The sequence below is a fragment of the Salmo salar genome, chromosome 13, assembly GCF_965601325.2.
Source record: "Salmo salar chromosome 13, fSalSal1, whole genome shotgun sequence".
NCBI lineage: Eukaryota > Metazoa > Chordata > Actinopteri > Salmoniformes > Salmonidae > Salmo > Salmo salar.
The window spans coordinates 95,165,162-95,309,340 of NC_138303.1; the positions used below are offsets into that span (position 1 = coordinate 95,165,162).

Here is a 144,179-nt window from a genome sequence, read left to right on the forward strand (position 1 = left end):
ATAAAGGAGTGGTTCTGCAGATGGGGACCACAGACCACTTCTCAGTTCCTATGCTTCCTGGCTGATGTTTTGGTCACTTTTGAATGCTGGCGGTGCTTTCACTCTAGTGGTAGCATGAGACGGAGTCTACAACCCACACAAGTGGCTCAGGTAGTGCAGCTCATCCAGGATGGCACATCAATGCGAGCTGTGGCAAGAAGGTCTGCTGTGTCTGTCAGCGTAGTGTCAGGAGCATGGAGGCGCTACCAGAAGACAGGCCAGTACATCAGGAGACGTGGAGGAAGCCGTAGGAGGGCAACAACCCAGCAGCAGGACCGCTACCTCCGCCTTTGTGCAAGGAGGAGCAGGAGAAGAGCCCTGCAAAATGACCTCCAGCAGGCCACAAATGTGCATGTGTCTGCTCAAACGGTCAGAAACAGACTCCATGAGGGTGGTATGAGGGCCCGAAGTCCACAGGTGGGGGTTGTGCTTACAGCTCAACACCGTGCAGGACGTTTGGCATTTGCCAGAGAACACCAAGATTGGCAAATTCGCCACTGGCGCCCTGTGCTCTTCACAGATGAAAGCAGGTTCACACTGAGCACGTGACAGACGTGACTGAGTCTGGAGGCGCCGTGGAGAACGTTCTGCTGCCTGAAACATCCTCCAGCATGACCGGTTTGGCAGTGGGTCAGTCATGGTGTGGGGTGGCATTTCTTTGGGGGGCCGCGCAGCCCTCCATGTGCTCGCCAGAGGTAGCCTGACTGCCATTAGGTACCGAGATGAGATCCTCAGACCCCTTGTGAGACCATATGCTGGTGCGGTTGGCCCTGGGTTCCTCCTAATGCAAGACAATGCTAGACCTCATGTGGCTGGAGTGTGTCAGCAGTTCCTGCAAGAGGAAGGCATTGATGCTATGGACTGGCCCGCCCGTTCCCCAGACCTGAATCCAATTGAGCACATCTGGGACATCTTGTCTCGCTCCATCCACCAACGCCACGTTGCACCACAGACTGTCCAGGAGTTGGCGGATGCTTTAGTCCAGGTCTGGGAGGAGATCCCTCAGGAGACCATCCGCCACCTCATCAGCAGCATGCCCAGGCATTGTAGGGAGGTCATACAGGCACATGGAGGCCACACACACTACTGAGCCTCATTTTGACTTGTTTTAAGGACATTACATCAAAGTTGGATCAGCCTGTAGTGTGGTTTTCCACTTTAATTTTGAGTGTGACTCCAAATCCAGACCTCCATGGGTTGATAAATTGGATTTCCATTGATTATTTTTGTGTGATTTTGTTGTCAGCACATTCAACTATGTAAAGAAAAAAGTATTTAATAAGATTATTTCTTTCATTCAGATCTAGGATGTGTTGTTTAAGTGTTCCCTTTATTTTTTTGAGCAGTATATATATATATATTGTCACGGGCTGGCTCGAAAAAACAACAAGAGAGGTAGAGTTAGGCGCAGGAGACAGAGAGTTCTTGACCACACTTCTTTATTCAAAGCAACTGGATGTGGTCGCGAAAAGTATAGGGGCGCAGCCCTTAAATTATTCTGCGGTGGTGTGTACAATGAAAACAAACCACAGGCAGAGGAAAAAACCCGTACATGTTCCTATAACACAAAACCCCGGACAAGAAACACAATCACGCACAAACACATACATCCTACGCTAAACTAAATAACCCCCCCCCCTACTAATGACTAACCCAAAACAGGTGCGTGCCTACCTAGACCTAACCAACAGAAAGTGAAACAAAAAGGGATCGATGGTAGCTAGTAGGCCGGCGACGACGACCGCCGAGCTCCGCCCGGCCGAGGAGGGGCGCCACCATCCCGCAGCGCGCCGACGCCGGCCTCGAGGACGCCCCGGAGGGCGAGGCGCAGGGCGATCCGGATGGAGGCTGTGGAACTCCCGGATGAGCGCTGGGTCCAGTATGTCCTCCACCGGTACCCAGCACCTCTCCTCCGGGCCGTACCCCTCCCAGTCCACGAGGTACTCCAGGCCCCTCGCCCGGCGTCTGGAGTCCAAGATGGACCGGACTGTGTACGCCGGGGGCCCCCCGATGTCCAGGGGGGGTGGAGGGACCTCCCGTACCTCATTTTCCTGCAGCGGACCAGCTACCACCGGCCTGAGGTGAGACACATGAAACGAGGGGTTAATACGATAATAAGAAGGAAGTTGTAATCTGTAACACACCTCGTTTATTCTCTTCAGGACTTTAAATGGCCCCACAAACCGCGGACCCAGCTTCCGGCAGGGCAGGCGGAAGGGCAGGTTCCGGGTCGAGAGCCAGACTCTCTCCCCTGGGGTGAACACGGGGGCCTCGCTGCGGTGCCGGTCAGCGCTCGCTTTTTGTCGCTCCCTGGCTCGTTCCAGGGATTCCTGCACAGCGTCCCAGGTCTCCCTTGAGTGCTGAACCCATTCCTCCACCGCAGGGGCCTCCGTCTGGCTCTGATGCCATGGCCCCAGGACCGGCTGATAACCCAACACACATTGGAATGGTGACATGTTGGTGGAGGAGTGGCGCAAAGAGTTCTGAGCCATTTCGGCCCATGGCACGAACCTTGCCCACTCCCCTGGCCGGTCCTGGCAGTAGGACCGCAGAAACCTGCCCACCTCCTGGTTTACCCTTTCTACCTGCCCATTACTTTCGGGGTGAAACCCCGAGGTCAAACTGACCGAAACCCCCAGTCGCTCCATAAACGCCCGCCACACTCGGGACGTGAACTGGGGGCCTCGATCTGAGACGATATCCTCGGGCACCCCGTAGTGCCGGAAGACGTGGGTGAATAAGGCTTCCGCGGTCTGCAGGGCCGTAGGAAGACCGGGTAATGGAAGCAGACGGCAGGACTTAGAAAACCGGTCCACAACGACCAGGATCGTAGTGTTGCCCTGAGACGGCGGGAGATTGGTCAGGAAATCCACCGCCAGGTGGGACCATGGTCGTTGTGGAACCGGGAGGGGTTGTAATTTCCCTCTAGGCAGGTGCCTGGGAGCCTTACTCTGAGCGCACACCGAACAGGAGGAGACATAGTGCCTCACGTCCCTCACCAAGGTGGGCCACCAGTATCTCCCACTAAGACCACACACTGTCCGCTCAACCCCTGGGTGACCCGAGGAGGGAAGCGTGTGAGCCCACCGAATCAGACGATCGCGAACACCGAGCGGAACGTACTTACGACCCACTGGACACTGCGGAGGAGTAGGCTCCGTCCGTAACGCCCGCTCGATGTCCGCGTCCACCTCCCAGACCACCGGTGCCACCAGGCAGGAGGCTGGAAGTATGGGCGTGGGATCGGTGGACCGTTCCTCGGCGTCATGGAGACGAGACAGTGCGTCGGCCTTAGTGTTCCGGGAACCTGGGATATACGAGATGTTAAACCGAAATCTCGTAAAGAACATCGCCCACCTGGCTTGACGCGGGTTCAGTCTCCTCGCCGCCCGGATGTACTCCAGATTGCGGTGGTCAGTCCAGATGAGAAAAGGGTGACGCGCCCCCTCAAGCCAATGTCTCCACACCTTCAGGGCTCTGACCACAGCCAACAGCTCCCTGTCCCCCACATCATAGTTACGCTCCGCCGGACTCAACTTCCTAGAGAAGAAGGCGCAGGGGCGGAGCTTGGGGGGGGGGGGGCGCCCGAGCGCTGGGACAGCACGGCTCCTACCCCAGCCTCGGACGCGTCCACCTCCACTATGAAGGGCAAAGAGGGGTCCGGGTGCCAGCACCGGAGCGTCGGTGAACAAAACCTTCAGACGACTAAAGGCCCTGTCCGCCTCCGCGGACCACTGCAACCGCACCGGGCCCCCCTTCATCAGTGAGGTAATGGGAGCCGCCACCTGCCCAAAGCCCCGGATAAATCTCCGGTAGTAATTGGCAAATCCCAAAAACCGCTGCACCTCCTTCACCGTGGTGGGAGTCGGCCAATTACGCACGGCTGAAATGCGGTCACATTCCATCACTACCCCTGATGAGGAAATGCAATACCCCAAGAAAGAGACGGCTGGTTTGGAAAACTCACATTTCTCAGCCTTGACGTATAGGTCATGCTCCACCAGTCGCCCAAGCACTTTACGCACCAGAGACACATGCTCGGCGCGTGTAGCGGAGTAGACCAGAATGTCATCGATGTACACCACTACACCCTGACCGAGCAGGTCCCGGAGAATCTCGTCCACAAAGGATTGGAAGACTGCGGGAGCATTCTTTAACCCATACGGCATGACGAGGTACTCATAATGGCCAGATGTGGTACTAAATGCAGTTTTCCACTAGTCCCCTCCTCGGATACGCACCAGATTATATGCACTCCTGAGATCCAATTTCGTGAAGAAGCGCGCCCCGTGAAATGACTCCATCGCCGAGGCGATGAGAGGTAGTGGGTAACTGAAACCCACTGTGATGGCATTTAGACCTCTATAGTCAATGCACGGGCGCAGACCTCCCTCCTTCTTCTTCACGAAAAAGAAGCTCGAGGAGACGGGTGAGTTAGATGGCCGAATGTATCCCTGCCTCAAAGACTCAGTGACGTATGTTTCCATAGCCGCTGTTTCCTCCTGAGACAGGGGATAAACGTGACTACGAGGAAGTGCAGCGCCCACCTGGAGGTTTATCGCACAGTCTCCTCGTCGATGAGGTGGTAATTGGGTCGCCTTCGTTTTACTGAAGGCGATAGCCAAATCGGCATACTCTGAGGGAATGTGCACGGTGGAGACTTGGTCTGGACTCTCCACCGTAGTCGCACCGATGGAAACTCCTATGCACCTGCCCGAGCACTCATTTGACCACCCCTTAAGAGCCCTCTGTCCCCACGAAATCTTAGGGTTGTGAGTGGCTAGCCAGGGAATCCCTAGAACCACTGGAAACGCTGGGGAATCAATGAGGAAAAGACTAATCCGCTCCTCATGACCCCCCCGCATTACCATGACCAGTGGCACAGTGACCTCCCTGACCAGCCCTGACCCTAGTGGTCGACTGTCTAGGGCGTGCACGGGGAAGGGTTGGTCCAACTGGACCAGGGGAGAAACAAGGAAAAGACACTGACACATACATGTGCGGGCAGGGGGGTCTGGGTGAGGCTGGTGCTGACTCACCTGAGGTGTCAAAGGAGCGCTCTGTCTGCCTTCTGGCCTCCTAGGGGAGTCTCCCCAGCACCGGTCCACAGTGTGCCCTCTGCGACCACATGAGGTGCAGGAGCGAACTCCCCTCCAGTCTTCCTGGCTGCTGCCCCCCCTATCTCCATAGGCGTGGGAGCAGGAGGGCTGGAGGGTGGAATGAGCAGGGCCCGAGTCGGACGTCCGCGGGCGGCCAGCAGATTGTCCAGTCGGATGGACAGATCCACCAGTTGGTCCAGTGTGTTGGTCGTGTCCCGACAGGCTAATTCCCGGCGGACGTCCTCCCTCAAACTACAATGGTAGTGATCTATAAGGGCCCTCTCATTCCACCCTGCTCCCGCGGCCAGGGTCCGGAACTCGAGAGCAAAATCCTGCGCGCTCCTCGTCTCCTGCCTCAGGTGAAACAGCCGCTCACCCGCCGCTCTCCCCTCCGGGGGATGATCGAATACTGCCCGAAAGCGGCGGGTGAACTCTGGGTAGTTGTCCCTGGCTGAGTCCGGACTGCCCCACACGGCGTTTGCCCATTCCAGGGCCTTACCCGTGAGACAGGAGACGAGGACGCTGACGCTCTCCTCCCCCGAGGGAGAGGGACGAACGGTCGCCAGGTATAACTCCAACTGGAGTAAGAAGCCCTTACACCCAGTGGCCGTCCCATCGTACTCCCTGGGGGGAGCGAGTTTCACCCCACTGGTACTGGGTGCTGTGGGTGCTGGTGGGGGCGCAGGCTGTTGACCTGCCGCGTTCAGGGGGCCGAGAGCGCGTCGGTCCCAGCTCTCCATGCGCGCCAACACCTGATCCATGGCGTTCCCCAGACGGTGGAGCAGGGTGGAGTGTTGGTCAAAGGTTTCCTCCATGGACAGGGCTGGCGCTGAAGCTCCTGCTGACTCCATCAAGTTCAGGTGCGTGATTTCTATCACGGGCTGGCACGAAAAAACAACAGGAGAGGTAGAGTCAGGCGCAGGAGACAGAGAGTTCTTGACCACACTTCTTTATTCAAAGCAACTGGATGTGGTCGCCAAAAGTATAGGGGCGCAGCCCTTAAATTATTCTGCGGTGGTGTGCACAATGAAAACAAACCACAGGCAGAGGAAAAAACCCGTACACGTTCCTATAACACAAAACCCCGGACAAGAAACACAATCACGCACAAACACATACATCCTACGCTAAACTAAATAACCCCCCCCTACTAATGACTAACCCAAAACAGGTGCGTGCCTACCTAGACCTAACCAACAGAAAGTGAAACAAAAAGGGATCGATGGTAGCTAGTAGGCCGGCGACGACGACCGCCGAGCTCCGCCCGGCCGAGGAGGGGCGCCACCATCCGTCACTGTCGTGACATATATGTATTTTTTTCCCAGACAAATAAAATTAATAAATCAATCCAAACTGTGCAGCAGCCATTTGGTGAATGGAAAGAGTCATCTGTTACACAACACCAAAAAGTTAAATGACATTCAGAGATTGTCAAGCCAAGCCTTCGATACTGGGTAAGCCTACAAGGTAGGGAGAGAGGTTTGTCGAGATTTACATCTATTTATTGTGGTGTTGAAAACGCAAACCATGATATTGAAGTGCCCGAAGTCGGTATGCTTTGTTTATTGGTTGTGTGGTGCATTGGCACAGAAACCTGTTGTTGGAAAATTCATTGTTTATCAGGTATAGGCAACTCCAGTCCTGGTGGGCCAGAAGGGAGACACAATTCCCCCCCATCCCTAGTAAACACAGCTGAATAAACTACACTGAACAAAAATATAAAAACAACATGCAACAATTTTTTTGATTTTACTTAATTACAGTTCATATAAGGAAATCAGTAAATTTAAATGAATGCCCTAGGCCCTAATGTCACGCTTGTCGTTGGTTAAGGAGGACCAAAATGCAGCAGGTATGTGTAAGCTCATCTTGACGTTTATTAACTCAGAATGAACGTACAAAAACAACAAACAAGAGAACGAACGATCAACAGACAGTCTGGCAAGGCACAAGGCTAAACACAGAACAATCTCCCACAAATACACAGACAAACAGCCTTCCCTATAGCTCAGTTGGTAGAGCATGGTGTTTGCAACGCCAGGGTTGTGGGTTCGTTTCCCACGGGGGGCCAGCACAGAAAAAAAATGTATGAAATTGTATGAAATGTATGCATTCACTACTGTAAGTCGCTCTGGATAAGAGCGTCTGCTAAATGACTAAAATGTAAATGTAAATGTAAACACACCCAACTAATATAGGACTTCCAATCAAAGGCAACACCACACAGCTGCCTTCAATTGGAAGTCCACCCCAATTAACTCAACATAGAAATAGATCAACCAGACTACACATAGAAATACATCAACATAGACCAAAACTCAAAACCCGGAAATAATAAATCAAACGCCCTCCTAACTAACACACCACCCTGAACCACATAAAACAAATACCCTCTGCCACGTCCTGACCAAACTAAAATGACAATTAACCCTTATACTGGCCAGGACGTGACACCTAATCTATGGATTTCACATGACTGGGAATACAGATATGCATCTGTTGGTCACAGATACTTTTTTTAAGTAGGGGCATGGATCAGAAAACCAGTCAGTTGTGACCACCATTTGCCTCATCCATCGCGACACATAGAGTTGATCAGGCTGTTGATTATGGCCTGTGGAATGTTGTCCCACTCCTGGATATTCCTGCAGTCAGCATGCCAATTGTACGCTTGCTCAAAACTTGAGGCATCAGTGGCATTGCGTTGTGTGACAAAACTGCCCACTTTAGAGTGGCCTTTTATTGCCCCCAGCACAAGGTGCACCTGTGTAATGATCATGCTGTTTAATCAGCTTTTTGACATGCTGATTATCTTGGCAGAGGAGAAATGCTCACTAACAGGGATGTAAACAAATTTGTGCACAACATTTTATAGAAATGCTCAGCATATGTGGGAACTCCTTCAAGACTGTTGGAAAAGTATTCCAGGTGAAGCCGGTGGAGAGAATGCCAAGAGTGTGCAAAGCTGTCATCAAGGCAAAGGGTGGCTACTTTGAAGAATCTAAAATATATTTTGATTTGTTTAACACTTTTTTGGTTACTACATGATTCCATGTGTGTTATTTCATAGTTTTGATGTCTTCACTATTATTCTACAATGTAGAAAATAGTCAAAATAAAGAAAAACCCTTGAATGAGTGAGTGTGTCCAAAATTTGGACTGGTACTGTACGTCACAGACTTTGCTCCAAGAGTGCGCACAAGCGCAGTTTTTACCCATCTCCACTGTTGTTGCAGTCGGCCACATAAATTAATGATATCAAATAACTGCAATCATTTTAGGTGGAAAGGTACACATTTCCTGACTCAAAACCGAGGGTGCTTTTGATAAAAATAGTTAAATTGGCCATATGCTTTCAATAAAACAAAGATTTGTCTACAATTCTCTGATTTCTAGATCGTTCTTTGACTGACAATGGAGCAGAGCTAGCAATGCCAGGAAAGAGAGGTGGAGAAGGCAAACTCCACCTAACGAGTTCCAATGTATGGAATCAATTGGGAAATGTTTGATTTTAGGTCAAATTCCCCTTTAATAAGGCCCCCAATATTAACCAGATAATGATCAGTTTGCGCCCAAAAAAATAACAAGTTAGACAAGCCTACTGGGCTAAAAATGGACCAGCCCATCTGGCATTTGCCAGAAATACCAGATGGCAGGTCCACCACTGCACCTGCATCCCACACAGCTCTACTGGACAGATGGGACATGGAGGAAGAGAGATAGGCTATTCTATGTCTTTATCAAGCCTTATAAGACAATACCTGTATAGAAAGATACCATAGTCATCATTCTACTGCTGAAGTTAGAAAGTGATGTGAAGCACGATCAGGGTGAGATACTGAGATAAAGGTAGCTAATTACCGTCTTAAAAGGATAGCACAGCTTCCGGTTAATCAGGTGGGGTGGATGTCATCAGCAGTACATACAAACTGTGTTATGGGAATGTTCTTTCCATCATACAGTAAGAAGTCTCCACAGTATGGACAGATTTGATTTCCCATCTGACACTTTACAAACTCCAAGTCAATTGCAAATAGGTTTTAATTCATTCTATGGTCATACAAACATGCTGTCATACTGTCATGACATTCAAGAAATGTGAACATCCAATCTCACCAAGTCAAATACTAGTTATTAAGGTATGACCTTGGACGCAGATTGTCATTAAAAGTTTGCTTCATCACATGCAATGTGTCTGAAAAAAAACGTTGAACAGGCCTAGCTAGTGTCATTGTCAGGTGGCCTCGTGGGAGTTCCTCCACTCCAGTGAGGGGTAGCTAGTATGACTATATAGTGCAATTAGAGGGGTGATGTGATGGGTGTCCTCCAGGTAGTGTCCCAGTAGAAGTAGGAGGAGGGGGGCTATTAATGACCATCTGCTCAGAGAGCGGCCAGTATCACCTTTTTTAATGAAGATGAATGTGTAGATAGGAGGGCCTGACCAGGAGGTGCCATGCAGGGGGCTAATGACACGTGGAGGGTCCACTGCCCAGGCTCCCTAATGAGAGAGATTGGAACTTGAAGACTTAATACAATCAGTATCAGATATGAGCAGAGCAGTACACTAATGTTACAGAGAGATTGAGTAGCCCCTGCATGACTTTACACTATTCAGTGAGCATCAGCTACACACTTATCAAACACAACTTTTGATGGCCTGTCACATTTAATGTGATGCCATGTCTATTATTCAAGAGGTTGAATACGTTTGAAAGTGTCAGATAAGGATGTAGAAAGTGTCGTGTTTTATGTAACGGTAACATCTCTTTTTGAAGTGGTTACGCCTCTAGTTTGAAGTGATGCTGCATTTGTATTGTCATTTCAGAGTTCATGCTCAACAGCTCAACATTCCAAGTAGAACTACTTGGAATGTTGAGACTCATCTCCTATGAGTGCTCATATTTACTCACTGCATCAAGAGGAGTCAGTAAGTGACTACTGCAAACGAGAACTATGTTCAATCCAAGTTCAATTCAATCCAATCCAATCTAAAATCCTGTAGGCCTACCTCATTCACAAGCAAGCCTATTGATCATTTTTTTCCCCTGGGATGTTCACAAACTCATCTGGCACAGGCCTTGCTTATTTTCTCAACTACCTCTCAAAACTCACAATAGCTCTGGGAAATTGCAGCTCTTTTATGTTTACACATCCACAGATCACCACTGCAGTGGAAGATGATGATGAACAACACTGTGCTTCATGTTTCAAGTTACTGGATTTCCATTCATATGTATACAAAAAAAGTATGCCAATTTGAATGACAATTTCATAGCTTTTAAAACAGAACAAATGTCCTGTATCTTTTTATTACGTTTTACAAAAATACTCCTCGTTTCCATTGTCTGCCTTAACTTAGGTGTAGTGCTGGCCCGGGAATCCTGTCAGATTGGCAGAGGGAGTCGAGGAGCTGAAGGATGTCTAGTACACTCTTAGAAAAAAGGGTTCCCAAAGGGTTCTTCAGATGTCCCCATGGGAGAACCCTTTTTAGTTCCAGATATAACCCTTTTTGGTTCCAAGTAGAACCCTCTGTGGAAAGTGTTCTATATTGAACCCAAAGTGGTTCTACCTGTCACCAAAAATGTTCTTCAAAGGGTTCTCCTATGGGAACAGCTGAAGAACACTTTTAGGTTCTAGATACAGTAGAACCTTTTTTTCTAAGAGTGTATTAGGCAACATATCAGAGGTCCCATATAACTGTGCTGTTAATAACATCCAAAGAGAAGTGAGTTTACAACACATACCCCCAGGCCTGACCCTGCAAGTCTACTGAAATGAAAAACAAGCCTTTGCCCCGACGGCTGTTTTCAACACGAGCTGTTCTGTCAGCAGTATTTTATTAGAATCATCCTGTTCTCAAAGACAACAGTGAGAACAGAAAAAGAACACATGGCCAGAATGAAAGAGTAGGGGCTTCTGTCTATGTCTCTGCATCCATCATCTGACTGCAATCCATACATTTTCCTCAGTTAGTGGTTATTCTGTTGCACAGGTTATAAGTGAAATAGAGTAAGATTGATGGATGGAAGTGAGAGACATTTAGAGGCCCATCTCTTCCTCGCTCATCTCTGTCTGGAGGATTATACCTGGAGGGACTGCCTTCAGAGGGCAGAAGGATGGATGCCTTACACTCCTCCTTTACATTGGCATTCACTCAGTGGATGGCATCATCCATACTTCAGAGGAGCGGAGAGAGAGAGTTTATGGCCTTTAGAGTGATGATGAGGCATTGTTTCCAGGGAGGCTCAGAGTGCCAGCACTTTTTAACACCCACTTCACACCGTTGTTTACAGTGGAAAGCCACTCATGATGGGCTCCCGAGTGGCACAGCGGTCTAAGGCACTGCATCTCAGTGCTAGAGGCATCACTACAGACCCTGGTTTGATTCCAGGCTGTATCACAACCGGCCGTGATAAAGAGTCCCATAGGGTGGCGCACAATTGGCCTAGCGTCGCCCGGGTTAAGGTTTGGCCCAGGTAGGCCGTCATTGTAAATAAGAATTTGTTCTTAACTGACTTGCCTAGTTAAATAAAGGTTAAATAAAGATTACTGTATGTTACAGGTTGTCCGATATAAAAAAAATCCATCCTTTACGTAATGGACTTTTGTTGGCGTATCTATTGAATATCTCTTACGTATTCTTGATTTTGCATTCCAGAAAAAATGAATAATGACTCTGTAATTTTAAAATGAAATAAAAGGTATGATTCAAATAAATTGATAACTTTAAATCACTACACACATTCCCTCTGTCTCGCTCTGCCTACACTAAAAGGGTTGAGTCAGCCTGTAGTAACCTTGTGTTTGACTTGTATTGTCATTAGCAAATCAAACATGGATTAATTAGCCAGCAGTCACATGGGATGTGCATTACAGTAAGTGACTATTTTAATATAACTTCAAGAAAAATCACCAATAGTCTTTCACATTGACACCAGTGCTTTGCTGCTTTTGGAAGTGCTGCTACTGTCATTAAGTATGGAATGATTGGTTAAGTGTCAGAAAGCCCATAAGTGCATTAAGTACAAATGGATCTCTTTCCAGAAATGGTTGTCACCCCTTTCCCCTCTCTACACCCCCCCTCTCTCTTTACCAAAGTATTCACTTGTTTACACATAAACTGTTACAGTATATACTGTTTACATTCACAATAGCAGTTTAATGTGTGACATACAGAAAACAGCAATATTGTACCTAGACCATCGCTAAGCTACTATATCTACAGTATACAGTACACAAATACATGGTTGGAAAGAATGCTGAGTTTACCCTAAGGGTTACATAAACAGTAAATACCATCTACAATGGACATAAACCCTATTGTGGTGTTCCTGCTGTATCAGTGTTTGTAGTGAAGATGGAGTCTGTGTTGTTGCTCTGTCCCCAGCCCTACTGCTGTATCAGTGTTTGTAGTGAAGATGGAGAGTCTGTGTTGTTGCTCTGTCCCCAGCCCTACTGCTGTATCAGTGTTTGTAGTGAAGATGAAGTCTGTGTTGTTGCTCTGTCCCCAGCCCTACTGCTGTATCAGTGTTTGTAGTGAAGATGGAGAGTCTGTGTTGTTGCTCTGTCCCCAGTCCTACTGCTGTATCAGTGTTTGTAGTGAAGGTGAAGTCTGTGTTGTTGCTCTGTCCCCAGCCCTACTGCTGTATCAGTGTTTGTAGTGAAGATGGAGTCTGTGTTGTTGCTCTGTCCCCAGCCCTACTGCTGTATCAGTGTTTGTAGTGAAGATGAAGTCTGTGTTGTTGCTCTGTCCCCAGCCCTACTGCTGTATCAGTGTTTGTAGTGAAGATGAAGTCTGTGTTGTTGCTCTGTCCCCAGCCCTACTGCTGTATCAGTGTTTGTAGTGAAGATGAAGTCTGTGTTGTTGCTCTGCCCCCAGCCCTACTGCTGTATCAGTGTTTGTAGTGAAGATGGAGTCTGTGTTGTTGCTCTGTCCCCAGCCCTACTGCTGTATCAGTGTTTGTAGTGAAGATGGAGTCTGTGTTGTTGCTCTGTCCCCAGCCCTACTGCTGTATCAGTGTTTGTAGTGAAAATGGAGAGTCTGTGTTGTTGCTTTGCCCCCAGCCCTACTGCTGTTATATTCTGCCACGCTCTGACATTTACAAACCCACCGTAGCTAGCTTAGCCAAGGAAAGGAGAGGGAAAGGAGAGGCCAAATCACAGTGGGATCAGCAGAAGGTTGCTGCTTGAAGGAAACATACCCTGAAAGTACATAGAATTGTCATGATAATCTTGTAAACAACATCCAATCACATAATTGACCTCCACAGGCTGCAAATGTTGCCATTTCATGTATTTTAAGAGCTATGTCTGTCCAAAAGGGACGCTTAAATACTGTACTACTAGACTCCGAAACCATCTCATTGGTGTACTAACAGTAGCCCCTGCTGGTAAGAGGGAGAACTTTTTACATACAAGGAGGTTACAGAACAGAAAATCATACATAGCATGCGTCAGTCCTGTGAGCTGATTAATATTACACACAGTACTATTCATATGCAATTAATTATTAAATGATAAATGGGGAATTAATTAATATTGACAGCAAGAGAGAATAGGGAAAGGGATGTGTGAAATACACAGGAGGCTGGTGGGAGGAGCTATAAGAGAATGGGCTCATTGTAATGGCTGAAATGGAATGAATGGAACGGAGTCAAACATGTGGTTTCCATATATTTGATGTGTTTGATACAGTTTCATTTATTCTATATTGTTGCCATTACAATGAGCACATCCTCCTATAGCTCCTCCCACCAGCCTACTCTGGTGGAATCCTGTTCGTTGAGGATTAATCATACTTCTACTCTCCACTAGATATCTTCATCACACTGACTTTCTGCTGAAAGGTGACATCGAACTGATGAGGCCAAATTACCAATCTGCCTCACTTCCACTCTAATACACAGCCTAAAATTCACAATGCAGAGTTACAGTGCAAATGCAATATAAGTTATCATTCGACATGCATTTCCCCAGTAATACTCTCATTACTTTACCTGCATTTTCTTCTTGACACTTAAACAGATTTAATCAGAGAGGGGATGGGGGCTGAAAGATGACCCACTGATCATAAAAGGCATAATACATCCCTGTACACCTGAGAATCTCAGAACCTCCCTGATATCACACTGATTTGGCTAAAATTATTCTATATCTATGGTACCCACATACGTCAAGGTCCCCAATATAGTGTTTTTGACCAGCTCCCTGTCTGAGACAGGGAAAATGCATTTATTTGGCAGTGAGTGGCACAATGTGTCGTATATTCCCCTCATATTCCCCTTACATTTCTCTTGACACTATTATTGACTGTGTTGCCCCTGTCCAGAGGGTTCCTCCTCTATACGGGTTACCAAGCAGACTACTTTCAAGTCACCCTAGAGTAAACACAATGGTTGCTATGCCAACTCGGAGCAGGATCCACAGGGCAAACACTCGAGACGCCAGGAGAAAAGTAGTTAACAATGGAGCCTGAACTGGGGTTGGTGGGGTTGGTGTGGAGGGGGGTTTTGACTAGATGGGATACAGCTTTTGGCAGATTTCACTTTTCGTAGCAGGTTAGCAGAACTTACGCAGCAGGTTAGGAGAATTAGGTTAAGGTTAGGAAAAGGGTTAATGTTAGAGAAATGCTAAAAAAAAAATTATGTTTATTTGACAAAAGCTGTATCCATTTATAGCCATGACCATGGCACTCTTATAAAAAAAGGTGCTATCTAGAACCTAAAAGTGTTCTTTGGCTGTCCCTATAGGAAAACCCTTTGAATAACCCTTTTTGGTTCCAGGCGAACCCTTTTGGTTCCAGGTAGAACCCTTTCCCCAGAGGGTTCGACATAGAAGCCAAAATAGTTCTACCTGGAACTGAAAATGGTTCTACCTGGAACCAAAAAGGGCACAGCCAAAGAACCCTTTTGGAGCCCTTTTTTCTATGAGTGTAGACTGGGAACATTTCTAGATGGGGAAATTAAGGTCCTTATAATTATAGCTAAATAAACAGGCTTAAAAAATATGATTTTTTAAATTTTATTTTTTACCTTTATTTAACTAGGCAAGTCAGTTAAGAACAAATTCTTATTTTCAATGACGGCCTACCCCTGACGACACTGGGCCAATTGTGCGCCACGCTATGACCGGATGTGATTCAGCCTGGATTCGAACCAGGGACTATCTGGGTACACAGGCAGATCATTCTTTCTTTCTTTCATTCATTCTTTCTTTCTCTCCATCACACAAACACACACACACACAGAAAGATACAGCGAGAGAGAGACAGACAGACAGAGAGAGATGACACTTGTCTTTTTCATAAAACATATTCATCTGACCAGCTCTGACCTGTGAATGAACTCCCAAGAATATGAAAAGTAGGCTAGGCCACATCAATCATATGATGTAGCCTAATATTCAGCAAATTGTCCACAATGTTAATAATTTGCCCAGTTGTAAAATACTACCAACGGCTTTTGGATTTGCATAGAGCAGAGTTACAGAACGTCCTCTTGAATATGGAATCATATCTCTCACACACACAAGGGTAAAACGGTAACCGATACACGTCCCAAAACGAATAGCCTACGTAGACTACAAACAAGAGAGCGCGTGCCACTAACTTCCTCACAATTTCTCAAACTCTCAGAGAACATAGAGGGGTATAATATATCGAAACAACAGTGTGGTGATATCGAGAAATGATTGTATAATCTAGATACATTATTTTATCGAAGTCATCGTCACCTTGCCGTTTCCAGTTTTCGCCTTGTCAATCTACTGCGCGCGAAAACACAGAAGATAGTTAAAGTGAATACTTTTCAGGTGAGTAAAAATGTCAGTGGCTGTATTTCCAATTCAATGGTTTGTTATTGTCATTGACTTTAGTTGACTTTACTGTAAACGTTAAGTCTGCGTAACGTATTAATACTACAAACGTATAAAATTTTCTTTAGAATTACTCTGCTAATAAATGCTAATCTACCAAATTACACATTTTGCAAATTACACATCTTCTGTAACAAAGTAACGTTATCCAACAGTAATTTGAAACTGCAATTGGTTTTGTATAAAGTTGTTTTTAATTAAATAACATGTACGATTTTATTGACCATAGCCTATCATGTGTGTTGGACAGAAAGTGCATTAGTGAAAGTGCATTCATTAGGCCTATATCACCTCTTGAATACACTTATCTTGCAACATCCTGTATTATTATCCTTGTTCATTAACAGTTTGGTCCTAATCACCATATGTGAACTTAGAATTTATTTAATTGTATTACATGCTACATGTATTACATTTAGACATGCTTGAAAATGGATGCAATATTTTGCTTTTGTAGGTGAGAGAATAGAGTAGAGTAGTTGTGACATACTGGCTCGATTCAGTCTTAGTATGTAGCAAAATTTGAAATTGTGTTTTTTACATTGGATAAAAGTAGAGACTCAGAGTTAGAAAATGGTATATCAAACACTACAGTTAAGGAACAATGGGGAAAGTAATTCTGCTTTGAAAGTTGATAAACTTGTAACCTCACTTTTGAGAAAATGGATCTGGAATGTTTTGGTACTTACTGGAGAGCTCTTTCTTGTCTACACCCATTCAGCATTATTCACACCCTCTTCAGCCTTAGCCCCACCCATCTCTTTAAGGATTCACATGAGGTCATGTACTAAACAACCAAAGATTTAAAGACTAAAGGCTATTTAATACTACATCTATCGACAGTTGTTGCTGTGACATCATGAACATTCTATTGTCGTCCGACATCAAACGTGTTGTTATCATTATGAAAAAGTATAAACACAAAAACTACAGACTGGTGGTCCAAAATAGCATAGCCAGTGTATTTCAGCACCAATAAACCCACCCATTTAAAAATGTATTTAGTTTATGTCAATCTAGCAAACCAGGCAACTAAAAGCAACTTTCTAAACAATGTTTTTAGCTTGTTAGCTAGCTAGCTAGTTCAAATAATGGCCATATCATATAGCTGACAACGTCTTCACTTTAGCTCATTTGTTTTCATTATTACAGGAAAATAAACTCACAACAAGATCATTATTTACAAGTTAACCTGTTATGGCTAGGGGGCAGTATTTTCACGGCTGGATAAAAAACGTACCCGATTTAATCTGGTTACCACTCCTACCCAGTAACTAGAATATGCATATACTTATTACATATGGATAGAAAACACCCTAAAGTTTCTAAAACTGTTTGAATGGTGTCTGTGAGTATAACAGAACTCATTTGGCAGGCAAAAACCTGACAAGGTTTCAGGCAGGAAGTGGCCTGTCTGACAAGGTGTCGTTCTTCTTGTCTCTGTTTATTGAAGAGTGAGGATCTTAGCTGTCCCGTGACACTTCCTACGGCTGCCATAGGGTCTCAGAAGGCGGTAAAAAGCTGAATCGTGGCTTTGCAGGCTCTGGCTGAAAAAAAGTAGCGCGTTTGGGTAGTGGCTGGTTACAGTACTGTGAGACTCAGGCTCGTGCCCGCGTCGACCGAAAGCTTTGTTTACTTTCCTCTGTTTAGCTAAAAGGAGATTCCCGGTCGGAATATTATCGCTTTTTTACGAGAAAAATGGCATAAAAATGGATTTTAAACAGCGGTTGACATGCTTCGAAGTACGTTTTTTTTTGTCACGAATTGCGCAATGCGCACGACCCTGATTTACCATTTCAGATAGTGTCTGGGACGCACGAACAAAACGCCGCTATTCGGATATAACGATGGATTATTTTGGACCAAACCAACATTTGTTATTGAAGTAGCAGTCCTGGGAGTGCATTCTGACGAAGACAACAAACGGTAATCAAACTTTTATAATAGTAAACCTGATATTGGTGAGTGCTAAACTTGCCGGGTGTCTAAATAGCTAGCCCGTGATGCCTGGGCTATGTACTTAGAATATTGCAAAATGTGCTTTCACCAAAAAGCTATTTTAAAATCGGACATATCGAGTGCATAGAGGAGTTCTGCATCTATAATTCTTAAAATAATTGTTATGCTTTTTGTGAACGTTTATCGTGAGTAATTTAGTAAATTCTTAGTGAATTCGCCGGAAGTTTGCGGGGGGTATGCTAGTTCTGAACGTCACATGCTAATGTGAAAAGCTGTTTTTTGATATAAATATGAACTTGATTGAAGAAAACATGCATGTATTGTATAACATAATGTCCTAGGGTTGTCATCTGATGAAGATCATCAAAGGTTAGTGCTGCATTTAGCTGTCTTCTGGGTTTTTGTGACATTATATGCTAGCTTGAAAAATGGGTGTCTGATTATTTCTGGCTTGGTACTCTGCTGACATAATCTAATGTTTTGCTTTCGTTGTAAAGCCTTTTTGAAATCGGACAGTGTGGTTAGATAAAGGAGAGTCTTATCTTTAAAATGCTGTGAAATAGTCATATGTTTGAAAAATTGAAGTTTTTGTATTTTTGAGGAATTTGTCATTCTCGCCACGCCTATCATTGGATATTGGAGCAGGTGTTCCGCTAGCGGAACGTCTAGATGTAAGAGGTTAATGGCGAGCCAATTACAGAAAATAGCTTACCGTTGTGAGTGTGACAAAATAAAAGCAGGGCATTCTACCAGAGAATTTTAGAACTTGGACACTGTCTCATTGACGTTATATCCTAATTTGATTTTTGTGCAGGTCATGTTCTTCACATTACCGTCTCTGGTAAACACATACTATATCAAATAAAATCAAAGTTATTTGTCACATGCATAGGATACAAAAGGTGTAATGAAATGGTTACTTGCATAGTGGAGTCTTTTGTTTAGACATGTAGCTAGCTAGCTAGCTAAACAATTAGCCATAATCCCAACTCATAACATTACTACCCTGCATGAATCGGCGGGTAGCTAACCAAACAGGTTCAATGTTAGCTAGCTAGCTAACATTATGCAATAACTAGCAATGCAAATGGCTCTGAGATATGAATAATATTACTACACAGATCATACATGTAACATTAGCTAGCAAGCCAGCCAGCTAACGTTAGCTAGCTAGCTAACAGTAAGTTTTAACTTGAAATGAAAACGACTTTCTGACTAAATTACAAACGTATAATATCTGAAAATGTAGCTAGCTAGACTATCTTACCCGTATACATGGATGGACACTTCTCCCTTTGTCACGGATGCCATGGTTGCCCTTAGTTTTAAGATGTAATCCGGAGACACAACAGCCTTCTGTTTGTTCTCTTTTCGACTCCCTCCCCATATTTGCAATCAAACGCCAGAATTTTCTCCATCTCCTTAGATATCATACTCTGCTTCCACCAGGCATTCCACTGATTTCAAAACTCAGTCCTCCAGAAAGTGGAGATCAACACGTTCGCAGTTATTACCTACACATACTGAGCAGCCCTTTGTTATAGACAGAAGCGTACCAATCGAAACTCATCTCTCGGCAAGTCCAGCCCATTCATTATCTCAGCCGATCATGGCTAGCGGGAAGGTTCCTCCCTTTTTCCGTGGCTGAACAACTAGGCTTGTAATTTAACAATATTATTTGTATTTCCAGATGGCATACAAGTTAGTTATTAAGGCACATGAAAGTTCACATGTTCCAGAAAGCATTTCTGACAAAAAAACACACTTAGATTTTTTTTTTTTAGTTTACATTCAAATGCCTCTCCTGTGAAGTATTGACGCGCGATATATGCCTAGTTTCCTGAAACGAGTCACATATGGCAACACTAGGCTACCTGGGGCGGCAGTTAGCCTAGTGGTTAGAGTGTTGGACTAGTAACTGAAAAGTTGCAAGATCAAATTCCTGAGCTGACAAGGTAAAAATCTGCCGTTCTGCCCCTGAACATGGCAGTTAACCCACTGTTCCTAGGCCGTCATTGAAAATAAGAATTTGTTCTTAACTGACTTGCTTAGTTAAATAACGGTAAAATAAAAATATTGTTTTGAAGATAACAGTGAATTCTTCCCTATGCCAGTTATAGTTTGTGACTCCCTTATTACTCATGACTATAAAATATGCCTGTCTCACTGGTACATTTCAGATGTTTTTGTCCATATGGACAGACCACTGAGGGCCGAAGATGAGGGAAAGGGAAAGGGGATACATCGTCAGTTGCACAACTGAATGCATTCAACCGAGAGATGCTGATTTAGCTGCTGCTCTTCCTCTTCTGCCAGACTCAATCATTACTTTTGGGAAGAGGAGCATTGTGGGACAAGCCATTATTTTCTCCTAAACTCTCCAAAGGCTGTTTGTGAAGAAGACACTGGGTCAGACATGAACGGTAAGGGCTGTCACCTCCTGGTCTCCCCCTCTGGTGTGCCCCCTTCCCTGTGCATGATCACAGGACAGCAGGCACCATCCATCAGGATACCTATACGCACCACCCTCTCCCCGGGATGCTGTGCCACCCTGAGCCCGTCTCCGGTGGGTAGTACCCCTCAGCTCCAGGACAAACTTTGGGAGTTCTGTCCTGCTTCCTGCCCTGAGCCTCCGCAAGCAGGTGTTGACCAATGGGAAACAGCCAAATGTTTTAGGTGTCTTACAGATATCAGGGTAAAACGTTCCCACCCTTCAACTCCCACCCACCAGCCTTGCAGCCATTAATCAGTGCTTGGCGTCCGACTGCTCTGACAGTGGTGTCAAAGGTCATTTCTTGTAAGCCTTGTAATAAGCAACGTTAAATACAGAGTAATACATTGACACATGGGTAAACAGCCAATGATGATGTCCTGATCTTCTATGTAAGATAACTGTTATGGACTTGAGCAGCCTCAGATTCTGTCCCATCAGTAGGATATAGTGTGACCTTAATGACCTTAGAGCAGTGGTCATCACTCAGCATGTTAAATGCTGATACACTTTTAAATTAGGATGTCACTCCAAATAAGTTTGAAGTGTCCTATTGAAGTAACCACTTGTGGTTTCCTACCAAAAACTATTATTTAAAACTTAGATATTTTGGATATGCTCTGACAGGACCTATGTTGAGGAACTCTTCTTCCCTCTCAACTGAAAGATCCCAGTGCGCACATGTCCTAGAACACAAGACAGGTTCACAGTGATATGTTGTAAGCAGAGTTGTTCAATCAGCCCCTTCAAAGTAGCACTGATTTACTGTACATTGACGTCTTCATACTTCAATTTACCTCAATATCGTGCGCCCACCCTAAGCTCCACTCCACCCCAGACCTCCTTTTTCCCTTGCCTGTTTATTGATAATTAACCAAGCAAAAAGCTTGTCCCCAAATGACCCAAGGAGGAAAAAGAGGAAGAAAATAAATCTCATCTGTAATGAACAGAGCAGAAAGCAGAAAGTGTCTCTGTTCAGGTTTGTTAGGGGGAATTTCAGGATTCATAAGCTTCCCCTTACAGAAAAACCACATAATTCACATGTGATCACATTTTATTGTGTAGTTTCATGTTATCACGTTGCTTTACATGTTCACATCTTATCACATTAACTTCACATAAGAGCACATGTGATCACAGGATGTCACAGTTGTTGTCGGTGAATGAGGACCAAAACGCAGCAGGTACGTGAATGCTCATCTTGATTTTTAATTATCTTCAAAATGAACGTACAAAATAACAAAACACGAACGATCAACAAAAACAGTCTGGTAAGGCACAAGGCGAAACACAGAACAATCACCCACAAATAACACATACAAACACACCCTAATATATGGGACTCTCAATCAAAGGCAGATAGACAACACCTGCCTTCAACTGAGAGTCCCAACCCCAATCAACCAAACATAGAAACACACACACTAGACTAACCCTAGAATTAACTAAACATAAACCAAAACCCGGAAATACTAAATCAAACACCCTTTACACAAACACAACACCCCGAACCACATAAAACAAATACCCCCTGCCACGCCCTGACCAAACTACAAAACAATTAACCTTATATACTGGCCAGGACGTGACAGTACCCCCCCCTTAAAGGTGCTACCCCAGAAGCACCTTAACAAAAAATAACCCCAAGCAACACCAACAAAAAGTCCCCTTTTCTAAAGGGAGGGAAGGGAGGGTGGCTGCCGTCAACGACGGCACTGTGCGACACCCCCCCCTCCCCAACCCACCTATTTCTGGAGGTGGCTCTGGTTCCGGCCGTTCCAGGCTGTCGGGCCACTCTGGCATCGCCGAGGGGCAGTCTGGCAATTCGGGACAGTCTGGGCAGTCTGGCAATTCGGGACAGTCTGGGCAGTCTGGCAATTCGGGACAGTCTGGGCAGTCTGGCAATTCGGGACAGTCTGGGCAGTCTGGCAATTCGGGACAGTCTGGGCAGTCTGGCAATTCGGGACAGTCTGGGCAGTCTGGCAATTCGGGACAGTCTGGGCAGTCTGGCAATTCGGGACAGTCTGGGCAGTCTGGCAATTCGGGACAGTCTGGGCAGTCTGGCAATTCGGGACAGTCTGGGCAGTCTGGCAATTCGGGACAGTCTGGGCAGTCTGGCAATTCGGGACAGTCTGGGCAGTCTGGCAATTCGGGACAGTCTGGGCAGTCTGGCAATTCGGGACAGTCTGGGCAGTCTGGCAATTCGGGGCAGTTCAGGGCAGTCTGGCCACTCCGGCAGTTCAGGGCAGTCTGGCCACTCCGGCAGTTCAGGGCAGTCTGGCCACTCCGGCAGTTCAGGGCAGTCTGGCCACTCCGGCAGTTCAGGGCAGTCTGGCCACTCCGGCAGTTCAGGGCAGTCTGGCCACTCCGGCAGTTCAGGGCAGTCTGGCCACTCCGGCAGTTCAGGGCAGTCTGGCCACTCCGGCAGTTCAGGGCAGTCTGGCCACTCCGGCAGTTCAGGGCAGTCTGGCCACTCCGGCAGTTCAGCGCAGTCTGGCCACTCCGGCAGTTCAGCGCAGTCTGGCCACTCCGGCAGTTCAGCGCAGTCTGGCCACTCCGGCAGTTCAGCGCAGTCTGGCCACTCCGGCAGTTCAGGGCAGTCTGGCCACTCCGGCAGTTCAGGGCAGTCTGGCCACTCCGGCAGTTCAGCGCAGTCTGACCACTCCGGCAGTTCAGCGCAGTCTGACCACTCCGGCAGTTCAGCGCAGTCTGACCACTCCGGCAGTTCAGCGCAGTCTGACCTCTCTGGCGACTGTTGACTGGCGGGCAGCTCTGACGACTGTTGACTGGCGGGCAGCTCTGACGATGACTGTTGACTGGCGGGCAGCTCTGACGATGACTGTTGACTGGCGGGCAGCTCTGACGATGACTGTTGACTGGCGGGCAGCTCTGACGATGACTGTTGACTGGCGGGCACCTCTGACGATGACTGTTGACTGGCGGGCACCTCTGACGATGACTGTTGACTGGCGGGCAGCTCTGACGATGACTGTTGACTGGCGGGCAGATCTGATGATGACTGTTGACTGGCGGGCAGCTCTGATGACTGTTGACTGGCGGGCAGCTCTGATGATGACTGTTGACTGGCGGGCAGCTCTGATGAAGACTGTTGACTGGCGAGGCTGGGTTGACGCACTTGTAGCCTGGTGCGTGGTGCTGGTACTGGGCTTACCAGATTATGTACACGCACCTCCAGGCTAGTGCGGGGAGCGGGAACAGGACGAGTCGGACTGGGTTGACGCACTTCCGGGTCCGCACGAGAGACAGGAGCTGGAAACCCAGGGCTATGGAGGCGCACAGCCGGTCTAGATCTTACCTCCTGCACAACCCGCCTTGGCTGGATGGAACTAGTAGCCCTGTACGAGCGGGGTGCTCGTACAGGGCAGACTGGGCTGTGCAGGGGCCTGATGGTAGCCGTGCGTAGAGCGGGAGTTGGGTAGCCTGGTCCTCGGAGGCGTACCGGCGACCAGATGCGCTGCGCAGGCATCCTCCTACCAGGCTGGATGCCCGCTCTAGCACGGCACCTGCGAGGGGCTGGAATAACGCGCACCGGACTGTGCGTGCGTATGGGTGAGATAGTGCGCTCCTCAGCGAAACATAGCGCTCTCCACCCCATACGCTCCTCCATATAACCACGAGTAGCTGGCTTCCGGCTCTTCTTACGCCTAGCCAAACTACCCGTGTGCCCCCCCCCCAAAATTTTCTTGGGGGTGCCTCTCGTGCTTCTCCTTCAGCGCGTACTTGGCCTCGTACCACCGCCTCTCTGCCTTGGCTGCCTCAATTTCCCACTGCGGGCGTCGATAATCCCCAGCCTGGTGCCAAGGTCCGGCCCCGTCCAGAACTTCCTCCCAAGTCCACTTCTCCCGCCAGTCCAACTCGAACTCCGTCTGCTCCTTCCTCTGCTGCTTGGTCCTTTGGTGGTGGGTGATTCTGTCACAGTTGTTGTCGGTGAATGAGGACCAAAACGCAGCAGGTACGTGAATGCTCATCTTGATTTTTAATTATCTTCAAAATGAACGTACAAAATAACAAAACACGAACGATCAACAAAAACAGTCTGGTAAGGCACAAGGCGAAACACAGAACAATCACCCACAAATAACACATACAAACACACCCTAATATATGGGACTCTCAATCAAAGGCAGATAGACAACACCTGCCTTCAACTGAGAGTCCCAACCCCAATCAACCAAACATAGAAACACACACACTAGACTAACCCTAGAATTAACTAAACATAAACCAAAACCCGGAAATACTAAATCAAACACCCTTTACACAAACACAACACCCCGAACCACATAAAACAAATACCCCCTGCCACGCCCTGACCAAACTACAAAACAATTAACCTTATATACTGGCCAGGACGTGACACAGGAAAACATGTTTTTGGAACAATTTACATGTGATCACGTGAAATTCATGTGGTTTTTCCATAAGGGTCTACTGAACACGACAAAAACCATTAGGTTTGTGTTTGATTTCTGTTGAAGATGTCTGTCTCACGGGTCCCTGGTGTGCAAACACAGGTTGCTGTGTTAATATGGTGAAGTGAACTGTGATGGAGAGGAACAGACCCTGAACCATGGATTCATTGCATCTCTATCAAAGTCAGATACTGGCAGTAAAAACTAGAAATGTGTGTCAGATACTTTTTATTTCTTTTATTTAACCTTTATTTAACTAGGCAAGTCAGTTAAGAACAAATTCTTATTTACAATGACGGCCTACGAAAAGGCAAAAGGCCTCCTCGGGGACAGGGGCTGGAATTAAACATATATTTTTGAATTATAATTATAGGACAAAACACACATCACGACAAGAGAGACAATACAACACCACATAAAGAGATACCTAAGATACAGTATGATGACAATGGTTGGATGCAAATGACAATGCCACAACCACATTGTAGAAGACTGCAGTAGTTGAAGCGCTCACTACAAATACACACAGTGAGAGTTCTCCACAATCTTCTTTCTATTATATAGACAAGTTGTCTTGTCTATAATTTACTTAGAAAAGCTTCATTCTATCATTAATTAACTTACGAAAGTGGTTATTTTTAATCTTGTTTCAAGCTGTGTTTAACAATGTTGATTGAAAGACTAGCACAAGCAACAACACTGCAATGTTGAGGCTGGAGTGCTCAGATATAGGCTTCTGATTCAATATGATTTTTGTAATACAGGGTTTTTTCTGGATAAAAAGGGGGCTTAGGTGGTGAGCGTGGTAGGAGGCATGGCGATGGGCGTGGCCGGCACGGCTGAATTTTAGAGGAAACCTCATCTTGGTGTGGAGAAATTCTAGCATTTGCCAATTTCCTGCAATTCTATACATTTCAACATGGAGCTGAGATAAATAAAAAAAAATACGTTTTGAAGCTAATTTCCTGCAATTCTACAAATTTTGCCATGGAGCTTCGAGAAAATGGTGCAGTTTTAAAGCTAATTTCCTGCAATTCTATGCATTTTGCCATGGATAAAAATTCTGTGTTCGTTTCCTCAAGCATAATAACAAAATCAATACTGCTAAATTCATAGTTTTTTTTATTTTCAATTCCCGCTGACTGTCTAGCTTTTATTTTGGTGATTGTTAATTCTCAAAGATTATATTATAAAAAATACTTTACATCTGGTTTTAGTCGTTAAAGTTTACACTGAAAGCGTTTTTCCAACCCATAAAATGTAATATTTTTTTTCACTGTTTTGATTTGTAAAGTATATAGTCTAATTTCCTATGTCCCTGTATAATATGACCGTGGTGGTGAACCCTCAACCCTCTAATGGTGAACTTGTCTCTACCAGGTTACTTTGTCTCAGGACCAAGTATGCAGGTGTTGGGCCAGCAGGCTGGTGCTAACCTCTGGGTCACCAGTAGTCCCATGGTGGTCCAGAGCCTGGGTCCAGTGTCTCCTGTCACGAGTCAGGCCTACACCTCTGGGCCTCTGGTACCACACCCCCAACCCCCACAAGGCCTGGTGGTACCGTACACAGATGCCAGGTGAGTCAACCTCTGCACCACTCTAGGTGAGGGAGTATACCGCCAAACTCTTGTCATTACACTGATTTCTGTACTCTAAACAAAGTCAACATGCAGTACTATATTAAACAGTTGTGTTACTAATTTGTGAGATTTCCCTTGTACTTCTATCCTTTCTTCAGGTCCTTGCTCTCCAGAGAGTCCCTGGCATCCACCACCCTGGGCCTAGCAGAGACCCACTCAGTTCTGAGTGGCAGACAGGAGTGGCCCTATGGCTATCGGGTCCTTCCTCCACTCTGCCCACAACAGGGTTCCACCCAGGCCAGCAAGAGGGGTGAGCTGCTCAGCCTGCCCCCTGGCACTGCCATGTCTGGGGGAACCAGCATCTCCAACTCTGCCTCCCTGCCCTCCTACCTGTTTGGGGGAGATGCCAACAGCCCCCGGCAGTACTCAGCCCACTCCAAAAAGAGGGCCCTCTCCATCTCACCTCTGTCAGACGGCTATGGCCTTGACTTCAACTCCATCATCCGTACCTCGCCCACCTCGCTGGTGGCTTATATCAATGGCTCCCGGAGCTCTCCGACCTCCCACCACACCTTTTCACCCCTCCAGCCTGAGGTCTATGGCCACTTCCTGGGGGTGAGAGGGAGCTGTATCCCCTATCCTCAGACTCCAGGCCTCCTCAGCCTCCCAGGCTCCACGCTCACTCTGACCCCACTGAGTGACCCCCAACCTGGATTGGAGTGTGGCCGCATGCAGAGGCTGGAGCAGGGCGGGGCGCTGGAGAGCCAGATGGCTAACATGGTGGTGGAGCAGCAGTGTCTCCCAGAGGAGGGAGGGACACCACAGAGGGCTGCCAGTAACACTAATGACCTGGTGCCATCTCTACACTTTCAGCTAGAGTTGGCCACCATCATCAGATCAGATAGTCCACCGCAGGGCCCCCCACCTCCTTACCACTCTCACTACCAGCACCGCCACCTCCAAAGACCTCCTAGCCACATCCAGGGTAAGGCCCAGTCCCAGGGCCCTGTCTCTCAGCCCCCCCCAGCTTCCCCTGGGCATGGGACCAGCCTCGTGCCCCATCCCCTGTCCCTCTTCCCCATGCTGGAGGAAGAGGAGGGGGAGCTGGAGGACTACAGTGGGGGGCACTGCTGCCGCTGGGTGGACTGCAGTGCTGTGTATGACCAAAAGGAGGAACTGGTTAGGCACATAGAGAAGCGCCATGTGGACCAGCGGAAGGGCGAAGACTTCACCTGCTTCTGGGCGGTGTGTCAACGCAGGTTCAAACCGTTCAATGCCCGCTACAAACTCCTCATCCACATGAGAGTCCACTCTGGAGAGAAGCCCAACAAGTGCACGGTACATAGCAAATCAATCTCTGCTGAAGGCCTCAAAAGTGTCTTTAACATGCAAGTGTGTATCTGTTTAGTCATCCACTTCAGAATCCATTGGCTTTACCTGTACCCAATTTTACCTCAGCTTTACATACCATCCCCCTTATGCACAATGGTTAACATCCTTTTTTCCATAAGTGTGTTACAGGGGGTTAGTGAGTGCAGCAGTTCCCTTCCCGACTGTCTCTCCTGTCTACTGTGAGTCAACCAGCCAGGGAAATAGACATCTTGAAGTACGCATGTTGTACCTCTTTAATGCCTTTGTGTTCTATGATGTACGTTTGAAGGCTAAAGGTTGGGGTCAGAAATATGTTTTTTCTCCTTTTAACTGTTGCCATGGGCTAATTAGCCAGTTCTGTGAAAATTGACATGAGAGTTAACTCAATTATGTAGTTATTAAATCAGCACAAAGACAGCGCAGTGCTTAAGATCTGGCAGGGCACCAGTCAGTAAGCCTCCTGCTCTCTCTCTCTCCCCGTCTGCCCCCCCTATCTCTCTCTCCCTCTCTTGCTCTACCAGGCCTGTCAGTAGCCAATAAGACTTATTAGTGCCAAGTCAGGTACAGACTTGGCTGGGGTTCTGTGAAGGTGATGCCCCCTGGCCCGGTTCTGATCGGTCTGGTTATATGGCCAAGCAGAGAGACAGTTGAATGGAGTTAATCTGAAAGCCATGTATCCTTGGACCTGGTTCTGATGAGGGGATTGGCTGGATTCCCCCGAGACAGATGCTCCCAGGCCTAGTGCGGCTGCTGGTGGTTCTCTTAAATGTGCCGCTAAAGAAGGCCACGTTTTGGTTCTCTTCACTAGTCTCTTTTGATGTTTGTTTTCTGTCGGTTGACAGATGAGTTGTACTGCACTGTATATTAGAGCTGGGCGATATGGACTAAAATCCATATTTTGCCCTAAATTACCTGAATTGATGCGATAATGATATAACAATACATTTATAACATTAATATCTATTATCCTTTAAACTACTACGACTAGTTTTATGGTTGTTGCCATCAATTCTCCTAGTAACAATCACCCATATTAGCAAACTTATTTCAAACGTATTTACATTTCTCTAGTATAGGCTACTTATCGCATTGAACGATATCAGCAAAATGCCTGCGATAAGTGATTGGTTTCGTCAGTGTCGTTAATTTTCAGTTAATCGTCCTAGCTCTACTGTGTTGTAAATGCAGTTAAAGGTATACTTCAGGAGCCATAGCAGCAAAACATCTATGCACATTAGTTGCAGTAATGAGCTTGGGCAATACGGGCAATAAGGATCTTCGAGCTGGACGAGTAGAGTTAACTAGGTTTCCAAGGAGAGAACATCACACTCATACTCAAGGTTTCCAAGGAGAGAACATCACACTCATACTCATACTCAAGCCTGGTCAATTGTAGAGATACCCCACACTCTCAACCCCACTGGGAACATACTTGAGGTTCAGATGAGGAATAGACCAACCAGTCTCATTCCTTGTCTTGTTTCGCTGCTTCTTGGTTAGTCAATTATTAACTGGATGCATACCTGTGGTCGACCTTTCGCTCCAAAACACTCACATATTAGTGCTAATCAGTCCCGTTGCTATGGAGGCTGCAGCTGTAGTCGGATGGGTCTCTGTACCATGCAATCTGACCCCCTACCCAAAAACAGAATAGACATTGGGTGTGTCAGAAATGGCGCCTTATTCCCTATTTATTGAATAGAGTGCCATTTTGTACGTACAGATGTAGGATCTTCATTTGACCCGTATTGTCGCAACAAAATAATCCTGCAGCAACAGGATTTGAACATTTAGTCCATAATGTTGCTTGATCAGTGGTTAGGCTAGCCAAAATTAGATTACATGAAAAGTGGAATACTGTTACTATAACTGTGTGTTATTACGGGTAGAATCTTACATTTATCACCCTGTTGCTGGAGAACTTTCAATATATTTGAGGTTTAAAAAAGCTTACGGAAAATGTATCAACCCCTACAAAAATGTGTGTTAATTATAATCCACACAATAATTCACATTTCCTGTTGCTTCAGGATTATTTTCCTACTGTAGCAAACTGGCTCAAATTAAAATCATACATCTGTATCCATTGTACACCATCCCATCATTCCAGGTTTGACTCAGCAGCATAAGATAAAAAAGTCCTACTGAAAAGAAGTAGAACATGGTCAGTCCATTATTGACAGAAACAGTCAGAAAACCCAGACTTACTGAACAAAAACAGTCTAAGCAATCAAAGTCAGGATCCTGACAGGATCCAGACTTAGACAACAGAGCCTCTCACAGAGAGAGAGAACCAGGTCTTAGATGCCATGCCAGCCAATTGTTCAAGATTTACGCTCTGGCTTATTGTGAAGGATGATTGACAGGAATAGTGTTGCAAAATTCCGTGAACTTTCAATAAATTCCCTGAAATCCAAGTTGGAGGAGTCTCTGAATTAGGAATGAGTAAGCAGGTCTTTCTTACCCACTTCTCTGTAGTTGGTATTCAGACTTACCTTATGTAGGTGCATAACAGGCTTTGCAGGTATGGTAATTCAACCGCTGAAAACCCTCCCACTTGCTGGCCAATAGATTTTCTTGTGGAATTTTCATTCAATAGGGTTTTCAGTACATTTATCTAAAGCTACCCCTTTAAATTTGGTGTACCTTTAATTTGAATTTTCTCAACAGACTCACTGAAAGATAGCCATCTAAAAATACAGATATTCATCTTCTTTTGAGTACCATTTGGTAGATTTAAACCAACTTTGATCTTGTATATTATTTAGGTTTAGAAATGTATTCATAAATAATTAAACAACAGGTTTAGAGAGAGCCTTTACGCACCAAATATAATATTGGTGAATCAAAAATACAGTGGTTTGATTTATCCTGAAAGTTACCATATTCAATTGTTCAGTCCCTGAAATATTGGAAAGTGCGAAAAGTGTACAATAGCGGTTGAACAGTAGTCCTATAAATCTTCACCAATTCTTGTATTATTTTTAACTTAACAACATGAATTGGGGTATTTAGAATTTTATATAGGTAGAGAACATTGTAAAGAACAAGTCTGTGTCAATAACTCATTTTTGGCAAAAATGCAGATAAACCCTTCCCACTGGGCACAGATATCAATTCAACATCTATTCCACGTTGGTTTAATGTAATTTCATCGAAATTACGTGGAAACAATATTGATTCAACTAGTGTGTTCCCAGTGGGTTATCATTCCAAGCTCTCGATATGTTGACTGCTGTATATCTTGACTTACCCTGGAGTTACCCGTTTTGATTGATTGGGCCGCAAAGTATGTCACTTACGGTTAACCAAAAAAAGGCCTTCATTCATATGCCATTTCCCTTTCATACTGTAAAAAATCTGATTATACATTTTCTTGGTGTTGGGTGTTCTATTCTGCACCAGGTTCAAATGAGTAATAGGTTCACTTGTGTAATCACAGTGTGCATTTGAGTATATCAGTTGTTAAGTTGAAAGAAGACATTCAGACTGAAACCCCAGTAGTTCTGTGTTAATCCACTTAGTTCCTTACAATGGACAGCTTGAAATTCTAGTCCAGCCCACACCACCACAGAATGCAGGCCTGGTGAGATTTCTGGTTTGCCAAGATTTTTAGCGGCATCTCTACAACCGCAAGGAGGGAAATAACTTGGCACCAAAAAAAAACGATTCAGACTTCAAAGTATTTTAACAATCCAGCTTCTTCTCAAGTTTCTGTAACAGTTTTTAGCTCTTGTTTTAAAGTAACTGTCCAGTGTTTCCGGAGTTCTATGAAATATGACATAAAATTAATTACAATATGAGTGAAATAGTTTTTCTTCCCCAAAATTGCAATTGAGTATGTAAAAAAAGAAGATTTTCTGTGTTTGAATGGTGTGGGTGTATACCAACAACAGAATGGTGTGGGTGTAGACCAGTCAGTAAAAATATTTACATGAGTAGACCACTGATTGGCCATCTCAGCCAATGAGCCATCATGACATTGTGTTCTATGTGGAAATAGAAAGGGTTTTTTAAACGGTCTGTTTGAGATACAAATTTGAGGTTGGGTTTTTTAAGTGTTTTTTCTTCAATTCATGCTTTGGCCACAAATACGAGTGTAGGATGAGTCAACATTATTTGGGTATGAGTTAACAGAATATTAACTTTTTTCACTGGACAGTTACTTTTAAGACCTAAACATCTCATGCACTAACCTTTTACATTTAAAGAAGATGATAGCAGACAAGAGGATAATTTGACTGAGAATGAGGAGAGGATATGTGAGAGTGAGGTGAGACATGAGAGTCTGAAGAGGATAAGAATGGGAGTTCAGCTGTAGATAAGAGGAAGAAAATGCCATGTGAAGATGTGATATGTGAGAGAGAACAGCGAGAAGAAGTAAGTGAGGAGAAGAGAGAGAGTGGAGATGTGAGAGAGAAGGGAGATGTGAGAGAGTAGAGAAGAGAGAGTGGAGATGTGAGAGAGTAGAGAAGAGAGAGTGGAGATGTGAGAGAGTGGAGATGTGAGAGAGTGGAGAAGAGAGAGTAGAGATGTGAGAGAGTGGAGATGTCAGAGAGTAGAGAAGAGAGAGTAGAGATGTGAGAGAGTGGAGATGTGAGAGGGGATATGTCAAGAGAGTGGAGAAGAGCGATTGGAGATGTCAGAGAGTGGAGATTTGAGAGAGTGGAGAGAGGCTAAGGCACTACTGTGGGCACTAGACTGACTCTGCTGGCACGATGTGGGCGGGTCATTGCTCCCCAGGGCATGGGAGGCTGCCAGAACCTGTCAGGAGGCTGGCTGTGGCATTTAGCTCCGCTGAGGAGCCATGTTGCTATCTATTCAGACCCTCTGTCTCTCAAAGCAGCTAAAAGGGGACTATTAGCTTTATTAGAGTGTGTGTGGGGGGGGGGGGGGGGGGGGGGCACCGCTGGGCTCCTGGCAGTATATTTGTGTGATGCTAGTTCTTAGTTCTTTTCCCATCCCCAGGTTGAATGACTATTTATCCTGCTCATTCTCCCTGGCCTGTGTTTTTCTTATGCTAGCCGGTCTGAATGGTCCGATGCTGATCCCTTTCTCTACACTGTTGTTTTGAGTGTCTGGTCATGGGGTACTTTCCTAGGATGCCACTGTATTAGACAACATTTGGACAGAATATCCTGCTGTGTGTGAAGAAGACTTGTGTAAGACTAAGACTGGTGGCTTTCTCCACTTTCAGTAATACACAACGGCTGTTAGGTCATGTCCCCAGACATGCAGGGCATGGTAAACACCCACAAGGAGAGAGATCGTCATCGTTGCATGGGAGACTCCATCTGTAAGCATTAAAATGCTGGTGAAAATACCCCCAAATTCACACATTTACTATGATACAGTCATGAAGAATCCATTTTCTATCCCTAATAGACAGTTGAGCACTAATAGAATTCTCAGGCATATCCGCATCCCTCGATTCCTCTTGAGTTACTTAAGGCTTATAAAATAAATCCTTTACTCCATTCCTTTGACATTAAGAACATATGGTTCCCATCAGAAGGAGTCATAATGGCTTTACTGGAATTGAGTTTTGGCATAATGACAGTACTCTGCTGGTGGTTGTGGTTTTGCTCTGCAGGGTGTATGTTCGTGCCTGCTGTTTTCCAACTTCAAGAGAGAACATTTGCGAGTGTAGTGTCTCTGGAGTAGGTAGTGCTTTGCCTGTACTGTACGTTAGATATGTGAATTTCATCAAGATACTGTCCTGCAAGAAGATACCAGCAATGTTGATTCAGATAGAGTTCAGAAGAGAAATACAGTTTGAAGTTAGCGGTATGTTATTACATTAATTAAAGGAATGGGAAATATGTCCCAAACGAATGTGATGAGTCAAATATTAAAGGAACTGTATTTAGTCAATTCAGACTGAGGGAGAGGTATAGCTATGCAAGGAATCCAGTCCTGGAGGAACAATAATAAAATGGGTCACGGTTCCATGACTTTACTCTGTGATGCTGAAGTAAGAACATTCCAAGCACCATGACCGCAGAGAGTGGAAAGTGCTAGGCTTGGCGTACAGTAAGAAACTGTGATGATTCACATGTTTTGAGGGTGAAGTCAATGCAGCGAGGTGGGTAGTACTGCACAAAGGAGAGCTGTTCAGTTCTGCTGACTTGAATTAACTTCCATCCACTACTCCTGAATCTCATAGCTTGTGACAGCGAGTGCAGTAGACCTGGGCAGGGAGCAAGTTATTTTGGCAAGGAACAAACCTCTCTACCTTAGCCCTTCTACCAGTTGGTGGTAGCATTTTTCTACAATGAGTTACTCTGTCATGTAGCTCCTTCAAGACCCTAGAGACAAGATCGTTTTTACAGACATTGAGGTCTGTTTACACACAGATACTGAACCCTGCTGGTTACATTGACAACCTCACCTCTTATATAGTGTTTGTCAGTGTTATATTTTCCCGGATATTGTTTTGTGGTTAGTGCTATCTGGAATCCTTGGGTCGTCCGTACCCTACACCCTAACCTTCATCCCTACCCTTACCCTAACCATAACCCTTACCTAACCATTTTCAATTTCAATGGGGTATTGTCAGAGTTGGGACATCCCAAGTATACCAGATAGCCTGGACCATAGATTTCTGGCCCTAGATGTACAGTATAGGTTCATGATAGGTATACTAATTGTACACTATCACTCCTGTCCCTGTGCCCTATGTGTGTGGTTTCAGTTTGAGGGCTGTCAGAAGGCTTTCTCTCGGCTGGAGAACATGAAGATCCACCTGCGCAGCCACACTGGAGAGAAGCCTTATATATGCCAGCACCCCGGCTGCCACAAAGCCTTCAGCAACTCCAGCGACAGAGCCAAGCATCAGCGCACACACCTGGACACGGTGAGTTGAGTGGCATAACTCAGACAGACACACATATGGTGTGACAATGGCGCCGGAGGAGATGGCTGCCGTTTTACGGTCTCCTAACCAATTGTGTTATTGTGTGTGTTTTTTCACAACTTATTTTGTACATAGTGTTTCTGCCACCATCTCTTATGACCGAAAAGAGCTTCTAGATATCAGGACAGCGATTACTCACCTCATACTGGAAGAAGAGTTTTTCTTTATCCAGTCGGACTTGAAGGACTTACTTCAGACACCCGAAAATGCCCTCATCCCCATCATTCGCAGGAGAAAGAGACAAAGATCTTGGGGACGTAGGTCGGGTTGCCTTGTAAGGATCCGACAGTGAGTGGGTAATCTGCCTTTACCATCAGTCCTATCAGCCAACGTACAATCATTGGATAACAAAATAGATGAACTACGACCACGTATATCTAACCAACGGGACATTAAACACTGTAATATCTTATGTTTCACAGAGTCATGGCTGAACGACGGCATGAATAACATACAGCTGGCGGGTTTTACGCTGCATCAGCAAGATAGAACAGCCGCCTCCGGTAAGACAAGGGGTGGCGGTCTGTGTATATTTGTAAACAACAGCTGGTGCATGAAGTCTAATAGTAAGGAAGTCTCAAGATTTTGCTCACCTGAGGTAGATCTCATGATCAGCTATAGACCACACTATTTACCAAGAGAGTTTTCATCTATATTCTTCGTAGCTGTCTATTTACTACCACAAACCGACGCTGGCACTAAGACCGCACTCAATTAGCTATATACGGCCATAAGCAAACAGGAAAACGCTCATCCAGACTTAAATCCGTTTTACCTCATTTCTACCAGCATGTTAAATGTGCAACCAGAGGGGGAAAAAACACACAGAGACACGTACAAAGCTCTCCCTCGCCCTCCATTTGGCAAATCCGACCATAATTCTATCCTCCTGATTCCTGCTTACAAAACAACTGAAGCAGGAAGCACCAGTGACTCGGTCAATAAAGAAGTGGTCAGAAGACGCAGATGCTAAGCTACAGGACTGTTTTGCTAGCACAGACTGGAATATGTTCCGGGATTCTTCCGATGGCATTGAGGAGTACACCACATCAGTCACAAGCTTCGTTAATAAGTGCATCGATGATGTCGTCCTCACAGTGACCGTACGTACCAGAAGCCACGGATTACAGGTAACTTCCGCACTGAGCTAAAGGGTAGAGCTGCCGCTTTCAAGGATCGGGACTCTAACCCAGAAGCTTATAAGGAATCCTGCTATGCCCTCAGACAAACCATCAAACATTGTGTGATCTCGCTCTCCGTAGCCGATGTGAGTAAGACCTTTAAACAGGTCAACATTCACAAGGTCGCAGGGCCAGACGGATTACAAGGACGTGTACTCCGAGCATGCGCTGACCAACTGCCATGTGTCTTCACTGACATTTTCGACCTGTCCCTGACTGAATCTGTAATACCAACATGTTTCAAGCAGACCACCATAGTCCTTGTGCCCAAGAACACTAAGGTAACCTGCCAAAATGACTACCAACCTGTAGCACTCACGTCTGTAGCCATGAAGTGCTTTGAAAGGCTGGTCATGGCTCACATCAACACCATTATCCCAGAAACCCTAGACCCACTCCAATTTGCATACCGCCCCAACAGATCCACAGATGATGCAATCTCTATTGCACTCCACACTGCCCTTTCCCACCTGGACAAAAGAGACAGCTATGTGAGAATTCTATTAATTGACTACAGCTCAGGGTTTAACCTGTTATGGCTAGGGGGCAGTATTTTCACAGCCGGATAAAAAACGTACCCGATTTAATCTGATTATTACTCCTGCCCAGAAACTAGAATATGCATATAATTATTAGCTTTGGATAGAAAACACTCCAAAGTTTCTAAAACTGTTTGAATGGTGTCTGTGAGTATAACAGAACTCATTTTGCAGGCCAAAACCTGAGAAGATTCCATGCAGGAAGTGCCCTGTCTGACAATTTCTTGCCCTTCTTGATTATCTCTCTCCATTACAGAGGATCTCTGCTGTTACGTGACACTTCCTACGGCTCCCATGGGATCTCAGAAGGCGGCAAAAAGCTGAATCGTGGCTTTGCAGGCTCTGGTTGAAAAAAAGTAGCGCGTTTGGTTAGTGGCTGTTTACAGTACTGTGAGACTCAGGCGCGTGCCCGCGTCGACCCCATGCTTTGTTTTCTTTCGTCTGTTTACCTAAACGCAGATTCCCGGTCGGAATATTATCGCTTTTTTACGAGAAAAATGGCATAAAAATTGATTTTAAACAGCGGTTGACATGCTTCGAAGTACGGTAATGAAATATTTAGAAATCTTTTGTCACGAATTGCGCCATGCTCGTGACCCTTATTTACACTTCGGATAGTGTCTTGAACGCACGAACAAAACGCCGCTATTTGGATATAACGATGGATTATTTTGGACCAAACCAACATTTGTAATTGAAGTAGCAGTCCTGGGAGTGCATTCTGACGAAGACAACAAAGGTAATCAAACTTTTGTAATAGTAAATCGGAGTTTGGTCAGGGCTAAACTTGGTCGGTGTCTAAATAGCTAGCCGTGATGGCTGGGCTATCTACTGAGAATATTGTAAAATGTGCTTTCACCGAAAAGCTATTTTAAAATCGGACATATCGAGTGCATAGAGGAGTTCTGTATCTATAATTCTTTAAATAATTGTTATGTTTTTTGTGAACGTTTATCTTGAGTAATTTAGTAAATTCACCGGATGTTTGCGGGGGGTATGCTAGTTCTGAACGTCACATGCTAATGTAAAAAAGCTGGTTTTTGATATAAATATGAACTTGATTGAACAAAACATGCATGTATTGTATAACATAATGTCCTAGGGTTGTCATCTGATGAAGATCATTAAAGGTTAGTGCTGCATTTAGCTGTGGTTTTGTTTTTTGTGACATTATATGCTAGCTTGAAAAATGGGTGTCTGATTATTTCTGGCTGGGTACTCTGCTGACATAATCTAATGTTTTTCTTTCGCTGTAAAGCCTTTTTGAAATCGGACAGTGTGGTTAGATTAACGAGAGTCTTGTCTTTAAAATGGTGTAAAATAGTCATATGTTTGAAAAATTGACGTTTTCGGATTTTAGAGGACTTTGTATTTCGCGCCACGCCCATCATTGGATATTGGAGCAGGTGTTCCGCTAGCGGAACGTCTAGATGTAAGAGGTTAATTAACACCACAGTGCCCTCAAAGCTCATCACTAAGGTATGGACCCTGGGACTAAACGCCTCCCTCTGCAACTGGATCCTGGAATTTCTGACAGGGTGCCCCCAGGTGGTAAGGGTAGGTAACAACACATCCGCCACGCTAATTCTCAACACGGGGGCCCCCAGGGGTGCGTGCTCAGTCCCCTGCTGTACTCCCTGTTCACTCATGACTGCATGGCCAGGCACAACTCCAACACCATCATTAAGTTTGCCGATGACACAACAGTGGTAGGCCTGATCACCGACAACGATGAGACAGCCTATAGGGAGGAGGTCAGAGACCTGGCTGTGTGGTGCCAGGATAACAACCACTCCCTCAACGTGATCAAAACAAAGGAGATGATTGTGGACTACTGGAAAAGGAAGAACAAGCACACCCCCATTCTCATCGACGTGGCTGTAGTGGAGCAGGTTGTCCACATCACCAACAAACTATCATGGTCCAAACACACCAAGACAGTCGTGAAGAGGGCACGACAAAGCCTATTTCCCCTCAGAGGACTGAAAAGACTTGTCATGGGTCCTCAGAACTTTAAAAAGTTATACAGCTACACAATCAAGAGCATCCTGACTGGTTGCATCAATGCCTGGTATGGCAACTGTTCGGCCTCCAACCACAAGGCTACCGAGTGGCGCAGCGGTCTAATGCACTGCATCTCAGTGCAAGAGGAGTCACTACAGTCCCTGGTTTGAATCCAGGCTGAATCACATCTGGCTGTGATTGGGAGTCCCATAGGGCTGCGCACAATTGACCCAGTGTTGGCTGGGGTAGGCCGTCATTGTAAATAAGAATTTGTTCTTAACTGACTTGCCTTGTTAAATTAAGAAATATACAGTTGAAGTTTACATACACTTAGGTTGGAGTCATTAAAACTCATTTTTCAACCACTCCACAAATTTATTTTTAACAAACTATTGTTTTGCCAAGTCGGTTAGGATATCTACTTTGTGCATGACACAAGTAATTTTTCCAACAATGGTTTACAGACAGATTATTTCACTTATAATTCACTGTATCACAATTCCAGTGGTTCAGAAGTGTACATACACTAAGTTGACTGTGCCTTTAAACAGCTTGGAAATTTCCAGAAAACGATGTCATGGCTTTAGAAGCTTCTGATAGGCTAATTGACATAATTTGAGTCAATTGGAAGTGTACCTGTGGATGTATTGCAAGGCCTACCTTCAAACTCAGTGCCTCTTTGCTTGACATCATGGGAAAATCAAAAGAAATCAGCCAGACCTCTGAAAAACAATTGTAGACCTCCACAGGTCTGGTTCATCCTTGGGAGCAATTTCCAAATGCCTGAATGTACCACATTCATCTGTACAAACAATAGTATGCAAGTATAAACACCATGGGACCACGCAGCCGTCATACCGCTCAGGAAGGAGACGCGTTCTGTCTCCTAGAGATGAACGTACTTTTGGTGCGAAAAGTGCAAATCAATCCCAGAACAACAGCAAAGGACCTTGTGAAGATGCTGGAGGAAACAGGTACAAAAGTATCTATATCCACAGTAAAACGAGTCCTATATCGACATAACATGAAAGGCCGCTCAGCAAGGAAGAAGCCACTGCTCCAAAACCGCCATAAAAAAGCCAGACTACGGTTTGCAACTGCACATGGGGACAAAGATCATACTTTTTGGAGAAATGTCCTCTGGTCTGATGAAACAAAAATAGAACTATTTAGTCATAATCACCATCGTTATGTTTGGAGGAAAAAGGGGGAGGCTTGCAAGGCGAAGAACACCATCCCAACCGTGAAGCACAGGGGTGTCAGCATCATGTTGTGGCGGTGCTTTGCTACAGGAGGGACTGGTGCACTTCACAAAATAGATTGTATGTAAACTTCTGACCCACTGGAATTGTGATACAGTGAGTTATAAGTTAAATACTCTGTCTGTAAACAATTGTTGTAAAAATGACTTGTGTCATGCACAAAGTAGATGTCCTAACCGACTTGCCAAAACTATAGTTTGTTAACAAGACATTTGTGGAGTGGTTGAATAACGAGTTTTAATGACTCAAACCTAAGTGTGTGTAAACTTCCGACTTCAACTGTAGCCTTGCTACTGTTATTTTACTGCAGCTATTTAATTATTTGTTCTTTTACATTTTTTACTTATCTATTTTTTACTTAACACTTATTTTTCTTTAAACTGCATTGGGGGTTAAGGGCTTATAAGTAAGCATTTCACTCTAACGTCTACACCTGTTGTATTCGGCGCATGTGACAAATAACATTTGATTTGATTTGAAAGCCGAAAGTTGTTGGTTTTGTGATATAATTTACATTTTGTGTCTGTGTGTTTGTGCAGAAGCCGTACGCGTGTCAGATCCCTGGTTGTGTAAAGCGCTACACTGACCCCAGCTCCCTGCGCAAGCACATCAAATCCCATTCATCCAAAGAGAGACAGTTGAGGAAGAAGGTCAGTATGGGGCTGCCTGGACTCTGCTCTTAACAGTTATACCTGATAATCAGCTCAATCACACTTTGCAGTCAAAGTGTGACTGCAGTCTCAATGTCTCTTTAGACTCTTTAGACACACTCTCACTCTCTGTCTTTCACTGCCTCTTAGTTTCCCCACTTACTGTATGTGATGGGGACACTTCTGTTGTATCACAAACACATCCACTCATACAGTACACTATGCCTACACATAATATTGTATACATCTTCACTAGTTAGTTGATTTGCTTTGCTGTGTTGTAATACTCAGGCTATTAAAAGTTCCTGTTGATAAAAATCATGCTCATTAACTCTATCTTCGAGTTAAGGTTATGTAACCATAGATACTGTACAACCAGACACAGGAGGTGAGTTGTTTCTATTTTAAGAAAGTATAGTTTACAAATGCGTTCTCCCACATTCACAGTTTCTTTCATTAGCAAGTTACTTTATTCTCTACTTGCATTTATGCTGATCTCTGTACGTCTGTTTCTATGTGATTGGTCTAAAGCTGAGGTCATCTATTGACATGAGCCAAGAGGCATTAACGGACTGTCTAACCATCCAACCCCTGCTACCCAGCCTCTCTCCTCTGGACATGATTAACAGCAAGCTGGGCCAATCACCAATACCTTCCCTAGATCTCTACACAGGTACGCATTTTTCACATGCATTGACAGTGCCTTTAGTACAGTAGTTCTGGCAAATATAGCCTTACTAGAATGTGAAAGGCCATGGTTTCATACACTGTATATACAGAAGTATGTGGACACCCCTTCAAATTTGTGGATTCGGCTATTTCAGCCACGCCCATTGCTGACAGCTGTATAAAATAGAGCACACAGCCATGCAATCTCAATAGACAAACATTGGCAGTAGAATGGCCTTACTGAAGAGCTCAGTGACTTTCAACGTGGCACCATCATAGGATGCCACCTTTTCAACAATTCAGTTGGTCAAATTTCTGCCCTGCTAGATCTGCCCCGGGTCAACTGGAAATGCTGTTTGTGAAGTGGAAAGTCTAGGTCAACAATGACTCAGCTGCAAAGTGGTAGGCTACACAATCTCACAGAACAGAACCGCAGAGTGCTAAAGCGAGTAGCGTGTATAAATCGTCTGTCCTCGGTTGCAACACTCACTACGAGTTCCAAAGAAGAACTGTTCGTCGGGAGCGTCATGAAATGGGTTTCCATGGCCAAGCAGCTGCACACAAGACTAAGATCACCATGCACAATGCCAAGCGTCAAACGGAGTGGTATAAAGCTCACCGCCATTGGACTCTGGAGCAGTAGAAACACTTCTCTGGAGTGATGAATCACGCTTCACCATCTGGCAGTCCGGCGGACGAACCTGGATTTGGCCCATACAGAAATGTTTTGTTGAGATCAGTGTGGAAGAACTTGACTGGCCTGCATAGAGCCCTGACCTCAACCCCATCGAACACCTTTGGGATGAATTGGAACGCCAACTGCGAGCCAGGCCTAATCACCCAACGTCAGTGCCCGACCTCACTAATGCTCTTGTGGCTGAATGAAAGCAAGTCCCCGCAGCAATGTTTCAACATCTAGGGGAAAGCCTTCCCAGAAGAGTAGAGGCTGTTATAGCAGCAAAGGGGGAACCAACTCCATATTAATGCCCATGATTTTGCAATGAGATGTTCGACGAGCAGGTGTCCACATACTTTTGGTCATGAAGTGTATGTTCTTATACTCCTTAGTTTGAGTCTGAGTTAGACTTGTGTTGTGTGTAGCATTGTTCGGTGTATCCATATCTCCTTTGTTGTCTGTGTTTGATAGATCTACTGACCAGTGGGCAGTCTAGCCACTGTGTGTCTCTATCCATCCCTTTCCCTCCAGCTGTTCCACAGGGCCAACCCTCCTCAAAGAGCTCACACCTGGCTCTGCTGCGCCCCCAGCAGGACAGTTATAGGTATACAGCCACAGAGCAGAAAGACTATTATTAGTCTTCTAGTCTATTTGTTTTTTTATTTTTTATTTTACCTTTATTTAACTAATCTATTTGAGTTCACCACATACGTTTTTTCAGCTTTGACTGTGAGGCAATTCTAGAGTTTGTTTAGTGTCGTTGCCAGTTTTACATTTATATGGGGAGGGAACTTTTGCATTTAGGATAAACAATTATTATTCGTACAATGGTGTTTTTTCTATGGTCAGATTATGACAATTCATAGGCAGCTGTCACAACCTGGACCATGCTAAACGTCCCTGACTTTTGTCACTTAGTATGTGCTGCCGTTGTGGTATTGTGGAAATCATTTTCTAAGACATTGATGGTGAGACCATTTCCATATTACATTTTACATTACATTTTTATAATATATTAAAACATATTAAAACTGTATGTGTCTGTAATATACTGTAATTCTGTTTTAAATGTAAAAAAGTGTAAGAGACAGTCTTGAACTAGAAAAGGGGATACTGTTTAAACCATTCATCATAGTCATATTTAGTCACATATTTATATCGCTGTAATGAAGTATTCTCACCATAAATGCAATAATCAATTTATAATAAACCAGTGGAGGCTGCTGAGGGGAGGATGGCTCATAATAATAACTGGAATGGCGTGTAATGGATGGAACGGAGTGAATGGAATGGTATCAAACACATGAAAACCATGTTTTTGATACCATTCCATTTACTCCATTCCAGCTGTTATTATGAGCCTTTCTCCCCCAACAGCCTCCACTGTAATAAACATATAGGAGTAGGAGTCATGCAAGGATGTTTATAATTGCATTCAATGTTCCTTCCTTGAGACTGAGAATTCAGTCATTTTTCCAGGTCTTGTGTAGAGTTTGAAGAACTTTACATTTCATGTGTTTCACAGTTATGACAAGTGCTGGCTAATGAAAGTTCTGAAGTCATTGCCTTAAGAACTGTCTTTCAGTCTCGCTCCCAATGATTTATCAAATCAAATGTTATTGGTCACGTACACATGTTTAGTTGATGTTATTGCACGTGTAGCGAAATACTTATGCTTCTGGCTCCAACAGTGCAGTAATATCAAACAAGTAGTATCTAATATATACACTAGATGACTGACAGGGGGCGCTGTTTTGAAGCCCACACCCCTCTATCTTGGCACCACTGCCAGTGTAAAAAAGTTTTTGGAAGCTATAGAAATGCATTTATTAAAGTCAACATTTGTTTTTGCCACGTTTATTCTATTACAGACACCTTAATGCATACTTTTAAATTATATTATGTAAGATAAACATAAAGATTAAAAAAACATATTAAAAAAATTACCTTAAGTATAATTTTTGGGAAAATTATGTTACTGTCCTCACTACAACAACAAAATACTTCAATAAATGTACTATATATACAAAAGTATGTGGACACCCTTTTAAATTAGTGGATCTGGCTATTTCAGCCACACCCGTTGCTGACAGGTATGTAAAATTGAGCACAAAGCCATGCAATCTCCATAGACAAACATTGGCAGTAGAATGGCCTTACTGAAGAGCTAAGTGACTTTCAACATGGCACTGTCATAGGATGCCACCGTTCCAACATGTCAGTTCGCAAAATTTCTGTCCTGCTAGAGCTGCCCCGGACAACTGTAAGTGCTGTTATTGTGAAGTGAAAACCTCTATGAGCAACAACGGCTCAGCCGCGAAGTGGTAGGCCACACAAGCTCACAGAACAGGACCTCCTAGTGCTGAAGCGTGTAGCGCGTAAAAATCGTCTGTCCTCGATTGCAACACTCACTACCGAGTTCCAAACTGCCTCTGAAAGCAACGTCAGCAAAGAACTGTTCGTCAAGAGCTTCATGAAATGGGTTTCCATGGCCGAGCAGCCGCACACAAGCCTAAGATTACCATGCGCAATGCCAAGCGTCGGCTGGAGTGGTGTTTAGCTTGCCGCCATTGGACTCTGGAGCAGTGGAAACATGTTCTCTGGAGTGATGAATCACGCTTCACCATCTGGCAGTCTGATGGATGAATCTGGGTTTGGCGGATGCCAGGAGAACGCTACCTACCCCAATGCATAGTGCAAACTGTAAAGTTTGGTGGAGGAGGAATAATGGTCTGGGGGTGTTTTTCATGGTTTGGGCTAGGCCCCTTAGTTCCAGTGAAGGGAAATCTTAACGCTACAGCATACAATGACATTCTAGATGATTCTGTGCTTCCAACTTTGTAGCAACAGTTTGGGGAAGGCCCTTTCCTGTTTCAGCATGACAATGCCCCCGTGCACAAAGCGAGATCCATACAGAAATGGTTTGTCGGTGTTCGAAGAACTTGACTGGCCTGCACAGAGCCCTGACCTCAACCCCATCAAACACCTTTGGGATAAATTGGAACGCCGACTGCAATTCAGACCTAATCGTCCAACATCAGTGCCCGACCTCACTAATTCTCTTGTGGCTGAATGGAAGCAAGTCCCCGCAGCAATGTTCCAACATCTAGTGGAAAGTCTTCCCAGAAGAGTGGAAGCTGTTATAGCAGCAAAGGGGGGGCTAACTCCATATTAATGCCCATGGTTTTGGAATGAGATGTTTGATGAGCAGGTGTTCACATACGTTTGATCACGTAGTGTATAATTTGGTCTTTGAAACATTTAATTGAAATACTGTAGAATTCTATTCATTCTACTGCTCCTTAAGGGGAGTGCCAGTATGGCCGACCGGTGGCTTCAAAGCCTCTCACTGGCCAATACATAGCTTCAGCAATCCAGGGTTTATATACATCATTGCTCTTTCCCCTACTGGGTTACCGATTACCAGCGTTCTTGGTATTCTGCAGGGGACAATTATACCTTTATATAGTGACAGACCTTACCTAGTCCTATTGAAATCTACAGTCCCTTCAACATACTCTATTGATGGCTCCTGGCAGATACTTTTTTTCTGTCTCAGTGTGTCTAAGACATTGATGGGCAGATATGTGTTTTAATGGCATCACTGGTTGCATAATGTCCAACTCTCTCACAATGTGTCAGACAATGGTGAATAGATGGTTATATTTCTCATCCATCCCGTTAAAGTGGTTTGGTTTTTTAAACGTGTTCACATCTACTTTCTGTGAAGAGATCCTGCAGGCTCAGTTGCATCTGTTGGGCAAGCGACTTGCTATTTTCTATTCATTTTGAGTTCCCATTGGCACAGTCCCTGTAGCCATGACTGATTCCAATGCCTCTCCCCTTTTCTCTATTTTTTTCTCATCTGCAACAAATAAGTACTTAAACATCGGTTGTCATGGCTTTATGGCAGTAGGCTCATAGTTAGAATAATCTGATTAAAATAAAGCACAATTTTCTCCCCTTGTGAAAGACTCCAATAGGCTTTTTGTGGCACGCTGCATCTCAGCTGTGAAGAGAGCTGTTGAGAAGAGGTTTTACAGGTTGGGAATGGCCAGCAACACTGTTGCCTGGTCAGCTCACAAAAAAAACATAACTTCTTCCATGCACTTCAAAGGCGGTGAGAATGAGTGTTTTCTGCCGTTTTGGGCAGCCAGATGCTCATGGCTTCTCACTGACATGGATTGTCCTGGTAGCAGCGGTAGGCCGCAGCATTCACCACAGGATTCTGGGTACACAATCAGCCATTGAAAGCGTTGGTCATTGGTCTCAAGGGCCTGCATTAGTGGAAGCTATAGGCACCAACTTGAGTGGTTCAGGAATTCAATAAGTGAATCTGAAAATCTGAAAAATACCATTCAGAGGCTGGGGGAAGAGAATTGCTGTTATTACCTTTCTAGATGTTAAATCGATTGTGAAATCCCTGTTGACATTTCCTTCACTGCCTTTATGTGATTTCGTTATTCACTCATTCAGCCTGTTCATCATTATTCCCATAATCAATTGCATTGTAAACACCTCAATTATTTTAATTACACTGGTGCCCGTAAGAAAAATGAAAAAGGTTTACAGCTACACAATAAAAGCATTCAAGCAACTCATTGTTTTGCCTTGTGAAGCATTTTCTTATCTCTTACTTTCTGATGCTTAGTTTGGGAAAATATTTTTTTTTCAGTCTGGGCAACAACAACAAAAAAACTGGTCATTAAGATTTCTCTCACACACCGTCTGCTAAATAAGAAACTTTTATCTGGTTATTTAAAGTCGGGGAAGTGTGCTATGTTACCATGCCTCAGTTACGAATTGCTGCCTCTTTTAAACAGACATCTACTTGTAAGTGTCTTTTGACTGAAGAGCTGTCAGTAGTTTGAGGCAGAGTGGAGTTCACGGCATCATGATATTGTGTGTCTTTTGACTATAAGAGCTTCCAGTGGTTTGAGGCAGAGAGGAGGGTTAACAGCATCATGATGTTGTGCAGAAGGTATGCAGATGAAATTACAGTGAGCTCCAAAATATTGGGACAGTAACACATTTTTTGTTGTTTTGGCTCTGTACTCCAGCACTTTGGATTTGAAATGATACAATGACTATGAGGTTAAAGTGCAGACTGTTAGCTATAATTTGTGTATATTGTTTTGAGTCACAATTATTTTAAATAAGAATAGAATATGTTTCTAAACACTTCTACATTAATGTGGATGTTGCCATGATTACCGGGAGTATGACATTTGTATGTCTGTAACTTTATCACTCATCATTATTCACGATTCATTCAAGATTATCCATAGGCTAATCATGGAAACATCCACATTAATATAGAAGTGTTTAGAAACATATGATATTCTTATTTAGAACAAAAGTGACTCTAAAATGACACCATTGTAACGGCTGTCTTCGTCGTCAGATGAAACAGAGAAGTCATCGTCGGAAAAGGTGGACCAATACGCAGCAGAGGATGTGTTCATCATTAGAATTTTTAATGAAAAAGAGAACACTACAAAAATAAACAAAAGACGACAGCAAAACAGTCCTGTCAGGTACAAAACACTAACAGAAACAATTACCCACAAAACCCAAAGGAAAAACATGCTCCTTATGTGTGACTCCCAATCAACAACAACGAACTTCAGCTGTGCCTAATTGGGAGCCACACACGGCCCAAAACAAAGAAATACAAAAAACCTAGAAAAAGAACATAGAACGCCCACCCAATGTAACACCCTGGCCTAACCAAAATAAAGAACAAAAAAACCCTCTCTATGGCCAGGGCGTTACAACCATACATTATTTACCATTAATTTATATTGGGCACAAAATAATCTGAAACACAACCAAAACAAATAGCAAATGCATTCAACCAAGCTTGATGTTGTCATTGCGTTCTATGAATATGGGACCAAATGCTTAACGTGTTACTACTTTAATACACATAAGTGAATTTGTCCCAATACATTTGGTCCAATAAAAGGGGGGACCATGTACAAAAAGGGCTTTCATTTCTAAACGGTTCTCCCAATATGGATGAAAATACCTTCAAATTAAAGCTGGCAGTATGCACTTTAACCTCATAACCATTGTATCGTTTCCAATCCAAAGTGCTGGAGTACAGAGCCAAAACAACAACAAATGTGTGACTGTCCCAATACTTTTGTAGCTGACTGTATGTCTCATTTTAACAGCCTGATATTCACTCATATATTTGAAACATTTCAGGTTTGTTGATAGGTCCACCCACCAACTCAACCCCGGGTCCCACCAACACCAACTGCCTGGCCCCTCCAGTCCTCACACTCACCATCCTACTGTCTTATCCCTAAAGACCAGCACACCCCTGAATCATCCCAGTCACACTCCTGTAGTAAACACAGACCAACACCCAGGTAAATGACACCTACTAACTACAGGTACCTCATATGTTTGCTGCATCTATTAGGTGTTAATGTGCTAAGTTGGTGATATCCTTCCTTGGAATGTCAAAAGTGACATTCGATAATGCATCACAGAGATCTACATAGAATTACACCTGCACCTACAGAGGGGATTCGCTTATTGACTGTGGAAATGTGCCTGGGGAAAGAAAACAATGGTACAATTCCTCCGGGAAATTTCTACTCTGCAATGAGAGTTATTGTTTGTTTTATTATGAAAAAGTCTATTAAAGAATTGTGTGGGTGGTTTGACATTCTGTAGGTTGATCTTGGCTTATTTCTATCAGTTGTGCGCTGGTGGCTGATGTTCTTCTACGTAGGAAAGAAGAAGCAGCTTCACTCTCAATCATAGCTTAAAATAGATATCACTTTTTTTCCTACTGGACAGCAGCACTTAATGTTGACAAGGTGTTCACACAAGCACGCTGTGCAACGTTTCTATTGTTTTTATATATCAGGTGAATAAGAGTTCTTCAATAAGATGCCATGGTGATTGTAGTGGTTCATAGAACTTCAACTAAGTATTATTACTATTATTACTTTTATCTATACCGTATTTAGAGAAAGATATGACCTCTGGTTTTAATATGTCTATGAATGTATGTTCCCACTGGGCACACACTCGTTGAATCAACATTGTTTCCACGTCATTTAAATAAAGTGTTGTTGAACCAACGTGGAATAGACGTTGAATTGACATCTGTGCCCAGTGGGTTGCCTGTTTGTATATAATGTTTTCATGTTTATTGTTCACCTGCCTGGGGACGTAGATTATGTAAATGAGCTGTTAGCTCTGGTGCAACACATCACTTCTTACTTCTGAGACTTTTATGTTTTGTTGTAAATTGTCCCTGTTCAAATCAAATGTATAAATTAAATTAAAATAAAGCCAAGGCGCTTTTGAAGAAATAAAAATTAATGAAGATGAAAATAGGGTAACATCAGAGAATGAAAACAGATACTACAGTCTCCCCCTTCATCTATTCGGAAATTAAAATAACAAGAAGTACCTGTTCTTTTCCTCCTCAGGTTTTAGTGGTCAGATCCAGATGGTGTACTCTCCATTATACAATAATGGTACACATAAATCCACCAAGCAGACGAACTCCTGTCACCTGATGGAGATCCCAGAGTTTGATGATAGCCTTTCTCCAACATTCACCACTCAGAACAGACTAGACATCTCCCAAAGAGCTCTGTTTGGGCTCACAGGTAATAAAGAGACACAAAGGACAATACAGTACATTACGGATCAACATGCATTCATTTGCATCTATCTTATAATAATGACTCTGTGTGTTATTGTTGCATCCACAGTATATGACCTGCAGGGTGCATCACAGGATCTGCTTGTTAACCCAGTGCCAGTGATGTCAGAGGATGCTTATTTACATGTCAGTGCAGTGGACCGTTGCCCTAGCCAGCTCTCCTGTATCTACACTGAGGGGTGACGTCAGCAAATCTACCTCTTTTCTAAAACAGATACTCTGTAATACAACTCGTACAACAACTATATTGTTCTTCAGCTACATGTTCCTTGACATTGACCTGAGTGTGATGCCCATCTTGGGTGAGAACTGTAGACAAGAGCGGACATTTAGTAGCTTTAATTAAATAGGCAAAATGAACATGTCCACATCACTTATTAACTGATATTGTTCAATGAACATTGTTTTCATCATGGCAAGTCATGATAATTCTGACATCTTTAGATGCTGTCTTCATTCAAGTCAGTATCATCAGATCTCAGAGTCTAAGCCCACAATGAAAGTGCCTCCTAAAGATTGTATACTGAAAACAAATCACAGTTCTGTGGATGCCAATGATATTGAGATTTGGAGGATGTTTTCATGTTTACATTAATTGAATGAATTTGTACAGTTATATCAAAATATTGTCCCTCCTTTTATGGAATTATTCAATGTAAATACCATAAGAAGAACATTGAAGGCGTATGTGTGTTGCTCTTTTTCATGTGTGTTGTTCTTCGTAGCATATGTATTCATTTCATAAAACAGAATGTCCTTCGATAAATCAAATATATTTTTGTGTGAATATGTTGAGGAATCAGCTTTCAATTGTTGTTTTTTAAATAAAAAAAATGTATGATTGAGCCTAGAGAATATTTTAGGTTTTTGTAAGAAGGCATGTCTATCTACTGTTATACATAAATGTGTAATGGAATAAAGCAATTATGTATTGAAAGGCATTGAGGGACCATTATTTAGACAGAAACTATAAAATGTCCCTCAATAACATAGACATTTGTCTAATAGTCTAATCATTTAATGAGATGATGTATATCACTAAAACAATTTTTTTTATATACATGATCTGTCTGTAGCTTTCACGCTTAGATCGTCTTAAAAATCACAGATGTGTGTGTGTGTGTGTGTGCGTGCGACAATGAGAGAGTGGGAGCGGGTTGCCTCCTTTCTTTGTTATCTCAACCACTCTTTATCACCCAGTGGTGCACGGTAGTCCCGCTTTGGGAAAACAACTTGATTCAATGAACTAATGCGATTATTAATACTGTTTTCCATGTTGTAATGTGAGCATAATGAACTATTCTATGACATTATTTTTATCCACAATTTTCATACATTAGATTAGATGAAACATAAACAGTACACTCCTATCCACCTCAATGTTTCCAGACGTCCCACGCACTGCAGCAGAGCCGCTGAGTAAATTGATGATTCTCTATATTTACGATAACATCCTCCTTAATTAATTGCAATACCGCTTATAATACTAAAGCTGGTTTTCTTGTATCATCTTTTTATTTCTCAGCACCACATCCATCCTTGTAGCTCCTCCTACAGAATACTCACGTTAGGTTGCGCCCGGTGAGTTTTACAGCAACTGTTGCCCTGTGAGGCAGCGCCATAGTCACCGTAGTCCTGGCGACTGTAACCCACCAACAACAACAACCTCTCGTTCCATCATTACCACCACACCATCCTCATCCTCATCAACCAGTCCTCAGCCCAGGTTTGAATATACTTACTATTTATACCAGCATGTGTTTTCTCTAATTCACGCCAAATGATTATACTTTATAAAATGTCTACCGTGCTATTTTTGTCATAAGCAAATTCATATCTGCTCTCCTTTATTATATGGTTAGCTAGCTGAGATAACGTTAATGTTATTTCCTTCCAGGTAACGTTAGAAAGCAATGTGCTTATTTGCGAAAGTAGCTAAACTAGCAAGCTAATAAACAACGTTTATACGCAAAAAAAAATGTTTTATGTTGCTAGCTTGCTAACGTTAGCTATCCTATCCGAGTTTGCTGTGGCTCATCGGCCGTGCAATGACAGCTAACGCACGCTAGCTTGTTTTGGCTAACGCTAGTTAGCAACTAGCTAGATACAGTCAGAGCAGGTGTCTGATTTGTGTCTTTCAATGACCATCGCCAACTTCCTGGTATGATGGCTGTCAAGATACCGCACATTTTCAGTAATATTATACGAAATATAGGTAGATACTTGCTTTGGCATTTTAAATCAATTCGAGCTACCATGTTCATTCAGTAATTATTGCTAATTGAGGTTAGCGGTAGCTTCTCCCTTTTGTCTTTGCTTGCTAGCATACACTTGGTTAACCAGCTAGCTTCCTTTGTAGCTAGCGTTGCGGAGCAGGTGCCACAAAGGCTTCGGTAGTTAACCCTGTGTTAAGCGAGAGCGGCTAGCCAAGTTAGCTAGTTAACTACTTTAGCGAAATCTTTCAATGGTTATTGATATCATTTTTGTTGTTGAATGTGTCATCACAATCCATTACCCGTTAACCAGCTAGCTAGTTTCATAAGTCATAACCTATCTAGCTATGGCTAACTAGCCAGTTTGAAATGCCTATGCTATGGCACAGAGCACTAGCTAGCTAACGTTAGAATTGTTTAAACTGATGCAAAAAGTAAAAGAAACAATTGCTATCACATTGACATTTAGCTACAGTTGTAGTGTGTGTGTCAGAGAGAGATGGAATTGTGCTGTGAGCAGGTAGAAGAGTGAAGTTGATACTGTCATCTTGAAGACAAAGCAGAAATAATAAATGCAGTCATCTATCAAATGTCTTCAATTGACAAGTTACATTAGGCTAATAACTGCTGTTTGGCAGATCAAAAACAAACTGAACCTGATGACAGGTGTTTGTTTTTTGTTTAGTTTTTTTTTGTTGTTACTTGTGGGGTTGGGAAGGTAGCTAACTGATGGGTTAATGGCAGTGTAACCACCCTTTTTCAGCTCTGTTCTAGACTCACTGGTCGTGTTCCCCTGCTCAGACGTTGCATGCATCAGCCAATGGTTGTATGTTATGTCATCAACTGTGTCATTGACTGACAGATTGCTATAACATATGACATGGTTGGCTGATAGGTAAAATACCTATCCAGGCGTTGTAAGATCTGGCAGATGTCAGCAACAGCTGGACAGAGGAACGCGCCCACTGATTCAACCAAGCAGGGGAAATTTGCCCTAAAACTTACTGCAATGACAGTCATGTCTCTTTATCTCACAGACATTCATGGCACGGAATACGAGGTTCATAACTTTTGAATATTCAATACTAACTGGGATTGTACCTGGGGTTTTCAGATGTCATTGCGTTAAGGCCTACATTCTCTGACCCTCCTTGAAAACGGAGAGCAGTGTAGAGTCGCCGGGACAATGAAAGGGGCAGCAGACAGTCAGGTTCTTAAAGTGGGAATTATTATTGTATCTGGAATAGACTGGGTGGCTTTGTAGTAATTATCAGGGCTGTATCCCAGTTCTCTCCACCAAAGCATCATTAAAAAGGCTTTGAACACCCTTTTTACTCTCTCAAACCTCTGCAATTTGCATTAAGGTGCACCACAAGTTTTATTAATCTGCAACATGGAAATATCCTAGCCATCTTTGCACTGAATGCTAGTTTGGTGTTTGCTCAGTCAAGAGCGGTGTATAGGCCTGCTGCCCAGATCAAAAAATAAAATATCCTCTCATACTACTCCTTACCGACAGACAATTTTTTACTTGATAAATTATAGGCTACATTATTGTATAGTTGTTCACAGCAAATTGTCAATGAAAGTGTAGAGACACATGGATCTATATAGATTATCAGTTTCCTCCTAGTGATTTTGAGCCTCTTATGTCCTCTTGGATGATCATTATAGATGGATTTGGACCCCTCTGCGAGGAAGGGAAAGCACCAGGTTTCTTTATGTTGCATTATCCTTCTTTAAAGTCAGGTCCACTGGGAGTTCTCTGCAGCCAGCCGCAGCCCTCTGGTCCTGCTAGGGGAGAGGAACAGGTGTGTGTGGAGATGGGTGACAGGTGCACAGTGGGTCTTGGTGGGTCTCCTGACCCTAATTGTTTGTGAGCTCCCTCACATTACCTTCCCCTGACAAACAAGCCAAGAAATGACTCTTATAGTGCCTTCAGAGAGTATTCACACCCCTTGACTTTTTCCACATTTTGTTATTACAAAATGGGATTAAAATGTAGTTGATTGTCTTTTTTTCTTGTCAATGATCTACACAAAATGCTCTAATGTGAAAGTGTAAGAAAAATTCTAAAATTTGTAAAATAGAATAATAATAGGGGGGGTGTGTGTGTGTGTGTGTGTGTGTGTGATATATATCACACACACACACACACAGTTGAAGTCGGAATTTTACATACACTTAGGTTGGAGTCATTAAAACTCGTTTTTCAATCACTCCACACATTTGTTGTTAAACTATAGTTTTGGCAAGTCTGTTAGGAATTGTACTTCGTGCATGACACAAGTATTTTTTCCAACAATTGTTTACAGACAGATTATTTATCACAATTCCAGTGGTTCAGAAGTTTACATACACTAAGTTGACTGTGCCTTTAAACAGCTTGGAAAATTCCAGAAAATGATGTCATGGATTTAGAAGCTTCTGATAGGCTAATTGACTTCATTTGAGTCAATTGGAGGTGTACCTGTGGATGTATTTCAAGGACTACCTTCAAACTCAGCGCCTCTTTGCTTGACATCATGGGAAAATCAAAAGAAATCAGCCAAGATCTCAGAAAAAAAATTGTAGACCTCCACAAGTCTAGTTCATCCTTGGGAGCAATTTCCAAACGCCTGAAGGTACCACGTTCATCTGTACAAACAATAGTACGCAAGTATAAACATCATGGGACCATGCAGCCGTCATACCGCTCAGGAAGGAGACGCGTTCTGTCTCCTAGAGATGGACGTACTTTGGTGCGAAAAGTGCAAATCAATCCCAGAACAACAGCAAAGGACCTTGTGAAGATGCTGGAGAAAAAAGGTACAAAACTATCTATATCCACAGTAAAACAAGTCCTATATCGGCATAACCTGAAAGGCGGCCAAGCAAGGAAGAAGCCACTGCTCCAAAACCGCCATTAAAAAAGCCAGATTACGGTTTACAACTGCACATGGGGACAAAGATCATACTTTTTGAAGAAATGTTCTCTGGTCTGATGAAACAAAAATAGAACTGTTTGCTCATAATGACCATCGTTTGGAGGAAAAAGGGGGAGGCATCCCAACCGTGAAGCACGGGGGTGGCAGCATCATGTTGTGGGGGTGCTTTGCTGCAGGAGGGACTGGTGCACTTCACAAAATAGATGGCATGATGAGGGAGGAAAATGATGTGGATATATTGAAGCAACATCTCAAGACATCAGTCAGGAAGTTAAAGCTTGGTCGCAAATGGGTCTTCCAAATGGACAGTGACCCCAAGCATACTTCCAGAGTTGTGGCAAAATGGCTTAAGGACAACAAAGTCAAGGTATTGGAGTGGCCATCACAAAGGGTGGGCCAAAATTCACCCAACTTATTGTGGGAAGCTTATGGAAGGCTACTGAAGCGTTTGACACAAGTTAAACAGTTTAAAGGAAATACACTCAATTCGTATTTGGTAGCATGTAAACTTCTGACTCAATGGGAATGTGATGAAAGAAATAAAAGCTGAAATAAGTCATTCTCTCTACTATTATTCTGACATTTCACATTCTTAAAATAAAGTGGTGATCCTAACTGACCTAAGACAGGGAATTTTTACTAGGATTAAATGTCAGGAATTGTGAAAAACTGAGTTTAAATGTATTTGGCTAAGGGGTATGTAAACTTCCGACTTCAACTGTGTGTATGTGTGTGTGTGTGTGTGTGTGTGTGTGTGTGTGTGTGTGTGTGTGTGTGTGTGTGTGTGTGTGTGTGTGTGTGTGTGTGTGTGTGTGTGTGTGTACAGTGACTTGCAAAACTTTTCACACCCCCTTGGCATTTTTCCTATTTTGTTGTACAACCTGGAATTAAAATGGACTTTTTTGTGGGTTTGTATCATTTGATGTGCACAACTTGCCTACCACTTTGAAGATGCAAAATATATTTTTGTGTGAAACAAACAAGAAATAAGACAAAAAAACAGAACTTGAGCGTGCTTAACTATTCACCCCCCTAAAGTCAATACTTTGTAGAGCCACCTTTTGCAGCAATTACAGCTGCAAGTCTCTTGGGGTATGTCTCAAAAGCTTGGCACATCTAGCCACTGGGATTTTTGCCCATTCTTCAAGGAAAAACTGCTCCAGCTCCTTCAAGTTGGATGGGTTCCGCTGGTGTACAGCAATCTTTAAGTCATACCACAGATTCTCAATTGGATTGAGGTCTGGGCTTTGACTAGGCCATTCCAAGACATTTAAATGTTTCCCCTTTAACCAGTCGAGTGTTGCTTTAGCAGTATGCTTAGGGTCATTGTCATGTTGGAAGGTGAACCTCAGTCCCAGTCTCATATCTCTGGAAGACTGAAACAGGTTTCCCTCAAGAATTTCCCTGTATTTAGCGCCATCCATCATTCCTTCAATTCTGACCTGTTTCCCAGTCCCTGCCGAGGAAAAACAACCCCACAGCATGATGCTGCCACCACCATGCTTCACTGTGGGGATGTTGTTCTCGGGGTGATGAGAGGTGTTGGGTTTGCGCCAGACATAGCATTTTCCTTGATGGCCAAAAAGCTCAATTTTAGTCTCATCTGACCAGAGTACTTTCTTCCATATGTTTGGGGAGTCTCCCACATGCCTGTTGGCGTACACCAAACGTGTTTGCTTATTTTTTTCTGTAAGCAATGGCTTTTTTCTGGACACTCTTCCATAAAGCCCAGCTCTGGAGTGTACGGTTTAAAGTGGTCCTATGGACAGATACTCCCATCTCCGCTGTGGAGCTTTGCAGCTCCTTCAGGGTTATTTTTGGTCTCTTTGTTGCCTCTCTGATTAATATTACACCCACCACTGCGACCTGTATGCTCTAATCGGCTGGCCCTCGCTACATATTCGTCGCCAGACCCACTGGCTCCAGGTCGTCTAAAAGTCTTTGCTAGCTAAAGCTCCGCCTTATCTCAGCTCACTGGTCACGATAACAACACCCACCTGTAGCACGCGCTCCAGCAGGTATATCTCACTGGTCATCCCCAAAGCCAACACCTCCTTTGGCCGCCTTTCCTTCCAGTTCTCTGCTGCCAATGACTGGATCGAATTGCAAAAATCGCCGAAGCTGGAGACCTATATTTCCCTCACTAACTTTAAACATCAGCTATCCAAGCAGCAAACCGATCGCTGCAGATGTACGTAGTAGAGGTTGACCGATTAATCGGAATGGCCGATTTAATTAGGGCCGATTTCAAGTTTTCATAACAATCGGTAATCGGTATTTTTGGCCACCGATTTGCCAATATTTTTATTTATTTAATTGTATTTATTTTTGGGGAAATATTTTCCCCCAATTTTATTTATTTATTTTTATATTTTTTTTCTTTTTTTTACACCTTTATTTAACTAGACAAGTCAGATTAAGAACACATTCTTATTTTCAATGACGGCCAAGGAACGGGGGTTAACTGCCTTGTTCAGGGGGGATTCGTTTTTGCAACCTTACGGTTACTAGTCCAACGCTCTAACCACCTGCCTTACATTGCACTCCACGAGGAGCCTGCATGGCAGGCTGACTACCTGTTACGCGAGGGCAGCAAGAAGCCAAGGTAAGTTGCTAGCTAGCATTAAACTTATTTTATAAAAAACTATCAATCTTAACATAATCACTAGTTAACTACACATGGTTGATGATATTACTAGTTTATCTAACGTGTCCTGCGTTGCATATAATCGATGCGGTGCCTGGTAATTTATCATCGAATCACAGCCTACTTCGCCAAACGGGTGTTGATTTAACCTCTATGGGCTAGGTGGGACGCTTGCACCTACGTAACAGCCACTGGCAGCCTGTGGCGCGATTTTCAAAACCTTAAAAATCCTATTACTTCAATTTCTCAAACATATGACTATTTTACAGCTATTTAAAGACAAGACTCTCGTTAATCTAACCACACTGTCCGATTTCAAAAAGGCTTTACAACGAAAGCAAAACATTAGATTATGTCAGCAGAGTACCAAGCCAGAAATAATCAGACACCCATTTTTCAAGCCAGCATATAATGTCACCAAATCCCAGAAGACAGCTAAATGCAGCACTCACCTTTGATGATCTTCATCAGATGACAACCCTAGGACATTATGTTATACAATACATGCATGTTTTCTTCAATCAAGTTCATATTTTATTTATATCAAGCTTTTTTACATTAGCATGTGACGTTCAGAACTAGCATACCCCCCGCAAACATCCGGTGAATTTACTAAATTACTCAAGATAAACGTTCACAAAAAACATAACAATTATTTAAAGAATTATAAATACAGAACTCCTCTATGCACTCGATATGTCCGATTTTAAAATAGCTTTTCGGTGAAAGCACATTTTACAATATTCTCAGTAGATAGCCCAGCCATCACGGCTAACAAATGTTGGTTTGGTCCAAAATAATCCATCGTTATATCCGAATAGCAGCGTTTTGTTCGTGCGTTCCAGACACTATCCGAAATAGTAAAGAAGTGTCGCGCGCATGGCGCAATTCGTGACAATAAAATTCTAAATATTCCATTACCGTACTTCGAAGCATGTCAACCGCTGTTTAAAATCAATTTTTACGACATTTTTCTCGTAGAAAAGCGATAATATACCGACAGGGAATCTCCTTTTCGGCAAACAGAGGAAAAAATCCCAAAGGCGGGGGCGGTCGGGTCACGCGCATAAGCCCAGTGTCCCTTGATCGGCCACTTGAGAAAGGCGTTAATGTGTTTCAGCCTGGGGCTGGAATGACGACATTCTGTTTTTTCCCGGGCTCTGAGCGCCTATGGACGACGTGGGAAGTGTCACGTTAGAGCAGAGATCCTTAGTAAATGATAGAGATGGAAAAGAAGTTCAAGAAATGGTCAGACAGGCCACTTCCTGTAAAGGAATCTCTCAGGTTTTGACCTGCCATTTGAGTTCTGTTATACTCACAGACACCATTCAAACAGTTTTAGAAAATTTAGGGTGTTTTCTATCCATATGTAATAAGTATATGCATATTCTAGTTACTGGGTAGGAGTGGTAACCAGATTAAATCGGGTATGTTTTTTATCCAGCCGTGTCAATACTGCCCCCTAGCCCTAACAGGTTAACAAGTACATTTGCGAAACAAGCACTGTCGTTGCACCAATGTACCTAACCATAAACATCTATGCCTTTCTTTAAAATCAATACACAAGTATATATTTTTAAACCTGCATATTTAGTTAATATTGCCTGCTAGCATGAAATTGTGTCACATCTCTAGCGTTCATTGCACGCAGAGTCAGGGTATATGCAACAGTTTGGGCCGCCTGGCTCGTTGCGAACTAATTTGCCAGAATTGTACGTAATTATGACATAACATTGAAGGTTGGGCAATGTAACAGGAATATTTAGACTTAGGGATGTCACCCGTTAGATAAAATACGGAACGGTTCCGTATTTCACTGACAGGAAAAACGTTTTGTTTTCGAGATGATAGTTTCCGGATTCGACCATATTAATGACCTAAGGCTCGTATTTCTGTGTGTTATTATGTTATAATTAAGTCTATGATTTGATAGAGCAGTCTGACTGAGCGATGGTAGGCATCAGCAGGCTCGTGAGCATTCATTCAAAACAGCACTTTCGTGCGTTTTGCCAGCAGCCCTTCGCAATGCATTGCGCTGTTTATGACTTCAAGCCTATCAACTCCCAAGATGAGGCTGGTGTAACCGATGTGAAATGGCTAGCTAGTTAGCCGGGTGCGCACTAATAGCGTTTCAAACGTCACTCGCTCTGAGACTTGGAGTGGTTGTTCCCCTTGCTCTGCATGGGTAATGCTGCTTCGAGGGTGGCTGTTGTCGATGTGTTCCTGGTTCAAGTCCAGGTAGGAGCGAGGAGAGGGACGGAAGCTATACTGTTACACTGGCAATACTAAAGTGCCTATAAGAACATCCAATAGTCAAAGGTATATGAAATACAAATCGTATAGAGAGAAATAGTCCTATAATTCCTATAATAACTACAACCTAAAACTTCTTACCTGGCAATATTGAAGACTCATGTTAAAAGGAACCACCAGCTTTCATATGTTCTCATGTTCTGAGCAAGGAAATTAAACGTTAGCTTTTTTACATGGCACATATTGCACTTTTACTTTCTTCTCCAACACTTTGTTTTTGCATTATTTAAACCAAATTGAACATGTTTCATTATTTATTTGAGGCTAAATTGATTTTATTGATGTATTATATTAAGTTAAAATAAGTGTTCATTCAGTATTGTTGTAATTGTCATTATTACAAAGAAATATTTTTCTTTAAATCGTCCGATTAATCGGTATCGGCTTTTTGGGTCCTCCAATAATCGGTATTGGCGTTGAAAAATCGTAATCGGTCGACCTCTAGTACATAGCACATTAGAATTAGCTTAATGATTATTTGCACAGCTTGATTGTAAAGTTATTGCTGTGATCTGAGGACTCTAGTTCTAAATCATGAGCATCTGAAAGTCTAAATAGCAGCACCCACATGTAGCACACGCTCCAGCAGGTATATCTCTCTGGTCACCCCCAAAGCCAATTCCTCCTTCGGCCGCCTCTCCTTCCAGTTCTCTGCTGCCAATGACTGGAACGAACTACAAACATATCTGAAACTGTAAACACTTATCTCCCTCACTAGCTTTAAGCACCAGCTGTCAGAGCAGCTCACAGATTACTGCACCTGTACATAGCCCATCTATAATTTTGCCCAAACAACTACCTCTTCCCCTACTGTATTTATTTATTTATTTTGCTCCTTTGCACCCCATTATTTCTACTCTGCACTTTCTTCCACTGCAAATCTACCATTCCAGTGTTTTACTTGCTATATTGTATTTACTTTGCCACCATGGCCTTTTTTGTCTTTACCTCCCTTATCTCACCTCATTTGCTCACATTGTATATAGACTTATTTTTCTACTGTATTATTGACTGTATGTTTGTTTTACTCCATGTGTAACTCTGTGTTGTTGTATGTGTCGAACTGCTTTGCTTTATCTTGGCCAGGTCGCAATTGTAAATGAGAACTTGTTCTCAACTTGCCTACCTGGTTAAATAAAGGTGAAATAAATCAAATTAAAATAAATCATGAGCATCTGAAATTCTAAATCATGAGCATCTGAAAGTCTAAATCATGAGCATCTGAAAGTCTAAATCATGAGCATCTGAAAGTCTAAATCATGAGCATCTGAAAGTCTAAATCATGAGCATCTGAAAGTCTAAATCATGAGCATCTGAAAGTCTAAACCATGAGCATCTGAAAGTCTAAACCATGAGCATCTGAAAGTCTAAATCATGAGCATCTGAAAGTCTAAATCATGAGCATCTGAAAGTCTAAATCATGAGCATCTGAAAGTCTAAATCATGAGCATCTGAAAGTCTAAATCATGAGCATCTGAAAGTCTAAATCATGAGCATCTGAAAGACTGTCTTTTGATGCTATTGTTGTTCTACATTGTTAAATAGGACCCATTAGTTATAGGCTAGGCCTATTTCATAGGAACATGCAACCACTGTCGTGTGTGTGTGACTCCCTCTCTTGATTTATATTCAGCCGATTCCTCCCCTCTCCTCTCCATAGATGTTTAAGGCAACACACACACGCACCTCTGTGGACAGAGGACAGGCTGTCAGAAACGGCTAGTTATCAGATCACATTACCACTTACCTGAAGTCAGGTGTAGGGCAAAAATAGGACCATGCCACCTGTTCCCTGGATCCTGTTCCGTTTCCAATCACTTAAAGAGCAGCTGATTAATTCAATTATTCATCCATCCATTTTCATAGCTTAGCAGCATAAACTGGGTGTTTTGTTCTCTTATCTACAGCACAGCAGCCTGTGTACACTACATGTGGATCAGACATTGTTGACTGAACAGGAGACCTTCACATGTTTAAATAAGCCCACCTCTGTCATCTCATTGTGTTTTTACATGACAAGGTGTACTGTATCACTTGTGTAGTCCTGTTCCATAATTGTAAGGGAAAGGGGGAGGCTCGCTCGGGTGGTGCTAACACATGAGCAGATAATGCATTGCTGTAGCTCCGATTTTTAAGGTGTTTACGTGTCCTCCTAATTTGAACGATTGCTCAGAAAACCAGGTGTTTTAATCGGCGCATGCTTTCCTTTGATTATGATCGTACACCGATTTTAAGATAGTTATGTTAACCACCGTATTGTGCTTAATGCCATACTCTGTCTACTACCATAATCATTTTAAAACCACATTATTGGTGTGCATGGAAACGTACTCACTGCCACATAGGTCTAACATGATGCATGCCTCTTTATTTGGGGTTGCCTTTCTTCCACAGTGTTACAACCCCTCTCCAAAACATGTTGTTTCAGGACATTCATCAATACATTTTTAGGTTTTGGACAATCCACTTGCTATCAGTCTCATAGTGGAAATGGATATAGGAGGCATCAGTATTTTAGACTTTCAGCATACTGTATTCATTTTGGTTACACCATTCAAGTTGCACCTTTATTGGCTCTGATAATGTGATGACATCTTGCTCTGATGTAATAGCCCTCCCCATTTCCTCAGCTGTCAGTCAAATGGGGAGGAAGGAGCCGGGAAGGGTGAAGGAGAGGCTACGCGAGTGTTGCCCTCCTCAGTGGCCTTTGTTTCTACGTGGCTTTGTAGAACATGCAGTTGCTCAGTGGAGCACAGCGCTTAAGTGGGCCACAGGGGAGTGAGAGCAGGCTGAACAAAGTGCCTAGGGATGGGGGGTGTAAGGGGCGGCAGGTGCCCTGTTTACATCCAGAAAGTCATTCCTCTCCTTGTCTCCTAATCATCAGGGGTCTCGTCAGGGGCAGGCTGCAGGGAGCAGGTGGGCTTTGTGTAGTATAGTCAGACAGGGCCCTGCACTTTAGCTCTCCTATGGCAGAGTGCATGGAGCAGAAGAAAAATGGAACCTGTAGAGACTAGAGGAGAGCACGTGACCTGCAGGTAACCTCTGGATCCATCACTTAGCCATGTCAGCATCATCTCCCTGGCACCGACTGTCACTGTCAAGTTAGTTTCTGTTGTCTGCTGTGTTCCTAGCATCGCCCTGCGGTCAGGTACCTGGGCTTTTGGAGCTTTTTACACCATGTTGTCAGGCTATCAGCAGAACATATGGAAAGTTAACTGAGAGACATTAAAAGGCCATCAATGAATCAGAGATGGAACAATAAGTGAATGAAGTCATATAGGATTTTCATCTTTACCGGATGCTGAGAGCTCTTCAACATGTTGGAAGTCTTTCTGCCTTGGGTTGTATCAACTGGCTAATACATTACAGAAACAAGGGGAATACTTCAACCCCTGCTGTACCATAAAAGTATAGACTATGTTCCTTCCACTGACTGGTATCAGTTTGAAAGTCGTGACTGACGGCAGAACAACAGCAGCAGAATGTTCTGCCAGTCTCTGGTTCTTTCTGTGAACAGCATAGAACCACCTGTCTGAATCAGTGCTCAAATGTTTCAGTTTTTTAGCAATAAAGGATGGGGAAAAAATCCTATTCAATCCAGCCTCTTGAGTTGAATGGGAATGATGTCGCTCTCTGTGCATTCAGACCACAACACCTGTTAACCTCCGGTATATCACTGAAGATGAACACAGAGAGAGAGAGAGAGAGAGAGATGGTGGAGGCCAGGAGACCCTGGAGAGATGCAGCGCTATTAGGAGACAGGTTAATTAACCAGGAGAGGCTTGGTCATGGAAACTAAGTTGAGCAGAAGAGGGGAGGAGAAGGCGGGAGAAGAGGGGGGCACCGCGGAGGACAGAGGAGGAGGAGGAGGAGAGGTGGCTGTTCTATGATTAGCCTACATGCAGCGTTACTGTGAATGTCTCTCTCTGCCCAAGTCCTCATCTCACTATAGCTCTGTGTGTTCAAGGTTTGGTCGTTAGCCAATAAAGATGGATTCTAAATCACTGACACCCTGCATTTTGGGACATTTATGGATGTGTTCCAATGAAGAGGTGAGAGAAGGAAGTAAAGAAAGGTGGTTTGACAGTGGACATGACCAGATGTTCACAAAATTAACCTAAATGTGTTTGGCAATAAATAAATCAAAAGATGTCTGAATGATACAAAACAGTTGGAAGTTGTAAAGAAATCCAGATTTGTGAGAGCAGAGAATGAAAGTGCAGCTCATTAGGGCTGTTAAATATTAACTGGATTTTATTGCTATGAACACAGAGACAAGAACTCGCTGCTTGGACCACTGACTCATACACTACCTTAGTGACCTGAGTACATTCTGTACAGCTGGCGCCTGTTGCCTGTTGCATGAGTACAGCAGCTATAATATCACAGGTACAGTCAGTGTGATGGGTTCCTAGTACCGTGTGACTTACTGGAGCAATTAGGGTTAAGTGCCTTACTCAAGGGTACATTGGCAGATTGTTCATCTAGTCAGCTCCGGGACTCGAACCAGCGACCTTATTGGTTACTGGCCCAACACTTTTAACCACTAAGCTACCTGCCATTTCTATGGTACTGTGAATGTAAAAGTTAATGTTGTGCATAGACGATTGGTACTGAAGCCTTCTTCCTCTCTTGCCAGGAGCTGAATGATCACTGCTCATTAGTCAACCTGTATATTATTATTATTATTATTATAATAATAATAATATAGTTAATGTCAAATCATCAAGGTTTTCTGTCTCTGTGAGTGATACTGATTTTCAAATCCCAAACCCATGAAAACAAAAAGGAGAGCTGCACATTCTAGGAGCTCAGATGCAATGATTGAATAATCTAATATCCAGCGTTTGGACAGACAAGCTGTCTTCATCAGGGTGTAATGACAAACACTGCGGGTCACTAGTTTATAAAGTTTCAAAGGACACACAGGTGTCTGTGATCATGGCCGGGTGTGGCTTACATTTACATTTAAGTCATTTAGCAGACGCTCTTATCCAGAGCGACTTACAAATTGGTGCATTCACCTTGATGTCATTGGTTGATTTACAGATATAAATAGAACATATAAAAAACATGAATGGATAGCATATAGTCATAGATACAATTTGGCTAAATAGGCCTACAAACATTTACAATGAATATCAAAATCACAAGAATGGCTTCAGATCAAAGTCTACGTTGAGACCGAAGGGAGCAAGGGTCTTTAAATTAAAGATCCAGGCAGCCTCTCGTTTTAACAATAAATTGTCGAGGTCACCCCCTCTCCTAGGGAGGGTGACATGTTCGATGCCAATATAACGTAGGGACAAAATAGTGGTTCACTTCCAAAAAGTGGGCTGCAACTGGGTACGTCAAGTTTTTGCACCTAATGGTGTTACGATGCTCTGAGATACGTACTTTTAATACGCGCTTTGTTTTACCCACATCATTTTTACCACAAGGACAAGTTATAAGATAAATAACTTCCTTAGTGGAGCATGTGATAACACCTTGGATTGGGATCTGTTTCCCTATTTTGGGGTGTTTTGAAGGATCTACATTTATAAGTGCCATTGCATTGAGCACAGCCATTATACCTGTAGTTTCCATCCAGTAGGGGTGCAAATAAACGTTGTGTAGGGATATTCTGGGGTGGTAAATCAGAGTTTACCACCTGATCTCTGAGATTTCTGGAGCAATTCTTGCCGTCTTTTGGATGAGACGTTAAACAGGTGTCCTGACTCTCTGGTCACTAAAAGATCCAATGGCCCTTATCGTAAGAGTAGGGGTGTTAACCCTGGTGTCCTGGATAAATTCCCTATCTGTCCCTCATACCATCATGGTCACCTAATCATCCCCAGCTTACAATTGGCTCATTCATCCCCGTCCTCTCCCCTGTAACTATTCCCCAGGTCGTTGCTGTAAATGAGAATGTGTTCTCAGTCGACTTACCTGGTAAAATAAGGGTTAAATAAATTAATACAAGTGCCTTACGCAAGGGCACATCAGCAGATTTTTCACCTAGTCGGCTCAGGGACTCAACTTTTTGGTTACTGGCCCAACACTTTTTTAACCACTAGGCCACCTGCCATTTCTATGGCACTTCTATGGCACTGAATCTGTGCATAGATGATTGGTACAGAAGCTTACTTCCTGTCTTTCCAGGATCTGAATGATCACTGTTCATTAGTATATAATAATAATATTGGCAAATCATCTAGGATTTCTGTAATATTGATTTTTATACTCCCTGACCCAGACACACTGACACACATTGAGAAGAAGGTTGCTTGTGGAGTTTGTTTAGCCACTGTGGTGCTAGGCCAGAGTTCAGAGCTTGTGGTTCTCTGTAGTCCCCTCCGTCTATGGCTCTGGTGGTACCCAGTTGACCAATGTGTCCTCTCTCTCTCCTGCAGGCGCCATGCAGACCCCTGAGGCAGGCGCTGAATCCGCCTCCACTGTCCACACCGCCGTGCCTGTGCAGCCTGCAGGCTCCGCCCAGCAGGTGACCTCTCAGGTGCCTGTCCAGCAACAGGGTGTGTGTGTGTGTGTGTGTGTGTGTGTGTGTGTGTGTGATTTGAATCTAACGCTTCGATGTGTTGTTGCAGGCCCAGACTGTTCAACAGGTTCAGCATGTATACCCAGCACAACAGGTGCAGTACGTGGAGGAGAACAGCGGTGTCTATACCAACGGGAACATGTGAGTGTTTAGTGTTGTTCACCCACTTTTTGCCACCAGTCTGCTGCAGTGCCACTATACATAGTTGCTTTAATGTATTCTCTGTAGTCAATGGCAACAGCTAAAGTCACTTCGCAGCAGCATTTCTGCCACACAAACATGGCAGGCGCAGGGGATGTACAAGCACAGTGAAGTACTGTTTGAATATGTGCAGTCACCTGGAGATGACCAGGAGTATCTAGAAGTGCTACGGAGTCTTCTCCTGGGCTTGGGGGACAGGATACACTCTCTACTGACTAGTCCAGGCTGTGGCTGTCCCATAGTGACAGACACACAGTCACAGACAGACAGCGGTCTCTGAGGGAGGGGTACAGCCCGGCTAACAGGCGAGCTGAACACAGTCTCACTTCAGGGCAGAACAAGTGAGCTGAGCACACACTTACACACTATCTATTTGAGTCTGTTAACTGTGTGTTAGTGCCACATTCTTGTCTCCTTCTCCACAGAAGTAGAAAAGAGACAGAAGAGACAGAAAAGAGTACAGTAACATCTTCTACATGGAAAAGGGTAGTGGATATTTCTTACAGTTCAGATGATTTGTTAACAAGCATCATGCCAGTGCCCCAAACTTTCCTCCATACCCTGGTGTCTCCCCTTACAGTTTTGAAACTGCAGTAAAAGTGCAGTAACTGCAGTCAACTTTATTTTGGACGCAGTAATTGCAGAATAAAAAACTGTTATTTTGGACACAGCATACTGCAGTTATACTGATCTCTGACTGCAATATTTTTTCGTACGGTCAGAGTTCTGGCATAGGTCTTAAAAAGGGTTGAGAGAGAATACGTTTCTGGTCCACTTGAATTGAGGCCTTGTATCATAAAGGTAGTTGTGTCAAGCCACTGAAGGGTGCCATTATATCAGAGGCCAGGTTGATGGAGGGACTGCAGTCAAAACGACAAACACAGAAAGCTCTGTCAGCACGGCCACTCCTCAGGTGATTTGAGTAACTATGGAAACTCCACTTTCAATAACACAGGAATATTGCATGTCCACGAAGGCTCAGAATGGTACAGCTAATTCACATCCAATAGGCACTCTACAACTCTATTGAAACTTGCCTTTATGTAAAGGGCAATTATCCTGAACCTATTGCTCTGGGGGGGGAAAGTGTAACTTTTTCCTCCATTATTTTTGCCCAGACGGACGTACTCGTACTCCGAGCCCCAGCTGTACAGCCAGAACAGTGGAGGGAGCTACTTTGACACGCAGGGCAGCTCATCCCAGGTGTCCACGGTGGTGTCATCCCATGGCATGGCCAACAACGGAGGGGGGAACGGGGGGCTGACCATGGGTCTGGCTGGGGGGCAGATCATCAGCAGCTCTGGGGCCTACCTCATCGGGGGCAACACCATGGATAACTCTGCCCCCCACCCAGCAGCCCAGACCACCCGAGCCTCCCCAGCCACTGTGAGTGTACGGCCCCCCTCTACTTACTATTCTCTGTCCCTGTCTGTCCCTGTCTGTCCCTGTCTGTCCCTGTCCGTCCCTGTCTGCCAGGCCTCTCTCTTCTGCCTGTCATAATGCATATCTGAAGCCTTTCTTCAGTAACTATAGCACCACTTAGCTACTTCATGTCGGTGTCTGAGAATGTCTGTAATTGTGTTGTCTCCCTATTTCCTGTGGTCTTCTCAGCTAGTACTTCAGTTTTCTATAAACAGAATTTCCTCTTGCGCTGTGTTTTAGCTAAGGTTTAAATAAATAGTCATCTCCACCATAATATCTGTTGGTTCTGCTTTACTGTGTAGCAAAGCGTTTTCGACTTGAGTGCAGTCCACCGCAGTGGATCTGTGCTACCTTCTGGTGGCTGAATATGGTAGTTTCACAGCTTCTGAGATCATTTCTTATATTATTGTGGTGTTAACTTTTTTTCATTGTTTTGCTTGACTTTCAAAAGAAGACGTTATGTCCATGTACAGGCAGACAGACAGTAAATTGAATTTAAGTTTAAACTGAGTTTGCAAAGCTGGGCTTTTAGGAGTAATTTGGGTGATGCTTGCTTTAGGATCTGTCCTGGATTTTCAGATTTTCTATGTGTGTCAGTACTTTCATTGTTCTACTGCAACTTTGTCCTTTGTTGTTTTTGTTTTTCCTTCCATTTTTTTGCTCCTTGGTCTATCAGATTGAAATGGCAATTGAGACGCTCCAAAAGACTGAAGGTTTATCCAGTCAGAGAAGCTCGCTGCTCAACAGCCATGTAAGTCACCACTCTAAACGCCTCACCTTGTCTGCATAGCTGTGCTCCCTCTCTCTTCTAGTATCTCCAGCTTTCTCTCTCTCTCTCTCTTCTAGTATCTCCAGCTTTCTCTCTCTTCTAGTATCTCCTGCTCTTTCTCTTCTAGTATCTCCAGCTTTCTCTCTCTTCTAGTATCTCCAGCTCTCTCTCTCCCTCTCTTCTAGTATATCCAGCTTTCTCTCTCCCTCTTCTAGTATCTCCAGCTCTCTCTCTCTCTCTCTCTTCTAGTATCTCCAGCTTTCTTCCTCTTCTAGTATCTCCAGCTTTCTCTCTCTTCTAGTATCTCCAGCTCTCTCTCTCCCTCTCTTCTAGTATCTCCAGTTTTCTCTCTCCCTCTTCTAGTATATCCAGCTTTCTCTCTCCCTCTTTTAGTATATCCAGCTCTCGCTCTCTCCCTCTCTTCTAGTATTTCCAGCTCTCTCCCTCTTCTAGTATCTCCAGCTCTCTCTCTCTCTCTCTCTCTCTCTCTCTCTCTCTCTCTCTCTCTCTCTCTCTCTCTCTCTCTCTTCTAGTATTTCCAGCTTTCTCTCTCTCTTCTAGTATTTCCAGCTCTCTCTCTCTCTTCTAGTATTTCCAGCTCTCACTCTCTTCTAGTATCTCCAGCCCCCCTCGTCCGCCTCTCTCTCTTCTAGTATCTCCAGCTCTCCCTCTCTCTCTTCTAGTATCTCCAGCTCTCTCTCTCTCCCTCTCTCTCTTCTAGTATCTCCAGCTCTCTCTCTCTCTCTCTCTTCTAGTATCTCCAGCTCTCTCTCTCTCTCTCTTCTAGTATCTCCAGCTTTCTCTCTCTTCTAGTATCTCCAGCCCTCTCTCCCTCTCTTCTAGTATCTCCAGTTTTCTCTCTCCCTCTTCTAGTATATCCAGCTCTCTCTCTCTTCTAGTATTTCCAGCTCTCTCTCTCTTCTAGTATTTCCAGCTCTCTCTCTCTTCTAGTATTTCCAGCTCTCTCTATCTTCTAGTATTTCCAGCTCTCTCTATCTTCTAGTATTTCCAGCTCTCTCTCTCTCTTCTAGTATCTCCAGCTCTCCCTCTCTCTCTTCTAGTATCTCCAGCTCTCTCTCTCTCTCTCTCTCTTCTAGTATCTCCAGCTCTCTCTCTCTCTCTCTCTCTTCTAGTATCTCCAGCTCTCTCTCTCTCTCTCCTCTCTTCTAGTATCTCCAGCTCTCTCTCTCTCTCTCTCTCTCTTCTAGTATCTCCAGCTTCTCTCTCTCTTCTAGTATTTCCATCTCTCTCTCTCTCTCTCTTCTAGTATTTCCAGCTCTCTCCCTCTCTTCTAGTATTTCCAGCTCTCTCCCTCTCTTCTAGTATTTCCAGCTCTCTCTCTCTCTCTTCTAGTATTTCCAGCTCTCTCTCTCTCTCTCTTCTCGTCTCTCCTCTCTCTCTCTCTCTCTCTCTCTCTCTCTCTCTCTCTCTCTCTCTCTCTCTCTCTCTTCTAGTATTTCCAGCTCTTTCTCTCTCTCTTCTAGTATTTCCATCTCTCTCTCTCTCTCTTATAGTATCTCCAGCTCTCTCTCTCTCTTCTAGTATCTCCAGCTCTCTCTCTCTCTTCTAGTATATCCAGCTCTCTCTCCCTCTCTTCTAGTATCTCCAGCTCTCTCTCCCTCTCTTCTAGTATCTCCAGCTCTCTCTCTCTCTCTTTTCTAGTATCTCCAGCTCTCTCTCTCTTCTAGTATCTCCAGCTCTCTCTCTCTCTTCTAGTATCTCCAGCTCTCTCTCTCTTCTAGTATCTCCAGCTCTCTCTCTCTTCTAGTATCTCCAGCGCTCTCTCTCTCTCTCTCTCTCTCTCTCTCTCTTCTAGTATCTCCAGCTCTCTCTCTCTCTTCTAGTATCTCCAGCTCTCTCTCTCTCTCTCTCTCTCTCTCTCTCTCTTCTAGTATCTCCAGCTCTCTCTCTCTCTCTCTCTCTCTCTCTTCTAGTATCTCCAGCTTCTCTCTCTCTCTCTCTCTCTCTCTTCTAGTATCTCCAGCTCTCTCTCTCTCTCTTCTAGTATCTCCAGCTCTCTCTCTCTCTCTCTCTCTCTCTCTTCTAGTATCTCCAGCTCTCTCTCTCTCTCTCTTCTAGTATCTCCAGCTTCTCTCTCTCTCTCTCTTCTAGTATCTCCAGCTTCTCTCTCTCTTCTAGTATCTCCAGCTTCTCTCTCTCTTCTAGTATTTCCAGCTCTCTCTCTCTCTCTTCTAGTATTTCCAGCTCTCTCTCTCTCTTCTAGTATTTCCAGCTCTCTCCCTCTCTTCTAGTATTTCCAGCTCTCTCCCTCTCTTCTAGTATTTCCAGCTCTCTCTCTCTCTCTCTTCTAGTATTTCCAGCTCTCTCTCTCTCTCTCTCTCTCTCCTCTCTCTCTCTCTCTCTCTTCTAGTATTTCCAGCTCTCTCTCTCTCTTCTAGTATTTCCAGCTCTCTCTCTCTCTCTCTCTTCTAGTATCTCCAGCTCTCTCTCTCTCTTCTAGTATTTCCAGCTCTCTCTCTCTCTCTCTCTTCTAGTATCTCCAGCTCTCTCTCCCTCTCTTCTAGTATCTCCAGCTCTCTCTCTCTCTCTCTTTTCTAGTATCTCCAGCTCTCTCTCTCTCTCTTCTAGTATCTCCAGCTCTCTCTCTCTTCTAGTATCTCCAGCTCTCTCTCTCTTCTAGTATCTCCAGCTCTCTCTCTCTCTCTCTCTCTCTCTCCTAGTATCTCCAGCTCTCTCTCTCTCTCTCTCTCTCTTCTAGTATCTCCAGCTCTCTCTCTCTCTTCTAGTATCTCCAGCTCTCTCTCTCTCTCTCTCTCTCTCTCTCTCTCTCTCTTCTAGTATCTCCAGCTTCTCTCTCTCTCTCTCTCTCTTCTAGTATCTCCAGCTCTCTCTCTCTCTTCTAGTATCTCCAGCTCTCTCTCTCTCTCTCTCTCTCTCTCTCTCTCTCTCTTCTAGTATCTCCAGCTCTCTCTCTCTCTCTCTCTCTTCTAGTATCTCCAGCTTCTCTCTCTCTTCTAGTATCTCCAGCTTCTCTCTCTCTTCTAGTATCTCCAGCTTCTCTCTCTCTTCTAGTATTTCCAGCCTCTCTCCCTCTCTTCTAGTATTTCCAGCTCTCTCCCTCTCTTCTAGTATTTCCAGCTCTCTCTCTCTCCTAGTATTTCCAGCCCTCTCTCTCTCTCTCTCTCTCTCTCTCTCCTAGTATTTCCAGCTCTCTCTCTCTCTCTCTTCTAGTATTTCCATCTCTCTCTCTCTCTCGCTCTCTTCTAGTATCTCCAGCTCTCTCTCTCTCTTCTAGTATCTCCAGCTCTCTCTCCCTCTCTTCTAGTATCTCCAGCTCTCTCTCCCTCTCTTCTAGTATCTCCAGCTCTCTCTCTCTCTCTCTTTTCTAGTATCTCCAGCTCTCTCTCTCTCTCTTCTAGTATCTCCAGCTCTCTCTCTCTCTTCTAGTATCTCCAGCTCTCTCTCTCTTCTAGTATCTCCAGCTCTCTCTCTCTCTCTCTCTCTCCTCTAGTATCTCCAGCTCTCTCTCTCTCTCTCTCTCTCTCTCTCTCTCTCTCCTGCTCTCTCTCTCTCTCTCTCTCCTACTATCTCCAGCTCTCTCTCTCTCTCTCTCTCTCTCTCTCTCTCTCTCTCTCTCCTGCTCTCTCTCTCTCTCTCTCTCCTACTATCTCCAGCTCTCTCTCGCGCTCTCTCTCTCTCTCTCTCTCTTTCACTCTGTGGTGATGGGGATGACTCCTGTGCTCTGATTTAAATGTTTCACTCCTTCAGTTAATTGTGCTTTTAATGCCAGGTCAGTGGGTGATGGTATTTTACAGATAAGTGGGGGAGGGTGACACATGGGACTATCTGCTAGTGACATACCTGTGTGTAATTAACACCATAACCCCCCCCCCCCCCAGCTGCAGTGGCTACTGGATAACTATGAGACAGCGGAGGGGGTGAGTCTGCCTCGCTCCACCCTCTACAACCACTACCTGCGCCACTGCCAGGAGCAGAAGTTGGACCCGGTCAACGCTGCTTCCTTTGGGAAACTCATCCGCTCCATCTTCATGGGGCTCCGCACGCGACGCCTGGGCACACGGTGAGCTACTGAGAGAGCAGACATGCTCTAGTATTGACCTCTCTCTCTCCTCTTCTTCTAGCCTATCTACGTCTCCAGTCCTCCAGTCCTGCTCTCTCTACCTCCCCTTCTTCTATCCTATCTCTACGTCTCCAGTCCTGCTCTCTCTCTCCTCTTCTTCTGTCCTATCTACGTCTCCAGTCCTCCAGTCCTACTCTCTCTCCTCTTCTTCTATCCTATCTCTGCATCTCCAGTCCTCCAGTCCTACTCTCTCCTCTTCTTCTATCCTATCTCTGCATCTCCAGTCCTCCAGTCCTACTCTCTCTCCTCTTCTTCTATCCTATCTCTGCATCTCCAGTCCTCCAGTCCTACTCTCTCCTCTTCTTCTATCCTATCTCTGCATCTCCAGTCCTCCAGTCCTACTCTCTCTCCTCTTCTTCTATCCTATCTCTGCATCTCCAGTCCTCCAGTCCTGCTCTCTCTCCTCTTCTTCTATCCTATCGCTGCATCTCCAGTCCTCCAGTCCTACTCTCTCTCCTCTTCTTCTATCCTATCGCTGCATCTCCAGTCCTCCAGTCCTACTCTCTCTCCTCTTCTTCTATCCTATCTCTGCATCTCCAGTCCTCCAGTCCTACTCTCTCTCCTCTTCTTCTATCCTATCGCTGCATCTCCAGTCCTCCAGTTCTGCTCTCTCTCCTCTTCTTCTATCCTATCTCTGCATCTCCAGTCCTCCAGTCCTGCTCTCTCTCCTCTTCTTCTATCCTATCTCTGCATCTCCAGTCCTCCAGTCCTACTCTCTCTCCTCTTCTTCTATCCTATCTCTGCATCTCCAGTCCTCCAGTCCTACTCTCTCTCCTCTTCTTCTATCCTATCGCTGCATCTCCAGTCCTCCAGTCCTACTCTCTCTCCTCTTCTTCTATCCTATCGCTGCATCTCCAGTCCTCCAGTTCTGCTACTATTTCCCTTTTCCTTGGCCTTTACTTTTTCCTTGTCTGTCTTCATTAGGATTTCTCTTTTGGTATTACAGCATGTTTTTGATTGGTATAGTGTTCTTCAGTACTGAGAACAGTTAGCTGATCATTTCTGACTGTGTGTGTTGCAGAGGGAACTCGAAGTACCACTACTATGGGATCCGGTTGAAGCCGGACTCTCCTCTCAACAGACTGCAGGAGGACATGCAGTACATGGCCCTCAGACAGCAGCCTGTCCAACAGAAACAGAGGTACAACACACACATACAGGCTTTCATACGCACGCACACACACATACAGTACTGACTGAGGCATTGTTATTGTAGATTTAAGCCGATGCAGAAGGTTGATGGTGTATCTGGGGAGAACTTCTCAGGCGGAGGCCAGCACACCCCCAGTGCAGCGGAGCAGACTGTCATCGCACAGAGCCAGCACCACCAGCAGTACCTGGGTGAGCGAGTCGTGTGTACGCTTACTAACTGACTTGCAGTGTCAATAGATTGATACCGTTTGATGCTCCCAGAAGGTCTCTGTATTGACACAGTTTGTTTGATAGTAAGTGCTCCTCTGCTGAGTTCTTTAAGTAGTCTCCTAAGTGTTCCCCTGTCGGTTATATCCTGCACTGAACCATTGGTAGCATTTTCTCAGCCTTTAGAATTTCCTTGTTAAATATCTACCCTGTTTGTTTCTCTGCTTTTTACTGGACTGATAACGTGAGTTGTTGTTGACCTTGATTTCCATGTGTCCCTCCCTCCAGACACATCGCGGGCGCTGCCAGACTTTGTGGAGCTGGACCTGGGAGAGACCAATGTGGACAACGTCGGCCCAGATGACATCAAAGCTCTTCAGTCACTCTACAGAGAGCACTGTGAGGTCAGAGATTATCCATCACCTCTAACAACATTTCACATCAAAGCTCTTCAGTCACTCTACAGAGAGCACTGTGAGGTCAGAGATCATCCATCACCTCTAACAACATTTCACATCAAAGCTCTTCAGTCACTCTACAGAGAGCACTGTGAGGTCAGAGATTATCCATCACCTCTAACAACATTTCACATCAAAGCTCTTCAGTCACTCTACAGAGAGCACTGTGAGGTCAGAGATTATCCATCACCTCTAACAACATTTCACATCAAAGCTCTTCAGTCACTCTACAGAGAGCACTGTGAGGTCAGAGATTATCCATCACCTCTAACAACATTTCACATCAAAGTTTTGTATTATTCTAAATGTGCAAATGAATGGAAGCTTTCTTTGGCATGCATGATATTTCCAAGTCTTCATCTCCACTTTATAGATCACATACACATGGTTAGCAGATGTTAATGTGAGTGTAGCGAAATGCTTGTGCTTCTAGTTCCGACAGTGCAGTAATATCTAACAATTCCCCGACAACTACCTAATACACACAAATCTAAAGGGGTGAATGAGAATATGTACATGTAAGTATATGGATGCACACCAGATCATCCATGCTAATCATAATGACCGTGAATGAGCATTGTGTGATGTTGACCATGTCGTGCGTCTCCTGCAGGCCATTCTGGATGTGGTGGTGAACCTCCAATTCAGTCTAATAGAGAAGCTGTGGCAGACTTTCTGGCGTTATTCTCCTTCTGACTCAGTGGAGGGCGCCACCATCACAGAAAACAGGTCAGCTCTCTCTCTCCCTCTCTCCGTCTCCCTCTCTCGCTCTCTCTCCGTTTCTCACACGCACACTCTCTCTCTCACTCGTTATCTCTCCCTCTCTCTTGTTGTCATTAATCATTGTCCATTAGGGATGGCTCGAGATTTACAAAATGGTTACCTGGAGGAAAATGGGAGAGGGTCATGCTTTTTACATTTCAGTCAAAGGAAAGGTTTAGTATTTTAATGTAGTCCAGGGGAGGGTCATGTAATTGATGAAATGTAAATATTTCTCTGTGTGTATCAGTTTTCTGTGTGTATCCAGAATGGTCCACCACCCAAAGGACATCCAGCCAACTGAACACAACTGTGCGAAGCACTGGAGTCAACATGGCATCCCTGTGGAACGCTTTCCACACCTTGCAGAGTCCATGCCCCGACGAATTGAGTCTGTTCTGAGGGCAAAAGGGGGGAGGAGTGCAACTCCATATTAGGAAGTTGTTTCTAATGTTGGGTATACTCAGTGTAAACCTGATGCCGCCCCTCATCTCTGATTCTCCGCTGGGTGCCCAATATCAAGTACGCCTATAGGCTATTTAGTGTGGTCTCAATCAAATGATCCATAGCCTATAGGCTACAAAGTCCATGATCGGAGAACCACAGGGCAAAGTTATATTTGTAAGATAGCTGCTGGGAAGGTGTAAATCAAACTAGGCTGCATTACACACTGTAATGGATATTCCAACCTTGAGCCCCGGCCTGCTCTGCTCTTGCTGATCCAAAACGTTTTTGTGAGCTGTCTAACCAATGGCTGTGCTGTGTAGGGCTACGGTGGCAGTTCAGGAGGAGAGTCAAAGGCTTCTTCCAAATAAAATCTTTGACTAGGCATTGTCCAAAAAATTCACTAGCTTGCGCACCAACTACCTTGTTACTACTAAGCTATATGGAATTGTTTTAAGGTCATACCAAGGATCATTTTGCGATTTGATTTTGAATTTTAAGACCCCTTGAAGTATCGCAAAAATTATTGGATGGATAACATTTTTTGGCCTTACTGCTATTAGCCCATAGAAATGCATTGAATAACAGATAGTCCCTCCCCCGAAAACAAATCTAAAGGAAGTTTGTTCTGAAGGATCTGTCCTACATCTGAGAGATAAGAAAGATCAGGAAACAATCTTTTTTACATCTTTTTTGGCACTAAACAGTCTCCATATATACTGTACTTCCATAAATTGTTTCAACTGGTAGCGGGGGACCGTCAGACGAATCTTGAGGCCTGTGGGCATCTTAGAGCAAAACCAACATGTTCGTGAGAGTCTCACCTTTACATAGAGGGGTCATATTTGTGTGTAGCCCAAACTGTAGCCCAAAATTCCTGCGTTTGCCATGTAATGCTTACAGGACGAAGAACAGTTTTAAAACTGCATATCTAAGGCTATCTGTCTGTCCAAGAAATGAGGGTAAATGGTTCTCTGCTATCCACTTTGTTTTAATTAATATTTGGGGGTTTAGGGGAGGGTCACTTTTTTTCAAGTGTTCAGGAGGGTTTAGGTAAAATGTATTTTGCCGAAGGGAGGGCCATCCACTTTCATTTCAGAGAGGTCTGATTTTCTTCATGTAACCCTTATTATAAATAACGTTCACTCCCTTCAAAAAATGTCCATTAGATAAATATGTCCATTAGAAACATATTTCATTATAGTTAGCCTAAACTCTTCATCCTCTTGAATGCTTCAAATATCCTTTTGGTAGGGAAATGTTTCAAATCTCTTCCAAATGGACAGATGTCTTTTGATGGGAGAGATGTAATGTGGCTGGTCAAAGGTCAACTCCATCCCCGGACAGTAGGGCCAGTGAGATTGAGGTGAATCTGATCCAGTATATGAGAGTATGTGTAACTTCTGAACCCTGTCTCCACAGTGGTGTGAGTGAGATTGAGGGCCGTCTGCCCTGCTGCAGACTGCTGGTGCTCTGTAGGAACGAGGCTGTGCTCAAGTGGATGAGTTCCTGTGACCACCTGATGTACCAGGCCCTAGTGGAGATCCTCATCCCTGATGTCCTCAGACCCATCCCCAGTGAGTGGCTGTCATACACAGTCACACACACTCACTTTCTCACTCATCCGTAGTTGGGTATCAGAATTAACATTTTGGTCATTAAATAGACTGCTGTGATTTGTATCTGTCCTTCTAGGTGCCTTGACTCAAGCCATCCGCAACTTTGCCAAAAGCCTGGAAGGCTGGCTCAACAATGCCATGAACACCATTCCACAGAGAATGATCCAGACCAAGGTAAACACACACACACACACACACCTACTTGCTCACTTACTTAGACACATTTTGGCAAACCAACTTAAATTGCCTCTTTTTGTATTATTTGCTTTGATCCTGACTTTCCTCTTTTATCTGTTCGATTTGGTCTGATTCTAATTGGCTGCTGTTTGATTGGCTGCAGGTTGCCGCTGTTAGTGCCTTTGCTCAGACGCTGCGTCGCTACACTAGTCTGAACCACCTGGCCCAGGCAGCACGCGCTGTGCTGCAGAACACCTCTCAGATCAATCAGATGCTCAGCGACCTCAACCGCGTCGACTTCGCCAACGTGCAGGTCCGTCTGTCCCTCCGTCCGGCTGTCCGGCTGTGGTTTTGTTTGATTGTCTGTGTATTTATTTAGAGGGATACATCTGTCCATTGTATTGCCATCTGTCCTCTCTCTGCTTGAATTTGCTGTTTATTTCATCAAAGGATGCGTGTGCATCTGCAAGTCCACACTGAGCCGTCCCATCTCTCTTCTTTCTCTCTTTAGGAGCAGGCGTCGTGGGTGTGTCAGTGTGAGGAGGGTGTGGTTCAGAGGTTAGAGCAGGACTTCAAGGCCACACTGCAGCAGCAGAGCTCTCTGGAGCAGTGGGCTGCCTGGCTGGACAACGTGGTCACCCAGGTCCTACAGCCCTTCGAGGACCGGCCCAGCTTCCCCAGGGCGGCACGACAGTTCCTGCTTAAGTGGTCCTTCTACAGGTCAGCTACTGTACCATCCATAGAAATAGAATGAGATCATAGACATTGAATGAGATCATGGAAATAGAATGGGTTCTGTGAGTTTTCAAAAATGTTCAATTTCTAGGTTTTTGCCCTCTTACCCAATTGAAGTAATGTGTTGTATTGTTTCTCATATTCATTGAGCTAGATAGCTATGTCAGCTTATTGGAGGATTTCCAGTGGTTGATGAGGATCTCCTGTTCATCTCTTTGTCAGCTCCATGGTGATTCGGGACCTGACCCTGCGGAGCGCGGCCAGTTTCGGCTCGTTCCACCTGATCCGCCTGCTCTACGACGAGTACATGTTCTACCTGGTGGAACACCGCGTCGCCCAGGCAACCGGCCAGACACCCATCAGTGTCATGGGAGAAGTAAGGGCCAGAAGAAATGATCACGCAAATATATATATATATATATATATATATATATATATATATATATATATATATATATATATATATATATATATATATACTGCTCAAAAAAATAAAGGGAACACTAAAATAACACATCCTAGATCTGAATGAATGAAATAGTCTTATTAAATACTTTTTTCTTTACATAGTTGAATGTGCTGACAACAAAATCACACAAAAATAATCAATGGAAATCCAATTTATCAACCCATGGAGGTCTGGATTTGGAGTCACACTCAAAATTAAAGTGGAAAACCACACTACAGGCTGATCCAACTTTGATTTAATGTCCTTAAAACAAGTCAAAATGAGACTCAGTAGTGTGTGTGTGGCCTCCACGTGCCTGTATGACCTCCCTACAACGCCTGGGCATGCTCCTGATGAGGTGGCGGATGGTCTCCTGAGGGATCTCCTCCCAGACCTGGACCAAAGCATCCGCCAACTCCTGGACAGTCTGTGGTGCAACGTGGCGTTGGTGGATGGAGCGAGACATGATGTCCCAGATGTGCTCAATTGGATTCAGGTCTGGGGAACGGGCGGACCAGTCCATAGCATCAATGCCTTCCTCTTGCAGGAACTGCTGACACACTCCAGCCACATGAGGTCTAGCATTGTCTTGCATTAGGAGGAACCCAGGGCCAACCGCACCAGCATATGGTCTCACAAGGGGTCTGAGGATCTCATCTTGGTACCTAATGGCAGTCAGGCTACCTCTGGCGAGCACATGGAGGGCTGTGCGGCCCCCCAAAGAAATGCCGCCCCACACCATGACTGACCCACCGCCAAACCGGTCATGCTGGAGGATGTTGCAGGCAGCAGAACGTTCTCCACGGCGTCTCCAGACTCTGTCACATCTGTCACATGTGCTCAGTGTGAACCTGCTTTCATCTGTGAAGAGCACAGGGCGCCAGTGGCGAATTTGCCAATCTTGGTGTTCTCTGGCAAATGCCAAACGTCCTGCACGGTGTTGGGCTGTAAGCACAACCCCCACCTGTGGACGTCGGGCCCTCATACCACCCTCATGGAGTCTGTTTCTGACCGTTTGAGCAGACACATGCACATTTGTGGCCTGCTGGAGGTCATTTTGCAGGGCTCTGGCAGTGCTCCTCCTGCTCCTCCTTGCACAAAGGCGGAGGTAGCGGTCCTGCTGCTGGGTTGTTGCCCTCCTACGGCCTCCTTCACGTCTCCTGATGTACTGGCCTGTCTCCTGGTAGCGCCTCCATGCTCTGGACACTACGCTGACGGACACAGCAAACCTTCTTGCCACAGCTCGCATTGATGTGCCATCCTGGATGAGCTGCACTACCTGAGCCACTTGTGTGGGTTGTAGACTCCGTCTCATGCTACCACTAGAGTGAAAGCACCGCCAGCATTCAAAAGTGACCAAAACATCAGCCAGGAAGCATAGGAACTGAGAAATGGTCTGTGGTCACCACCTGCAGAACCACTCGTTTATTGGGGGTGTCTTGCTAATTGCCTAAGATTTCCACCTGTTGTCTATTCCATTTGCACAACAGCATGTGAAATTTATTGTCAATCAGTGTTGCTTCCTAAGTGGACAGTTTGATTTCACAGAAGTGTGATTGACTTTGGAGTTACATTGTGTTGTTTAAGTGTTCCCTTTATTTTTTTGAGCAGTGTATATATACACACACACATAATTGTAACAGTCCCATTACCTTTAGGCTCAGTTTCAGTATGGTTTCTGTGTGATGTTTAATGTATTGCAGTTCGATGACCTCAACGCCATGTCACCTACTAACATAGACAAAGGTAAGCCAACCCCAAGCTGTGTCTACAGGCTAAGTCTCTGTAGGTTTCTGTGTCTACAGGCTAAGTCTCTGTAGGTTTCTGTGTCTACAGGCTAAGTCTCTGTAGGTTTCTGTGTCTACAGGCTAAGTCTCTGTAGGTTTCTGTGTCTACAGTACATGGAGTTCTTAAGATCTTTGAGATATGTCCGTCCAGCATGGCTGTGGGTCATTTCAGCTTTCAGGAGCCTTAACTCCTCTTACCTTGGTCTCAACGTGCTGTCACTTAAAGAGCAGCGCCTTCAATTATTACCCATTGATTTAGTTAACTGTAACAGTAAAATGTTAATAAGAATAGCTGTTTTTTTGTGTGCAGCCTTTCCTGTCAAAACAATGGTCCCTCAGGACTACTGAGAATCCTGGAGAATCATTATTTTAACCTTGTACCTCTGGTCTTCGTGCCCATCTGTCTGACTGACCTTGTCCCTCTGTCCAGACGAGGTGAGTGAGATGGACAGTGACCTGGAGGAGGACATGGAAGAGTCTGGGGAGCCGCTGGCCAAGCGGGAGAAGGCTGAGGTGGAACATGAGCACCAGGTGATCCAGGTGATTCAGGTGGGGGCTCTGGAGGACGGCAGTAACCCCGTGGTGGGGGTGCTCCAGCCAGGCATCCTGCACTCCCTGCCCCAGCCCCCCCAGAACCATGCTGAGCACATCCTCACCTCCTCCGCCGCCACCACCACCATCCGCCACTGCAGTGCCACCGGCAACACCTACGCCTCCGTCTGAGAGGGAGATGACCCCCCCCCCCCCCGGGCAACCTCTCTTCTCTCTATCTCTCTATCTGTCTCGCTGTCACACACGTCTGCACTGTCCCCTCTGTCGTACGCTGTGTTTTCTCTGCACTCGTCTAGACACACTCCTCCCCCCTCCACCCTGACCAGTAGGGGAGCGTGAAAAACATCACGACCACAGCTGGCGTCACACAAACACTGGATGGATGAGGGATGAGTAGAGCTAGATGGGAATGTGGATCTGCTGGGGACGGGCTGTCTCTGTCTGTCATGTGGCTGTCCTCTGGGTCAGGGAGGGGGATTGGGGGGGGGGGGGGGGGGTGTACAGGCGTGAGACACTGGCTGACCCTACTGTAGCTGTGTAGAAGGGAAGGTCTCCTTACTTAGAGATTCACATATTTCCTGATGTTTAAAAGCTCAAATCCAAGCCACCAGCCCCAGAAGAACAACGGCATTGATTGACAGAAAACACTTGGTTCTCTCTTAGATTGGCTTGTTTAGTATATATCTAAACAACCACACAGGTGCTATTCTCTTACACTACCAGATGTTCAGACAGAATTCAGTTGAATGACATTTTTTTTAAAGTCATGAATCTTTCAAAGCTTTGTTGAGATATGACATTTGGTGGATTATGATCGCTTATTGCTTGTAATGTGTTGTTTGGCATCCTATGATATATTGAATAGTGTATAATTGTAGCCATGATCCCCTGATAAGCACTAATGGCTTTTAGCCATGAAGTTAGTTCTGCCCATGAAGGAAGACATTCTGTTATTTATGTTGTTACTGTGTAGAGACAGAGAGACGAGGTTCGACAGACAAGCTGTAGTACACCACTTCTACAACACCGGCTTTTCTACGCACTTCATGCATAGTGTGGGGTGCGCTTGACTTATGGCCTTGGTTTGGTTGGGTTTATATGCTCGATAGTGTGACAAAATTATATTAGTTGGACTTATTATCTACTGATATGTTCTTAGTACAGTAGGTGTGTTTTTTGTAGATTTCTTGAGTTCTGAATGGACCAAAAACCAACCAACCAGAGGAAACTGGCAGCCGAAAGAGAGCCATCATGGCCGCCACAGTTACCACGGCGAGGGTGCTGCGTGTTCTGTTTCCTGTCCCAACAGTGCCGTGTTGCAGAGCAGAGTGAATGTCAGGGATTCTATGTACCTCGGCTTCATCGTAGTGCCTTAATAACCCTTACTGCAGCTGTCCATGTAGTCCTGACTGATTGTGTGGTTGAGGGAAAGGATAGCACACACACACACACACAGACACACACACACACACACACACACACACAGACACACACAGACACACACACAGACACACACACAGCTCCTCTGCGTTACTGTCCCAGCCACAACTTTGTCTCTGGTGACTTGTGGCTGGATTTGGGCTGGCTCATCAGTGTTACTGCAGGGCTGGAGAGATGCAGGTTCAGAGGTGCTTGTTGAGTTCTCTATGCTGGTTCTATGAAATGTTTTGTTTGTTTGTTCGTACCTGCTCTCACTCTTTCCACACTCAAGGCCTGCTCCTGCTTTGGCCTCTGCTATTGGGTGAAGTGTGTGTGCATGTGCAGATGGGAGGACTTGATTGAGTTGTTGATTGTGTGTGTATGAATGAGTCTGAACATGTGTTTGAGCACACCCACTAGTCACCCTACCTCACACCAGCGTTGCCAGCCCTTTGACACGTACAGCACAGTCACCAAACTTGTTCTGACCTACTCATAACCGTATTACTCCTTCAACACTGCACACTAACATTATACATGCCTCTTACACCACACACAACTAAAATACACACTCATTTCAGCCCCTTCTGTTCTTAGTCCACAACGTCATCACCCCTTATTCTATCCGTTCTAAAGTGCATATTTGTATAGCGGACCAAAAGTAGATATTTTCTGATATTTAAAGATATATATATATAAGGATGATACAATGTATTGATTTTGTTTGTTTTCATGTGTTTGATCTGATTGTCATCTGTGATTGTTTCTTTTGTAGCTCTTCTGTGATTGGTTGATTGACTGTGAAATGGGTGGGGGCATGGGGACCAGCTTCTCTGATGACACTGGATACACATTTTGTACTTGAACTGTTATTGATAGCTTTTAGGAAATGGAGAACACACAGGAAAAATGTGTTGAACTGGAAGAATCTTGTTGTTGATACTACTGAAGTTACCTTTCTGTTTTTTAACTCTCATCTGGAGAACTGTCTGCACCAATGCTTTGCCTCGACTTAATTTATTAGTATTCATAGTGCTTTTGTTTTACTATTTGAGAAATTATTCTTAAGTTATGCACATGTATCCATGCTTAAACCAGTCTTGAAAATGGAATTATAACTTCTGAAGAATTTACTACTGAGAAACAAAATGTACCTGCAAAACTGGAATTATGTTTTCAGTGGAAGTGGATTTATTTGATAAATTACATTTTCTTTACAGGTATATGAGAAAGGACAAGTAGAATTATATTGCCTTTCATTCGTTTTCACGGAAGATAAAGTGCATTCACTTTAAACTGAAGGTTATCGACCTTGCTTACAGGTAATTGAAGGCCTTTGGGCATTTGTTTACATGCCAAACTCTGACCTCACAGAAATTACAAGATCTTTCTTAATGACTGTACTGTCACCCAACATGCCGTTAGATATGGCTCTTGGACTTTGACCTTTTTGTCATGAAAATACTGAAGATGTTAAGATTAAATGTGTATTCATTTGTGCCTGGAGTGCAAACGGCTTACAGATGTGCTTTAGAATCTTGAAAGTGCTTTTTTTTGGTCTTGCATGCCTTTTTTTGTGCTGCTAGAATCTGTTGGTTTATCTAATTAGTTAATTTTTTTTATATGTGCCAGACAGTAAATGCTGTATTCACTCTGTAACCTCATCAAACCTGCCTGTTTTAACATCAGTTGTGTTTTATTCATAGTTGACCATTCACAAAAAGTCGTACATTTATATTTGTTTAAGATTGAAAATATTAGGGCCTTCCCCTTTTGGTTCCTTGATAATTGAGCCCATTTCCAACGTAAAAGGTTAGATCCAGCAACTACAACAAAAAACTGAAAAGGAAAAAATCTGGACATCCTGCAAAACATATCAGCTACTCTCAAACTATGTCAGTTGGGAGGGGTGAGAATACGGCTGCATCACTGATCCACAAGAGACCCAGTGCCTTTGATTTTGCCCAGGCAAGGGGGGCCTACGTCTCTGGTCTGACTCCATGGTTCCAGATACAGGCTCTTTAGACAGACGTTCTATGATAGTGAGGTGAAAATGGCTGCTCACGGTGAGAGGAGGATATGGGCCTGAGGGATCGTACACTTCTACCCTTGATCCTGATCTCATCCAAACTATGACTACTGGTCAACTGTTACTGACCAATGACCACACAGGACAGTTTACAATGGATGGAGCTTGCTCCAGATATTTGCTGTTGGACTGAGCATTAGGAGAGAACTACTATTGTATAGATTTACTGTATCACTAAACTAACAAAGATTGGAGTATAACTGGACTGGGATATTTGCCAATAGCAACACTACTATCACTTTCATTGTTGTCACGATCATTTCCTTTCGTTGTATGATATTCACTGATTGCTGTATGTTTGCTTTATTCAGTATGATTTGGAATATTTTCCTGATCTATTTTAAGTGCCATTTGACAGTCTAGTGAGTTGTGGCCCGCTGTAGCACGCTCTAATGCAAGCACACGCATTTGGCAGTGGATTTATGGGGAAACCTTTTAGTTGAAAACTCCCCAGATGTAACCAAGATGTAAATATAGACAACATGGGAAGAAAGGATATTTATTTACTGTCTCCTTAAATATTTGTTTTGTTCTTTTTGGATGAGTTTTATTTCAGCCAAAAAAACATTGATTTCTCTTTTTCCTCATTTTGGATAATGTATTGTATTCATATACAGGTAGCTGCCACGATAATGTTAACACTTCAGTAAATGAGGGATACAAAGTAGGTGGTTCTACAACAAAGGTGTGGTTCTTGAATTAATTAAAATTAAGCAATGAACATCCCACCATGCTTAGGGTCATGTATAAAAATGCTGGGCAGGCCCTTGTTTTGGCTAGCATGGCTGTGCCCCTATCCACAGGGCACTAGTGGTCACCTGAATGGTTTTGATGAGCATGAAACGATGTAAACCATAGGCCATGGCCGTCTGTCACCAGATCTCAACTCAAATGAACACTTGTGGGAGATTCTGGAGCGGTGCCTAGGACAGCATTTTCCACCATCAACAAAACACCAAATGATGGAATTTCTCGTGGAAGAATAGTGTCGCATCACTCCGATTGAGTTCCAGACACTTGTAGAATCTACAGTGTTTTCAGAAAGTATTCACACCCCCAGATTTTTTTTCAAATGTTTTTGTGTTACAGCATGAGTTTAAAATTGATTAAATTGAGATGTTCTTGTCACTGGCCTACACACAATACCCCCATAATGTTAGACATTTTTACAAATTCATTTAAAATGAAAAGCAAATGTCTTGTGTCAAATATTTATGGCAGCCTAAATATGTTCAGGAGTAAAAATGTGCTTAACAAGTCTCACAAGTTGCATGGACTCTGTGTGCAATAATAGTGTTTAACATGATTTTTGAATGACTACCTCATCTCTGTACCCCACACATACAATTATCTGCAAGGTCCCTCAGTTGAGCAGTGAATTTCCAACAAAGATTCAGCCACAAAGACTAGGGAGGTTTTCCAATTCCTCACAAAGATGGGCACCTTTTGAGCATGGTGAAGTAATTTGATCCATCCTCAATTTTCTAACTGTTTTAAAGTCACCATTGGCCTCATGGTGACTTTAAAACAGTTAGAAAATTGAGGATGGATCAACAACATTGTAGTTACTCCACAATACTAACCTAATTGACAGTGAAAAGAAGGAAGCCTGTACAGATTAAAAAATAATGCTGCAAAAAAATGTGGCAAAGCAATTCACTTTTTGTCCTGAGTACGTGTTATGTTTAGGGCAAATCCAATACAACACATTACTGAGTACCACTCATCTAATTTTCAAGCATAGTGGTGGCTGCATCATGTTATGGGTATGCTTGTAATCATTAAGGACTGGGGAGTTTTTCAGGATAAAAATAAACGGAATGGAGCTAAGCACAGGCTATCATATGTTTGTTGTGTAGTAAATATTTCAGCTTTTATTCTAATTTGTTTTTTTCTTGTAAAGCACATTGTATTGCATTCCATGTCTGAAATGTGCTGTGTATAAATAAAGCTTGATTTGATTAGAGGAAAACCTGGTTCAGTCTGCCCCCAGACACTGGGAGATAAATTCACATTTCAGTAAGACAATAAACTTAAACACAGGCCAAATCTTCACTGGCGTTGCTTACCAAGAAGACAGTGAATGTTCCTGAATGGCCGAGTTACATTGCTGACTTACATCTATGGCAAGATCTGAAAATGGTTGACTAGCAATGATCAACAACCAATTTGACAGAGCTTGAAGACTTTTTTTAAAGCATAATGGGCAAATGTTGCACAATCCAGGTGTGCAAAGCTCTTAGAGACTTACCCAGAAAGACTATCTGTAATCGCTGCTGAAGGTTATTCTGTGTTGACTCAGGGGGTTGAAAACTTATCTAATCAAGATATATTTGTTCTATTTTTGTAAACAACTTTTTTTTTTTACAAACGTTAGATTTTCTTCTTACGCTTTGACATAGTATTTTGTGTAGATCGTTAACAAAACATGGCAAATCCATTCTAATCCCACTTTATAACAAATTGTGGAGAAAGCCAAGGGGTGTGAATACTTTCTGAAGGCACTGTATGCCAAGGTGCATTGAAGCTGTTCTGGCTCGTGGTGGCCCAACGCCCTATTAAGACACTATGTTAATGTTTCCTTTATTTTGGCAGTTACCTGCATATACATACTGTATATCTCAAGTGACTTTCTTTTTGTGTGTTGTTTCAAGTTACCTCTTAGCTAGTATATTATATCTTCTTAAATTGGCAAGTGCTAACAAATAAGTGTAGGGTGATTTGTATTGTGTATTTTACATAAAAGATGAGGAAAACTGGGAAACTTTTATATTTATAAAGGCATATATTAACATTTAGTTTGTCGTAATGATGAAAATATAGGAACTATTAAAGACACGTAGTTTGGTTTTCTGAATATTTCAGACTTGAGCTCAGGCTAGCTTAGTGTTGTTTTCTTAAAATTTGTGGCTTGTCTTTTAAATTAATAAACTTTTTCTTGTTGAAAATAATTGTAATGGCTGTTGTATCTCAATTAAGTTGTCATAGAGAATGGACACACCGAGAAGATGAACGGATAAAAGCAGTGGGCGTGTTAGTGATCACCTGCTGTATGGCGAACGGTGGCGATTCAACATGTAGAATTGTCTGGAAATTAACGGCACATATTCTGGTGAGAGGCAATAGGACAGCCACCCACTGCTTAAAGGAAATATCTACTCAAACCATCTTTTGGTCTTTTTTTTCCATTATTCCACAGTCAATACAGTCCCAAAATGTTTTGCATGTCAGCAATCAAGTTAAGATATATGATACAAAACAATGTACAAGTGACACTTTTGTGTGTTCAAGACAACTGGAAGCTCTGAGAAATAGGTTAAATAATGACGTCAGTGAGCTTCAGGTCAGAAAGTGAGTTCTAGAAAGAGGTCAGTGTTCCCAAGTTGGATGACTGTTCAAAACTATTTTTCCCAGTCGGAGCGCGACTTCCCAGTTGTTTTGAACCCCCTGAAGTCAGAGAGTTCCCTGTTGTTTTGAACCCCCTGAAGTCAGAGAGTTCCCAGTTGTTTTGTACCCCCTGAAGTCAGAGTTCCCAGTTGTTTTGAACCCCCTGAAGTCAGAGTTCCCAGTTGTTTTTGTTAGCTTCTTGAAAATCCTATATGTTAACCTGACATGCAAAACATTATGCTAATGTCTTACCAGTGGACTAATATAAAAATACCAAAAGATAATCCGAGTGGATTTTTCCTATAAGTATGCGACCAATGTCCAAAAATCTTGCTCTGTGGGGCAGTGATGCAGCTATGTGATAAAACCAAGCAAAGGAATAAAAACAAACAGAAATGATACACATTCAATATAATACGTTTTATTCCCATTAATAGTAGGTAGAAATGAAGGTAAAGAATGAGCACTGTTTCCTTAGCCTACATATAACTTAACTTTCTTTAAAACATGAGAGTTGGTCATAATTAGGTAGCAAAATGAGTATAAAATATTGTTATTTATAATTGTAAACTGACAAGTAATCCAGACCCACATGATTGCTAATATTCTGAAATCCATAATTTGGGGACCAAATGCAGAATCTGGTCTTAAAAACATGTATTTACAAGTTTCACATGACTGCTATGACCTGTTTACACCTTTCATATGGGTCCATTTGGTATCAATATGGCTTCAGACTTTCCTTTCCTCCAATATCTCTAAGGAATGTTATCACAAGTCCAGGGCGGGACGATAGCAGTATCGCAATACTCGTTAGCGTCATGGCAAGGAAACAAAACACAAAGCAGATTTAACTTCTTTAGGAAAACCGCCCTATGGTTGAACACAAACATGTCATCCAGAGTTAAAAAAAAAAATATTCTCCAAGCTATAGCAAAATATTTTCTATACAGCAGGTTTTTAAAAGGATCAGAGTTTGGTTTGCTTTATGTTTTCATTTTTGCCATGGAAAAAACTATTGCGATATTGGTATCATCACAGCCCTTAAGTCAATTCTTCCAAGTCATGATTACAGAACTTACAGTGGTGGAGATAAAAATGGAGCGAAACTGAAATGTACAACCGCCATCTGTCTAGACATTGAGGCATCTGAAATATTAATTTAAGTCAGTGATGTGAACACCATCTTCCAAAAGCTCTGGCCTGGATCACACTCATTGCTACAAAAGCTGAATATTCTGAGACACACATACCTACTTTCAAATGTAAATGTGGAAACCACCCTCACACTGCATACCGAAATACATTTTCTAAACAATCAACAAGACACAACATTCTGAAAACAAGCACATGAAAAGCAAACCAATAAAGTGCTAATTTAAGCTAATGTCATTTAAAAAACATAGCATTGACAACTCAAAAATACAGTATATAAACTGGCATGAATAGGAAGGTATGAAAATAGATATTTATGAATAGAAAAAAAGAGAATGAAAAGCATCCATGAGTCATGACTGTGTATCCTGATTCTGAGGCGAGTAGAAAACGGATTCATGAGCTGGTATCTTCAGAGAGGGAACTCTGGCTGGCTGTGATGCCAGCGGGTAGAAAATATAAATCATATATTCCTCTGCTCTCTCATCCCATTCAGCACAGCAGACAGCAGGATGATAGATAGTTAAGATGGACTAGCCTACGGGGCATGGGCAGTCCATCAGTCAGTTCAAGGGTTGGCTGGCTATGGACAGTTTGTGAACGTGTTGCCATTCTATAACTCAGTCCAGGGGCTGGGGGTCAGCGATGGGCATGGTGTGCAGCACCTCATCCAGTAGCTGCAGGGCCCGGTGGAGATGGATCTCAATCCAGCACGGTGTCTCCTTGATGCTCTGCCGGGGGTAGTCAGGCCCCCAGCCCTTCACAAAGCTCATTCTCAGGATACACAGCCTGCGTAAGTCGTCCACTCCTATACCCGCAGCCGCAGACATACCTGGAGGAAGGGGGTTAAAAACACTCAGTGGTTAGAAGTTGTAGTTTAGTGCTACATATCAGACAGAATGAATCACTCAGTTATTCACCACCTACTCGGGGGAATATAGAGTTTCATATGAGACAGTACATACACTTCCCCATTTCTGTGAGGTCCTGAGATGCTCTGAGACAAGACAAATGGATATATTTCTGGGCAGACAGGTTAAAGGATGAATAGTATGTAGAGAGACTCACTAATGGCGGGGGCGATGCCTCCCACAGAGCCAGGCCCGGGGATGTTTCCAGCCACTGCTGCTGCCTGTGCTGCGGCTGCCGCCTGGGCTGTGGCTGCCTGCTGCTGCATCTGCCTGTGGCACTGACGCAGGTCAAACACCTGCACATCACAAGGGGGAAAGGCAGGGTTAGGGCCTACACACAATAGTGTAGAAGGGATAGGGGTTCAACGAGGGATGGGCATCTGAAATAATTTCACTATTCGAATCATATGACATTCCAGATAACCAGATTGTCAAAATTAGGGCTGTACTCAGACAAAACAAGTATCGTAACAGATATGGAGAATGTTACAAATACGATTATGACAAGAGTATTTTTGGTAATTATCTGTGTTCAGAAAAAGTCATTTTCAGCTGCCAGCACACATCTCTTTCACTCAGTGTGAAGCGCTGTGCACTCTAAACAATTATTGGCTAGTTCTTCTGTCAGGGTATCGGATGAGCCTGCTGCAACGATTGGATTAGAACAAGCCATTTTTCCTCTGCTCTCATTTCCCCACAGACACTTCCCCATTTCTGGCTTGGAATCATGACTTGGAAGAATTGACTTATACCAATATTGCAATACTTTTTTCCATGGCAAAAATGAAAACATAAAGCAAACCAAACTCTGATCCTTTTAAAAACCTGCTGTATAGAAAATATTTTGCTATAGCTTGGAGAATATATTTTTTTTTAACTCTGGATGACATGTTTGTGTTCAACCATAGGGTGGTTTTCCTAAAGAAGTTAAATCTGCTTTGTGTTTTGTTTCCTTGCCATGACGCTAACGAGTATTGCGATACTGCTATCGTCCCGCCCTGGACTTGTGATAACATTCCTTAGAGATATTGGAGGAAAGGAAAGTCTGAAGCCATATTGATACCAAATGGACCCATATGAAAGGTGTAAACAGGTCATAGCAGTCATGTGAAACTTGTAAATACATGTTTTTAAGACCAGATTCTGCATTTGGTCCCCAAATTATGGATTTCAGAATATTAGCAATCATGTGGGTCTGGATTACTTGTCAGTTTACAATTATAAATAACAATACTTTATACTCATGTTGCTTCCTAATTATGACCAACTCTCATGTTTTAAAGAAAGTTAAATTATATGTAGGCTAAGGAAACAGTGCTCATTCTTTACCTTCATTTCTACCTACTATTAATGGGAATAAAACGTATTATATTGAATGTGTATCATTTCTGTTTGTTTTTATTGCTTTGCATGGTTGTTTCACTCAATCAAACAACTCAGGGCACAAGTATCCTCTTCTCCAAACATTGTGTATGAATCAGAATCTGTAGCTAGTCGTTGTTCAATGCAGTTATTTCCTGTCGACTTTGAAGAGGCCATATGGTTGTTTTGTCTGGCTACTTGACGTTGTTCAGTAGACCCAGTTTGTCTGTTCGTATAATTATTCCATTGCTGACGACATCTGTATTTATTACGGATCCCCATTAGCTGCTGCCAAAGCAGCAATATTAAGGCAGTTTATACAATTTTAAAAACATTACAATACATTCACAACACACTGTGTGCCCTCAGGCCCCTACTTCACCACTACCACATATCTACAGTACTAAGTCCATGTGTATGTATAGTGCGTATGTTATTGTGTGTGTGTATATGCATGTGTCTGTGCCAATGTTTGTGTTGCTTCACAGTCCCCGCTGTTCCATAAGGTGTTTTTTTTCCATCTGTTTTATTTAAATCTAATGTTACTGCTTGCGTCAGTTACTTGATGTGGAATAGAGTTCCATGTAGTCATGGCTCTATGTAGTACTGTGTGCCTCCCATAGTCTGTTCTGGACTTGGGGACTGTGAAGAGGCCTCTTGTGGCATGTCTTGTGGGGTATGCATGGGTGTCCGAGCTGTGTGCCAGTAGTTTAGACAGACAGCTCGGTGCATTCAACACCTCTCATAAATAAAAGTAGTGATGAAGTCAATCTCTCCTCCACTTTCAGCCAGGAGAGATTGACATGCATATTATTAATATTAGCTCTTTGTGTACATCCAAGGACCAGCCGTGCTGCCCTGTTCTGAGCCAATTGCAATTTTCCTAAGTCCTTTTTTGTGGCACCTGACCACAGGACTGAACAGTAGTCAAGGTGCGACAAAACTAGGGCCTGTAGAACCTGCCTAGTTGATAGTGTCGTTAAGAAGGCAGAGCATCAACTTATTATAGACAGACTTTTCCTCATCTTAGCTACTACTGCATCAATATGTTTTGACCATGACAGTTTACAATCTAGGGTTACTCCAAGCAGTTTATTCATCTAAACTTGCTCAATTTCCACATTATGTATTACAAGGTTTAGTTGAGGTTTAGGGTTTAGTGAGTGTTTTGTTCCAAATACAATGCTTTTAGTTTTAGAAATATTTAGGGCCGACTTATTCCTTGCCACCCACTCTGAAACTAACTGCAGCTCTTTGTTGAGTGTTGCAGTCATTTCAGTCGCTGTAGTAGCTGATGTGTATAGCGTTGAGTCATCTGCATACATAGACACTCTGGCTTTACTCAAAGTCAGTGGCATGTCGTTAGTAAGAATTGAAAAATCAAGGGGCCTAAACAGTTACCCTGGGGAATTCCTGATTCTAACTGGATTATATTTGAGAAGCTGGAAGTAACACCCTCTGTGTTCTGTTAGACAAGTAACTCTTTATCCACATTATAGCAGGGGGTGTAAAGCCATAACACATACGTTTTTCCAGCAGCAGACTATGATCATTAACTTCTCTAGGGCCAGTGGGACGATTTCGTCCCACCTACGTAACAGCCAGTGGAATCCCGTGGCGCGTTATTCAAATACCTTAGAAATGCTATTACTTCAATTTCTCAAACATATGACTATTTACACCATTTTAAAGACAAGACTCTCGTTAATCTAACCACACTGTCCGAATTGAAAAAGGCTTTACAACGAAAGCAAAACATTAGATTATGTCAGCAGAGTACCCAGCCAGAAATAATCAGACACCCATTTTTCAAGCTAGCATAGAATGTCACATAAACCCAAATCACAGCTAAATGCAGCACAAACCTTTGATGATCTTCATCAGATGACAATCTTAGGACATTATGTTATACAATACATGCGTGTTTTGTTCAATCAAGTTCATATTTATATCAAAAAACTGCTTTTTACATTAGCATGTGACGTTCAGAACTAGCATTCCCACCGAACACTTCTGGTGAATTTACTAAATTACTCACGATAAACATTCACAAAAAACACAATTATTTTAAGAATTATAGATACAGAACTCCTCTATGCACTCGCTATGTCTGATTTTAAAATAGCTTTTCGGTGAAAGCACATTTTGCAATATTCTAAGTAGATAGCCCGGCATCACAGGGCTAGCTATTTAGACAGCCAGCAAGTTTAGCCCTCACCAAAGTCAGATTTACTATAAGAAAAATGTTATTACCTTTGCTGTCTTCGTCAGAATGCACTCCCAGGACTTCTACAACAAATGTTGGTTTGGTTCAAAATAATCCATAGTTATATCCAAATAGCGGCGTTTTGTTCGTGCGTTCAAGACACTATCCGAAAGGGTAAAGAAGGGTGACGCGCCCGACGCGTTTCGTGACAAAAAAAATTGAAATATTCCATTACCGTACTTCGAAGCATGTCAACCGCTGTTTAAAATCAATTTTTATGCAATTTTTCTCGTAAAAAAAGCGATAATATTCCGACCGGGAAATCGTGTTTTAGTACAAAGAGAGAGAAAATAAAAACATGGTGTCGCCCCGTGCATGCGCCTCAGTCTGATGGTCCTCTGATAGACCACTTACCAAAGGCGCTAATGTGTTTCAGCCAGGGGCTGGAATTACATCATTCAGCTTTTTCCCGGGTTCTGAGAGCCTATGGGAGCCGTAGGAAGTGTCACGTTACAGCAAAGATCCTAAGTTTTCAATAAACAGAGCCAAGAAGCCCAAGGAATGGTCAGAGAGGGCACTTCCTGTACAGAATCTTCTCAGGTTTTTGCCTGCCATATGAGTTCTGTTATACTCACAGACACCATTCAAACAGTTTTAGAAACTTTAGGGTGTTTTCTATCCAAAGCCAATAATTATATACATATTCTAGTTTCTGGGCAGTAGTAATAACCAGATTAAATCGGGTACGTTTTTTATCCGGCCGTGTAAATACTGCCCCCTAGCCCTAACAGGTTAATGTCAAAAGCTGACAACAATAATTTTTTTCACCTCTTCCACACCGACTATGGAATTCAAAAGTACAATTCTTGTCTATTATCAGCGTTTGTTGCTGGCATGCCATCCCTAAGTTTGCATATCTTGCCAATGAAAAAGTCATTAAAGTAGTTTGCAATATCAGTGGGCTTTGTAATGAATGAGCCGAGTTGGCTTTTTTCCCCAAAAATTTCATTTAAGGTGCCCCAAAGCTTTTTACTATCATTCTTTATATAATTTCTTTGTTTCATAGTGTAGTTTATTTTTCTTTTCTTTTAATTTAGTCACATTGTTTCTCAATTTGCAGTACATTTGCCAATCAGTTGGGCTGCCAGACTTAATTGCCATACCTTGTGCCTCATCCCTCTTAACCATACAATTTTTCCATTCTTCATCTAAGCTTTACAGGAATATGGTTCTGAATATAGGCCGCAACAGCGCCCCCGTTGGCATAACCATGTATTGCTACCACTATCAAAGGTATAATTGAAGTGAGTTTCAGAGAGTCAGAATATGAATGTCATCTGTTACAAGCAAGTTATTGACTTCATGGACCTTGTTTCTTAGGCTACATACGTTAATATGGGCCATTTTTAGCACTTAATGCTTTACTGGGAAGCTTATCAGAGGTAGACTTACTCATGTTATTTACATTGGAGCTGATAGTATAGGGTGAGCTGCATAAAGTGGTCTTCCTACTATTGCACACCGCCTCAGTGCTAACAGTGTAACTCTGGTTTATAGGTTCATGATTACTGCTTACAATAGCTGTAGGATAAACAGATGTATTTGGTGCAATTAGGGGTACATAAATTAAATTACTTACATTGTGTTTGCCAATGCCCCTAAGATCATGTACATTTGATGCAGCATTATGACGACTCATTGTCACAATGGTAGGGATTAACTGAACAGGTCTTGGATCATTTACCAGTTATTGTTTCTACGCAGCCTTCAAATGCGTGGACAGAGTCCTGGAGCCAAGATGATTTGGATGAACTCCATCATTCCTGTAGAGTATCTTATGTTTCTAGAAGGTGTCAAAGTTATCAATAAAAGTGACTCCAGCAGAGCTACAGTAGTCTTTTAGCCAGATGTGTAATGCCAGCAGTCTGCTGAATCTTTCACACCCGCGGCCCAACGATGGTACCGGACCTGAAATTATTGGCAGTTTTTTGGAGTCTTTTAATGCTAAACTCAGTTCTTTAAAATCCATTTTTCAAATGTTCCGAGCTAGCCCTTCTGATGTCGTTTGACCCCACACGGACTATAACAATGTCAGCTCCCGGCATCTGTGGTAGAACAGTCGGAAGCAGCCTTGTTATGTCCTGTACTCTTGCTCCTGGGTAGCACAGGGTTTTTGCCTTGGGGACCAAGATGTTTCTCTCCATTGAGCTGCCAATGATGACAGCTGGTGATGTGAATGGGTCAGTCTCTCAGGCAGTCTCGAGGTCTAGTGAGGCTGGGAGCTCCGAGGATCTGAACCCGAAGGTAGAAGCCACCGGAGAGGGAGACAGAATCGAGGACGAAGACGCAGGTACCTCCGAATCTGATCCTGATTGGGAAGCCACCAAGGACGAAGGCGCCAGAGCCTCTGGCTCCAGGGCGGCAAAGCTGTTTCTGGTCTGTGTCAGTTCCGGGCTCAACATCTCCACGGAGACCCCCATTGCCAGAGGACGCTTTCTTTGACTTCCACGGCTAGTGACATACCTCCATGGCTGGTTGGGTCGAGAACAGCTCCGTTCTCCAGGAAAGGGGGAGACCCCTTCTGGCATGGAACCCTGCCTAGTACCGGCCAGTCGGCTGTGGAGAGCCGACACGGCAGTGAAACTTCCACCAGACCAGAGCGGCGTCCGGCTACTGGGGTGGAAGAAAAAGTAGGTGGGTGTGGGTTCCCCAGTAGTTTACGTAGGTTTGCTTCTTGCTTGCTAAGAGTAGCTACTTCACTCCTGTAGTCATCCACAAGCAAGCAGTTACTGTCGTTATGTCGTGATCCAAGCCCATGCTTGCTTGCTATTATTTATTCTCGCCTAGGCATGTTCACCGAGCAACAGATCATTAGAAAATAAAAAAAAATGTAGATAGTTTATTTTGATCGCACAAATGTGGCATAAGTGTCAGGAGAGAAAAGATTTGCTCCTCTCCATAGTGAGACAATATATGGGGCAAGTGAATTAGCCTACCTTCATCTAAATCTGTCTGGAATAAATGCAGGGAGTAGTAGCCAGCCATGCTATTTATTAGCCTATTTTGTTGATAATTGAATAGGACCAATTAAGTAAATCATGTGCATTTTGATCTGTCTGTCGTTTGCTAGGCTTGGGCGGTATACCGTATATCAGGGTATTTGGAAAAAGCCACGTGATGGGTTTTCAATACCTTCAAAACTATTTACTTTAAGTTTTTCTATGAATTTGAATATTTGTAGCTACTTTTTAAAGTTAATACCTGCATTCAACTTGTGCAATATGTAAGGAGATAAAGCAGATTGCGTTCTTCATTTCACCTGTCACATAATGAAGCTTACCATAGCTCTCCAGAACAGTTGAGCCAGTCAGCTGTTTGTTTGTAAATAGCACAACGGGAGAAAGCGGAAGCTGGTGAGTCCATAGCGTTCTGTCTATCGGCGATACTAAATTATGTTTGCCATCAGATATATTACAGCAGCTTTCTGCCAGAAGTCAAAGGGCTCTGGATGAGTAATTTTTTCCCTGTGCTTCCTACTAGCATTTTTTTCCCCTCCTCCTCTGCTCCGCGTACAGATGCTGCTCTTTCTTCAGAAAAGCATGCGACAACTTTGTTCATTTGCACAATTTCTCTCGTTCACTTTTGCTTGTAAATGTCCACACATTCGGTAGCTACTAGCTATGCTTGTATAACTTTGAGCTAGATGACTGTCTTTGCAATTAGTTTGTTTGTTTTCACGTGTTAGCATTTAGCTATGTGACTTCGCTAGTAGTTTGTGCTAATTTTGATAGCATTCTGGTAATAGAGGACATGCGTTTTTAAAGCCCCCTTGTGTGCTATGCCGGTAATACCGTAAATCCTGGCATGAGACGATATGAAAATCTGGAAACCGCCCAAGCCTAACGTTTACCTTTGGACAATGTGTGTGAATGAGTGAACGAACACAACGATGCGCTCTGAGTGATGCGCACTTGAGGTACAGTACCAGTCAAAAGTTTGGATACCCCTACTCATTCAAGGGTTTTTCTTTATTTTTTACTATTTTCTACATTGTGGAATAATAGTGAAAACACCAAAACTATGAAATAACACATATGTAATCATGTAGTAACCAAAACAATTGTTATACAAATCAAAATATATTTTATATTTGAGAATCTTCAAAGTAGCCACCCTTTGCCTTGATGACAGCTTTGCACACTCTTGGCATTCTCTCAACTAGCTTCACCTGAAATGCTTTTCCAACAGACTTGAAGGAGTTCCCACATATGCCGGTCATCTGGTGCAGCACTCAGTCACTCTCTTTATTGGTCAAATAGCCCTTACACAGCCTGGAAGTGTTTTGGGTCATTTGTCCTGTTGAAAAACACATGATAGTCCCCCTGCGCAAACCAGATGAGATGGCGTATCACTGCAGAATGCTGAGGTAGCCATACTGGTTAAGTGTGCCTTGAATTCTAAATAAATCACTGACAGGGTCACCAGCAAAGCACCCCCACACCTCCTCCTCCATGCTTCACGGTGGGAACCACACATGCGGAGATCATCCGTTCATCTACTCTGCGTCTCAAAAGGACACAGCTGTTGGAACTAAAAATCACAAATTTGGATTCATCAGACCAAAGGACAGATTTCCACCGGTCTAATGTCCATTGCTTGTGTTTCTTGGCCCAAGCAAGTCTCTTCTTCTTATCGGTGTCCTTTAGTAGTGTTTCTTTGCAGCAATTCTGATTCACGCAGTCTCCTCTGAACAGTTGATGTTGAGATGTGTCTGTTACAATTTCTGAATCTGGTAACTTCATTAGTTATCCTCTGCAGCCGAGGTAAATCTGGGTCTTCCTTTCTTGTGGCGGTCCTCATGAGAGCCAGTTTCATCATAGCGCTTGATGGTTTTTGCAACTGCACTTGAAGAAACTTTCAAAATTCTTAAAATGTTCCGTATTGACTGACCTTCATGTCTTAAAGTAATGATGGACTGTCGTTTCTCTTTGCTTATTTTAGCTGTTCTTGCCATAATATGGACTTGGTCTATTACCAAATAGGGCTACCTGTATACCACCCCTACCTTGTCACAACACAACTGATTGGTTCAAACGCATAAAGAAATGAAACACAATTAATCCACAAATTAACTTAACAAGGCACATCTGTTAATTGAAATGCTTTCCAGGTGACTACCTCATGAAGCTAGTTGAGAGAATGCCAAGAGCGTGCAAAGGGTGGCTACTTTGAAGAATCTCAAATATAAAATGTTTTTATTTGTTTAACACTTTTTTGGTTACTACATGATTCCATGTGTTATTTCATAGTTATGTCTTCACTATTATTCCACAATGTAGAACATAGTAAAAATAAAGAAAAACCGTTGAATGACTAAGTGTGTCCAAAATGTTGACTGGTATCGTATATGCTTTACCAGCATTTAAAACACACTTCCGGGTTATCTAATCACAAGTAAATCCGATGAGTATCAAGTGTGATAAAACGGATATGATTACGAGTATGACAAGATCAGCACCCCCTAGCCGAAATATATTTTCACTTGTTTTTTAACCTGAGCACTTATTGCTGCAGGAGGGTGAGATGGTGGCTCTCGGCTGCCGCTTCAGTGGACGGGGGAGGGTCCGCTGTGTGTGAGACAGGGGAGCAGGGCAAGCAGAGCGTGAGAGAGACTTGTAGCTGCCATTGGTTATTTATCATCCCATCTGATAGTGCTGGTCTTGACTGCACAGTAGACAAGCTAGCTAAAATAGCCAGCTAGCTACTACATTTTGCTGTGCTTTCTTTCTCCCTGTCCTAGTCTACAAATAAAACACCCACAGCCTACCTGTTGGCCTAATCCCTCTCATTTAGCTCACTTTTAATTGAGTAATTTTAATTCCATCTTGCATTGATTAAAGATCTCTCACTTCACTTGCTACACATTGGCCGACCAAAACAACAAGCTACACACGTGAAACGGGTGTATGTAAGTTACCGGGCAGGCATGTCATAAAAATTACATTAAAGGTTTGTTTTATTAAATTCAAGGCCCAGTGCAGCCAAAAACATGATTTTCCTGCGCTTTATATACATTTCCACACTATGAGGTTGAAATAACACTGTGAAATTGTGAAAATTATGATAATGCCATTTTAGTGTAACAGCACTTTGAGAAGACCGCCTAAAATCGCAGTCTATTTTGGTGGGATAGAGTTCTGGCCTACTCACTCAGACCACTCCCAGACAGTCTTAGCAAAATTCTTACTTGAGAAATTGCTCTTTGCTAAGAAGCTATGTTTATTTTTTTACAATTTTGATTTGAAACAAATCACAGTAAGTTACTTAATTGTTACCCAGAAATTATTTGATAGAGATAAAAACAGCTGCATTTGGCCTTTAAGAATTTTAAAAAGGCAGTGGCAGCAAATAGGGAGTTTTCAAACACCCTGCAGGAAACCACTTTCTCAAAGCTACGGATCACGTTCTGTGCATTTGTTATTTTAAACAACAAAAAATCTACGTAGTTGCTGCTCACTTCCCCTCCCTTCATGTTTCTCTCTTTACTCTCTACCTCTTCTGAACGATGGTGATGTAGCCTACTGTATGTCTCTGCCTCATATTTCTGAACAGCTGAAATAAAAACCCTGCAGCGATTTGAAAAAGCATTCAAGGCCATTATGGAGGCTACAAGCTTCTCTGTCTGTTGTAACGGATATTGCAGTTGCACATGCAGGACGCAGTCCCTACACATTGCATTAGAGAAAAAACAATCTGCGTTTTGTGTGATGATGTAGACTTATCTTTATAATTGCTGTCATATTGTAGCCATTAGCAAGAGTTGTTAAAAACAACACTACTACTTTGACTGCCTGCCTCCTGCTCAGCCAATGTTGGCAATGGTAAATGAAAAAAAGAACATTCAATTGCTAATTAGTGTGTGTGTTGCTTATGTGTGATATGCTGCCTAGTTGTATGTAACTCCCCACTTGAGTTTTGCATTGGGGTAAAAAACTATCTGCGAGTTTGTGCGAACATGTCTTTTGTGTACAACATGTAAATAAATAGCTGCATGTAGCCTAACTCCTGCTGAGAAAACAACAGGAATCGCGCTTATGCTCAACAGCCTAATGAGACATGGAATGCAGTAGTTGGAACATGTTGACCATGTCCTTTATGTACAACATGAAGTGTGTAGGCTACACCAGACAAAGGCTCTCATCGCCGATCAAAATGCAGTGGAGCACTGAGCTGCAGCTATAAAGCTGGCGTAAAAAGAATCCTGCACAAGCACAGAAATCTCTTTTTTTTTGCCACGACAAATCGAGTTTCCAGAAAATCTGGAACCGTAGTCACTTCAGAATTTAAAATGCCATGGTATATCCTTGTACGTAACAATGGCAAATTGATTATTTATTTTAGACCAAGCCTTTTCATTGTTGAAATAGACCACTCTTTTTTTCTCTAAAAATTTATACTTACAGTGCATTCGGAAACTATTCAGACCCCTTGACTTTTTCCCCACATTGTTACATTATAGCCTTATTCTAAATGTTCCTCATCAATCTACACACAATACCCCATATTGACAAAGTGAAAACAGGTTTAGATTTTTTGCACACTTAAAACACACAAAAAAACTGAAATACCTTATTTTACAGAAGTATTCAGACCCTTTGCTATGAGACACGAAATTGAGCTCAGGTGCATCCTGTTTTCATTGATCTTCTTTGACATGTTTCTACAACTTGATTAATTGATTGGACATGATTTGGAAAGGCACACACCTGTCTATAAAAGGTCCCACAGTTGACAGTGCATGTCAGAGCAAAAACCAAGCCATAAGGTCGAAGGAATTGTCTGTAGAGCGTCGAGACAGGATTGTGTCGAGGCACAGATCTGGGGAAGGGTACCAAAACATTTCTGCAGCATTGAAGGTGCCTAAGAACACAGTGGCCTCTGTGGAGATTGGAGAACTTTCCAGAAGGACAACCATCTCTGCAGTACTCTACCAATCAGGCCTTTATGATAAAGTGGCCAGACGGAAGCCACTCCTCAGTAAAAGGCACATGACAGCCTGCTTGGAGTTTGCCAAAAGAAACCTGAAGGACTGTCAGACCTTGAAACAAAATTCTCTGGTCTGATGAAACCAAGATGGAACTCTTTGGCCTGATGTTCACCTTCAACGCGACAACGACCCTAAGCACACGACCAAGACAATGCAGGAGTGGCTTCGGGACAAGTCTCTGAATGTCCTTGAGTGGTCCAGCCAGAGCCCAGACTTGAACCTGATCTAACATCTCTGGAGACCTGAAAATAGCTGCGCAGCGACGCTCCCCATCCAACCTGACAGAGTTTTAGAGGATCTGCCAAGCTTGTAGAGTCATATCTAAGACTTGCTTCAACAAAGTAATGAGTAAAGGGAATGAATAATTATGGATATGTGATATGTGTTTTTTTTTAATACATTTGCAAAAATTTAAAAACCTGTTTTTGCTTCATCATTATGGGATACTGTGTACCCACCCCTAGGTTCAACAGTCTAAAACGTAATGGATTTTAACCTGTTTTGAAACAATAAACCTTCCCAAGTAGTCAACTCTCAACTTTGTGACAACAACGTGAATAGAAGTATAATAATATTATTAATAATAATAATAATAATAATAATAAGTAAAAAACCTCAATGGAATACATTAGAATAATACTGAAATAAAATCTGTCACCTTGATATAGGCGCTGGGGTAGATCTTGTGCACTGCGTCTCCAGGGGCCCGTCCTGCCTCCCTGTCCAAGTAATAACTCTGCACAAACACTGCATGATCGCTAAGGCAACGCACCCACACGTCACCTTCCCCTTTACACTCCAGCTGCACCCCTTTACCAATGTGAAGTCTAAAGCCAGGAAGGAAGGAAAGAAGCAGACAGAGAAAGACAGTAAAAAAAAATGTAAAAGCCTTCACATTTTGCTAGTGTATTTTTCCAAAACTATGGATGATGTTCTGCTTAGCCATTTCATTTAGCAAAGACATTAAATCATTCCTTGTTCTATAAATCTTTCCTTTTTTCTATTTGATATGGTAGAGTACCTAGCTCTCTCGATGGCCTCTGTCCTGTGGACGTTGCTGAGCTGTCCCAGGCAGAAGCGGTCCCCTCCTGAGGGATCCACGTACCCGTCCACTGTCACCGTGGGGCAGCTGGCCGGAACCTTGAACGTCTCCCCCACCTGAACATCCATCTCAAAGTAGGCAATGGAGCACCAGTAGTCAGGGGCTGGAACAGAACAAGAACACCACATTCAATTCACATGGTCTCTGTACTATTTCACAACACATACCGGATCAAATGGGGACACATACCGTACATACAGAACTAACTCTCTGAGTAACGTTTCACAGACTCACCCGGGTGATTTGAGATGGGGGGCTGGAATGCAATGTCATCGCTGACCATCCCTGGAAAAGAATGTCATGTAATTAAGACAACGGTGTTGTTTGGTGTAGTTTGTACTGCTTGGCTCAAAGGAGTACAAATGAATGTCGAATGACATAACATTGACTATTTGACATTATATGTGCACGTTTACATCCTTTCTGGGAAACAGCTCTCTCCTTTTACAAGAACTCAATTTTTGCATTAGTTCAAGGTTAGCTTGTTGCTTTGAGGGATATAGAATCTGTAAGGCTCAGATGTTGGCAGCACCCTTAGATATATGCCCAGAGAGGGGGATAACACAGCCACTCACAGTAGTGTGGGGTGTGGGGCATGGGTTGGTGGTGCTGCAGGTGCCCATTCTGGTGGTGAGGCACTGAGGGGGTGAAGTTCCCATTTCTCGACCAGCCTGAGGCGGCATCTGAAAGCAGAACAATCACCAGTTGCATCAGACCATAAGCACAGATAGAAAATACCATGACCTAAAAATAACTCAATCACACACATAATCAACTATTACAACGGGCTATGGTCACAGGGCTGAGAGGAATTCTATAACTGACCAAGGAGGAATTAACCCCTAGAGAGGCAATGTGGTAATGCTGAAAAGCTTTTTGAGAGAATATCCAGATTCTGAGAAGTAAATGGGGTTACGGTGAAAAGCAACAGGGCAGTAATTTGTGGGCTGGCGGAAGTACACAGTGTACAAAACATTAGGAACACCTTCCTAATATTGAGTTGCACCCACCCCCCCCTTTGCTCTCAGAACAGCCTCAATTCGTCAGAGGTGTTGAAAGCGTTCCACAGGGATGCTGGCGCATGTTGACTTCAGTGCATAGTTGTGTCAAGTTGGCTGGATGGCCTTTGGGTGGTGGACCATTTTTGATACACACGGAGAACTGTTGAACGTGAAAAACCCAGCAGTGTTGCAGTTCTTGACACACTCAAACTGGTGCGCCTGGCACCTACTACCATACCCCGTGCAAAGGCACTTTGATCTTGCCCATTCAGCCTCTGAATGCCACACATACACTATCCATGTCTCAATGCTTAAAAATCCTTCTTTAACCAGTCGCCTCCCCTTCATCTACACTGATTGATTTAACAGGTGACATCAACAAGGGATCATAGCTTTCACCTGGTCAGTCTATTATTATTTTGTATTTTTTTATTTAACTAGGTAAGTCAGTTAAGAACCAATTCTTATTTACAATGACGGCCAAACCTGGACAACGCTGGGCCAATTGTGTGCCGCCCTATGTGACTCCCAATCACGGCCGGATGTGATACAGCCTGAATTCGAACCAGGGACTGTAGTGACGTCTCTTGCACTGAGATGCAGTGCTTTAGACCGCTGCGCCACTCGGGAGAAAATGTAATGGAAATAGTTCATAAAGTTTGTTACACTCATCGTAGGTTTCCATTGTCATGGTCTATGGAGGGAAGATGAATGTGAGTGCTACCTGTAATGATTGTTTGAAAGTGCAGGTGATTGTTAGTGACATAGGCAGGCAGTGTGAGTGCTAAGCTGTTATTTTTAGGCTGTTGGATGCAGATGCCCACTCACTTTAATGGTGTTTGACAGGGCTGGGGTCAATTCCATTTAAATTCGGTAAATTCAAGAAGCAAATGGAATTAACCCCAAACTTGGTATTGTATGAAATGTGGAGGGCCAAGTGTGGGTGCTTACTGTGATGGTATGTGGCACTCTGTGCCAGGGGGAAGCCGCTCTGCCCCTGTGAAGGCCCTGGGCCTGGCCTTGAGGATAGCTGCCGCAGCCCTTCACTGTTATGGCTCCCTGACAGAAGGCTAGTGGACTGGGCTACAGAGGCAGGAGCAGGATGGGCCAGAGTGAGTGAGTGAGTAGGAAAAACATATGCAAACACACCCAGACCCAAACACTCCACAATACAGACACACACAAACAAAAGTGATTAGGAATTACACCTCAGAAAAAGGAAAAAGCTTCTCAGCATGACCCTGACTGGGGTATGAGGGAGCCACTGTATCCTGTATTTATGTCAGGAGCGTATTCACCACAAAATGAAGTGTTACATTTAAGGGGAGTAATGAACTGCAAGACAAGGGAGGGTTAAACACAATGCAGTATCTCACTTGAGGCTCCAGCGGCGAGACTGGAGAAGGCAGAGGTAGAGGCTGAGCTGCTGCCCTCAGGGGGAGGGAGCAGAGCCGAGCTGCTGAACAACTCCTGGGGACCCCCTGGTCTGGAGGGCTGGTGCTGGATGGTCTGGTGGTGGCCATCCACACCAGAGTGAGATGGCTGGTTCTCAAATTCATACTCATCTTTGACCATGAGTGTGCCTGGTAGGGCAGGGAGGGTGAGAGGGTCAACGTTTTGGGGAACTTCACTTGAATCCTCTGTTGTGAACTGCAAATTACTAGTACAGGGCAAGACCCTTCCTTACCTGAGCTTGAAAGAGTCAGTCCTGACAGGTCTGTGAAGAGAAGTAGAGGGACACAAATAAGATCCAACTTAAAATTCAGAGGGGTTTAACAGTATTCAAGAGAGAGGAGAAAACAAATCCCACTCACCAATCCCTGGTGATACCACCCTCTCGTAGTGGTATGGGTTAACACACACGTTGTCAGCTTTGAGGTCAAAGGCAAACTGGCAGTATTTCACATGCTTCAGTTCATTCTTTTGCAGGTCAGGCCACCGCCACAATCTGGCATAGATCACATGGGGGAAGCCTTTACGCCCTGCGACCTGAGAGCACAGAGAAGACATGTTATGAACTAAGCGCAGCAGTCATCTGAGAAAATAGTTCAGCCCGTAATGTGAGTCTAATATCTTCTATCCATCAGCAGGTTGGTATTCATTAGGCACCAATGGGACTGAAACAGGGAGGGACTACCTGAACTTGTCCAATAAACACTTTTTTTGGTGCCCTAATATTAAATTACTCAGCTACCCCATTACCTGCAGCCGTCCATCCAAGGTGCGCTGTATGGTGACACACTTGCTGGGGTGAGCTCCGTTGGTGGTGATGGCTGTGATGAGAGAATCTAGCTCATCTTTCTTCTCCTTCAGTTTCTTGACGAGGCTCTCGATGGCTCGCTTGGCGAATGTCTCGCTCTCTCCACCCTGTCTGTGGCACATCAGGCTGTGTACGATACTCAAGCAAGCGTCGTTGCTTGTGGGGGTGTTTGTGATCGACATCTTGCTCACCGTTCTACAGTCTCTATTACTTGAAGTTCAATCTTATGTTTAATTCTCACTCTAGGAATGAGTCAAACCCATCCTCAGAAGCCTTTTGCTAGGGTGAGAATGGCATGTGTCCTGTTCACTCTACATATGTAGGGGTGTCCAGGACAGTCTGCAGTAAGGTAAACAGAAAATAATGTTAGTTGTACTAGCTTACTACTATTTCTGTGATTTCACATCAATGCAGAAAAGCATTGCCTGACAGCAAATTAATGATGCCGACAAACGTTAGCTAGCTACTTTTCTACAAAACCTTAAGTTACAGAAACAAAAATATTACTTAGCTACAAAAACAAATTAACGTTGCATAAAACGCGTCAAATCGTGTCTAAGAGACTACCAAATGCCTAAGCTAACTTAGTTGACATTTTGGGGCGACGGGTAGCTTAGTGGTTAGAGCGTTGGGCCAGTAACAAGATCGAATCCCCGACCTGACAAGGTAAAAATCTGTAGTTCTGCCCCTGGACAAGGCAGTTAACCCACTGTTCCCCGGTAGGCCGTCATTGTAAATAAGAATTTGTTCTTAACTGGCTTGCCTAGTTAAATAAAGGTTCCATGTTTTTTTTATTACATCTTGACACATTTCCTAAGTAGGCTAATGCCAGTCGTTTACAAATCCAAGGATGATGTGCCCCGTGTGGTTAAATTGTAATAGTCAGTGGAAAATACATACAAGCAGCTATGTATTTATCGGACTTACCTGGGTCTCCAGTGTTTAGTACAGTTTAGTACAGCCGATTAGCACATAGCTAGTTACTTTAGCGATAGCTTGCTAACGGTAGTCGTCAACAAAACCAGTGTTTTCTGAATCGAAGTTCGAGCCAATACTCGATTATCATCTGGTTATGAGATATTTTGCGACTGTATTTTACGTTTTTCAATTGTGCCAGTGACTAAACAAAACCAACATGTTTGCAATATACTCGTAAACAATGGTATAGCGCCAGCTACAAAAATAAACTCCCTGAAACGCCCTCGCGACTCCAGCAGTGCCGCTTATGCCATGCCAGCAGCAGGGGGCGCTTGTTTTGTGAGCGCTTTGCTCGAGCTCAGAGGTCAGGCTGGTCGGCTAAAAGTTGGCCCTAGGGCTGATAAGATCAGTTGTGGTTTCTTATCGTTTGTATGTGTTCATTCGATTTTCCACTCATAACAGACAAATGTAATTTAAAATGTTAAACCTGTCTACAAACTCATGTAGAAGTGTTTAGTCCTGTGGGGTCTGTTAAAAACAAAGAAATGCCAGCATCAGTTCTGCTCCTGGTTGTGTATAGCCTAGAAATGTATATTTCTCCCTTTTTTACCAGGTAAGTTGACTGAGAACACATTCTCATTTACAGCAACAACCTATGGAATAGTTACAGGGGAGAGGAGGAGGAGGATGAATGAGCCAATTGGAAGCTAGGGGTTTTTAGGTGGCCATGATGGTTTAAGGGTGAGATTGGGAATTTAGCCAGGACACCAGGGTTAACACCCCTACAATAAGTACCATTGGATCTTTAGTGACCACAGAGAGTCAGGACACCCATTTAACCATTTAACAGCCTACACAGGGCAATGTCCCCAATCACTGACCTGGGGCATTGGGATCTTTTTATTTATCAGAGAAAAGAGAGCCTCCTACTGGCTCTCCCATCCAGGACCAACCCTGCTTAGCTTCAGAGGCAAGCAAGCAGTGGGATAGAGGGTGGTATGTAATTTGTTTTAAGTAAAGTAAATGTACCATAGGTCTATGTGCATATCCAACACTCTGGAGATTTGATCTGGAATTTAATTCAACAACACCATATGCCAACCATGTCTTCATGCTGCAAAACAGTTTATTTTTCCTGAAGATAATTAATTGCCACAGGATTAAATGTCAAATGAAATTGACAAAATAAATAACCATCATAATTCATAAAGTGAGTACTCTGAAATAATATCTGAAACAGCCCCATAGGTAAGTACAGTATAGCTGTGATTCACAAATGCATGGCAGTGAAGTGCAAATCTGGACTCAGTCATTCAGTGTTATTCCATAGAGGTTGTCTCTCCTTCAGTCCACTGACAACAGAAACTGGGTAATGATGTGACGTGTTTTTCCATCTGTCCTGTAGACAAAGCCATGATTAGGGCTGCCGAGTGGCCATGTTAGACAAGGGAGGTGGGAGGCAGCTGTGGGTAGAGAGAGAACGTCCAATACAGAGAGGCTGGCTGGGGGGTGGATCGTCCATAGAGATTGTTGGTGTTGGGGCCCAGGAATCTGACAGCACCCTCTCCCAACTGCTCACCACTTGGAATGGCGTCTCATCCTGAGTGATGGTCTACAAGTCTCCAGGCCCTGACACCTCTTTATCACCATCACATTGAGGTGGGGAGGGGGAGAAAGCGGCTCGCGTGGCATGTGGCTTTAGAAGGAAGTGTGATTGTGGGGTGGGAGGGAGTGTGAGTCAGACTGGGGCAAATAGATTACCCCACAAATAAGTGGGTAGAATGGATTTGAAACAACCATGTGGTTCTATGGACATGGAGAGTATTATGTATTCAGGAAAAATAACATTTAGCAAACAAACTTCATCTATGGCTCTGTGCATCATCTGTACCTTTCTGCTTCTGTTTTCTACAATTGGAGAGGATTGATGTATTTCTGCAATGATCTGCAATAAAGAAAATAAATGACACTTGTGTATTGTTTTTCTTTGCTTTCACATTCTCTTCTCTGACTTAACACTTGAAAGGTTGTCCATATAGCAAGTTCATTGTTCAGTGCCCTTTTTGCACAATGCAACTCTATTCAAAGCAATATTAATTTCAGGTTCACTTATGCTGTAGTGCACTTGTATTCTTGGCTTGTCTGCATGCCTTTAACGGAGAACCTCAAACAAAGTGTAATCTCTAACGCATTTCACTAGGCTCTAGTCAATCATGGAAGCACACAGGGTTGGGGAGTAACTGATTGCGTATAATCGATTACATGTAATCTGATTACAAAAAAATGGTAACCATAATCAGTTACATTACCAGCAAACATATTGTAATTTGATTACAGATACTTTTTAAAAACTAGTTCACTTCTTGGATTACTTTTAAATTCAGAAAGGGTGTTTGCTGATAAAAAAAAAAAAAAAGTACAATACAGTATGCCATCATTGTAAATAAGAATTTGTTCTTAACTGACTTGCCTAGTTAAATAAAAAAAGACACCTTTCTGTTTTCTCAATGACATTCAATTCAGAATTGGAAAAAGACGCAAGTTTTAGTTTGTTCCACCTGAGCGAGTCTGACCTCAAGTCAGAGACCTCTGATGACACACCAAATGTGTTTGATGAATAATTTTTGTCTTCTTCTAATGCCGCTTAATAAAAAAAAGTAATCAGATTACGTTACTGAGTTTGGGTAATCTAGAAGTTACATTACTGACCGCAATTTTGGACAGGTTGATAGTAACTTTAAGATAGGGGGCAGTATTGACACGGCTGGATAAAAAACATACCCGATTTAATCTGGTTACCACTCCTATCCAGTAACTAGAATATGCATATACTTATTACATATGGATAGAAAACACCCTAAATTTTCTAAAACTGTTTGAATGGGGTCTGTGAGTATAACAGAACTCAAATGGCAGGTCAAAACCTGAGAGATTCCTTTACAGGAAGTGGCCTGTCTGACCATTTCTTGAACTTCTTTTCCATCTCTATCATTTACTAAGGATCTCTGCTCTAACGTGACACTTCCCACGTCGTCCATAGGCGCTCAGAGCCCGGGAAAAAACAGAATGTCGTCATTCCAGCCCCAGGCTGAAACACATTATCGCCTTTCTCAAGTGGCCGATCAAGGGACACTGGCTTATGCGCGTGACCCCGACCGCCCCCGCCTTTGGGATTTTTTCCTCTGTTTGCCGAAAAGGAGATTCCCTGTCGGAATATTATCGCTTTTCTACGAGAAAAATGTCGTAAAAATTGATTTTAAACAGCGGTTGACATGCTTCGAAGTATGGTAATGGAATACTTAGAATTTTATTGTCACGAATTGCGCCATGCGCGTGACACTTCTTTACTATTTCGGATAGTGTCTGGAACGCACGAACAAAACGCCGCTATTCGGATATAACGATGGATTATTTTGGACCAAACCAACATTTGTTATTGAAGTAGCAGTCCTGGGTGTGCATTCTGACGAAGACAACAAAAGGTAATCAAACTTTTATAATAGTAAATATGATTATGGTGAGTGCTAAACTTGCCGGGTGTCTAAATAGCGAGCCCGTGATGCCTGGGCTATGTACTTAGAATATTGCAAAATGTGCTTTCACCAAAAAGCTATTTTAAAATCGGACATATCGAGTGCATAGAGGAGGTCTGTATCTATAATTCTTAAAATAATTGTTATGCTTTTTGTGAACGTTTATCGTGAGTAATTTAGTAAAATGTTAGCGAATTCCCCGGAAGTTTGCGGGGGGTATGCTAGTTCTGAACGTCACATGCTAATGTAAAAAGCTGGTTTTTGATATAAATATGAACTTGATTGAACAAAACATGCATGTATTGTATAACATAATGTCCTAGGGTTGTCATCTGATGAAGATCATCAAAGGTGAGTGCTGCATTTAGCTGTCTTCTGGGTTTTGGTGACATTATATGCTGGCTTGAAAAATGGGTGTCTGATTATTTCTGGCTTGGTACTCTGCTGACATAATCTAATGTTTTGCTTTCGTTGTAAAGCCTTTTTGAAATCGGACAGTGTGGTTAGATTAACGAGAGTCTTGTCTTTAAATGGCTGTAAAATAGTCATATGTTTGAGAAATTGAAGTAATAGGATTTTTAAGGTTTTGAAAATCGCGCCACAGGCTGGCAGTGGCTGTTACGTAGGTGGGACGCAAGCGTCCCACCTAGCCCATAGAGGTTAACATATTACATTTAGAAAGAAACCTACCCAACCCTGAAAGCACTCACATTTGTAATAAACTTCAAACACAATTTATTCTGCTCTGCTTTAGAATACGCCTCTTTGTCTTTGCATGTAGGATATATACGAATTATCTGTTATAGTTTTTCTTTCATTTATAATATACACTGAGTGTACAAAACATTATGAACACCTGCTCTTCCATGACATAGACTGACCAGCTGAATCCAGGTGAAAGTTATGATCCCTTATTGTTGTCACTTGTTAAATCCACTTCAATCAGTGTAGATGAAGGGGAGGAGATAGGTTAAAGAAGGATTTTTAAGCCTTGAGACTATTGAGACGTGGGTTGTGTATGTGTGCCATTCAGAGGCTGAATGGGCAAGACAAAAGATGTAAGTGTCTTTGAACGGGGTATGGTAGTAGATGCCAGGTGCATTGGTTTGTGTGAAGAACTGCAACGCTGCTGAGTTTTTCACATTCAACAGTTTCCCATGTGGATCAAGAATGGTCCACCACCCAAAGGACATCCAGCCAACTTGACACAACTGTGGGAAGCATTGGAGTCAACATGGGCGAGCATCCCTGTGGAACGCTTTTGAACCCTTGTAAAGTCCATGCCCTGACGAATTGAAGCTGGATGGGTAACATTTTGTGTGTGTGTGTGTGTGTGTGTGTGTGTGTGTGTGTGGAGGGGGTGTTCTGAACGTTTTGTACACTCATTGTATAATGATATATAGTAACAATATATGCCATTTAGCAGACACAACTTAAGAGTCATGCGTGCATACATTTTACATATGGGTGGACACAGGAATCAAACCCACAATACTGACCTGGTAACCGCCATACTCTACCAACTAAGCCATACAGGACCAACCATTTAAACCAAGAGCTACTTAAACCAATAAAGTTTTGTGCATATCTGACGGTACATACCAATATCGCCAAAATGAAAGTCAAATGTATGATCACAAACTACAAAGAACAGCATGATATTCACATTTCACATTTTTTTTCTTTTTAAAAAATAATTATATTGCTGGCATTGTAAAATAGCATTTATATAATCTCAATATAATAAGAAATGTACTTTTACAAATGGGAAATGTACATAATTGAATGCACATACAGGCAGGACCCTCTTGCTATGTCATCTTCCTATTTACGCCTCCACTGTTTATCTTTGTCATACAATGTAGTTGATGCTGCAAAATATAGATATAGAAATTATTCATGCCCTTAATATGGTGTACTGTATCCATTCTGTTTACACTATATGTCTGCTAGTAGCTCACAAAGCAAGTATCCTTAATGATTGCAGAAATGTATTATTTTCAAATAGGCACTTTTGATCTGATTTTCTTCTTGATAGTGAAATTGATGACCACTCAGTCTACGTTAATCCACAGTCTCTATACCTCTCTCCTGAACCTACAGTCAGTTCTATGACTATCTACAGCCGCATTCTGACACCACCATGCCCTCGTACTTGTGCATGTAGGTGACCACTCCTCCGTCCTCGACGTAAAGGAGTGCGATGGGCTCTAACTTGGTGGGAACACAGCAGGCTGGTGACGCCTTCTGTGGAATCTTACTGCTCAGCCGACTCTGGACAATGGCGTGCTTGGTAGGCGAGACCTCAGAGGTCATAGGGTAGCTGCATACACCATTGCACTCATAGGCTTCATAGCCCAGGGGCTGTATGACCCAGGTATCCCAGCCAATGTCCTTAAACTCCACATAGAGAGGGGTCTTCTTACAGGGGTCACCCTTGGTGTTGCGGCGGATTCGGGGAGGCGTGTCGTAAATGAGGTTGGAGTACAGTTGTATGAGAGTCTCCTCGTCCAGCTCCTCTCCATCAGTGTTCCTAGCATTGCTCCCAGCCTGGTCCCCCCAATTCACCTGTGGACTCGGCTCCAGGTCAGCCAGCAGGTCATTCTCATGTTCTGTAAACTGGTTGAGCTCCCGCTTGTCCTCCTCACGATGGTCTCTGTTCTGATCATCTGAGAACACGATCACCACTGGCATGTGTTTACCATCTGAGCCCATGTCAACATCCACATCAACCAACTCTTTCCTTCCATCCTCTTCTCTGACCTGGGGGGTCTTCCCACCATCAGAACCCAGACTTGCAATGTGGACCTCCAGACGGTGGGTGGAGCTCTCTGCCTTCCGCCAAAGGTTGACCTGATGGGTCAGGTCGAAGGTAATCCAGGCATCGTCTTTACCATAGACTTGCCGGGTTGCCAGCTCCTCCATTTCCTCCATTTTGTCTGTCTCCTGCTCATTCCTTCTTCCGTCCCTCCCCTCTTCTTTCCTCCAGTGCCCCCCCCCGTGGATCTTGTAGATGGTCACCTTGCGGTCAAGGCCGGAGTAGCATCTGCGATCCCTCTGGACCAGGGTGTAGAGGCGGAGCTCGGCGGTGAGGATGTGCTCGTGGTGGGGGATGGAGATGTTGAACAGCAGGGGGTGTGTCCTCACGCCCCTGATCGTCACACTGTAGAAGGAGGAATCTGGAATTAAAATATCAATGAAGGTCTGAATTGGGTTTAGACTCAAATTGGATTTAATCAATTTTATATTAAATAATGCATCAGTAATAAGGCTTTTAATTTAGCTGTTTTTTTTATATGGTTAGAATGAATTGCAATCATATCATGTAATTTGACTTCAAGAAGAGGAAATAAGTAACTGTTAAACCAATTAAAATTTAATAAAAGTTTCTTTAAGGGCAAATATCATATTTCATTCTTGTCAAAATTTAAGGCAAACTCCATAACACTTTGAATAATTTAAAGTTAATCTCAGTTATCCAAACAAAGAGTGATTTACAGTTAGTCAAATCTTAACTTCTCTAAAAGAACAGCTGAGTATCAGTGTACATTTTTAATATACTTTTGAAGTTGTATTGGTCAATAGATTGTATAGTGCTATTGTTCTCAAGTTAATTTGAGTTGCTTAATAATGTTAGCTAAATAAACAATTAATCATATCCAAAGATAATTTTTTTCAAAATGATGAAAAGTTAAACATTTAAAAAACAATGTCTTCAGACAAATATAAGTACATGTTGTACCTTCATTCTTGAAACTACGCACTATGTTGGCAGAGGGCATGGCCGTGCGATCGTTGGCAAAGCGGTTGTACAGTTCCAGCATGTATTCTGGTGGCTCTTTACGGGCTGCACGGGGCCTTGGCCGGGGGCCCAGCTCTGTGAGGTTCAACGTGGACAGAAACTGACCCTGAAAGTCCTGCATGTCCAGGTCTTCATTCTGCTCCAACATGGAGGTATCCACCAGACCTCTAGCCCCAGGGCCCCTTCGAAGCTCCTCAGGTGACATGATGGGACTGCCCTGGCTCAAACCAGGCAGCAACAGAGTCAGGAGGCTCAGAGAGTAGATGTAGCCCAGTATGGAGAACACTGGAGTAACCATGACTGCCTGAGTCAAAGGCAGGTTCAGGTCCAAAGGATGAGTATCAAGTATGGAAATAGAATAGGATCCTCAGCAGAAGATACCTGCGGAACAGTTCCACCCTATCCAACGGCAGTTTGTCTCGGGGCTGACAGGGTGGTGTGGGGGTCGAGGGAAAACAGCTTTGTCCTTGTTGATCTTGTGATTGGGTGCAGAGGGCAGGGCGGGATGTGTTGTCCACCTCACTGTGCTGACATGTTGGAGATGTCACTTGGGCTCTGCTCGCACTCTGCCTCTCTCTGGGCCAGCCAGCCTGCTGACGACCACTAATTCCAACTCCGCTCATCTTCTATCTACCGCACTCTGCCTCTCTCTGGGCCAGCCAGCCTGCTGACGACCACTAATTCCAACTCCGCTCATCTTCTATCTACCGCACTCTGCCTCTCTCTGGGCCAGCCAGCCTGCCGACGACCACTAATTCCAACTCCACTCATCTTCTATCTACCGCACCCTGCCTCTCTCTGGGCCAGCCAGCCTGCTGACGACCACTAACTCCAACTCCACTCATCTTCTGTCTACTAATTTGCGTGTATGCTTTCTCTGGTTGTTCATGGACCACTGCTGATGGGAGACATGTACACACAACTTTCAGCTTAAATTCTCTCTTACCTACAATTGATATCTGTTTCTTTATGCTTGTAGGATAAACTTTGTATTTATTTATGACATCTGAGTGAGGGCACTGGATATCAGCATTAATGCATTTTCTTGGAAAGAGTAACCTCTGGGATAACCTCTCAATCTCATTGGGTGATGCAGGCTGAAAAGTGAATTAGAAAGGATCATAACTCGTAACACTGTCATTGACAATCTAATGCAGTGCTGCAGGTGTCCCACAAGAGGTCAGAGTATATCCAGAGACCATAGATCCATGACAGCGCTTTCCTTTCTTCAGGTTACTGTACAGTACACTGTCTACAAAACATTTATGCTCTTTCAATGACAGACTGACCAGGCGAATCCAGGTGAAAGCTATGATCCCTTATTGATGTCACTTGTTAAATCCACTTCAATCAGTGTAGATGAACGGGAGGAGACAAGTTAAAGTGGGATTTTTAAGCCATGAGACAATTGAGACATGGTTTGTGTATGTTTGCCATTTAGAGGGTGAATGGGCAAGACAAAATATTTAAGTGCCTTTGATATGCTAGTAGGTGCCAGGTGCACCGGTTTGAATGGTCCACCACCCAAAGGACATCCAGCCATCTTGACACAACTATGGGAAGCATTGGAGTCAACATTGGCTAGCATCCCTGTGGAATGCTTTCGACACCTTGCAGAGTCCATGCCCCGACAAATTCTGCTTATCAGTAGTTGTCATATTCAACAATAAACATTAGTGTGTCAATACACTTCTTGATTAGATGTGTCGTGACATTTCTTGATTAGATTAAAAACAAATTAATTTAATAAGCACCATCTAAAATCTGCAAGAGCAATTACAAAACTTCAAATTATCTTGATAAACAGATATTATCTATTGATTGACATCTCACAGCTGATTTTAATGAAGCCCTCTGTGGTATAGCCTACCTGCTGTGCTGCATAACGACAACCTTCATAGTGATCAGTGCAGTCCCTCCGTACATACAGTACCAGTCAAAAGTTTGGACACACCTACTCATTGCAGGGTTTTTCTTTATTTTTACAATTTTCTACATTGTAGAATAATAGTGAAGACATCAAAACTATGAAATAACACATATAAATCATGTAGTAACCAAAAAAGTGTTAAACAGATCAAAATATATTTTATATTTGAGATTCTTCAAAGTAGCCACTCTGCCTTGATGACAGCTTTGCACAGTCTTGGCATTCTCTCAACCAGCTTCATGAGGTAGTCACCTGGAATGCATTTCAGTTAACAGGTGTGCCTTGTTATAAGTTCATTTGCAGAATTTATTTTCTTCTTAATGCATTTGAGCCAATCAGTTGTGACAAGGTAGGGTTGGTATACAGAAGATAGCCCTATTTTGTAAAGTCCATATTATGGCAAGAACAGTTAAAATAAGCAAAGAGAAACTACAGTCCATCATTACTTTAAGACATGAAGGTCAGTCAACCGTCAAGCGCTATGATGAAACTGGCTCTTATGAGGACCGCCACAGGAATGGAAGACCCAGAGTTACCTCTGTTGCAGAGGATGAGTTCATTAGAGTTAACTGCACCTCAGATTGCAACCTAAATAAATGCTTCACAGAGTTCAAGTAACAGACACATCTCAACATCAACTGTTCAGAGGAGACTGCATGAATCAGGCCTTCATGGTTTAATTGCTGCAAAGAAACCACTACTAAACGACACCAATAAGAAGAGGAGACTTGCTTGGGCCGAGAAACACAAGCAATGGACATTATACCAGTGGAAATCTGTCCTTTGGTCTGATGAGTCAAAATGTGAACTTTTGGTTCCAACCGCTGTGTCTTTGTGACGCAGAGTAGGTAAATGGATGATCTCTGCATGTGTGGTTCCCACCGTGAAGCAGGGAGGAGGAGGTGTGATGGTGTGGGGGTGCTTTGCTGGTGACACTGTCAGTGATTTATTTAGAATTCAAGGCACACTTAACCAGCATGGCTACCACAGCATTCTTCAGCGATACGCCATCCCATCTGGTTTGCGCTTAGTGGGACTATCATTTGTTTTTCAACAGGACAATGACCCAAAACACACCTCCAGGCTGTGTAAGGACTATTTGACCAAGGAGAGGTTAGAATCATTAACATAGCAGGTTAGGATAACTAACGTGGCAGGTTAGGATCATTAACATAGCAGGTTAGGATAACTAGCATGGCAGGTTAGAATCATTAACATAGCAGGTTAGGATAACTAGCGTGGCCAGTTAGAATCATTAACTCTTGAGGATACCCTAGGATAGGGGGCGCCACAGCGCATTTTGAAAACAATTTGTTCCCATTTTCAACGGCCTACTAATCAAACTCAGAAGCTAGGACATGCATATACTTATTATATATGGATAGAAAACACCCTAAAGTTTCTAAAACTGTTTGAATGGTGTCTGTGAGTATAACATAACTCATATGGCAGTCAAAACCCCGAGACCGATTGAACCAGGAAGTGGAATTCTGAATTGTGGACTTCGACTTCTCATCTTTCCCTATTAATCACACCGTTAACAATGGTTCAGTGAGCACTTCCTATTGCTTCCACTAGATGTCGCCAGTCTTTTCACAGTGGTTTGAGCCTTATACAGTCGAAACTCAGTGAATGAGACGCATTGGAAATTGGTCACAGGGGATGGGCCATCACCATTATGACGCCTGTCTACCCCCACCTTTGGAAACGTTTTAAAACACTCTACAACCGTCCCCGTCGAATCTGATTGGCTCTCTTGGTGTTACAGGCCCTGAAGATTAATGTTTTACAACGTTTGACATGTTTGAACGAACCTAAAGGCGGGAAAATCTCATTTTATCCGAAACTGCAGCCCTGCGCACGTCGGAGAATTTGGAGAGAGCCCTAGGACGCGCTACCAACAGCAGGCTAATGGAAATGAAGGATGGACTTTTTCGACCGAAAATACATCTGTTGTGGACCTGGGATTCCTGGAAGTGCTTTCTGATGAAGACAACTAAAGGTAGGCGATTATTGACAATATTATACAAGATGAGATGTGACATGCGATTGTTCCAAGATGGCGCCGAGCTCGGTATATTAGCTCATTTTCTATTTAAAATCTGGTATGACAGGTGTTCTCAAGAGATATTCATCTATAAATGTTAGATTGACAATAGTAATTTAGGGAATTGTAGCACTGTTTCCCGGGACGCATTTGAGGGGAAAATAGTTAGTCAACGTCAGACGCCGATGTAAAATGCTGTTTTTATATATAAATATGACCTTTATTGAACAAAAGAATGCATGCATTGTGTAACATGATGTCCTAGGTGTGTCATCTGATGAAGTTTGTAAAAGGTTAGTGCTGCATTTAGCTGTTTTTTGGTTATTTGTGATGCAAGTGGTTGGTCGGAAAATGGCTATGTTGCTGCTTTTTACGATGGACTCATCTAACATAATCTAATGATTTGCTTTTCCTGTAAAACCTTTTTGAAATCGGACGACGTGGGTCGATTCAGGAGAGGTGTATCTATAAAACAAAAACAAAAAAGTATTAATTTTTTATTTTTTTTAATTATTATTTTTTTTAATGCTAATTGGCGATATGATTTTTCGCTGGATTTTGATCCCGCTGACGGGATGAGACGCTGAAGAGGTAGCAGGTTAGGATAACTAGCGTGGCAGGTAAGAATCATTAACATAGCAGGTTAGGATAACTAGCGTGGCAGGTTAGAATCATTATTAACATAGCAGGTTAGGATAACTAGCGTGGCAGGTTAGAATCATTAACATTACATTTTAGCAGATGCTCTTATCCAGAGCAACTTACAGTAGTGAATGCATGCATTTCATTTCATACATTTATTTTTTTTTCTTCCTACTGGCCCCCCGTGGGAATCGAACCCACAATCCTGGCGTTGCAAACACCATGCTCTACCAACTGAACCACAGAGTAACTTTACATCAAGAAACGCCTATATCAGAAAACGCCCTTAATTGCTGTCTGCAATTATACCCTTCTACTTGGAGGTGCTCAGAAATACAAAAAGTATGTTTGTATGGCTCTGAGGTCAAGCTGAGCATTGATATGGAGGAATTCTTTCACAGTGCTCCTCGCATGACTGTTAAGCTTCGCAATACTGACTGGCATGGTGGTTACGCTTTAGCAAAGGTTAGCAGTTATCTCCAACACTGACAATTTTTCAATCAGTTTGTCTCCTCTGAGGTTCGGAAAAATGTCATGACAACACGATGGGACAGAAATAGTTCATGATAAGCAAGTCGTCATCTATCTAACAAAACGGGACGATAATACAAGTGGCTGTACAAGTGCCTAAATAACAAGGGACAGAGACTTGTAGTCATTAAGTAATCAACAGTTTGATTTGATTTGTACAATCTTGGGCTATTGTTATTGTCTGAGTGGCCTCCAGATGGGTGGTTCAACTGTGTCACCCTGGCTGTAGTGATGTCATCAGGTGTGTTTGTCACATCCGAACTGTATGATGAATTCACAACAACTGCTATCATTACATTCTTTGTAGTGTTTCAAACATTTTGTATGATCTTTTATTTACTTTATTGTCTATAAACATTGACAGACTTTAAGTGCAATGTTTTTAACTATAAAAAAACGTAATGTACAGTATACATCATTGCACTACAACTTATTATCATTTTAATGAGTCTGGGCTGTCAGGCAGTTAGAAAACGGATCAAAGTCTGATTGTACTCTTCTCTTTTTTCTATTACACTGATTATACCCAATGATTTCTGCAACAAGTAGATTAATGAATATGTCTGTCATTAACCTATTTACAGCTATGTCATCAAATGACATGCGAGTGAAAAATGTATTAATCTCATTTTATATGAGAAGTGTGTTTTGAGGGGACAATTCGGCTTTTCCAATTATTTTGCAGTCTATACTGAGTATTCAAATCAAATCAAATCAAATGTATTTATATAGCCCTTCTTACATCAGCTGATATCTCAAAGTGCTGTACAGAAACCTAGCCTAAAACACCAAACAGCAAGTAATGCAGGTGTCGAAGCACGTATTGTCTCTGCATGGTAAGTCAGGACAGCCTCAGGGTCATTGGTCGTTCACTGTAGATGTAGCCCTTTTGCAGATCTTGAAATCTATTGACAGGCGCAAGTTTCAATAGAGGGTCTTGATTTTCAAGACCACTGAGCTGAATAACTTTGTTACAGCAGAACGTCGCCCATTTCAATACGTTTTGCAGTTGAACCAGAGACAGCAGATGTCATTGCTTCTCTGAATAAAAGAAAAAGCGGGTCAAAAAAAAAAGTTATTTGGTGAAGTTACATGACATGCAACTCTCTTTTCTATGTGCACAGACACAGGGATGCTGGCCCATGTTGACTCAGTGATTCTCAAAGTTGTGTCAAGTTGGCTGGATGTCCTTTGGGTGGTGGACCATTCTTGATACACATAGGAAACTTTTGAGCATGAAAAACCCAGCAGCGTTGCAGTTCTTGACACAAACCGGTGCGCCTGGCACCTACTACCGTACCCCGTTCAAAGGCACTTACACCCTCTGAATGGTACACATACACAATCCATGTCTCAAGGCACTTAAAAATCCTTCTTTAACCCGTCTCCTCCCCTTCATCAACCCTGATTGAAGTGGATTTAACAAGTGACATCAATAAGGGATCATAGCTTTAACCTGGATTCACCTGGTCAGTCTATGTCATGGAAAGAGCAGATGTTCTTAATGTTTTGTATTCTTAGTGTATGTACATTTCTCCTTGAATGACAGATTGCATACTTTAGTTTAAACACTGTGCTATAGTGGTAGTAGATTGGTAGAATCCATTATAATATAGCATCCCCCATAAATAAGCACTGTAGTCATTCTAAGTGATATAAACCAATCCAACATGTTTTCCATGGTTCTTCCATAATGCATGTGGTAAAGGATTGAACCATCTTCACACTCTCAGATGTAAAGGATTCTGTTTGTAGATGAAAGCCTCATAATTTTTTTATGAGCACATATTGTGACATAACAATAATATCCTATTAATAGTAGTTGTGTAAGTTCTGTTTTGATTCCTTTGATCCAATGCTGTTAATGGCTGGTTGAAGTGTTGCTATAGGTAATGACAAAAGTGTAGTTTTATTATTATGTAAGTGATTCATTTTCATAGTGGCTGGCTATTTTCCATTAGAGTACCATCTTTGGCAGGATTGCAGAGCATCCATTATCTAAAGTCACTTTGCTCTCTGCCTCTGTTTCTGTTATCCAATGCTGAATGCATATCCAAGGTGGTATGGTGGAAGTTCAGTTGTATGTATTGTGTTTAAAACCCTTTCAGAAACACATGGTCATGCGGACCTGGCATCTTTTCACTCCCTCCTCTCTACATTTTCGTCCTCTGTTTCTGCTGCTAAAGCCATTTTCTATCACTCTAAATTCCAAGCATCTGCCTCTAACCCTAGGAAGCTCTTTGCCACCTTCTCCTCCCTCCTGAATCCCCCTCCCCCCCTTCTGCCTCTCTGCGGATGACTTCGTCAACCATTTTGAAAAGAAGGTTGACAACATCCGATCCTCGTTTGTTAAGTCAAACGACACCGCTGGGCCTGCTCACATTGCCCTACCCTATGCTTTGACCTCTTTCTCCCCTCTCTCTCCAGATGAAATCTTGCGACTTGTGACGGCCGGCCGCCCAACAATTTCCTCCTTTTATTTATTTAATCTTTAAATTATGACTTCCTGTGATTGATTGAATGACCTTCTTGATCCAGAATGCCCTTCTTGATCCAAATCAGTCAGGTTTCTGGTCATTCAACTGAGACTGCTCTTCTCTGTGTCACGGAGGCTCTCCGCACTGCTAAAGCTAACTCTCTCTCCTCTGCTCTCATCCTTCTAGACCTATCTGCTGCCTTTGATACTGTGAACCATCAGATCCTCCTCTCCACCCTCTCCGAGTTGGGCATCTCCGGCGCGGCTCACTCTTGGATTGCGTCCTACCTGACAGGTCGCTCCTACCAGGTGGCGTGGCGAAAATCTGTCTCCGCACCACGTGCTCTCACCACTGGTGTCCCCCAGGGCTCAGTTCTAGGCCCTCTCCTATTCTCGCTATACACCAAGTCACTTGGCTTTGTCATATCCTCACATGGTCTCTCCTATCATTCCTACGCAGACGACACACAATTAATCTTCTCCTTTCCCCCTTCTGATAACCAGGTAGCGAATCGCATCTCTGCATGTCTGGCAGACATATCAGTGTGGATGATGGATCACCACCTCAAGCTGAACCTCGGCAAGACGGAGCTGCTCTTCCTCCCGGAGAAGGACTGCCCGTTCCATGATCTCGCCATCACGGTTGACAAATCCATTGTGTCCTCCTCCCAGAGTGCTAAGAGCCTTAGCGTGACCCTGGACAACACCCTGTCGTTCTCCGCTAACATCAAGGCGGTAACCCGATCCTGTAGGTTCATGCTCTACAACAATCGCAGAGTACGACCCTGCCTTACACAGGAAGCGGCGCAGGTCCTAATCCAGGCACTTGTCATCTCCCGTCTGGATTACTGCAACTCGCTGTTGGCTGGGCTCCCTGCCTGTGCCATTAAACCCCTACAACTCATCCAGAACGCCGCAGCCCGTCTGGTGTTCAACCTTCTCAAGTTCTCTCACGTCTCTCACGTCACCCCCCCCCCCACAAAAAATACCCCCCCCACAAAAAATACCCCCCCCCCACAAAAAAAAGATATAGATGTACTATTGTAAAGTGGTTGTTCCACTGGATATCATAAGGTGAATGCACCAATGTGTAAGTCACTCTGGATAAGAGCGTCTGCTAAATGACGTAATGATGTAAATGTCAACAAAAGTACATTTCAGTGAAATCATACATTTTGCTTTGTAACAAAACGAATGAATTTTATGACCATAATCTCTAGGGTCAAGAAATATGCTCTACTTCTACATAAAGGACTTCTCAGTTGTAACATTTCAATTCTTATTTTTTAACAGACCGCCATTAGCTAAATTTTGACTAAAAGGACTCACTTTGTTCAAAACTCCAAGGCCTGTATTACAAAGCTTTCTCTACCTTATTTCCCTCACATTACAACGTAAATTACCTCATATTACAACGTAAACTACCTCACATTACAACGTAAACTACCTCGCATTACAACGTAAACTACCGGCACAAATAGCATCTACTGGATCTAGGCCGCATGGCTATAGAGTCAACCAGACAAATTAAATCCACTCTGGACTGCCTCCTAAAAATGGAACATGTACCCCATTTAACGGTATCCTCAAGATCCCTTGTTATGTATTATGGTGATCAGGAGACAGTGGGAGGCCTGATGACATGGGAAGCATAGAGATACACAGTGTATCTCACCGCTAGCTTTTTATCATCTGCTGACTGGCAGCCAGTCACTATTAAAGTCCTACTCAGTCTCCTTTTCAGCTCACGTATTACCTGATTTCCTTAACAAAAGGCACATCTCAATAGGTGGCCCAGGTATCCCAGTGACATAGCACTTTTGTTCTCCATAGTACCTCTGAGGACTAAACACCTCCATCTGCAACTGGATCCTGGACTTCCTGATGGGCCGCCCCCAGGTGGGGGATTACATTAGATAGACATGATCAAAATGGTAAATCCCCTTAACAACTAATGTTTTTATCACTGATGACTACTGAAGTACAGATGGCTATCTTAATTTGATCACTATTGTTGCAGAGAATTTTCCCTGCACAGCAGGAAATGCAAACTTGTATTGTATTCAAGGTTTAAAAAGGCTTCTAAAATGTGTAATTTCCACTTAAAAATATCAGAGAAAAATGTCCATTAATTATAATCCACATAATAATTCACATGTCCTGTTGCTGAAGGATTATTTTCCTGCTGTGAGAAACTGGTAAAAAATTAAGATATTACACCTGTAGTGTTTTTTTTAATCCCAGTAACAAGACACAACATGGGGGTGTGCATGTTTTAGTGGAATTTATTCAAAGATAACGAGCAATTATGATACATTATTGATCAGGGGAGTTATTACCTTCTGTTTCTGATTTAGGGATTTGACTTGAAAAGGAACTAATTGGAGCTATCTCCATACCACATGCACTAACGAGCAATCAACAGGAAAATAACATTTGATGGGATGAATACGATGAGAGGATGGGGACTATTCTGAAACAAAAACATCCACATGCAGTACAGTCTGTCTTAGTATAGAAGAAAAGGGAGTAGTTTTTGTAATTTGGATATCTTCACTCAAATTTCCATCAAAGCTTCACCTGATAACACTTTATACAAGAAGACCATTTAACAACAATTTCCACTTAACAACCAAAGCAGGACCTAAGGACAATATCTAACATGACACAATTATTACAAATAGCTCGAAACTCTGTGAGGTGGATATCAGTCCTATTTAAACTGAAAGCTACGAAACATACTTATCTAGAACAGTCCATGGACAAACTGCAATCTGGTAATGCAAAAGTATTTCAAGATCACTTCTATACTATATACAACCACATCATTGTCTTGCACTATTTTAGGTTACACATTATTTGGATAGTACATTGGTAGATGCTTTACAGAATATCAGTACATTTCAACTAAGTACCTACTCACTCTAACCTTAACCCTTACACTTATTCTAAAACTAACACTAACTGTAACCTTACCTAGTAGCTGCTTATCAATAGATGGTCATATTATCAACAAACTATCTGTAGATGCTATCTGGACTATCCAAATAAGTGTGACCCTATTTTACTACTCCAATAGTTAAAGCAACATTCTGCAGAAGCTGCAAAAATAAATACACAAAAATATACTGACAATCACAAACACAGATAAATACGTTTTTCACATTGTAAACACAACACTTTGATCTGTATTCATACACAGTCCACACCAACATCAACCTGTTTATAATTCAAGTTTGCAAGCCACCTGTTAATGCAAGGGTTCTCAAACCTTTTGGGTCCGCGGACCCATTTTGTGATAGCAAATTCGTCAGGGACCCCTCATAATCAGAATACAACTCAAGTAAATAATTACTCTGACTTTGGCAGTGCATGGAAGAAAAAAAACAAGTCTCCGGCCCTGTAAAGGAACATTTTAAAGGCCCACCTCTTGACATTGTAGAGAACATTTAGCAGTTTTCAACAAATTTCCTGCAATTCTGCACATTTAGTCATGGGCAGAGAGATTTTTTGTTGCTGCAGCTTTAAAGCTAATATCCTGAAATTCTACACGTTGTCATGAGGCAGAGAGAAAACGTTGCAGTTTTAAAGCTTAAATTACAGTGCATTTATGTCCCCCCCAAAATTGGAGGACTACAAGAAGTATTGAGTTGAAAATGCTATAATTGGTGGAGTACAGTGGATACCAACATCCCTGTAAGCCTCCCCAGGCCTATGTTGCCCAGGGTTAAGAACCTAAATTGTAGATTCATAATGTTATTAAGAACATCAATTTTAGATTAATAATGCAACATTGTATAGTATTACACCCTCTAAACGTATTTCACGAATCCCTAAAATGTGTTTAATGTGTTGTTGTAGGTAATATTCATATACAAATCTATAAAATGCAAAACATTTGATCTGGTCGCGGACCCCCTGCAGTACCTCTGTGCACAGGAGGTTGGCGGCATCTTAATTGGGGAGGACGGGCTCATGGTAATGGCTGGAGCGGAATTGGTGGAATTGTATCAAATACATCAAACACATGGTTTCATATTTGGTTCACAACACATCAATATTCATGCAGTAAGTAACAGCAAACATTGTGAACAGAATTTGTATAGTTTAACTCAAAGAAATGTTGCTATCATGGAATGTCTTTTCTTGACCAGAAGAAATCAAACAACGTGCTATTTCCATGTGAAAATGTGATCTCCATTGTCTTTTTTTGTGGCCAACTCTTTCTTGGCTCTCTGGGGGAGTGTATTGGATATCAGCCATAAGGTCAACTCAAATGGGTAATGAATGTCAGTAATACCCAGTTAGTAGTAACATATGAATGTCCTCCTACATTACCTAAAGATTTCCCTAGACCATTATTTATCTAAGCAACTTGTAGCGAACAACTCTGTAGCTGGAGGAGAGTAAGCTGAGCTGGAGGAGAGTAAGCTGAGCTGGAGGACAGTAAGCTGAGCTGGAGGACAGTAAGCTGAGCTGGAGGACAGTAAGCTGAGCTGGAGGACAGTAAGCTGAGCTGGAGGGCAGTAAGCTGAGCTGGAGGACAGTAAGCTGAGCTGGAGGACAGTAAGCTGAGCTGGAGGACAGAAATGGAGGTGGTTCACTTTATTCTTCCCTCACATGTATTATATTATAATGGGTCTCTGGTCTCTGCTCCTATATAGGACACATCTAGCATTACAGTCAGGTGGAAAGAGCTCTTTCACAGTAAAATGTCATGACAATACCCTCTTATCTCCAACCTGTTCATTCTCCAACCTCACCATGTATACACCCCACTGTTGTTGTCCACCCCACTGTTGTCCACCCCACTGTTGTCCACCCCACTGTTGTTGTCCACCCCACTGTTGTTGTCCACCCCACTGTCGTTGTATACCCCACTGTTGTTGTCCACCCCACTGACTTTCAATGCTCCCACGCCTGACACACAGCAACCCCCATTGGAGAGAGTCCATCGACATCCTCCGCATGAACACCCCTTTTAATTGACACTCCACCGTTACTGTTACTTCCCTCTGCCCCTGAGCCCTGCCAGCCTCCCGCCTCGGCCGAGCACTCTGCCTTCCTCTGCTCCATCTCTAGACACACGCAGACCGTCAGGTCGCTGTCGGTGTGGATGCGGTTTCTCACCCCCCGGATAGTGAGAGGGTTGGCGCTGAGGGCTGTGTCCCGGGTGCTTCTGGCCTTGCAGCCCTGCTGATCCTTGCTCACCGCCTGCTCCTGAGGCACCACGCTGCAACAGGATCCAGAACGACAGGCAGCCTGGAAGCCCTTCTTAAAGTTTTCATTGAAGTAGCCATAGATGATGGGGTTGATGCTGGAGTTGGAGAAGGCCAGCCAGTGGGAGAAGGGGAAGATGTAGCCTGTCAGAAGGTCCAGCTGGTCCCCTTCAGGTCTGGCATAGTCTGTGAGTAGCATCAGGGTCCAGAGTGGCAGCCAGGACAGCATGAAGAGGAGAGCCACTATGATTAGCATTTTAACCACCTTGACCTTCCTCTGGGAGATAGGGGACTTGATATCTGGGTGCCCACTGCTGGACAGAACAGCTGTAGCAGAAAGTTTGGCTCCGATGCAGCCATACATGATCATGATAAGAGCTAAGGGCATCAGGTAGATGTGTGTGAACAGGACCATGGTGTAAACTTTCCTCATCTCAGGGTCAGGCCAGGTCTCATAGCAGTAGTAGAGAGGGTAGATTTTGTTGTCACTGGATACCATGAAGTGACCCTTCTCTTGATCCACCGTCAGCATCACAGCCGACGGAAGCATGATCACCAGTGCAAGAGCCCACACCAGCCCTATAGTTGCCTTAGCAACAAGAAGGGTTAGCTTGGGCTTAAAGGGGTAAACAATACAGCGGAATCTAATGGGAGAGAGAGAGAGAGAGATTAATTTCACTAAGGATTCTTTATACGCCACATACAGATGTAGGATCTTAATTTGATCACAATTTTGTTGCTGAGCAGGAAATGCAAACTTGTATGTATTCAAGGATTAAATGGCTTCTAAAGTTTGTAATTACTACTTTAAAATTTCAGACTTGATTTGCCCTAATGAAAAATGTATAAACAATTTTTTTTGTATAATTCATATTTCCTGTTGCTGCAGGATTATTTTTCTGCTGTAGCAAACCGGCTCAAATTAAGATCCTAAATCTGTAGATTAAACAATTTACTGTAAAACATGTAGTGTTTAACATGCATACATGAAAGCCTTTCTATACCCTTCCAATTCACATGTGCAGATACTAACAAGTACCCTGCATGCCTAAAGGAGACAATGGGGGAGGGAAGAGGTGGGGGACTTACCTGTCCACAGCGATGGCAACCAAGGTGAAGACAGATGCAGCCACTGATATCCCCTGTACCAGGCCACTTAACTTACACACTGCATTGCTAAAGGGCCAGCCTGCCAAACAACAATAGCAACAATAACACTTTATTGGTGAGCTGCCAGCCATGTCAATGAGAGTCAATAGCCATACTGTGAACGGGTGTTTTTGGCATTTATGGTACACATGAGTCAGTTTGGTACACGTGAGTTAGTTTGGTACGCGTGAGTTAGTTTGGTACACGTGAGTTAGTTTGGTACACGTGAGTTAGTTTGGTACATGTGAGTTAGTTTGGTACATGTGAGTTAGTTTGGTACACGTGAGTTAGTTTGGTACACGTGAGTTAGTTTGGTACACGTGAGTTAGTTTGGTACACGTGAGTTAGTTTGGTACATGTGAGTTAGCTTGGTACATGTGAGTTAGTTTGGTACACATGATTTGGTCATAAATAATAAACAACTTCAGGAGTACTGTACATTTAAAACCTGCATGAAAGATGCCAAAATACCTTTTTTCACAAGAGTGGATCAAGTATTTATACCTACCCAGCGTGAATATGTAGCCAACAAAAGGTGTGTTTTGAAAAGGTAATTACTGTAAGTTAAGACTTCCCGCCTAAGTGATTTTATGGCAATGATTATTTCACACTTTGTACATTTGGGGTTTTCTAAAAGCACTTTTACTGCCTGGACTCAACTAATGTCTGTATTGAAGAGATGAAGAGATTGTGAAGAACTGTCTAAAAATGTAAAGCTATTCATCAGGCTGTCAAATGAAAGACAGCTGCAATCATCATGTTCAGACCTACTATTTTTCTCTCAGTTCTGAACTATTCAAACATGAATCCGCAATATCCAATTAACATTTACATTTTTGTCATTTAGCAGATGCTCTTATCCAGAGTGATTTACAGTTAGTGCATTCATCTTAAGATAACTAGGTGGGACAACCACATAGCACAGTCATGGTAAGTACATTTTCCTCAATAAAGTAGCTATCAGCAAAGTCAGAGCTAGTAAGGTTGAAAAGAGTCATGTGCGAGTGTTAGTTCACCAAAGGCTTTTTAATTTTTTTTACAAGACAATGTTAAAAAGGCTTGCTATTAATAATAGTAAAAATGTAAATAATACAATTCAATAACAGGCTGGCGATCCAGCTTGTGAGATGTGTGAAGATTTATTACTGTGAGAATGAATTGAACTTGTCTAAACCATTGCAAAGCTGGCTAGGCTGGGGCATGTGCAACTTCAGACATATATATGACCCCTGCTGAAACAGAGTCATACAATACATGTGAATGACTACTGGGGGATAGCTAGAATTATGTTTCTTTCAAGGCACAAGATGGGCTTATCCTAATATTTGTCGTAATCAATAGCTAAAGGCAACTGGCAAATCAGTTATAGAAATAACTGTCTTTCTCTAAAGGTTGCATCATTCTTTTCATCAAAGCTAACAGCAATGAATACAGAGTATCGTGTTTTATTCATTTACGGAATCATTTAGCAGTAGGGTAAAACCAACTCAGTGGCTTTGTGGTTAGAGTTTCCGCCCTGAGATTGGAAGTTCATACCAAAAATACTCAAAAAATGGTAGGACACTATGCCTCTCTGCTTGACACTCAGCATTAATGAGATGGATTGGAGGTAGGGCCCTGCGATAGACTAGCCTCCTGTCCAGTGGGTGTACTTGTCTCTGTAGTGTGAGGCAGCTTGATGTACAAGAGAGAGGCCATTATTCTATAAGATATTACTGTACCTGTGATGAGGTTGTCCACCAGCGTAGTCGGGATGCAGAAGATGCCCACCAGCAGGTCACTGATAGCCAGGTTGAGAATGAAGAGGTTGGTGACTGTCCGCATGTGACGGTTCTTAACCACAATGAGGCACACCAGGCAATTACCCACCATGCATGGCATGAAGATGAACAGGTAGGCTAGGGTAAAGCTGGCTGCTATGGCCAGAGAGTGTTGGTAGTAAGGGGAGAGCTTGATGCTAGAGAAGGTGCAGCTGGAGTTGGTGTTGGTGCAGTGTGTCAGGTTAGTGAGATTTGTTGAGAGTATAAGTTCAGAGGTCATGTAAAGAGTAGTGGTCAATTGAAGTTCCAATGTGTCCTCCATCTTGAACTCCTCTTATTAGACCAGGAGAACAGTCAGGCTAAAAATACCCCAAAAAACAATAACATATTTATTACACAGGAGTAAATCATTACAAATATTTGCCGTCTTTAAAAAAAGCTACAACTTTTGTCACTTTGGTAAATTATATTTTTTGTTCACTTGTTTTATCGACTTCTGGTAGATATATATGGTTGTCCAGGTGATCAATTAAGAATGCAGTGTGTGGTTTAGGCCAATCCACTGTAGGACCTCAGGATCCTGGGAACAGTATGTTTCAGTAATCCACCAAAAAAGGTATGTTTGTTAGCTGTCCCCATGAAGCGACAATGATATGCATAAGAAGCATTACAATTAATTATGGGTAGTGAGGTGACAATGTTGTTGTAAGTATAGCGAGATGGTGAATGTTGATTAATGAATATCAACTTCTCTATGACAACCATTCAGCTTGGAGCGCTCAACAACCATTCTATTTGCCTGAATACATTCTGTTTTTCAAATGGGATGAGCGATGTTTGTGACAGTCATTGGCATTATGATAATATCACAATGCCAATGACTGTCATAAGTAATACCAATGACTGTCACAAACATCTTTCATCCTCTTTGAAAGCAGACTGTCAACAAAGATGTTTTACACTCAACAACTCCAGTTAGCTCTGATATCTCTTATTCATTCAGCTTTGATAATGCTCTTTTTAACTATACTATCAGGTTTATGATATGCTTATAATGTGTATAAAGATTTATAAACATACACAGCCAATGTTAAACCTTATTAAATAGGGGGGTTTTGTACGTTTTTTTATACACCCAATTACTATCATGCAAAAGCATTTAATTTAACTATAAATAATAAAATAAATACATTATTTCTCACATTATAATTAAAAAATGTATAAAATGTATACAATATCATTATTTGGGGTTATTTATTAACACATTATCGAAACAAGTATTCACAGAGATGTTCTGACAGGAATGAATCTCAAGTCAATTTCAATGTAACTTTTAATTGGAATGGGATTTAAAAAAAATCCTCATTAATTTTATTCGGATATAAATTTGACATTCCAATAACGAGAACCATACAGAGTTCTTTCATACTCTTATTTATTTCATTAACCTTAAATTTCCCGAAATAAAGCGAAGGCGATCTCAACCTTATCAATGTTATTCAGTTGAGAAAGAAATCCCTATAAAGACAAATTGTAATACGTAGATTTGTAGAAGAAAGCGCATACCTTACGTGCCTTTTTAAAGACCTCCACGTGTGCGGTGAAATAAGAAGAAAGACAACAAATTCTCAGATAGTCCCCTCACTAAATTATGAAATAGATACAGAGAGAGAGACTGAACTTTTCCCAATGCACTAAAACACCTTCAAATACTATTTAGCTTGTTTGTTTCATCCTCACATCGGATCTATACGGTCTACGCATCCGGCGAATGAGGAGGCGTGCACCGTGCGCATGAACTGCTTTTATAGCTACAGCGGCAGTCGCGCGTGCTCCACATGGAGACATTCTAGAGACCTCATACTAATGTGTTTTCGAAATCTATGATCTAGATTATTCCTTTACTTGACAATAACAATAAATCCCAACAATGAAATCAGCCTACCATGTCAGAATACTGTCGATTGCTTCGGAGAAGGAATTAATTGTGTTAGTTAGGCCTACAGGATTACTCCACTGTCAGCATCAATAGGGGTCACAAATCAACACTGATACTATGTATTTTTTACCTTATCTATGTGACCCTAGCCATGACCCATGACAAGTGATAGCCTGCTGCTACTTGTGGTTGCACTTTTAAGGGCTAGTCTTAGCCTACAACCCTTTCTACGATCCAACTAAGATCCCCCTTCCCTTTCCCAATGAAACCCAAGGCAATTGATTACCATGAGATCGTATATACAGAAAGTATTCAGCCCCTTGACTTTTTCCATATTTTGTTAGGTTACAGCCTTATTCTAAAATTGATTAAATAATACTTTTTTTCCTGATCAATATACACACAATACCCCATAATGACAAAGCAGAAACAGGTTTTTGGAAATGTTTGCTAATTTATTAAAAATGGAAATATCACATTTATATAAGTATTCAGACCTTTACTTTGGCAGCGATTATAGCCTCAAGTCTTCTTGGGTATGATGCTACAAGCTTGGCACACCCATATTTGGGGAGTTTCTTCCATTCTTCTCTGCAGATCCTCTAAAGCTCTGTCAGATTGTACGGGGAGTGTTGCTGCACAGCTATTTTCAGGTCTCTTCAGAGATGTTTTAAAAACATCCCCACAGTATTATGATGCCACCACCATGCTTCACCATAGGGATGGTGCCAGGTTTCCTCCAGACGTGACGCTTGGCAATCAGGCCAAAGAGTTCAATCTTGCTTCATCAGACCAGAGAATTTTGTTTCTCATAGTCTGAGAGTCTTTAGGTGCCTCATGGCAAACTCCAAGTAGCCTGTCATGTGCCTTTTACTGAGGAGTGGCTTCTGTCTGGCCACTCTACCATAAAAGCCTGATTGGTGGAGTGCTGCAGAGATGGTTGTCCTCCTGGAAGGAGTGACCATTGGGTTCTTGGTCACCTCCCTGACCAAGGCCCTTCTCCTCCAATTGCTCAGTTTGGCTGGGCGGCCAGCTCTAGGAAGAGGCTTGGTGGTTCCAAACTTCTTCCATTTAAGAATGATGGAGGCCACTGTTTTCTTGGGGACCTTCAATGTTACAAAAATTCGACACAATCCTGTCTCGGAGCTCTATGAACAATTTTTACTCTGACATGCACTGTCAACTGTGGGACCTTATATAGACAAATGTGCGCCTTTCCAAATCATGTCCAATCAATTGAATTTACCACAGGTGGACTCCAATCAAGTTGTAGAGACATCTCATGGATGATCAGTGGAAACAGGATGCACTTGAACTCAATTTCAAGTCTCATAGCACAGGGTCTGAATACTTATGGGGTATTGTGTGTAGATGGCTGAGGATTTTTTATTTATTTAATCAATTTTAAAATAAGGCTGTAACGTAACAAAATGTGGAAAAAGTCAAGGGGTCTGACTACTTTCCGATGGCACTGTATATACACTACATGACCAAAAGTATGTGGACAGCTGCTCGTCGAACATCTTATTCCAAATCATAGGCATTAATATGGAGATGGTCCCCCCTTTGTTGCTATAACAGCCTCCACTCTTCTGGGAAGGCTTTCCACTAGATGTTGGAACATTGATGCGGGGACTTTCTTCCGTTCAGCAACAAGAGCATTAGTGAGGTCAGGTTAGTGAGGTCACGTTCCAATTCATTCCAAAGGTGTTCGATGGGGTTGAGGTCAGGGCCGTGTGCAGGCCAGTCAAGTTCTTCCACACTGATCTCGACAAACCATTTCTATATGGACCTCGCTTTGTGCATGGGGGCATTGTCATATTGAAACAGGAAAGGGCCTTCCCCAAACTGTTGCCACAATGTTGGAAGCACAGAATTGTCTAGAATGTCATTGTATGCCTTAGCATTAAGATTTCCCTTTACTGGAACTAAGGGGCCTAGCCCAAACCATGAATAACAGCCCCAGGCCATTATTCCTCCTCCACCAAACTTTACAGTTTGCACTATGCGTTGGGGCAGGTAACAAAACCCATTTCATTAAGCTCCCAACAAACAGTTATTGTGCTGATGTTGCTTCCAGAGGCAGTGAGCGTTGCAACCGAGGACAGACGTTTTTTACGAGCTACGTGCTTTAGCACTCAGAGGTCCCGTTCTGTGAGCTTATGTAGCCTACCACTTCACCATCGTTGCTCCTAGATGTTTGCCCTTCACAATAACAGCACTTACAGTTGACCGGGGCAGCTCTAGCAGGGCAAAAATTTTACGAACTGACTTGTTGGAAAAGTGGCATCCTATGACAATGCTACGTTTAAAGTCACTGAGCTTTTCAGTAAGGCCATTCTACTGCCAATGTTTGGCTATGGAGATTGCATGGCAGTATGTTCAATTGTATACATCTGCTAGCAACAGGTGTGGCTGAAATAGTGTGTCCACATACTTTGTGTATATACAAATATATATTTTATGGTCACACACACCAGATCTGTGCAGTGAAATGTGTTGTTTTACAGGGTCAGCCATAATAGTACTGCCCCCCTGGAGGAAATGTGGGTTAGGTGCCTTGCTCAAGGGCACATAGACAGATTCTTCACCTTATCTCAGTTATTCAAATCAGCAACCCTTCGGTTACTGGCCCAGCACTCCAGCTATTAAGCTACCTGCCGCCCTATCATCAACTCACAGCCTATATCAATGTCTATTGCACAAACAGCTTCAGTGTAGGCGTCACGCATAAAGGCACAGTAAGAACGGACTGTCATACATAGTATGACTGGGTGATGAAAGTTGTTCAAATACATGTAGCCATTAGTTTCCAAATAAGAAAAACAGTTGTGTGGGCTATTCTTCAAGGGGAATTCAGACCTGAGTTATGCACACGTAACTTAATTCCCTTTTTATGCACCTTTCTCCTCTACCCCTATTCTGACCTTCAATTTAAGCATGTGGTAAAGCATATGCCAGCCAGCTATTCGTTTGGGGTGGAGATCATTAAGATTGAGAACATAGAAATACAAAACATAGAACATAACCCAAAAACCCTGACAACACAAAACAAACACACCCCTGCCACGTCCTGACCAAACTACAATAACAAATAACCCCTTATACTGGTCAGGACGTGACAGTACCCCCCCCAAAGGTGCACACCCTGGATGCACCTTAATCAAAAACACAAAAATAAACCCAAAACAAAAATATCCCAAACTAAAGGGAGGGAAGGGAGGGTGGCCACCGTCACCGACGGTTCTTGTGCTACACCCCCCCCCCCCCGCCCCCCCCCCCCCCCCCAACCTCCTACTACAGAGGTGGCTCAGGCTCCGGCCTTACTCCCCAACCTAACCTGTCCACCCGCGCTGTCCACCCGGCCGTCTCTGCTGGCTCCGGACTGTGGGCCGTCTCTGCTGGTTCCGGACTGTGGGCCGTCTCTGCAGGCTCCGAACTGTGGGCCATCTCTAGACGGGGCACTGTCGCCGGAAGCTCTGGACGGGGCACTGTCGCCGGAAGCTCTGGACGGGGCACTGTCGCCGGACACTCTGGACGGGGCACTGTTGCCGGACACTCTGGACGGGACACTGTTGCCGGACACTCTGGACAGGGTACTGTTGCCGGACACTCTGGACAGGGCACTGTTGCCGGAAGCTCTGGACAGGGCAATGTCGTCGGAAGCTCTGGACGGGGACTGCGCAATGAAGGCCTGATGCGTGGGGCTGGCTTAGGAGGCACCAGACTAGGGACACGCACCACAGGGCTAATGCGAGGAGCAGGAGCAGGACGAGCTGGACTGGGCTGATGCACTGGAGGCCTGGTGCGTGGGGCTGGTACGGGAGGTACCAGACTGGAGACACGCACCCCAAGGCTAGTGCGAGGAGCGGGAACAGGACGTACTAGACTGGGCTGACGCACTGGAGGCCTGGTGCGTGGTTCTGGCTTTGGAGGCGCCAGACTAGAGACACGCACCTCAGGGCTAGTGTGAAGAGCAGGAACTGGATACACCGGGCCATGAGTATGCACTGGAGGTCTGGAGCGCACCTCCTGCACAACCCGTCCTGGCTGGATGGTAATAGTAGCCCTGCACGAGCGGAGTGCTGGCACAGGGCGAACTGGGCTGTGCAGAGACCTGATGGCTGCCGTGCGTAGAGCAGGCGTAGGGTAGCCTGGGCCTAGGAGGCGCACTGGTGGCCAGATGTGCTGCGCAGGCATCCTCCTTCCAGGCTGGATGCCCACTCTAGCACGGCACTTGCGAGGGGCTGGGATCGCTCGCACCCGACTGTGCGTGCGCATGGGCGAGATCGTGCGCACTTCCGCATACACCGGTGCTCTCCACACCACACACTCCCCATAATAAGCACGGGGAGTTGGCTTAGGGCTCACCCTTGGCCCAGCCAAACTACCCGTGTGCCCCCCCAAAAAACATTATTGGGGGTGCCTCTCAGCCTTCCTTGCTATCTGTGTCCCATCATAGCGTTCTCTGTCCTCTCCAGCCTTCCTCCATGGTCCTTCTCCCGCTAGTATCTGCTCCCAAGTCCAAAACTCCTTAAAGCTCTGCTGCTGCTCCTTCCTCCGCTGCTTGGTCCGTTGGTGGTGGGTAGTTCTGTCACGGGCATCGTATGAATTGGACCAAAATGCAGCGGGAATGTGTATGCTCATTTTCTTTTTATTTGAAGAAACGAAAGAAAAACACACGAACAAAAAGAACGATGAAAAAACTGTCGTCAGGCACACAGCTAAACAAGGAACAACTACCCACAAAACCCATAGAGAAACACCCCTACTAAATAGGACTTTCAATTAGAGGCAACGAGGAACAGCTGCCTCCAATTGAAGGTCAAAACAATAAACTAGACATAGAAATAGAAAAACTAGAAAATAGAACATAGAAATACAAAACATAGAACACAACCCAAAAACCCCGACAACACAAAACAAACAAACCCCTGCCACGTCCTGACCAAACTACAATAACAAATAACCCCTTATACTGGTCAGGACGTGACACTATGGAAACCCCTGCGCATTGATAGTAGCACCTAACCTACCGAGTTTATTCACGCACTGTATAATGTTTAATTATATGACCAGACTTTTCCTTTAAAAAAAATATGTCAAATATTAGCCACTATCGGTACCCACCATCAGTAATACCCATATACATAATAACTGTCACTTTAGTGCAGTGACTGTTAGTTTACTTCAGTTTGTAGCCTACATTTTTCATCATTCCGTTACATCGTTAGTTTACCTTTCTTTCCTCTGTCACGTCCATGTGGTTGTTCCTGATGGTCGCTAGAAATAATAGATCATATTAGGCGATTTAGAGGTTGAAATGGGCTTGAATGGCTATATCGTAACAACTTATGAAAACCAAAATGTGTTTGTTGGTCTTAATTTAGGTTAGGGTTAGGTATAAGGTTAGCAGTGTGGTTGAGGTTAGGGTTTGGTTTAAAATCAGATTTTAAGAAGAACAATTGCTGAAATAGGCTGGGTTTAGCCATTACTATGACTTTGCGGCTGTGATGACCAATAATTTGAGACATGTAGCCTATTTGAATCATTATGGAAGGTAGACCATACATGCTGTAGCAGTTTAAACCTTGAGCCTGGAGCACGGTTCATGACAACTGGACCATTGTCATCACAGTTCCGTGATTAGTGAGGATTAGGGTAGATATATATATATATATAGGACTATTATTCAACCCCTACTGTACACATTTCTCACCTTCCAATATTTCATGGCTTGAACAATTGAATATGGCAACTTTCAGGCTGAATCAAACAGCAGTGTTTTTTGATTCCTTCAATACATTTTGTGCGTAAAGGATCTCCCACCCTGTTCATGTATGATTCATACATACTTTCTTAATCTACAAGATCAGATTATTTTTTAAATCTACCAATTGGTCCTGAAAATGAGTCGAATATGCGCAAATTTAGATGGCTTTCTTTCCTTGATGCCTATTCTGAACCTGTCTCTCGATATATATTCTAGTGAGTCTGTCGAGAAAATTCGAATTAAAGGTACACTATATTTAAAGGGATAGCTTTAGATTAATAAATATTATATTTATTGGCTGGTCCCCTCTTAGGACCTGCTAAATCTGTGTGTGTGTGTGTGTGTGTGCCACCTTGTGAATGAGGTTGCTGTGCTTTGCTGCCTGATTGGTGATCTTCATCATGTCTGTGTCCGCCAATCAGATAGACCTGGAGAGAGGGAGAAGGCACCATGTACTTGACAGGTTAGAAACAGATGATTCCCTCCACTTTTGACATTAACTCATTATTTACACCTGACCTTATACATATTATCTTCCGTCATATTTTTTTAAGTAATAGCTATTTTATTTTGCTTTACTCTAAAGTTTTATTGGTCCTAAGGGTTGAGAAGAGAGGGGTGGAGGAGGAGGGAGACAACCATTTGAAGACAGGATGAGGTGGGATGAATGAATACTCACCCTGGTCAGTGAGCAGAGGTAAGCAGAGTAGCTTAACTCTAGGAAGGCAATGTGAGGGAGAGGTCCTTGACAAACGTTCAGCTGTCAGGCTCTCCTCCATTAGGGTCATGTGGGCAGTGACCTCATCAGGGAGGAACACAGACATGCTGAAATCATACTGCATCTGAACAATCTGCAGAGAGAGAGGGAAGAAAAAAGATGCAGGGAGAAAATGGAGAAGAGGAGAGATCAGATCAATTGGAAAGTATGTTTATGAAAAATATTAAGTATTTTTTACTTTTTATACCAGGTTGTGGGAACAAAATAACTGTGTACTTACTGTGGAGCTCAGGTCTGAGTTGATGCCCAATTTCACTGGGTAATGGTCCTGGTTCATCATGGAAATGCAGGTGTGTCTCCCCATCTAGCTGGAAGTTCTCCATCCCTCCACCTTGACTGAACACGCTGCTGCTAGTGCTAGCCGCTACTAATGATGATGCAACAAAGGCAGTAATGAATGTGAGAGAAAAAATACATATTTAGCTGATTTGTTTGATATTTAACAATTATATATTTAACAATAGTAAGACATTTCTGTTCTACTAATGCTGTGTTTTTATGGTCTATACTCTAGCTCCCTGCAGCTAATCTGAGCATATGGTCAAGAATGGGTTTTACTAGAGATAGCTTAGGAGTAGAACAATCCTTCATTGTCTCAAAATCCTCCTTGGATCTGGGAGACGAAGCCGGGTGGGAGTTAAAACAACACCAGGTGCAGATAACCACAATATTAACCCAAAGTGGCTTATGATGCCCCCGATCTGCATGGGTGGGGTGGAACCAGCCATGATTAAGCATTTTTAGTGTCAGCTATTTAAGAACCAATATTTTCTGTAAAGGTTAGGCTCTCGGTCCCACACTCAAGAGTGTGGGGTCGACCAGTCTCATTATGGCAATAATTAATCGATATTAAATGAAGATGATTGTTTGAAGAAATGACAAAGTCTCTCTCCCTTGATTAGAATATTCCACATCATGCTACTGGTTGAAGTGCAAGACAGGCTAATGCTAGTGGCTGTTGAAGTTCTAGCTAGGCCTGGGACTGTCTCTGGCCTCGTCGTCTTCATGACTTGTGTCCTCTGCCTCGCTGACGATGGAAGTATTATCAGCGGCCCTGTCTTTTTGCTAAATAAATGTGTTAACTGTGGTAATTTTTCTGAAAAAAATTAATTTTCTTTCTTATTTGTTTTCTCCTCCCCGCTCTGAATGTGCCTCATTGCTACAGCATTACTTTCAATGAAAGGGTGGAATAGTCCATTATTAATATTAACGACACTTGTTTCTGCTATTATGGGGGGAAAAAGTTAATTATATTGATATGAAACATATATGTATGGAAATAAATTATTGATTTATTAAATCAAATATAATAAAAGTTTATGGGTTGCCTACACAGTTTTACAGATGTTATCGCAGGTGCAGCAAAATGTTTATGTTTCTAGCTCAACAGCGTAGCAATATCTAACAGTACAATAACAAGAGTAAGAAGACTAACATTTTTCACAACATGATCCAAACTTTACATACATATTTGTTTATTCAGATCCCCATTAGTTTTTGCCTGGGGTCCAAAAAAAAAACATAAAACACGACAAGTAAAAAAACACTAATGCATTGATAGAATAGACCAGTCACACACAGTGAAAATAAAATTATATGCAAACAATGCAACAAATTCTTAACCTTAAAAGTGCCAACGTATTTTATAATTAAAGCACCAATCGGGCAAATTTTTACCCCAAATTGCAAACTGGATTCAGGAGAAGACATACCATAACTTTAGGTTGCTAGACGTTTGCGTTGTACACCCACCTATCCTCTCTGACCAACCTCCCCCATTTATTTTTGTCTTAAAGGAAAATTCCACCCAAAACAATATTTTGGTATTTGTTTCATTAGTCCATACTTGAGTAAAAGTAAAGATACCTTAATAGAAAATGACTCAAGTAAAATCGAAAGTCACCCAGTAAAATATTACTTGAGTAAAAGTCTAAAAGTATTTTGTTTAAAATATACATAAGAATCAAAAGAAAATGTAATCGCTAAAATATACTTAAGTATCAAAAGTAAAAGTATAAATAATTTCAAATCCCATATATAAAGCAAACCAGACAGCATCATTTTCATGCTCCAACACTCAGACATAATTTGCAAATGAAGCATGTGTTTAGTGAGTCTGCCAGATAAGAGGCAGCAGGGATGACCAGGGATGTTCTCTTGATAAGTGTGTGAATTAGGCAACTTTCCTGTCCTGCTAAGAATTCAAAATCTAATGAGTACTTTTCGGTGTCAGGGAAAATGTATGGAGTAAAAAGTACATAATTTTCTTTAGGAATGTAGAGAAGTAAAAGTTGTCAAAAATATAAATAGTAAAATAAAGTACAGATACCCAAAAAAACTACTTATGTAGTACTTTCAAGAATTTTAACTTAAGTACTTTACACCACTTCCCAAAATGTTTTGCTTGTCAGCAATCAAGTTTTCAGCATCATATGATGCAAAATGCATCATACAGGGATGACTTCTGTATACATTTCTGTATAAATTCATTCTAAGTGTTGTGTTCCTGTGTTACTCAGAGGCTGAGTAATTGTCGATTGAGCTAATCTGACGTACCGTTACAACCTGAGATAGCCACCGATATGGGCGTTATAGGCAATATGGGCACCAGTGCCATCAGACGTTTAGCTCTACATTTGGATATCTATGGGCTATAAACTCAGTTACAACTGCATCTGAAATATTAGACTCTAGAATCGGTATAGAGACATTGACTGGAATCTAAATATGTATTTACATTTTTAAGTAATTTTTTTGTTAAAGTGGCTGCCTAGGGGCCAAATCGGGGGTGGCTCCAAATCTATATCTTTTCAGGGTACATACAGTTGAAGTCGGAAGTTTACATACACTTAGGTTGAAGTCATTAAAACTCATTTTTCAACCACTCCACAAATGTCTTGTTAACAAACTATAGTTTTGGCAAGTCGGTTAGGACATCTACTTCGTGCATGACACAAGTAATTTTTCCAACAATTGTTTACAGACAGATTATTAAACTTATAATTCACTGTATCACAATTCCAGTGGGTCAGAAGTTTACATACACTAAGTTGACCGTGCCTTTAAACAGCTTGAAAAATTCCAGAAAATGATGCCATGGCTTTAGAAGCTTCTGATAGGCTAATTGACATCACTTGTGTCAATTGGAGGTGTACCTGTGGATGTATTTCAAGGCCTACCTTCAAACTCAGTGCCTCTTTGCTTGACATTATGGGAAAATCAAAAGAAATCAGCCAAGACCTCAGAAAAAAAATTGTAGACCACAAGTCTGGTTCATCCTTAGGAGCAATTTCCAAATGCCTGAAGGTACCACATTCATCTGTCCAAACAATAGTACGCAAGTTTAAACACCATGGGACCACGTAGCCGTCATACCGCTCAGGAAGGAGACGCGTTCTGTCTCCTAGAGATGAAAGTACCTTGGTGAGAAAAGTGCAAATCAATCCTAGAACCACAGCAAAGGACCTTGTGACGATGCTGGAGGAAACAGGTACAAAAGTATCTATATTCACAGTAAAACGAGTCCTATATCGACATAACCTGAAAGGCCACCCAGCAAGGAAGAAGCCACTGCTCCAAAACCGTCAGACTACGGTTTGCAACTGCACATGAGGACAAAGATCGTACTTTTTTGAGAAATGTCCTCTGGTCTGATGAAACAAAAATAAACTGTTTGGCCATAATGACCATCGTTATGTTTGGAGGAAAAAGGGGGAGGCTTGCAAGCCAACAAACACCATCCCCACCGTGAAGCATGGGGAATGGCAGCATCATGTTGTGGGGGTGCTTTGCTGCAGGAGGGACTGGTGCACTTCACAAAATAGATGGCATCGTGAGGATAGAAAAATGAAATGGATATATTGAAGCAACATCTCAAGACATCAGTCAAGAACTTAAAGCTTGGTCGCAAATGGGTCTTCCAAATGAACAATTACCCCAAGCATACTTTCAAAGTTGTGGCAAAATGGCTTAAGGACAACCAAGTTGAGGTATTGGAGTGGCCATCACAAATCCCTGACCTAAATCCTATTGAAAATTTGTGGGCAGAACTGAAAAAGTGTGTGCGAGCAAGGAGGCCTACAAACCTGACTCAGTTACACCAGCTCTGTCAGGAGGAATGGGCCAAAATTCACACAATTTATCGTGGGAAGCTTGTGGAAGGCTACGTGAAACGTTTGACCCAAGTTAAACAATTTAAAGGCAACACTACCAAATACTAATTGAGTGTATGTAAACTTCTGACCCACTGGGAATGTGATGAAAGAAATAAAAGCTGAAATATATCAATCTCTCTCCTATTATTCGGACATTTCACATTCTTAAAATAAAGTGGTGATCCTAACTGACCTAAGACAGGGAATTTTTACTCTGATTAAATGTCGGGAATTGTGAAAAACTGAGTTTAAATGTACTTGGCTAAGGTGTATGTAAACGTCCGACTTCAACTGTACATCTACCTCTGTGCAAAATGTGGTGCTTTTATCACGAAGTAAACCATTGAGTCAACATTTCTAGCTTAGCAGCACGCCACTAGTATATTCAAGAGAGGTGATTTTTCATTCCTCCATAGTAACACAAAAATCATCGTAAAATGTCTCTTGACAGTAACTAGTGGCTTGACAATTTCCTACAATTTCAGAAGGTCATAATGTACCCCTGTTGGGCTTTTAGGATTCAAAATAACTGGTTTGCAATAAACTTGAAAATTGGTACTGTCATGACGTTGCCCTCTTTGGGTAGAGTGAGCACTATTCCCTCTGCACCCTCCCCCTCTCTCTGTCTCTCCTACACCCAGGCTGGTGCGACCTCAAGCCGTAAATTCCTGGAGGAGAATCCTGCCTCACAGTATAGAGAGAGTGAGTTTTCATAGAGAGAACAAAGGAATTTCTTCCACCTCACAGAACTTGAGGTCCGAACAATATTTGTGTTCTGAAGAATGTATAAAAGATTGGTGAAGTAACGAGCTACGAACTGGTCCGTTTGGTACAATTTTGTGAAACTCATGAGAGACAATACCGCCACATTACCATAATCCTGTTTATACAACAGTCTCAGTTATGAGGCTTACATCTAATTGTTGTACAAAATGAATGAGTAAAGATGAAACTATTTGTGAAGTGATGTGATGCTATGGAATGATGTTAATGTGAGAGAATTGTATTTCTGTTTAAAGTTTCACTAAGTCATTGGCACGCCCCCAGGGGCACAGACAGGACCCGGCGTCATAAGACAGCCCTTTTCTATGTTCCGAATAAAACCCCCACCTGGGTTTTCTATCACCAGACCGAGCTTACCTCAATTACGAGAGGGCTTAGGGTTGAGACGAGACCAGTACCTCTATCACAGAGGGAAATAACGCTTGAGTAGATTGCTGAATCTTTTAACCATCCCACGTCGTTAAAATCTTAGACTATCGATACCGACAGAATAAGAACAAGTCTTTGATATTAATTACTAGTCTGCAGCTAGGAATTTGGTATCATTGAACGCGAAGACCGACAACCGCCGAAACATCTATTCTATAACAACATGAATGAATGTCACTCTGAACTTTCCATTCTAACCACGACAGAGAGAGAGAGAGGGCGGACAAACTCTCCAACAGAAACGAACTTTCCAACAGAGATCTCGACAACACACTGAGCGTAAATATATATATTAATTGCAATTATTCCCGAATGAGTGAGCGTTCATGTGCAAAGGATTAGCATTTCAATTGTTATAATTATCAACTTTGTAGTGTCTCTTATCTTTCGCGCCCTTATCAGTCCCTCTGTCTAACAAGCCGCCATGCCGGTTTAGACCACTAGGGCACATTCCCCTATCATTTCTTTGTA

At 43.1% G+C, this 144,179-nt stretch overlaps 5 protein-coding genes across 6 annotated transcripts; 2 read left to right on the plus strand and 3 right to left on the minus strand.

The window, feature by feature from the left end:
• The first annotated feature begins 15,668 nt into the window (after positions 1–15,668).
• LOC106568182 (zinc finger protein GLIS3) lies at positions 15,669–50,373 on the plus strand. Its single transcript, XM_014138290.3, has 10 exons — positions 15,669–15,947; positions 26,274–26,469; positions 26,631–27,810; positions 34,538–34,699; positions 40,285–40,395; positions 40,927–41,068; positions 42,212–42,344; positions 47,954–48,120; positions 49,198–49,380; positions 49,486–50,373. The coding sequence occupies exons 2-10, from the start codon at positions 26,297–26,299 to the stop codon at positions 49,617–49,619; spliced, it is 2,385 nt and encodes a 794-aa protein (XP_013993765.1). The 5' UTR covers positions 15,669–15,947; positions 26,274–26,296; the 3' UTR covers positions 49,620–50,373.
• Positions 50,374–50,989: 616 nt separating this feature from the next.
• Positions 50,990–87,365, plus strand: LOC106568181 (transcription factor RFX3). Its single transcript, XM_082960466.1, has 17 exons — positions 50,990–51,162; positions 65,932–66,047; positions 66,121–66,215; positions 67,394–67,667; positions 68,374–68,448; positions 72,327–72,508; positions 73,590–73,709; positions 73,785–73,909; positions 74,216–74,331; positions 74,999–75,114; positions 77,011–77,165; positions 77,284–77,381; positions 77,548–77,697; positions 77,896–78,104; positions 78,342–78,495; positions 80,271–80,313; positions 80,785–87,365. The coding sequence occupies exons 2-17, from the start codon at positions 65,937–65,939 to the stop codon at positions 81,075–81,077; spliced, it is 2,316 nt and encodes a 771-aa protein (XP_082816592.1). The 5' UTR covers positions 50,990–51,162; positions 65,932–65,936; the 3' UTR covers positions 81,078–87,365.
• Positions 87,366–88,202: 837 nt separating this feature from the next.
• Positions 88,203–107,071, minus strand: LOC106568180 (SMAD family member 4). Of its 2 annotated transcripts, XM_014138281.3 has the most exons (12): positions 106,773–107,071; positions 105,788–106,184; positions 105,400–105,574; positions 105,273–105,302; positions 104,962–105,168; positions 104,537–104,668; positions 103,160–103,267; positions 102,819–102,869; positions 102,504–102,687; positions 102,141–102,309; positions 90,025–90,163; positions 88,203–89,788 (listed from the first exon to the last, which is right to left on the minus strand). In XM_014138281.3, exons 2-12 carry the CDS (start codon positions 106,025–106,027, stop codon positions 89,577–89,579), a joined length of 1,647 nt encoding a protein of 548 aa, XP_013993756.1. In that variant the 5' UTR covers positions 106,028–106,184; positions 106,773–107,071; the 3' UTR covers positions 88,203–89,576. The 2 variants fall into 2 exon arrangements, with proteins under 2 accessions (XP_013993756.1, XP_013993757.1); XM_014138282.3 differs by lacking the exon at positions 104,537–104,668.
• Positions 107,072–110,801: 3,730 nt separating this feature from the next.
• LOC106568178 (bone morphogenetic protein 10) lies at positions 110,802–114,415 on the minus strand. Its single transcript, XM_014138279.3, has 2 exons — positions 114,039–114,415; positions 110,802–113,475 (listed from the first exon to the last, which is right to left on the minus strand). The coding sequence occupies exons 1-2, from the start codon at positions 114,394–114,396 to the stop codon at positions 112,412–112,414; spliced, it is 1,422 nt and encodes a 473-aa protein (XP_013993754.1). The 5' UTR covers positions 114,397–114,415; the 3' UTR covers positions 110,802–112,411.
• A 9,639-nt stretch (positions 114,416–124,054) lies between these two features.
• LOC106568177 (neuropeptide FF receptor 1) lies at positions 124,055–130,207 on the minus strand. The gene is made up of 3 exons (XM_014138278.2): positions 129,814–130,207; positions 128,033–128,132; positions 124,055–127,587 (listed from the first exon to the last, which is right to left on the minus strand). The coding sequence occupies exons 1-3, from the start codon at positions 130,172–130,174 to the stop codon at positions 126,630–126,632; spliced, it is 1,419 nt and encodes a 472-aa protein (XP_013993753.1). The 5' UTR covers positions 130,175–130,207; the 3' UTR covers positions 124,055–126,629.
• Positions 130,208–144,179: the final 13,972 nt, after the last annotated feature.

Excerpts from the sequence above, each read along its gene's own strand:
- LOC106568180 (XM_014138281.3), bottom strand. The coding sequence starts at position 106,027 with ATGTCGATCACAAACACCCCCACAAGCAACGACGCTTGCTTGAGTATC. Across the intron at positions 104,669-104,961 it reads TCTCGCCGCTGGAGCCTCAA|CCCAGTCCACTAGCCTTCTG; the intron begins GTGAGATACTGC and ends CTGCCTCTGTAG. Across the intron at positions 102,310-102,503 it reads GAGGCCATCGAGAGAGCTAG|ACTTCACATTGGTAAAGGGG; the intron begins GTACTCTACCAT and ends TCCTGGCTTTAG.
- LOC106568182 (XM_014138290.3), top strand. The coding sequence starts at position 26,297 with ATGCAGGTGTTGGGCCAGCAGGCTGGTGCTAACCTCTGGGTCACCAGT. Across the intron at positions 40,396-40,926 it reads AGAGACAGTTGAGGAAGAAG|CTGAGGTCATCTATTGACAT; the intron begins GTCAGTATGGGG and ends ATTGGTCTAAAG. Across the intron at positions 49,381-49,485 it reads AGCTCTGTTTGGGCTCACAG|TATATGACCTGCAGGGTGCA; the intron begins GTAATAAAGAGA and ends TTGCATCCACAG.
- LOC106568177 (XM_014138278.2), bottom strand. The coding sequence starts at position 130,174 with ATGGAGGACACATTGGAACTTCAATTGACCACTACTCTTTACATGACC. Across the intron at positions 128,133-129,813 it reads GGTGGACAACCTCATCACAG|GCTGGCCCTTTAGCAATGCA; the intron begins GTACAGTAATAT and ends GTTGTTTGGCAG. Across the intron at positions 127,588-128,032 it reads GTTGCCATCGCTGTGGACAG|ATTCCGCTGTATTGTTTACC; the intron begins GTAAGTCCCCCA and ends CTCTCCCATTAG.
- LOC106568178 (XM_014138279.3), bottom strand. The coding sequence starts at position 114,396 with ATGGTTACTCCAGTGTTCTCCATACTGGGCTACATCTACTCTCTGAGC. Across the intron at positions 113,476-114,038 it reads GCGTAGTTTCAAGAATGAAG|ATTCCTCCTTCTACAGTGTG; the intron begins GTACAACATGTA and ends TTTTAATTCCAG.
- LOC106568181 (XM_082960466.1), top strand. The coding sequence starts at position 65,937 with ATGCAGACCCCTGAGGCAGGCGCTGAATCCGCCTCCACTGTCCACACC. Across the intron at positions 66,216-67,393 it reads GTCTATACCAACGGGAACAT|ACGGACGTACTCGTACTCCG; the intron begins GTGAGTGTTTAG and ends ATTTTTGCCCAG. Across the intron at positions 74,332-74,998 it reads TCTACAGAGAGCACTGTGAG|GCCATTCTGGATGTGGTGGT; the intron begins GTCAGAGATTAT and ends CGTCTCCTGCAG.